Source organism: Salmo salar, chromosome 09 (genome assembly GCF_965601325.2).
Source record: "Salmo salar chromosome 09, fSalSal1, whole genome shotgun sequence".
NCBI classification, from domain to species: Eukaryota; Metazoa; Chordata; class Actinopteri; order Salmoniformes; family Salmonidae; genus Salmo; species Salmo salar.
In genome coordinates, this window is record NC_138299.1 from 72699627 (window position 1) to 72829286 (window position 129660).

The 129660-nt window shown below is 44.1% G+C and overlaps 2 protein-coding genes across 2 annotated transcripts; both read left to right on the forward strand.

Moving 5' to 3' along the window:
• Positions 1-20147: 20147 nt before the first annotated feature.
• Positions 20148-31521, forward strand: LOC106611787 (neuronal acetylcholine receptor subunit non-alpha-3). The gene is made up of 6 exons (XM_014212373.3): positions 20148-20455; positions 21908-22053; positions 28496-28540; positions 28644-28753; positions 29198-30119; positions 30246-31521. Exons 1-6 carry the CDS (start codon positions 20389-20391, stop codon positions 30402-30404), a joined length of 1449 nt encoding a protein of 482 aa, XP_014067848.1. The 5' UTR covers positions 20148-20388; the 3' UTR covers positions 30405-31521.
• Positions 31522-36998: 5477 nt separating this feature from the next.
• LOC106611786 (neuronal acetylcholine receptor subunit alpha-7) lies at positions 36999-113814 on the forward strand. Its single transcript, XM_014212369.3, has 9 exons — positions 36999-37407; positions 63782-63921; positions 84837-84881; positions 86138-86247; positions 101564-101811; positions 102322-102516; positions 105980-106066; positions 111457-111566; positions 111679-113814. Exons 1-9 carry the CDS (start codon positions 37338-37340, stop codon positions 112294-112296), a joined length of 1623 nt encoding a protein of 540 aa, XP_014067844.1. The 5' UTR covers positions 36999-37337; the 3' UTR covers positions 112297-113814.
• The last annotated feature ends 15846 nt before the right edge of the window (positions 113815-129660 follow it).

Here is a 129660-nt window from a genome sequence, read left to right on the forward strand (position 1 = left end):
AGTATTACTTTGGTGCCTTGCAAACAGGATGTATGTTTTGGAATATTTTTATTCTGTACAGGCTTCCTTCTTTTTCACTCTGTCAATTAGGTTAGTATTGTGGAGTAACTACAATGTTGTTGATCCATTCTCAGTTTTCTCCTATCATAGCCATTAAACTCTGTAACTGTTTTAAAATCACCATTCGTTTCATGGTGAAATTCCTGAGCTGTTTCCTTCCTCTCCGGCAACTGAGTTAGGAAGGGTGCCTGTAACTTTGTAGTGACTGGGTGCATTGATACACCATCCAAAGTGTAATTAATAACTTCACCATGATCAATGGGATAATCAATGTATGCTTTTTGCATTTTTTTTATCCATCTACCAATAGGTGCCCTTCTTTGTGCGGCATTGGAAAACCTCCCTGGTCTTTGTGGTTGAATCTGTGTTTGTAATTCACAGCTCGACTGCAGAACCTTACAGATAATTTAATGTGTGTGGTGCAGAGATGAGGTAGTCATCCAAATATCATGTTAAAAACTATTATTGCACACAGAGTGAGTCCATGACACTTATTATGTGCCTTGTTAAGCACATTTTTACTCCTGAACTTATTTAGGCTTGCCTATTCACTCAAAAACATTTCAGCTTTTCAGATTTAATTAACTTGTACAAATTTTGAAAAACATTTGTCTACTTTGTTGTTATGGGGTATTGTGTGTAGGTCAGTGACCAAAACATATACATTTAAGCCATTTTAAATTCAGTCTGTAACACAATAAAATGTGGGAAAAGTAAAGGGATGTGAATACTTTCTGAAGACACTGTAAGTGTATTAACATGACTGTTACAATATATATGACTGGGGATAAGTGGGAAATCACCCTCTGCTTTTCAGAAGTGAAGTGGGCCTCGTGTGTGTATATTAGGGTGTGTGTGTGTGTGTGTGTGTGTGTGTGTGTGTGTGTGTGTGTGTGTGTGTGTGTGTGTGTGTGTGTGTGTGTTTATGTGTGTTGTTGCCCATAGGCAGGATCCACTCTGGGGACAAACAGGGTTAATGATGTGATGAAAGGGGTTAATCATGCCATAATTATTATATTATATATCCTCCTTTGGGGAGGATGGAGGGAGAGAAGAAAAGTGAACTTACGGATGGAGGGTAGTTTAATGGAGGGTAGTTTAGTGGAGGGTAGTTTAATGGAGGGTAGTTTAATGGAGGGTAGTTTAATGGAGGGTAGTTTAGTGGAGGGTAGTTTAGTGGAGGGTAGTTTAGTGGAGGGTAGTTTATTGGAGGGTAGTTTAGGGGAGGGTAGTTTAGTGGAGGGTAGTTTAGTGGAGGGTAGTTTAATGGAGGGTAGTTTAGTGGAGGGTAGTTTAATGGAGGGTAGTTTAATGGAGGGTAGTTTAGTGGAGGGTAGTTTAATGGAGGGTAGTTTAGTGCAGGGTAGTTTATTGGAGGGTAGTTTAGTGGAGGGTAGTTTAATGGAGGGTAGTTTAGTGGAGGGTAGTTTAATGGAGGGTAGTTTAGTGGAGGGTAGTTTAGTGGAGGGTAGTTTAGTGGAGGGTAGTTTAATGGAGGGTAGTTTAATGGAGGGTAGTTTAGTGGAGGGTAGTTTAATGGAGGGTAGTTTAGTGGAGGGTAGTTTAGTGGAGGGTAGTTTAATGGAGGGTAGTTTAGTGGAGGGTAGTTTAATGGAGGGTAGTTTAATGGAGGGTAGTTTAGTGGAGGGTAGTTTAGTGGAGGGTAGTTTAATCAAGGGGAGTTTAATCGATGGTAGTTTAGTGGAGGGTAGTTTAATGAAGGGTAGTTTAGTGGAGGGTAGTTTAATCGAGGGTAGTTTAGTGGAGGGTAGTTTAGTGGAGGGTAGAAAATAGGGAGAGACGGGAGAGACTCAGAGGAGACAGGGAAGATGACGTTGGAGGGAGAGAGTATTCCTGAGCTCATAGCCCTAATTTTCATAAACTATCTTGTGGGCCGTTGTAAACCTATTCATGGTCCAGTGTTTGGACACCCCTTGTATAGATGTGGAGGGTAGGGGATAGTATCACGGTTCAGGATAACAGGATTTGGGCGTCAGGTAGCCTAGTGGTTAGAGTGTTGGACTAGTAACCAAAAGGTTGCAAGATCGAATCCCCGAGCTGACAAGGTAAATATCTGTCGTTCTGCCCCTGTTCCTAGGCCGTCATTGTAAATAAGAATTTGTTCTTAACTGACTTGCCTAGTTAAATAAAGGTAAATAAATAAAAAATAAGACCCAGATGCAGACAACTAGAATCACAGTTTGTTTATTGACCAAACATGGGGCAGGCAAAAGACAGGTCAAGGGCAGGTAAAGGTCCGTAATCCAGGGCAAAGTCAGTACGGTACAGAACTGCAGGCAGGCTCACGGTCAGGACAGGCAGATGCTAGTAATCCAGGGCAGAGTCACAAAGGTACAGAGTGGCAGGCAGAGTCAGGGCAGGCAAAACCGTAAGAACTAGAGAACAGGAGTACGGAAAAACACGCTGGTAGGCTTGACGAGACAAGACGAACTGACATACAGAAAACATTGGTATAAATGCCCAGGGGATGATGGGGAAAATGGGTGACACCTGGAGTGGGGTGGAGACAAGCACAAGACAGGTGAAACAGATCAGGGTGTGACAGATAGAGGGAGAGGAGACAGTGAAGGCTAGATGACATGGGGAGTTATTTAGGAATTACCAGGGGGCTTGTTAATAATGTCATGCTGGCTTTAATGAGTCAACTCTGTATCCCTGTCTGAGAGACTCTGGGCCGAGCAGCCACTGGAGTTCCATCAATATGACCCCTGATAGTGCTTCAATGTCACGCACTCACACGCAAAAAGCATGGCGAAGCGTTTTCTCTAAACCCATTTTCTTCTTCTTTGATATGTATCCCTCGCTGTCTATCTCTCCGAGGTCAAAGGTGAAGTGGAAGGATGCTGTCAGCAGCATCGGCCTCTCTGCGACTGACAGTCTAGAGTAAATGCTGAGTCTCCAACACAATCATCTTCTACTACAGCACATCTCTAAGCTAGACTAGAGCCTGAGTCTGGTTTTGGGTCTGACCACACTGTGGTTGGTTCATAACAACCCTTCTGTGTGAGTTATTTAATCCCTCTCAGACCCTGGAGCTCCGCTTACATGGCTAATCTATTTGATTATGTAATGGTGAAGTCATAATGTCATTAATATGGAGATGCTGCCTGTCTGCCTGCCTGTCTGCCTGCCCTCATCCACCCATACCAAACACTATCTTGGCAGAGTGCCATGGGCTGTCCATAATGTGGCCTAAAGATCCGCAAGAGAGAGACGGATGAAAGAGAAGGATGAGAGTGAGAGAGAGGGAGAGAGAGAGAGAGAGAGAGAGAGAGGGGAGAGAGGAGAGAGAGAGGGAGAGAGCGAGGGAGTGGCAGAGTGAGAGGAGGAGGGATGTTTTAGTAGAGCTACTTCTCTATCTACTTCTCATAACCCTGTCATCACCTCCCTCCCTCCCTACTTTCATCTGGATCCCTCTTTTCCTCTCCTCCCCTCATCTCTTTGACCTTAAATGAGCATGATCCACACCAGACTAGCCATCTAATACCGAATTGGACCAGATTGTGTGGCCAAGCTCAAAGCATATAGTCAGCCCCAAAGCTGAGCCATCGACACGTTCATGCATCTTTGAGATGTGTCAGGAGCAGAGATCTTCTGTAATGAGAATCTGTGATGTATTTTCATAGCGTGGCTAGCTTGTAGGAGTTGCTCAGTCCGTAAGTGGTGGGGTAATGCATTATTAAGACTGGCGCAGGATGAATATTTTACATGATTTCCTTCATGGTCACAGTGTGACGGCACTCATCCAGCTCCTGCATAGCTTTCCCTACTCAACGCAAAGTGTGTGTGTGTGTGTGTGTGTGTTTGCATTGTCTGAGTGTTTGTTTGTGTGCATGTGTGTAAGGCAGTAGGATAGTCTCTCACGCTCTGTCTGTAATTTTGTCATCAAACTTTTAGAAACTCGCAGAGTCTCACATCATTCTTTTAGACAGGAAGCTTCCTGTGCCCTTCTCCTCCTTAGGTCTCTATTTCTTACTCTTCATCTCTTCTTCTTTGCATCCCCCCTTTCCATTTCTCCTCCTCCTACTCCGCTCACTCTTTCCTCTTCTATCTCTCCAGATCAGTACCAATTTCCTAACTACTGTGGAAAATGCATTGCAAAGCTCCACAATCAGGCTGCTCTCATCTATCCTTCTCCCCTCCATCTCCTTCTCCCTTCCATCTCCTTTTCCCCTCCTCCATCTTCCCTCCATCACCTTCTCCCCTCCTCCATCTCCCCTCCATCTCCTTCTCCCCTCCTCCATCTCCCCTCCTCCTTCTCCCCTCCATCTCCTTCTCCCTTCCATCTCCTTCTCCTTCTCCATCTCCTTCTCCATCTCCTTCTCCTTCTCCCTTCCATCTCCTTCTCCTTCTCCCCTCCATCTCCTTCTCCCCTCCATCTCCATCTCCTTCTCCCCTCCATCTCCATCTCCCCTCCTTCTCCTTCCATCTCCCCTCCATCTCCTTCTCCCCTCCATCTTCTTCTCCCCTCCATCTCCTTCTCCCCTCCAGCTCCCCTCCAGCTCCTTCTCCCCTCCTCCAGCTCCCCTCCTCCATCTTCCCTCCTCCATCTCCCCTCCCCTCCAGCTCCTTCTCCCCTCCATTTCCTTCTCCCCTCCATTTCCTTCTCCCCTCCATCATCTCCCCTCCATCTCATTCTCCCCTCCTCCATCTCCCTCCATTTCCTTCTCCCCTCCATCTCCCCTCCTCCATCTCCCCTCCATCTCCTTCTCCCCTCCTCCATCTCCTTCTCCCCTCCTCCATCTCCCCTCCATTTCCTTCTCCCCTCCATCTCCCCTCCTCCTTCTCCCCTCCATCTCCTTCATCTCCCCTCCATCTCCTTCTCCCCTCCCCTCCATCTCCTTCTCCCCTCTGTGGTGTATTGAGAAATGTATTATGTGTTAATGAGTTTAGATGTAAAAGGGTTGCAAATAGCCAATGGGATTTTTATGCAGGAGTTGAGTTATTTGAATTAACAAATGATAATGGGGTTTCCGTTCTTACATTGAAGTGATTGGATTACGAGATGCAAGGGCGGTAAAAGTTCAATGACGTATTGGGGAGTTGGGCTGAAGACTGTAGAGAGTAGTCAACTGTAATGTGTTAAGGAGAACATTAAATAAATATGTTCCGTTTATTACACTTCGGATCTTCAGTAAATGAACCCAGCATCTTAGGATGCAACACTCTCCATCTCCCCTCCTTCTACTCTCCCCTCCATCTCCTTCTCCCTCTCCCCTCCATCTCCTTCTCATGCTCCCCTCCTTCTCCCCTTCCTCTCCTCTCCTTCTCCCCTCCCTCTATCTCCTTCTCCCTTCCATGTCCTTCTCCCTCTCCATCTCCTTCTCCTCTTCATCTCCTTCTCCATCTCCTTATCTTCTCCCTCTCCTTCTCTCCTCTCCACCTCCTTCTCCCTTCCCTCTCCATCGCATTCTCCCCTCCATCTCCATCTCCTTCTCCCTTCCATGTCCTTCTCCCTCTCCATCTCCTTCTCCATCTCCTTCTCCCCTCATCTCCTTCTCCTTCTCTGCTCCCCTCCCTCTCCTCTCCTTCTCCCCTCCCTCTATCTCCTTCTCCCTTCCATGTCCTTCTCCCTCTCCATCTCCTTCTCCTCTTCATCTCCTTCTCCATCTCCTTATCTTCTCCCTCTCCTCCCCTCCATCTCCTCTCCCCTCCACCTCCTTCTCCCCTCCCCCTCCATCGCATTCTCCCCTCCATCTCCATCTCCTTCTCCTTCTCCCTTCCATGTCCTTCTCCCTTTCCATCTCCTTCTCCTCTCCATCTCCTTATCTTCTCCCTCTCCATCTCCTCTCCACCTCCTTCTCCTCTCCCCCTCCATCGCATTCTCCCCTCCATCTCCATCTCCTTCTCCTTCTCCCTTCCATGTCCTTCTCCTTCTCCATCTCCTTCTCCCTCCATCTCCATCTCCTTCTCCCCTCCACCTCCTCTCCTTCTCCTTCTCTTCTCCATCTCCTTCTCGCCTCCATCTCCATCTCCTGCCCATCTCCTTCTCCCCTCCTACTCCATCCCCTTCTCATCTCCATCTCCTTCTCCCTTACCCTTAATCTCCTTTCTCCACTCTGTCTCCTTCTCCCCTCCTTCTCCATCTCTTTCTCCTTCTCCCCTCCATCTCCTTCTTCTCCCCTCCATCTCCTTCCTTCTCCTTCTCCCTTCCTCATCCATTTCCTTCTCCCCTCCAGCTCCTTCTCCCCATCACCTGCTTCTTCCCTCCATATCCTACTCCCCTCCTTCTCCCCTCCCTCTCCCCTCCATCTCCTTCTCATGCTCCCCTCCTTCTCCCCTCCCTCTCCTCTCCTTCTCCCTCTCCCCTCCTGCTCCACACCCTCTCCCCTCATCTCCTTTTCCCTCTCCCTTCCATCTCCTTCTCGCCTCCTTTTCCTTCTCCCATCCATTTCCTTCTCCTTCTCCCCTCCCTCTCCTTCTCCTTCTCAATCTCATCTCCATCTTCTTCTCTCTTCCATCTCCTCTCCCTCTCCCCTTCATCTCCTCCTCCCTCTCCCCTCCATTTCCTTCTCGTCCCCTCCATCTCCCCCCTGCCATGTCCTTCTCCCCTCCCTCTACATCTCCTTCTCCCCTCCATCTCCCTTCCTCATCCATTGCCTTCTCCCCTCCAGCTCCTTCTCCCCTCATCTCCTTCTCCTGCTCCCCTCCTTTTCCCCTCCCTCTCCAACTCCTTCTTCCCTCCATCTCCTTCTCCCCTCCACCTCCTTCTATCTCCTTTTCCTCTCCCCTCCAGCTCCTTCTCCCTTCCATGTCCTTCTCCCCTCCCTCTCCATCTTCTTCTCCATCTCCTCTCATCTCCATCTCCTTCTCCGCTCCTTCTCCTTCTCCCTTCCATCTCCTTCTCCATCTCCGTCTCCCATCCCCCTCCAACTCCTTCTACCCTCTATCTCATTTTCCCTCCTTCTCCTCTGCTTCTCCCCTCCATCTCCTTCTCCATCTCCTTTTCCATCCCCTTCTCCTCTCCATCTCTTTCTCCTTCTCCCCTCCCATCTATCTCCTTCTCCTCTCCATCTCCATTTCCTTCTCTTTCTCCCCTCCATTTCCTTATCCCTTCCTTCTCCTTCTCCCTCCATCTCCTTCTCCCATCCTTCTCCCCTCCATCTCCCCTCCTCATCCATTTCCTTCTCCCCTCAAGCTCCTTCTCCCCTCCATCTCCCTTCCCTCTCCCCTCCTTCTCCCTCCCATCTCCTTCTACCCTCCATCTCCTTCTATTCCTCCTCCTCCTTCTACCTTTCATCTCCTTCTCTCTCGCTCCAATTCTTCCATTCAGCCTCATGTTTCCCCTAGCTCTCTTTCCCTGTCTCCCTCTCCGTCAGCTCTGACCTCATCCCTCTTTCCCCTGAGCTCTCTTCCTGGACCTTCCGTTCGTAGGTGAGGGGTGACAGCTCTTCCAGGTGACAGGGCTTCCATAAGAACATATAGGTTGTGGTGAGGGGACATGTGTGGTAGGGCTAGACTGTGGTATAAGGGCATGGTCGACTAACCGGTAACACGGTAGACTAGCGGAAAGGCGGGGTATTCTCCCGTGTTAAGGGTACGGTACGTGCCAGGGGCTAGACAACCGTGACTAAGTGGAGGAGGCGCTGAGCTAAATAATTCATTCCAATGGTAAGCTGTGTGAACACACACACACACACACACACACACACACACACACACACACACACACACACACACACACACACACACACACACACACACACACACACACACACATTAGTAGACAACTTTCACAAACACACCCCCATACAGTGCAGAGTTCTAATCTTACTTCCTAATGTTGAATATTTATGGCAGAACAGAAAAACATTGTAGTAGGGTAATCTTTGTTATGTGATTATTATACAGTGCATTTGGAAAGTATTCAGACCCCTTGACTTTTTCCACATTTTGTTACGTTACAGCCTTATTCTAAAATGTATTAAATATTTTTTCCCCCTCATCAATCCATTCACAATACCCCATAATGTCAAAGCAATAAAACAATACAAAGTTTACAGTAACCTGATCACCCAGGGCCAATCTCCACAGAGTGTCACAGCTTTTTCAGTTCTGCCCACAAATTTTCTATAGGTTTAAGATCAGGGCTTTGTGATGGCTACTCCAATACCTTGACTTTGTTGTCCTTAAGCCATTTTGCCACAACTTTGGAAGTATGCTTGGGGTCATTGTCCATTTGGAAGATCCATTTGCGACCAAGCTTTAACTTCCTGACTGATGTCTTGAGATGTTGCTTCAATATATCCAGAACATTTTCCTTCCTCATGATGCCATCTATTTTGTGAAGTGCACCAGTCCCTCCTGCAGCAAAGCACCCCCACAACATGATGCTGCCACCCCCGTGCTTCACGGTTGGGATGGTGTTCTTCGGCTTGCAAGCCTCCCCCTTTTTCCTCCAAACATAACGATGGTCATTATGGCCAAACAGTTCTATTTTTGTTTCATCAGACCAGAGGACATTTATCCAAAAAGTACAATCTTTGTCCCCATGTGCAGTTGCAAACCGTAGTCTCGCTTTTTTATGGCGGTTTTGGAACAGTGGATTCTTCCTTGCTGAGCGGCCTTTCAGGTTATGTCGATATAGGACTCGTTTTACTGTGGATATAGATACTTTTGTACCTGTTTCCTCCAGCATCTTCACAAGGTCCTTTGCTGTTGTTCTGGGATTGTTTTGCACTTTTCACACCAAAGTACGTTCATCTCCAGGAGACAGAACGCGTCTCCTTCCTGAGTGGTATGACGGCTGCGTGGTCCCGTGGTGTTTATACTTGCGTACTATTGTTTGAACAGATGAACGTAGTACCTTCAGGTGTTTGGAAATTACTCCCAAGGATGAACCAGACTTGTGGAGGTCTACAATTTATTTTCTGAGGTCTTGGCTGATTTCTTTTGATTTCCCCATGATGTCAAGTAAAGAGGCACTGAGTTTGAAGGTAGGCCTTGAAATACATCCACAGGTACACCTCCAATGGACTCAAATTATGTCAATTAGCCTATCAGAAGCTTCTAAAGCCATGACATAGTTTTCTGGAATTTTCAAAGCTGTTTAAAGGCACAGTCAACTTAGTGTATGAAAACTTCTGACCCACTGGAATTATGATACAGTGAATTATAAGTGAAATATTCTGTCTGTAAACAATTGTTGGAAAAATTACTTGCGTCATGCACAAAGTAGATGTCCTAACCGACTTGCCAAAACTATAGTTTGTTAACAAGACATTTGGGGAGTGGTTTAAAACCGAGTTTTAAGTTACCACAGAAATCGTACATCCATATACATATCATCAGAGTTCTCCTCAGAGGACAAGTTACCACAGAGATCGTACATCCATATAGATAGCATCAGGTAGAACACAGCATCGTCCTTTGTGTTTTGCTAGGCCATGCATCCCCAGGTGACAGAGAGCACATAGTTTAGGACCGGGCCTACAACATAAAAAAGAACAGCGTGTTAGTTTTGGCTAAACAACAAAAAGTTAATTTAGGAAGAAATACATCAGCTGGCTTTAGTGCATTAATGTTGCTATAGGAATGGCTTAGGTATCAATGATATTTTAATGTAGATATATTCAGTATTTTGGAGGAAGTAGAATTGCAGAATTGTGTGTGTATGTGTGTGTACCTTAATGACAACTGGGACAGAAGATTTATTCCTGAATCCAGATTTGGAGACTTAATTCCCTGCATCATATATACACACACTGATTACAGACACAGAGAGAGGGAAGGAGGGAGGGAGTGAGTGAGGGAGCGAGGGAGAGAAAGCGAGAGAGGAGAGAGAGAGAGAGACACAGAGAGAGAGACAGAGAGAGATAGAGAGAGAGACATAGAGAGAGATGGAGAGAGACAGAGAGATAGAGAGAGAGAGAGAGACAGAGATAGAGAGAGAGGGGGAGGGGTAGAACAAAACAATGTGTAGAATTATAGCCTACTCCTTGAAATAAATCACGAAGACACTAATAGCATCTTACTTGCCTGTAACATATCTGCTAAAAACACAAGCTTTTATTGTTAATGTAATATCAATGCACTAACTGAACCATAACAATCTACACATTACTAGAGATACATCTGCATGGCCAAGTTGGAATAGTATGTGTGTGTGTGTGTGTGTGTGTGTGTGTGTGTGTGTGTGTGTGTGTGTGTGTGTGTGTGTGTGTGTGTGTGTTAAGAGTGCTTCTCACTCAACGCGTACAGTAAGGCCTGTTGAGTGAGCCTAATATAGCTGGAAGCCTTGGGTTGCAGTAGTACTTTGCAGCGTTACGTATGTGGCCTAATCAACATGTCTATGTGTCACGGTGATGAATGTGATGGAGTAGGATACAGTTCTATACTGTACACAGCAAGTTGACCTCTATCCACACAGGGACTGGTGGGAACGTGTGTGTGTGACAGGGAAGCCCCTTTCCAGAGTCAGGGTGAAGATCGCGGTTGTACGTGCCTGGGGAGGATGGTGGGAAGAGGAGTTCGAGGGAGAGGAGGGGTGGGGGTGTGAGGAGAGGAATCCATAGCAGCGGCTGCTGGGAGAAATCAGTGAAGGAGGAGTGTGAGAGAGAGAGGGAGAGGACAAGGCAGCCCCAAAGTGTGTGTGTGAATGTGTGTGTGTGTGTGTGTGTCTTTCTGGCCTGGTTGGAGGCAGTTGAGAACGGGATCAGTTAAGGATGAAACAGTTTGATAACTACACTATAATGTAGAAAGAATGATTTTGTTTGTGACACTAAGCACACTGAGTTGTTCTTCTTAACTGACAGAGACAGGCAGGCAGGGAAGCAGTCAGGCAAGCAGGGAGGCAGGCAGGGAAGCAGGCAGGCTATCCCTTTATTGTTTAATCTCTATACTCGAGATTCATGCTCGAGTCGTGCTCACTAGGAACAGTGAATCATCGTTCTACCATTTCCTCTTGCAATACATGCCTTAAGTCTTGTCAGAACAGATGATTGATATCTCAACACAGGATATGGGGGGCGTGGGTTATTACTGAGTTCATAGTACTACAGCAGCTGTCTCTGACAGCGGTCTCTGTACTGGTGTGGGGTGGTGAAGTGATCCATTAATAGCTAATAACAAATATTTTGGGGGGAGAAACGCCATAGTCACAACCTTTTTGAACAGCCCATTGCTCCCCTAAGGAGGACGATATGAAATGTTGTAGCGGGGGTTTGCATGCTAGCGTTTTAGTCCGTCCGACGTCAAACTTTTTTTTCTCCTAATACTACTTGTCAATCGTGTTCTATGGGCTGTGACATCACGTGTCAATGATTGGCTGAATTCTATGGGCTGTGACATCACGTGTCAATCGTTGGCTGGATTCTATGGGCTGTGACATCACGTGTCAATCGTTGGCTGGATTCTATGGGCTGTGACATCACGTGTCAATCGTTGGCTGGATTCTATGGGCTGTGACATCACGTGTCAATCGTTGGCTGGATTCTATGGGCTGCGACATCACGTGTCAATCGTTGGCTGGATTCTATGGGCTGCGTGAAGCACGTTAAGGGGAATATGCCATCCTCTTCTAGATCGCGTTGACAGAGGGACACTGATTTGGACATGTCTTGTCTGTATGAGAAAGAGTGCATGTTTGATAGTGGGGTTTAATGTCAGAGGAGGAATTTCTATTCTTTCACTGTCACGACTTTCTACTCAACTCAGTCAGCTGACCTATAACCCCTCCATCCCAGAATGCACTCTGCTGATGCTGAGTGGCCATTTTCCCATAATTCGCTTCTCTACTTCATCCTTCTCCCTCTAAAACACCTGCTTTGATCAGCTTTGAGTCACTGAGCCAGTTTTGTCTTATCAGGATTTGGGCCTCTAGCTAGTGCTGTAGCCTCTAAAGCCCAGTTAACCATTAAAACTATGCACTAACCCAGCTTAAAAGGATTTCAATCACAACATCTCTGATGACTATAGTGTGTTATGGTTGCTGATTGAGAGATCACTATTCTTCACAGCGAACTAAGACATCTTCAAACAACAGAACAGGACTGGTGTTTCTTTTACAGTCATTAGTCATTTAGCAGACACTCTTATCCCAACCTACTTAGCGTTAAAGAGATTGAGTGGGATCTTAGGCACTTTCAAATTCGTAACATATTGTATGAATTGGAATTCGCAACATATCATATATATATATATATATACTGCTCAAAAAAAGAAAAGGAACACTTAAACAACACATCCTAGATCTGAATGAAAGAAATAATCTTATTAAATACTTTTTTCTTTACATAGTTGAATGTGCTGACAAAAAAAAATCACACAAAAATATTCAATGGAAATCCAATTTATCAACCCATGGAGGTCTGGATTTGGAGTCACACTCAAAATTAAAGTGGAAAACCACACTACAGGCTGATCCAACTTTGATGTAATGTCCTTAAAACAAGTCAAAATGAGGCTCAGTAGTGTGTGTGGCCTCCACGTGCCTGTATGACCTCCCTACAACGCCTGGGCATGCTCCTGATGAGGTGGCGGATGGTCTCCTGAGGGATCTCCTCCCAGACCTGGACTAAAGCATCCGCCAACTCCTGGACAGTCTGTGGTGCAACGTGGCGTTTGTGGATGGAGCGAGACATAATGTCCCAGATGTGCTCAATTGGATTCAGGTCTGGGAAACGGGCGGGCCAGTCCATAGCATCAATGCCTTCCTCTTGCAGGAACTGCTGACACACTCCAGCCACATGAGGTCTAGCATTGTCTTGCATTAGGCGGAACCCAGGGCCAACCGCACCAGCATATGGTCTCACAAGGGGTCTGAGGATCTCATCTTGGTACCTAATGGCAGTCAGGCTACCTCTGGCGAGCACATGGAGGGCTGTGCGGCCCCCCAAAGAAATGCCACCCCACACCATGACTGACCCACCGCCAAACCGGTCATGCTTGAGGATGTTGCAGGCCGCAGAACGTTCTCCACGGCGTCTCCAGACTCTGTCACGTCTGTCACGTGCTCAGTGTGAACCTGCTTTCATCTGTGAAGAGCACAGGGCGCCAGTGGCGAATTTGCCAATCTTGGTGTTCTCTGGCAAATGCCAAACGTCCTGCACGGTGTTGGGCTGTAAGCACAACCCCCACCTGTGGACGTCGGGCCCTCATACCACCCTCATGGAGTCTGTTTCTGACCGTTTGAGCAGACACATGCACATTTGTGGCCTGCTGGAGGTCATTTTGCAGGGCTCTGGCAGTGCTTCTCCTGCTCCTCCTTGCACAAAGGCAGAGGTAGCGGTCCTGCTGCTGGGTTGTTGCCCTCCTACGGCCTCCTCCACGTCTCCTGATGTACTGGCCTGTCTCCTGGTAGCGCCTCCATGTTCTGGACACTACGCTGACAGACACAGCAAACCTTCTTGCCACAGCTCACATTGATGTGCCATCCTGGATGAGCTGCACTACCTGAGCCACTTGTGTGGGTTGTAGACTCCGTCTCATGCTACCACTAGAGTGAAAGCACCGCCAGCATTCAAAAGTGACCAAAACATCAGCCAGGAAGCATAGGAACTGAGAAGTGGTCTGTGGTCCCCACCTGCAGAACAACTCCTTTAGTGGGGGTGTCTTGCTAATTGCCTATAATTTCCACCTGTTGTCTATTCCATTTGCACAACAGCATGTGAAATGTATTGTCAGTCAGTGTTGCTTCCTAAGTGGACAGTTTGATTTCACAGAAGTGTGATTGACTTGGAGTTACATTGTGTTGTTTAAGTGTTCCCTTTATTTTTTTGAGCAGTATATATATATTAAAAAAAATGTTGCAGGACGTAACATATCATACTACGTGGGTGACGTTGTACACTGCTGTGCACTACTTTTGACGACCCGTTTTGGCTCATGAGCACTACTTTCAAAACTACATGACTGAAATTACACAAAACATTTATACTGCATCTTTAATGTATTCATCTTAAGGTAACTAGGTGAGACAACCACATATCACAGTCCTGTAGTAACACTGTAGCATTAGCATAGCATTAGCGTATGAATTACTGGACGTATAGCCTATAATAGCTACTGTTATAGTACTACGTTGAGTGAGACTATAGTCTGTACATTTCCTTTGAAACTAGGTGATTTGAGCTTTGATGGTCCTCGCTTGCCTGTCCTGGTTTTATTCATCGTGTGTAATCCTTCAAATAGAAAACTGATTAAGATTAACCCTGGGGAGAAGAATACAGTTTTTCTTATTTATACTCCTTTACTGAGTCAAATTACGCAGATAATAACTATGGGCCAAACCAGAACAACAGCAACAATAACAGCAGCAGCAAACAATGAGAGAGAGAGAGAGAGAGAGAGAGAGAGAAGCAAGTAGGGTAAGCACAAGTACTCACACACATTGCAGCTGGCCCCCTTCGCCCGGGAAGGGAACCGGCGTGCAGGTTTCTAGCCCGCGAGAATTCCCTTTTCCAAGTGATTAGAAATCGGGCAGGCACTGAGTGAGCGGGAGCCTCTCAGAGGCAGCAGCTGTCCGGCCCACGGCTCCAAGTGGAGCGGAAAATCAGGATAATTTCATTGTGATAATTAGCCTCATATTTCCTGACTACTTCCACGGAATGAAGAGCGGAGAGGAATAGTGCCTGGTTTCCCACAGTACCTCTCTCTCTCTCTAATTTAATGCATACTGCTATTCTTAACAGTTAATCTGTCTGTCAGATTTAAATGTGTGGTTGCTCTAGACAAGAGTAAATGCCATAATTCATTATCAGATGCTTTCTGTTAGCAGCTGAACTCTTTCCTTCAATGGTTTAACCTCCTCGTACATAAAAAGCACAACACACACACACACACATACACACACACATTTCCATCATTGTGATCTGCGAGGAGTTAATTTGCGTGTTTTTCATGTGGTTCTTTTCTCTGGGAGATGAATCGGTATGTTTCTCTCTCTCGCTGTCTCACTCTGTCCCTATCTCTCTCTATCTCTCTGTGTGTATCTCTCTGTCTTTATCTCTCTCTCTCTCTCTCTCTCTCTCAATTAAATTAAATTCAATTCAAGGGGCATTGCCAAGCAAGTAAAATAGATAATAAACAAAAGTGAAATAAACAAAAAAAAAAGAACAGTAAACATTACTCTCACAAAAGTTCCAAAAGAATAAAGTCATTTCATGTCAAATCAAATTTGACATGCACCAAATACGACAGGTGTAGACCTTACCGTGAAATGCTTACTTACAAGCCCTGAACCAACAATGCAGTTCAAGAAATAGAGTTAAGAAAATATTTACTAAATAAACTAAAGTAAAAAATGTAATAAAAAGGGGAGGGGGTTCAATGTAAATAGTCTGGGTGGCCATTTTATTCATTATTCAGTAGTCTTATGGCTCGGGGGTAGAAGCTGTTAAGGAGCCTTTTGGTCCCCGACTTGGCGCTCCGGTACCACTTGCCGTGCGGTAGCAGAGAGAACAGTCTATGACTTGGGTGACTGGAGTCTTTGACAATTTATAGGTCCTTCCTCTGACACTGCTTAGTATATAGGTCCTGGATGGCAGGAAGCTTGGCCCCAGTGATGTACTGGGCCGTACGCACTACCCTCTGTAGCGCCTTACGGTCAGATGCCGAGCAGTTGCCATACCAAGCGGTGATGCAACCGGTCAGGATGTTGAGGATCAGCGTGGGAGATGTGTTGTTGCCTACCCTTACCACCTGGGGGCGGCCCGTCAGGAAATCCAGGATCCAGTTGCAGAGGGAGGTGTTAAGTCCCAGGGTCCTTAGCTTAGGGATGAGCTTTGTGGATACTATGGTGTTGAACGCTGAGCTGTAGTCAATGAACAGCATTCTCACATTCCTATTGTCCAGGTGGGAAAGGGCAATGTGGAGTGCCATATTATGTCTACATACAATGTTGTAACGATGTGCAAATAGTTAAAGTAAAAAAGGGAAAATAAATAAACATAAATATGGGTTGTATTTGCAATGGTGTTTGTTCTTCACTGGTTGCCCTTTTCTTGTGGCAACAGGTCACAAATATTGCTACTGTGATGGCACACTGCGGCATTTTACCCAATAGATATGGAAGATTATTAAAATTGGAATTGTTTTCGAATTCTTTGTGGGTCTGTGTAATCTGAGGGAAATATGTGCCTCTAATATGTTCATACATTTGGCAGGAGGTTAGGAAATGCAGCTCAGTTTCCACCTCATTTTGTGGGCAGTGTGCACATAGCCTGTCTTCTCTTGAGAGCCAGGTCTGCCTATGGCGACCTTTCTCAATAGCAAGGCTATGCTCACTGAGTCTGTACATAGTCAAAGCTTTTCTTCATTTTGGGTCAGTCACAGTGGTCAGGTATTCTGCCACTGTGTACTCTCTGTTTAGGGCCAAATAGCATTCTAGTTTGCTCTGGGGTTTTTTGTCAATTCTTTCCAATATGTCAAGAAATTATCTTTTTGTTTTCTCATGATTTGGTTGGGTCTCATTTCTCTCTCTCTGTGTATCTCTCCGTCTCCCTCTCTGTCTCTCTCTCTCTCTGAGGAGGTTGGCACTTCGCCGTGCCCCTCGGGGTACCACCAGTAGGAGCTGAGGTTGGCGCTGCGTCTGGGCGCTCTTGCTCTACTGCACACCCAATTATACCACGCTAATCCTGACGCTGTGCCCAGCTCTCCCACCTGGTGGTCACTCTGTGCCTCTACTGGTTGTACTCTCGCACTGTGAAACACCTTGTACTGACATTCAGTCGTGGTGCTGTGCTGCTCACACTCACACTCACCTCCCACGGCACTTAAAGTGACTATACAACAGGACAGATAATAAACAGTAACAGCAGCGTATGTGATGAGTCAAAAGAGCTTAGTGCAAAAAGGATCAATGCAGATGTTTCGGGTAGCTATTGGTTAACTATGTAACTTACTATTTAGCAGTCTTATAGCTTGGGGGTAGAAGCTGTTCAGGGTCCTGTTGGTTCCAGACTTGGTGCTCTGGTACTGCTTGATGTGCAGTAGCAGAGAGAACAGTCTATTACTTGGGTGGCTGGAGTCTTTGACCATTTTTAGGGTCTTCCTGTTCTGGGCCGTACACAATACCTTTTGTAGCGCCTTGTGGTCGGATTCCAAACAGTTCCCGTACCAAGCGGGGATGCAGCCAGTCAATATGCTCTCAATGGTGCAGCTGTAGAACCTTTTGAAGATCTGAGGGCCCATGCCAAATCTTTTCAGCCTCCTGAGGGGGAAGAGGCATTGTCGTGCCCTCTTCACGACTGTGTTGACGTGTGTGGACCATGATATGTCCCTAGTGATGTGGACACAGAGGAACTTTAAGCTCTCGGCCTGTTCCAGAACAGCTCCATCGATGTGGATGGGGGTGTGCTCGGCCCTCCATTTCCTGTAGTCCACGATCAGCTCCATTGTCTTGCTGACGTTGAGGTAGAGGTTGTTGTCCTGGCACCACAATTCCAGGTCTCTGACCTCCTCCCTATAGGCTGTCTCATCGTTGTCGGTGATCAGGCCTACCACTGTTGTGTCGTCTACAAACTTAATGATGGTGTTGGAGTCGTGCGTGGCCATGCAGTCCTGGGTGAACAGGGAGTACAGGAGGGGACTAAGCACGCACCCCTGAGGGGCCCCCGTATTGAGGGTCAGTGTGGTGGATGCGTTGTTGCCTACCCTTACCACCTGGGGACGGCATGTCAGGAAGTCCAGGATCCAGTTGCAGAAGGAGGTGTTTAGTCACAGGGTCCTTAGCTTAGTGATGAGCTTAGAGGGCATAATGGTGTTGAACACTGAGCTCTAGTCAATGAATAGCATTCTCACATAGGTGTTCCTTTTGTCCAGGTGGGAAAGGGCAGTGTGGAATACAATAGCGATTGCATCATCTGTGGATCTGTTGGGACGGTTTGTGAATTGAAGTGGGTACAGGTTTCTGGGAAGATGGTGTTGATGTAAGCCATGACCAGTCTTTCAAAGCATTTCATGGCTACAGGTGTGAGTGTTACAGGGCGATATTCATTTAGACAGGTTACCTTGGCATTCTTGGGCTGAGATGGAGAGAGAAAGAGAGAGAGAGAAAAAGGAAATATAAATAGAATAGACTGTACTCAGCCACGAGAGAGAGGAGAGAGAGAGAGAGAGAGAAAACACACTGATTAATCTCCCAGAGAGAGAGAGAGTGAGAGAAAGAGAGGGGGTGGAACCAAATGAGAGGCAGAAAGACAAAGAAAAACTGAGGAAATGGATAAGAGCCAGACAGACAAAGACAAGAGAATATTACTGGACAAAGCAAAGGATGTCGACACAGCCCAGTTAGAGAGATAGACACACACACACACACATACTGTAGATGGCATATTAAATGGCATATTATATTTAAGCAATAAGGCCCGAGGGGGTGTGGTATATGGCCAATATACCACGGCTAAGGGCTGTTCTTATGCACGGCGCAAAACATAAGAAAAAAACACAGAGGTGCCTTAATGCTATTATAAACATAATTAGAGCACCCGTGGTATACGTTCTGATATACCATGGCTGTCAGCCAATCAGCATTCAGGGCTCAAACCACCCAGTTCCTAATATATGCTATATTAGATTCCACAGCAGCAGGACAGGGTGTGGTGTAAGGTTAGAGCTCATGGGCTTGGTTCCTGACCCAGGGAAGCTGCTGAACTGGCTGGATCAGCAGTGTGTTTGGTTGGGCCACGTCAAGCAGGCCCTGTCAGGGGCTATCAGAGTCTGTGTGTGGTGACACATGATAGAGTCACAACTCTGAGACGGTATCTGAGCCTCTAACTCAGATCTCGGAGCCTGACTAACTGATGGAAAATGACAGGGTGGCCATCAACATAGAAAAACAGTCTCAGAGAGAGAGAGAGGGGAGAGAGAGAGATATTTGAGAGAGAGTGAGAGAGAGAGGGAGGGGGAGAGAGAGAGAGAAAGAGATATTTGGGAGAGAGAGAGAGAGAACGCGAGAGAGAGAGGGGTGAGACAAAGAGATATTTGAGAGAGAGAGAGAAAGAGAGAGAGAGTGAGTGAGAAAGAGAAAGAATGAGAGAGAGTGAGTGAGTGTGTGTGTGGGAGATATATTTGAGAGAGAGAGAGAGAGAGGGAGAGATATTTGAGAGAGAGAGAGAAAGTGAGAGAGAGGGGGGAGAGAGAAAGAGATATTTGAGAGAGAGAGAGAGTGAGAAAGCGAGAGAGAGAGGGGGTGAGAGAAAGAGATATTTGAGAAAGAGAGAGAAAGAGAGAGAGTGAGAAAGAGATAAAGAATGTGAGAGAGTGAGTGTGTGTGTGTGTGAGAGAGATATTTGAGAGAGAGGGAGGGAGAGATATTTGAGAGAGCGAGAGAGAGAGGGGGAGAGAGAAAGAGATATTTGAGAGTGAGAGAGAACGCGAGAGAGAGAGGGGTGAGAGAAAGAGATATTTGGGAGAGAGAGAGTGGAGTGAGTGAGTGAGTGAGTGAGTGAGTAAGTGAGTGAGTGAGTGAATGAGTGAGTGAGTGAGTGAGAGAGAGAGAGAGTGATGTGCCATCTCTAGTGAAGTGCCATGTCAGCATCAGGTCAGAAGAAGATTTAGTTTAGTTTCATAAAGCACTGAGTCAGCCATCCTTCCCTCTTCCCCCCTTCTCATAGTAAAGGACTCCCTCTCTAAGTAGGCTTCACCCAGCGTCAATCAATAGAGGTAAGGGTCTAGTACCACTCACTGTTCTCTTTGAGGACAGGCTGATGCCAAACCTTTTACCAGTTCTTCATCCCAAGCGATGCCGATAAGACTTTTTGTATCATATATTTTATCAACTGAAACTACCGGGAATCATCTGCTGACATCCTTCCCGAATTCACTGCTTTAAGCGCGCCCTAGTGGACAGTCCGTGCCCTGCATGTGGACTTTCAACAGACCTTACCTCAAACTGCTGCGATATATTAGGCTACCAAGCCATCTCCCAGTGTCTCAGAAGATCATTACAACAACGGCTAAACTTTAAGAGTTTAGTCTACGTGCTACAGTTTCCCCTCAGGTGCGCATGCACGCACGGTAATCTGCCAGGTGCTGTGGATCCTTAGCGGTTCCTCTGATTGGTTTAGGATCCTGTTTAAACCCCATTCAAACTCCCGCTCTGCTCCCTCCTCTTTGTCAGCGCGCCACACGCTGGAGGGATGTACAGAACAGCCGTCGGTGCCAGTCCTCCACGCAACTGGAGTTTTGCACACCGGGAGCTCAGTGGAGGGCTCGTTTTCAATATTAGATAGGGTTTATTTTTCATTGTCAGCGTCACTAACGGAATTATGGGACTTTTTCATTGCTACGGGGGCTCTCGATTAGTTGTATGTCTTTAATGCATGATATTAGTTTATAGAAGCCTCTACAGAGCGGAGGAGAATCATCATGAGTTTGCGGGTATCTCTGCTTGTCCTTTCGGCGATGTGTGCGCTTTGTCTCGGCACCATCCCCGGTAAGTACAGGAACTGGAACAACTGCATGTGTTGTATGACAAGTAGTGTGAGTTCTAAACGTGTGGGGCTTGCGAGGGATAGCCTATATGGAACTGAAAAGTGCACTGGGTTAGGATGGAAATAAAGGTTCCTCTATCCAGGTCACAGGGGGGGAAACCATAACACATCTGGCCTTACATCCAAGTTACGATATGACCTTCCTCAAGATTCCAATTACTCATATTCCATCTGACAAACTGGAAGCATTAACTGCGCGCCTGTTTCTCGAAGCAACCAGGATCAATCTCCGGAGGACGCTCGCGCCGGTCTGGTTCAGTTTCTGCTGACAGACAGAACCGGTCGACGGAAGCAGTGACAGACACGGTGTCAGGTGACAGTGTCTGTCTCTCTTTCTGTTCTCTTTCTGAAACTAACGGTCATAATATCTGGTGAATTATTGAAGGGCAATTTCCATTTGCCAGTAACACCCCAAGGCTGTTTGTAAACGATTGGTATATATATGTGAAGGTTATGTTGAAGATGGCTAAATCTAAGTAGAGGGTTGCATTTTATTTCTATTGTAATACAGTTTTGATTCCTGGAAGGAAAGGATGTTAAGGCTGACAAAATGGGAGCCAGAGGGTAAATCAGCTCTAGCTGCAGATTAAGGGGCACATGCACACATACACACCCACACATTATAAACACTTTATTTTAATCCAGCAATCAAATTTTACAAAAAAAGGATCCAACTATTTCAAAGGTCCCTGTATGCATGGCACTCAAGGGTACAGGAAGCACCTCCTTCTCCAAACAGCTGGACTGCCCATGAGCAGTACCTGGCCAACTGGTCTCCTTCTCCAAACAGCTAGACTGCCCACGACAGCTGAAACAGAGCGGAACCTAGCCAATTGCTTTGCCCTAGTTTTTGTCAGGCCCTGCAATCTGGAGGCCACGGTCAAGCCTGTGGCCGAGACTGCCGAATATCAGCAACACCATCTTGAACCTACACCGAGGCTGTCCAAGTGTGCAAAGCACACAGAAAGCGAGGGAGGGATGAACAGACCACGAAAAACACATCCTTTCAGCCACACACTCATCTCTCCTGGAGGAGTTTCAGAGGAGTTTCAAGTCCTTTGAAAATCAGCCACAGGCTGCTGTGTTGCAATGTCTGTGTCCCTCTAGCCTTCTGTCTGGCTCTCTGCTCTACCCCCTCCACTCCCACTCCTGTGTCATTGTGCAACTGTTTGATCATACTCTGATTCGTATTACTCAACCCCTTCTCATGCAGGCCCAGTTAACACCATCTAGGTGCTAAACTAAAATTAGACACCTTTTAGTCTGTGATGCTTAAACATTTTATATTAGAAATAATTGTTTAATTGACATTGAGCTTTCTCTCTTCTCTCAGCCCATTTAAACTCTCTCTCTTTTCCCCTTTCTCTCTCCCTCCCTTCCTCTCCCATCCCCAGGTGAGTTTGGATCTCTGGCTGAGATGGAGGATCTCCTGTTAAGGAACCTGTTCCAGGGGTACCAGCGCTGGGTCCGGCCCATCCAGCACGCCAACGACACGGTCACAGTACGCTTCGGACTCAAGATCTCACAGCTGGTGGACGTGGTGAGGATACTGTATGCAGGCGCAGGCACGAACGCACAAATGCTAAACGCACACATGCTAAACACACACAGTGGCTAAAGACCTTGCCATAAAAACAAACAGTAAAAGACATGGACGTTTTAAAATATCTTGTCTGAATGGCTTGAGCCATGTAGTTCTTGTAATTCTGACCCTGTCCATGTTGCTCAAACAAGTCATGCTGAAAGAAAGGACTCCTATAAACCACAGTGGAACAACTCCACTCCTGAGCTGGCCAAGGTCCTGAAATAATGCTGGTGGCCTCAGTGGAACTTCTATCTAGCTTTTTCTCTCCTTTTATGAAACTCTCAGAACACGCTCTTTTCCAGCAGCTTTACATTTTTCAGGGCCTGATTTGATAAGGTGAGGTGGTTTAGCAGTTCTGTCAAAGAACACAAGCAGCCAATAGAACAGTCCCATTCATGGTCTTCAATATGAACCTTGCCTAAACAAACAGCAGGATACATATTCCCTACTCTCTCTCTCTTTCTCCCTCTGAGGGGAGGTGCAGATGTAATTGTTTCAACTCAAAAAGCGTGGTTGTAAATACTAACTGAAATCATACCAAAGAGAGAGAATGAGAATGAAAGAATATATGAAGAGACAGGGGGAGAGGAAGAAAGAGAGCTGAAGCACAGGAAAAAGAGGGATAGGATAGGAAGAGAGAACCTGGAAGATAGAATCACAGGAGAAAGTGATAGATAGAGAGAGGAGTGCTCTGCTTCAGGCTGATAAGTGGTGCCAGTGTTGCTAGCCGTCTGTCCTGTATTAGGTTACAGTTCACCTCTGGACTATGTAAACTAAAATCTTCCCTGTCATGTTGTCTTGCACCAAATGATCCTAAAGGAAACTCTGAAATGGAAATATGGAATATTCACATGAAAATTTGTCGCCAATTGGATGGAAACGTATAGCTATAGACACCCTAAAGACTGGCAAATGCGCTAGTCCAGTGTCACTTTGATCATGGTTCACTAGCAGCCCCAAACATCTAAAGAATAAGCCAACCTTGTAAGAATTGAACTTAAACTCCCCCTTCATTCTCATCTGGAGGTAGATCATTTTTTTCATCTCTGTACTTATTTCCATCGTGGTCCCTATGTTTTCCATAAGTACATACAGTTGAAGTCGGAAGTTTACGTACACTTAGGTTGGAGTCATTAAAACTCGTTTTTCAACCACTCCACAAATTTCTTGTTAACAAACTATAGTTTTGGCAAATCGGTTAGGACATCTACTTTGTGCATGACACAAGTCATTTTTCCAACAATTGTTTACAGACCGATTATTTCACTTATAATTCACTGCTCCAAAAGAAGCCACTGCTCCAAAACCGCCATAAAAAAGCCAGACTATGGTTTGCAACTGCACATGGGGACAAAGATCTTACTTTTGGAGAAATGTCCTCTGGTCTGATGAAACAAAAATAGAACTGCTTGGCCATAATGACCATCGTTATGTTTGAAGGAAAAAGGGGAATGCTTGCAAGTCGAAGAACACCATCCCAACTGTGAAGCACGGGGGTGGCAGCATCATGTTGTGGGGGTGCTTTGCTGCAGGAGGGACCGGTGCACTTCACAAAATAGAAGGCATCATGAGGAATGAAAATTATGTGGATATATTGAAGCAACATCTCAAGACATCATTCAGGAAGTTAAAGCTTGGTCGCAAATGGGTCTTCCAAATGGACAATGACCCCAAGCATACTTCCAAAGTTGTGGCAAAGTGACAACAAAGTCAAGGCATTGGAGTGGCCATCACAAAGCCCTGACCTCAATCCTATAGAAAATTTGTGGGCAGAACTGAAAAAGTGTGTGCGAGCAAGGACGCAAACAAACCTGACTCAGTTACACCAGCTCTGTCAGGAGGAATGGGCCAAAATTCATCCAACTTATTGTGGGAAGGCTACCCGAAAAGTTTGATCCAAGTTAAAACATTTAAAGGCAATGCTACCAAATACTAATTGAGTGTATGTACACTTCTGACCCACTGGGAATGTGATGAAAGAAATAATAGCTGAAATAAATCACTCTCTACTATTATTCTGACATTTCACATTTTTAAATAAAGTGGTGATCCTAACTGACATGGGACAGGGAATTTTTACTAGGATTAAATGTCAGGAATTGTGAAACTGAGTTTAAATGTATTTGGCTAAGGTGTATGTAATCTTCTGACTTCAATTGTGTGTGTGTATATATATACACTGCTCAAAAAAATAAAGGGAACACTTAAACAACACATCCTAGATCTGAATGAAAGAAATAATCTTATTTAATACTTTTTTTCTTTACATAGTTGAATGTGCTGACAACAAAATCACACAAAAAGAATCAATGGAAATCCAATTTATCAACCCATGGAGGTCTGGATTTGGAGTCACACTCAAAATTAAAGTGGAAAACCACACTACAGGCTGATCCAACTTCGATGTAATGTCCTTAAAACAAGTCAAAATGAGGCTCAGTAGTGTGTGTGGCCTCCACGTGCCTGTATGACCTCCCTACAACGCCTGGGCATGCTCCTGATGAGGTGGCGGATGGTCTCCTGAGGGATCTCCTCCCAGACCTGGACTAAAGCATCCGCCAACTCCTGGACAGTCTGTGGTACAACGTGGAGTTGGTGGATGGAGCGAGACATGATGTCCCAGATGTGCTCAATTGGATTCAGGTCTGGGGAACGGGCGGGCCAGTCCATAGCATCAATGCCTTCCTCTTGCAGGAACTGCTGACACACTCCAGCCACATGAGGTCTAGCATTGTCTTGCATTAGGAGGAACCCAGGGCCAACCGCACCAGCATATGGTCTCACAAGGGGTCAGAGGATCTCATCTCGGTACCTAATGGCAGTCAGGCTACCTCTGGCGAGCACATGGAGGGCTGTGCGGCCCCCCCAAAGAAATGCCACCCCACACCATGACTGACCCACCACCAAACCGGTCATGCTGGAGGATGTTGCAGGCAGCAGAACGTTCTCCACGGCGTCTCCAGACTCTGTCACGTCTGTCACGTGCTCAGTGTGAACCTGCTTTCATCTGTGAAGAGCACAGGGCGCCAGTGGCAAATTTGCCAATCTTGGTGTTCTTTCGCAAATGCCAAACGTCCTGCACGGTGTTGGGCTGTAAGCACAACCCCCACCTGTGGACGTCGGGCCCTCATACCACCCTCATGGAGTCTGTTTCTGACCATTTGAGCAGACACATGCACATTTGTGGCCTGCTGGAGGTCATTTTGCAGGGCTCTGGCAGTGCTTCTCCTGCTCCTCCTTGCACAAAGGCGGAGGTAGCGGTCCTGCTGCTGGGTTGTTGCCCTCCTACGGCCTCCTCCACGTCTCCTGATGTACTGGCCTGTCTCCTGGTAGCGCCTCCATGCTCTGGACACTACGCTGACAGACACAGCAAACCTTCTAGCCACAGCTCACATTGATGTGCCATCTTGGATGAGCTGCACTACCTGAGCCACTTGTGTGGGTTGTAGACTCCGTCTCATGTTACCACTAGAGTGAAAGCACCGCCAGCATTCAAAAGTGACCAAAACATCAGCCAGGAAGCATAGGAACTGAGAAGTGGTCTGTGGTCCCCACCTGCAGAACCACTCCTTTATTGGGGGTGTCTTGCTAATTGCCTATAATTTCCACCTGTTGTCTATTCCATTTGCACAACAGCATGTGAAATGTATTGTCAATCAGTGTTGCTTCCTAAGTGGACAGTTTGATTTCACAGAAGTGTGATTGACTTGGAGTTACATTGTGTTGTTTAAGTGTTCCCTTTATTTTTTTGAGCAGTGTATATTTGTTTGCAAACTGATCTGTGACGTGTGTTAATGACAAAAAAAGCAAAAAATGCGGGGCTCAAAACAGGTGGCGCTCTGCCCCTCCTGCCCTGAATGACGGGTCGCCACTGCCCGCAATGGGGTCAGAGGCAGAGAATCCCAGTGGAGAGAGGAGAGCCAGCCAGGAAGAGACAGCAAGCAGCACTGCCTTGCCGTTCACCTTCGCACCCCTGGACCAGACTACACTCAATCATTGAACCTACTGAAGAGCTGAGTCTTCAGTAAAGACTTAAAGGTTGACACCGAGTCTGCGTCTCTCACATGTATAGGCAGACCACTCAATAAAAATGTACCTCTATTGGATAAAGCTCAACATTTTGTGGACCGTAGCGTACGTGTAGGCGTGTATGACAGGACCAAATCAGAGAGATGGATAGGAGCAAGTCGATGTAATGCTTTGTAGGTTAGCAGTAAAACCTTAATCAGCCCTAGAGGCTAGCACTGGAGTAATATGATCACATATTTTGGTTCTAGTCAACATTCTAGCAGCCGTATTTAGCACTAACTGAAATTGATTTAGTGCTTTATCCGGGCAGCCAGAGAGCAAAGCATTGTAGTATTCTAATCTAGAAGTGACAAAAGCATGGATTAGCTTTTCTGCATCATTTTTGGAAAAAACGTTTCAGATTTTTGCAATGTTACAAAGATGGAAGAAAGCTGCCTTTGAAATATTCTTGATATGTTCGTCAAAAGCGAGGTCAGGGTCCAGAGAAACACCGATGTCTTTCACAGTTTAATTTGAGAAGACTGTACAACCATCAAGATTAATTGTCAGATCAAACAACAGATCTCTTTGTTTCTTGGGACCTAGACCTAGCATCTCTGTTTTGTCTGAGTTTAAAAGTAAACCATTTTCCGCCATTCACTTCCTTCATGTCTGAAACACAGGCTTCCAGGGTAAGCAGTTTTGGGGCTGCACTATGTCTCATCAAAATGTACATGTGTGTGTGTCATTCACAAAGCAGTGAAAGTTGACATTGTGTTTCCAAATGACATCAAGAGGTAGAATATATAGTGAAAACGATAGTGGTCCTAAAACGGAAACTTGAGGAACACCGAAACTTACATCCACAGAGACGAACTGATATCTTTCCCGACAGATGAGATCTAAACCACGCAATAATTTGTAAGTGTAACCCAATTAGGGTTTCCAATCTCTCCAAAAGAATGTGGTGATCGACGGTGTCAAAAGCGGCACTAAGGTCTAGGAGCACGAGGACAGATGCATTAAAAGGTAATTTACCCCCTTCACGAGTGCAGTTTCAGTTTTATGATGGGGTCTCAAACCAGAATGTAGCAGTTGGTATATTTTATTTGTCTTCAGGAAGGCAGGGAGTTGCTGTGCAACAGCTTTTTCAAATAGAGAGGAGTGGGTGATTCAATATAGGCTAATAGTTTTTACATTTTCCGGGTCAAGGTTTGTCTTTTTCAAGAGAAGCTTTAATACTGCCACTTTTCCAGTGAGTTTGGTACACATCCGGAGGATAGGGAGCTGTTTATTATGTTCAACATAGGCAGGCCAAGCTCAGGAAGTAGCTCTTTCAGTAGTTTAGTTGGAATAGGGTCCACTATGCAGCTGGATTAAAAAACTTGAGTGTCTCCATTGATCCTAGGTCCTGGCAGTTCTGTGCAGATTCAGGACAACTGAGTTTTGGAGAAATACTCAGATTCAAAGAGGAGTCTGATCATTAGAAAGCAAAATTACAATCTTTTCATCTAAGAATTTCATGAATTCATCACTTCTGAAGTAAAAGCCATCTTCTCTTGGGGAATGCTGCTTTTAATTAGCTTTGGGACAGTATCAAAACTAAATGATGGATTGTTCTTATTCTCCTCATTAGGTTGGAAAAATAGGCTGATCGAGCAGCAGTGAGGGCTCTTCGATATTGCACGGTATTGTCTTTCCAAGCTAGTCGGAAGACTTCCAGTTTGGTGGAGAGGTTATGGACATGCAGTCAGTGTCCAGATTTCAGTTCCAATTTAACCCATCTGAACAGTTGGCTACAGTTCCCTTGACGTGCCATAGGCCTACAGTATGTGAAGTCCCCATCTTCTGACTGGAATTTTGTATAGCACCTCACAATCATCACACAACATAGGCACTGCTATCCTCTTTTACCACTTCACCAGATCTTTCTAAAACATTACTTTTCAGGCCCTTTATTTTCAACTCTCCATTACGCAGATGTTACTCTTAATGATTTCAACTCTGACATTGTCCTTTTTGCCTCCGTGGATCGACGTTAACTTTTTATGCCGTTCCCAAAAGCATTTGGCGATTGGCGTGTTGGCTATTTGGCGCCCGTACGGTTTGGCCCTAACGCTTAGGCTTATGCACTAATACCAGACAGACTAAAATAATAAAGGCAAAACCTTCATGTAGCCTATAGATATAAATTGCACAAGAGCGATACATTTATAAATTGTTTAAGGTTTAATCATGACATAATGTAAAAAGGTAATGGAACAGACAGCAAAATTTGATTCCATTTAAATGACATACGATACACATTTCTAACCTGGATGTCTCCTCCTCTCCTCTGCTCCACTCTACATGACCTCTCTTTCTCTCTCGCTCTCTCACACACACACAGGATGAGAAGAACCAGCTGATGACCACTAATGTGTGGCTGTGGCAGGTGAGGAGAAGGGGGTCACTGTAGCTTGTAAAAGAGGCATAGAAACTGTGTTGTTGTCCACAGAAGAGGATAGATAGATAACAATCTGTTTTTCCCTCAACAGGAGTGGATCGATTATAAACTGCGATGGAACCCTGAGGACTATGGTGGGATCACATCTATCAGAGTTCCATCTGAGACTATCTGGCTGCCTGACATTGTGCTCTATGAGAAGTAAGCTCAATGATAATGTCACATGTTATGAAGGGTTCCATTTAGCATAATGTCTTCAGACAAGACAGTGTAGCCTCCACCTATTTTCACACTAATAGCCCACATTGATACTCTATATCCTTTTTGTTTGATGTATTCCTAAAATATGTTTTATACACACCCTAGAAAGCCATTATGAGGGTTAGCTCTCGGGCTACAATGAAAGGCGGCCAGTGTGTAGGGAAAAAAGATATCGGAGTTCAAAAAGTACTCGTACTCAAAACCATGAAGGCGAATAACTCAAGGAGGCCGAGATCCAAAAATCATATAAATAAATTAATCCATGCTCAAAAGAATACAAAAAGTGGAAGTGCAAGGTGCAAGTAAAATAAGTTTCGGACTTATACACACCCTAACCATAATATGAACCCTAATCTTACCCCCTGCCCCTCTCTCCTCTCCCAGTGCTGACGGACGGTTCGAGGGCTCCCTGATGACCAAAGCCATCGTTAAGTCCAATGGTAGAATCACGTGGACCCCACCGGCCAGCTACAAGTCAGCCTGCACTATGGACGTCACCTTCTTCCCCTTTGACAGACAGAACTGCTCCATGAAGTTTGGCTCCTGGACATACGATGGTAACATGGTGGACATGATCCTGTTAGATGACTATGTCGACAGGAAGGACTTCTTCGACAACGGAGAGTGGGAGATCCTGAACGCCACGGGGGCCAGAGGAAACCGGCGAGACGGGATGTATTCCTTCCCCTTTATAACGTACTCGTTCATTCTGAAACGTCTCCCGCTGTTCTATACACTCTTTCTTATTATTCCGTGCCTCGGTCTGTCGTTCCTGACCGTGCTGGTGTTCTATCTTCCGTCGGATGAAGGGGAGAAGCTCTCTCTCTCCACCTCCGTCCTTGTGTCTCTCACTGTGTTCCTCCTGGTCATAGAAGAGATCATCCCATCTTCCTCCAAGGTCATCCCTCTCATCGGGGAGTACCTCCTCTTCATCATGATCTTCGTCACCCTGTCCATCATCGTCACGGTGTTTGTCATCAACGTGCACCACCGGTCCTCAGCCACCTACCACCCCATGTCCCCCTGGGTTCGCTCCCTCTTCCTTCAGAGGCTACCTTGGATGCTGTGCATGCGGGGCCACACTGACCGGTACCACTACCCAGAGCTGGCGCCGGAGAGCCCTGAGCTGAATCCCCCGTCTGGGGGCCGGAGTGGTGGTCAGAGGGGGAGCAGCGGGGCCTATGGACCGAGTCCTCTGGAGGGGAAGGAAGATGAGAGTCAAGCCTGGGTCACCATGCTGGAGAGAGCTACGTACTCCGTGCGTTACATCAGCTGCCATATACGCAAGGAACACTTTATCAGAGAGGTGGGTCACAATGCTATATGTTTTAATCAACATGATATGTAGTGTAATGCCCAGTTATATAATGTTATACTAAGATGCTGAATTTGTTCCTGTTTCCCTGATTTTTCCTGTTCTTCCCGTTTTCAGGTGGTCCAGGACTGGAAGTTTGTGGCTCAGGTTCTGGACAGGATCTTCCTGTGGGCCTTCCTCACGGTGTCTGTCCTGGGGACCATCCTAATCTTCACCCCTGCCCTGCAGATATTCCTTAGTACCCCTCCCCAGTCGGGACCCAGCAACCCCCATTAACTCATCACCCCCTCCCCAGTCCAGACCTAGCATCCCCCTCTAACTCAGCACCCAGTCCAGGCCCTCTACCCCTTCCGAATTCCCCAAACTGAGGCCTGGACACCCTACCAACAACTCAACTCTGACCCCCAGTCTGGATCTATAGCCCCCTCTATCTCCAGTTTCTCCTGAGCTTTTCAGCCAACTGGCTATAGTCAGCACAGCCAACCCCCTACTGTTGAGCTATGCCCTGCCTTCCCGTGCCACACCTTGAGTCAGAATTATCACATCACCACGCAGTTCTGCTATAGATCCTTTACCCGTGTTTACATATTACATTGTCTTTATGACAGTTGACTCGATGTACAGAAGATGAATGACAAAGCTAATTAGAAAGGTGTTCAAAGTTTGTATCAAAGCCACAATAGTATGTACAGTAATGTAGCATTCTATAGCACAAACATTGACTGAAATACTTTGAATTAGTGTAAAATGTACAATATATTCTCTGTAGGCACCAACAACATACTTAGTTCTTCTCATTATACTCCTCAAAGCCGTTATCGTCCGACCCAACTATTGTGATCTTAGTTAGTGTAACTTAGTTTGTCTGTGAGTAGAATGGTAGCGGCATCCAGGCCGATCTGTTTGGACGATCGGTGTTCTATTTGTGGTGATTCGGGCGGCAGGTAGCCTCGTGGTTAGAACGAATCCCCCGAGCTGACAAGGTAAACATCGGTCGTTCTGCCCCTGAACAAGGCAGTTAACCCACTGTTCCTAGGCCGTCATTGTAAATAAGAATTTGTTCTTAACTGACTTGCCTAATTAAATAAAAATAAATTGTGGAGGGTCCTCAGTTGCTAGGAATTGTTTGAGTTCTGTTTTTTGTTCTGGGTGTTGTATCCTTTCACTTTTATTTCGCACTTGTTTGGGCACTCCGTCAACTAGTTAATTTAAAAACATTATTATTCAGGTACAATGAATATAGTCCCAAAAAATTCCCCCGTAGATGTCCAGCCACATTTGTGATTACTGTTAAGGAGTATGATGGGTAACACAGTGAATCAGACTCTACAAACCATTGTTTTGATGTACTGATGTACATCAAATCATAATAAAGAGATTTTGAATACCGCAAGTTTGTATTTTGTCATGTAGTTTTGAATGTCTATATATCTTCATTTGGATTCGCTTGGAACTCTGTTTGGAACGCAGATTGATGCTGCTGTTACATCGTCAAATTGCGCAAGATAGTTGTTCGTGTAGTATTATTTTATTCCACTAGGTGGCAACCTTGGTAAAACGATTGTCAGCTGTCTCTCTCCTACACATCAGCAGTCTGTAGGCCTATTGGAGGTGTTAGTCTATCAATCCTTTGGTCCTGATTCTTCACTATATGTAGATTTAAATACACACTCTTGCATGTGTTCTCATGCACACAAACACACATCCCCACACATGCAGACACTCACATGCACAGCCACCATATCAAAAAGTGGGCACCTTGCCAGAGTGCATGCAAGACAAACACAATGACATAAAGGAAAAAAAAAACATGATGTAGGATGCTTCTTTTTGGGTAGTGTGTATGTGTCTTTGAGAAGCTGTACTGTACTCCCCTAAATTCAGCTAGTAAAGTGCATGGAACTGTTTCCTCCCAGGTCTAATGCTATACTGACACTGTCTACAATATCACATTGAGCTCTTTGTTCTTCCCCTCTTTCTTCCACTCCTTCCTGTGTAACCCTTGACCTTTTCACTCTGACTCCTAAGTGTTTGCGAGAGGTCCAACCTTTCCCAGACACCTCATAACTCTGTTACCAATATGAAGATCTATGGTCTTCTTGGCCTGTTTATGTCAGGGCAGTCATTGGATCAACATGGGCTTGTTTCAGAACGACTTGTGGGTGTATTTCAGCAGTGTCTTCACCTGGGGTAGCTCAAGCGTCTCAGTGTGAATGCTGATTTTGGATAAGTTTTGCCTTTTAGATCACAAAGAATAAGACTACATGAACATGAACCTAGATCAGCACTCCTACTGTGAGATGCGTGTTACATACGTAGTCCCGAACATCAAAGTCACAGAGCCTCAGACACAAACACCAAAATGAACCTGACCCCATTCCATCACATCCCTAGGTTTTGAGTGATGTGTCCAGGCCCTGCTAAAGCCAGGGCCGTCTTATCGTGTCCGTGTGTTTGCGTGTGGACATAGATCAGGTGCATCTTAGTTTGCGTGTGTGTGTGTGCTTTGTGTGTATGTACATATTGTAGATACATGTGTGTGAGAGTGCGGATGAGTGTGTGTGTGTGTGTGTGTGTGTGTGTAATATTATCTGTGCAGATGTCCTGGGCAGTCTGTTCAATTTAAGTAACCACTCATGCAGGCAGGGGAGAGTGGACTACACACTAGTCTACTGGAGAGTGGACTACACTGTAGTCTACTGGAGAGTGGACTACACTGTAGTCTACTGGAGAGTGGACTACACGCTGGTCTACTAGAGAGTGGACTACACGCTAGTCTACTGGAGAGCGGACTACACGCTAGTCTACTGGAGAGCGGACTACACACTAGTCTACTGCATTCAATCCCATTAGTACAGCACATCTCATGTATAAAATATTTTTAAAATGAACAAGAGCCAAGCAGCTTCGTCCTCTTTATCTGACTCCATCTCTCAAGCATCCCTCCCTCCCTCCCTCATTCTTTCACTTATCAGATTTTTTTCTCAGTCACTGTTTCACTCCCAACCCCCCTTTCTTTCCACCTCTATAAAACACCTTATCTCTCATTCTCTTTCTGTCTCTCTCTCTCTCTCTCTCTCACACACACACACACACACACACACACACACACACACACACACACACACACACACACACACACAGGGTGCTTGCTGACTCCTGTGGTCTGTCCTGCTGCCATATCGGATCTTGAGCTCACAGTGGGGCTCCTGCTGGTAAAGATCAGGCCACTGAGTCTCTGTCAGTCTGGATATCACCTCCAACAGAGAGAGAGAGCAGGGGGGGGGGGGGGGTAGAGAGAGATGGGGTAGAGAGAGACAGAAGAGAGAGAGGGTAGAGAGAGAGAGAGAGATGGGGTAGAGAGAGACAGAAGAGAGAGAGGGGGTAGAGAGAGAGATGGGGTAGAGAGAGACAGAAGAGAGAGAGGGTAGAGAGAGAGATGGAGTAGATAGAGAGATCGAGTAGAGAGAGACAGAAGAGAGAGAGGGGGTAGAGAGAGAGATGGAGTAGAGAGAGACAGAAGAGAGAGAGGGGGTAGAGAGAGAGATGGAGTAGAGAGAGACAGAAGAGAGAGAGGGGGTAGAGAGAGAGATGGGGTAGAGAGTGACAGAAGAGAGAGAGGGTAGAGAGAGAGATGGGGTAGAGAGAGACAGAAGAGAGAGAGGGGGTAGAGAGAGAGATGGGGTAGAGAGAGACAGAAGAGAGAGAGGGGGTAGAGAGAGAGATGGGGTAGAGAGAGACAGAAGAGTGAGAGGGGTAGAGAGAGACAGAAGAGAGAGAGGGGGTAGAGAGAGAGAGATGGGGTAGAGACAGAAGAGAGAGAGGGGGTAGAGAGAGACAGAAGAGAGAGAGGGGGTAGAGAGAGAGAGATGGGGTAGAGACAGAAGAGAGAGAGGGGGTAGAGAGAGAGATGGGGTAGAGAGAGAGAGCGATGGGGTTGAGAGACAGAAGAGAGAGAGAGGGGGTAGAGAGAGAGATGGGGTAGAGAGAGACAGAAGAGAGAGAGGGGGTAGAGAGAGAGAGATGGGGTAGAGACAGAAGAGAGAGAGGGGGTAGAGAGAGAGATGGGGTAGAGAGAGAGAGAGATGGGGTAGAGAGACAGAAGAGAGAGAGAGAGGGGGTAGAGAGAGAGAGATGGGGTAGAGACAGAAGAGAGAGAGGGGGTAGAGAGAGAGAGATGGGGTAGAGAGAGACAGAAGAGTGAGAGGGGGTAGAGAGAGAGAGAGATGGGGTAGAGAGAGAGGGGGTAGAGAGAGAGAGATGGGGTAGAGAGAGACAGAAGAGAGAGATGGGGTAGAGAGAGACAGAAGAGAGAGAGGGGGTAGAGAGAGAGATGGGGTAGAGACAGAAGAGAGAGAGGGGGTAGAGAGAGAGATGGGGTAGAGAGAGAGAGAGATGGGGTAGAGACAGAAGAGAGAGAGCGGGTAGAGAGAGAGATGGGGTAGAGAGAGAGAGAGATGGGGTAGAGAGAGACAGAAGAGAGAGAGGGGGTAGAGAGAGAGATGGGGTAGAGAGAGAGAGAGATGGGGTAGAGAGACAGAAGAGAGAGAGAGGGGGTAGAGAGAGAGAGAGATGGGGTAGAGACAGAAGAGAGAGAGGGGGTAGAGAGAGAGAGATGGGGTAGAGAGAGACAGAAGAGAGAGATGGGGTAGAGAGAGAGATGGGGTAGAGAGAGAGAGATGGGGTAGAGACAGAAGAGAGAGACGGGGTAGAGAGAGAGAGATGGGGTAGAGAGAGACAGAAGAGTGAGAGGGGGTAGAGAGAGAGAGAGATGGGGTAGAGAGAGAGGGGGTAGAGAGAGAGAGATGGGGTAGAGAGAGACAGAAGAGAGAGATGGGGTAGAGAGAGACAGAAGAGAGAGAGGGGTAGAGAGAGAGATGGGGTAGAGACAGAAGAGAGAGAGGGGGTAGAGAGAGAGATGGGGTAGAGAGAGAGAGAGATGGGGTAGAGACAGAAGAGAGAGAGCGGGTAGAGAGAGAGATGGGGTAGAGAGAGAGAGAGATGGGGTAGAGAGAGACAGAAGAGAGAGATGGGGTAGAGAGAGACAGAAGAGAGAGAGGGGGTAGAGAGAGAGATGGGGTAGAGACAGAAGAGAGAGAGGGGGTAGAGAGAGAGATGGGGTAGAGAGAGAGAGAGATGGGGTAGAGACAGAAGAGGGAGAGCGGGTAGAGAGAGAGATGGGGTAGAGAGAGAGAGAGATGGGGTAGAGAGAGACAGAAGAGAGAGAGGGGGTAGAGAGAGAGATGGGGTAGAGAGAGAGAGAGAGAGATGGGGTAGAGAGACAGAAGAGAGAGAGAGGGGGTAGAGAGAGAGAGAGATGGGGTAGAGACAGAAGAGAGAGAGGGGGTAGAGAGAGAGAGATGGGGTAGAGAGAGACAGAAGAGAGAGATGGGGTAGAGAGAGAGATGGGGTAGAGAGAGAGAGATGGGGTAGAGACAGAAGAGAGAGACGGGGTAGAGAGAGAGAGATGGGGTAGAGAGAGACAGAAGAGAGAGAGGGGGTAGAGAGAGAGAGATGGAGTAGAGCGAGAGGGGGTAGAGAGAGAGAGAAATAGGGAAAATGTTGAAAAGAGAGGGAGGACAGGCAGACAGTCAGACAGTCAAAGTCTATGTTCTGGAAGCTTGGCACTCAAAATCTCTCTCACCCTAGCAGCTCAGAGTTCAGATTTCCCCTGTGACAGATCTGTCTACTCTGAGCAGAGTGTGTATTATTGCTTATCTCAAAGTGTGTGTTTGTGTGTGTTATGTGTTTACTGCTCTCAGTGAAAGGAAAGTCCCCCAGGAGTATGGAAGGGATAAGGCGTGGGAGGCACTAGCACATTGGGAGCAAATTCTCCTGGTGTTTGGTGTGTTAGTGACGCTAAATGAGGAAACATACACACACACTCGCACTCAGACACACTTTGCCTCATCCCAAGTGGTGAAATGACAGAGCAAATTTAGACCTGCAAAAGAGTTCTAGATACAGTGGGTGACATGGACACCTCGGCTGTCCCAGACAGGACAGATAGGACAGACACGGCGTAGACAGACAGCACCACCAAGCACTGGACAGTTCCCGTCTGTCTCCCCCCACCGCTAGCCTACTGTGTGCACCGGGCATGTCAGTGTGCACAAATCAAACCGTCCTGCTGCGATCAAGACAACCGAACTGTAAAATAGCAAGAACAAACATGTCAATGTTGCTTTTCTTTAGATCGCTTTTTAAAGTGGAAATTCCAGCTTGAGAGAGAGAAGGCAGCGCATTTGGTAGTCTATATTGCGCAGTGATTCCCCCTCACCGTTTATCGGATTCTATTCTCGTTGAAATTGTTTATGATGAATGAAGTTAATTGAAGTTAAATAATACTAGAATGGCTAAATGCCCTTTGACGGTTAGCACTAAACAATACTAACGTTACCACCTTTAGCCTATTCACCTATTATAGCCAACGGCCTATGACCAATTCACTCCCTTCCTCTGTTTTTTTGCTAGCCTATAGGTTACAACTTTCTCACAAGAACATTGATGGTCATATTTACGGTAAACTATAAAACCAGACTCTGACCTCAACACTAAGCCCTTTCTGAATCTATAAACTCTTAGCGGGTCTTCACTAGTTACCACAGCCACAAAGTATATTTATTCAATTTCTCTTCTTAAAATGTGATTTTTTTAAAACCTAACCCTAACCTTCACTACACTGTTAACCGTATGCCTAACCTTAAATGAAGACCAAAAAGCAAATGTTCGTTTTCATGAATTTTGACGAGCCAATTTTGAGTTTGTGGCTGTGGTAAATAGTGGAAAGCCCTCAGCGGGGCGCCGGAGAAGGTGCGATCGCTGTCGCGCGCGTCGAACAGACCAAAGGAGCGGAAGAGTCGGGGAAAAGGTAAGCGAGCGAAGAGGGACATCCTAACGTCAGCCACAAGTTTGGTGTAAGATTCACATAGTCGTCATATCATATTAACCGACAATTCAGACACCGAGTAGTTGTATTTTTGCTAGGCGCTAAAGTTATTTTATTACAGCAGACTATGATCTGACAATGCACCCGGTTGTATGAGAATGTGTTTTAAAGCAGCGTGCACACGCAAATGTTGTTAACTATATCTGCCGCACTCACTCTCCCCCTTTCCTAACCAAGTGCTCATATTCGAGCTGAGCGAGCAATTTCAATCTAGCCGCCAGTGAAGACTCGCGGGACGTCGGATTCCTGTGAACACAAGGATGCGGTGCCGCAAGTTTTTTGGACCGTGTTCGATTGGGATCTATCTATGGATGGCGGTCCTTTTCAAAGGTATGGTGGGATCCAGGTCCACTTCTCTCTGTTGAACGATGTTGCATGTTCGTTTGGAGTATGTGGCGTCAATGTACGCTATAACCATGGTAGGCTACTTACTCTGGTTTGAGTTTTAGGTGGGACACTAGCTGATCATAAACTTCCTTCACCGTGGAGTGGAGTTTAGTCGACTACGTAGGACACCAAAGCAGGCTAGACCTAGTTTTTGGTTTTCCAGGTAGTTCTGGGCACATTTTTTTTTAAAGTTTGAAAGGAAGGAACACAGAAGGGGGAAAGGTATATGAAAGTAAAGCGGCTTTTTCATCATCTTCTTCAATGAAACCTGTTAAGATTTGATTAAAGCAGAATACAGTTGTGATGCGTTTTGCTTTGGGAATAGGCTACAGTTTTGTTGCATTATTAGATTTCCTAGTCTTGAGTGTCTTTTCCTTACATGTGACAGTGCAGTCTGTTGTTAGGTACAGCAAGATTCTGTCATCCATTCTAGATAGTAGGTATGCGATATAGTATAATGCATGTGCAGTGCATCATTTTGGAGTTCATTTAAAATAGTTAAATGTGTGTGCGCACGTTGTGCTTATTCATAGGGATAATGTAATTCGTTATTTTTACTGCCCCGTTCTCCCTCCCCTCCCCAGTGGTGGATTTACCATTAGGCAGAAGAGGAAATTGCCTCAGGCCTCACATCATCAAGGGGCCTCATGAGCTGGGCATAATTAACACAAATAACACTAGTAATATATATATATATTTATAATAATTTCTCAGTTTGAGGCACTCCATGCTCTGCTCGAGTCCCCTCCTCTTCAGCAGGTTGGTTCAGCAGGAGCACAATCAGCAGGAAGCTTAAAAGTTGCAAAGGAAACGGGGCGAGAGGGGGTTTTGCCTGGCCACTGTGCCCAGGTTAATTAAGCCACATTGCCGACAAAAATGCTCCCCAAAAAATGTAATTAATCAAAACAGCTGAATAATAATTCATAGTAGACCAATTGTTTATATCCATACATATATGTAACCGGTGGGAAATGGCTAACGAGTTAGCAGTGCACATTATTAATAACTGTTCAAGCGGTGACGTCACTCGCTCTGAGACCTTGAACTAGTTGTTTACCTTGCTCTGCAAGGGCCACGGCTTTTGTGGAGCGATAGGTAATGATGCTTCGTGTGAGGCAGTTGCAGATGTGTTTAGGGTTAGGGATCCCTGGTTCGAGCCCAGGTTAGGGCGAGTAGAGGGATGGAATAGACTGTTACATACATATCAATATTAATCCAAGTTTTTCTCATAATAGTAGAAACAAGTGTCATTAATCATCTACATAATGGTTCATAATAAAGGACTATTCCACACTAAAGTATTAACGTGCATTGTTTCACACGATATGATTGCAAACGTGACTTTCATTGACATTAAGCTGCAGCAATGAGGTGCTTTCAGGGCGGGGCAGAGAACAAGAAAGAAAGATTACATTTTTACATAAAAAAATATGTAAATTAAAGCATTTCTTTAGTAAAAAGACAGGCGCTGCTGATAATACTGCCATGGTCATCTAGGCAGAGAACATGTACTGCATGTGTGGCCCATGGCATGTCATACTCTTTTTGGCCAGGCAGCATCAGATACATGGGCTACATATAGTAAGACAGAGGGGTGCTGTTTTGCTCGCTCGGATGCTTTCTCCGGTAAGATAGTTTCAGCCACTTGTGAATTGTAGGAACATTGACTGATGCACAGTACACTGTTCGGATGCTGGAATTATTTTGGATGAACGTGCCAAGGTAACCTACATTTTGAAGTGATTTGTTTGACAATCATATGAACACATCATGACTGGTCGTGTTCATGACATATTTAAAAGGTAATACATTTTTACAGCTAAATTACAAGTGTTGACTATAAAAAAAAAAAAAATGTGGGGGCGGGGGGGACTCTGCCTGCGGCCTCAAACGCAAAAGCTCAGACACACCAGTAGGGTTGCTGTTCACGTAGCAAAAACTGAAGTCGTCAGCCACTCAGCCTTGTTAAAATACTCCAAACCAGAAGGTGGCAGTAGCGTTGTTTGGCAATGCACATCCGTGTGTGTTGCTTATGGTCTAGATTCCAACGTTAGCTAGCTAGCTGCGGTAATGTTGCTATTTTGTAGAAAGCCAGATGGCCACAGCTCGATAACTACCTAGCAAGATGATGAAGAAACAATTTAATTCACTCTCCATAATTCCATACTGTCAGTGCCAGTCCATAGCCAAATGTTTCGCTAGCTAGCTAATGACACTGCACTAATTTGGCAGCTAACACAGGCAGCTGTTTCATGGAAACTAGCTCATATTTAATTATAATGTCAATACTAGCTACAGTGGTTAGCTAGCTTGGAGGAAGTATTTAGTGTTGTGTGCATTGCGTCTGTGCACTTAGCTAGTTACTATCTCATAGCCTACATTGTATATAAAGTGTGACTGGCTTATCCATGGATGTACGGAGAAAAATGTCCTTTTTGTTGTCACTCCTGTTGGCTCCCCCACGTGGAGATTTGTGCTCTCTGATTGGCTCAAAGTCATATTGTTGGCAACTGACGAGCATTGCGATTCTACAAGTAGAAAACGGTAGGTTCGTCGCTTCCAGGTCAGCACGCAGCAGGTACCGCTTTTGTTTTAGCGAGAGAAGGAACGGCCTCCGACTGGGATAAGTACCTATTAGCAGTCTATCGGCACTGAGATTCTCTGTGTGTTTCATGCATAGGCCTTAGTCCGCCCTCGTCCTTCTATCCCCTTCAACATCCCTGACATCTGAGTCTACCTTATGCACTGTGACGCAGCACAGCACAGGGTTTACAGAGGTTTTTGGCACAGAGGCATCTCTCCGGTGTGTTGCATGTTACTGTCTCCGTGCATTGTTTCACCGTCTCTTTGTGTGTATCAGTACACGGACACTCCCTGTCCTCACCTATCCACTCCACTCGCGTCACTGGCCAGGGACGGAGGGAGGAACCGAGGGAGGGAGAGAGAAAGTGATATTTTGAGTGTGTTTAGACAGTGCTTTGGTCTCAAGCAGACTTGTCCTAGCATTGCCATTGTCTGATAGACAGACTGGTCTTCTTAACGGTTTGATTTATAATTGACGCAGACTAGCTTTTTCTAGACTTTAAACTCCTTACTCCCACTCTGATCGGGCACTCTTGTGCATGAGGCCATGCATACAGGCAAGTGATCAAATCATTTACACATTAACTTTCAGTAATGGCTGATCTATGTTAATTTACAATACTTTCTAAAAGTATTCTATGAGATGCATCTGAAGAGTAAGATTAACTGTGGAGCAATAGAGATTATTTTTACCAATGAAATTCTGTTTTTATTGTTTCCCTCCAACCTCCCTCTAACCTCCCTCTTTACCTCCCTCCAACCTCCCTCCAACCTCTCCGGATCTATATAATATGACGAGTTGCATGGCATCTATCAATCAATGAATCTGTCTCTGATTCCTATGCAACACCTCACTCTTTCTCCTCTTCTCCCTCTCTTTCCCTTTCCCCCTCTTTCCCTCACCAGTAACTCCTGAGAGACTGTCTAGCCTCTCACTTTCTTTAATCTCTAGTTTATGTCAATTAAACTACTCCTGCCTCATCCTGTGTATTATCGATTGGGTCTTTGCCTGGCTTTAATGAAGTGTTTCTTATGAGCGTAATGATGTGATCTATGTGACTTTAAAGAGGTCCAGCCAGCCTTTTGGTAAGGAACGCAGTGATGATAGACTAGCGCCCTGTCCACTTGTACATCAAGCTGCCTCGCGCTACAGAAACAGGCGCTTGTGCAAGGCTACTTACCTACTTATGCTGTGATTGGCATCCATAGGAGGAAGGCTTACAGTACTGCCCAGTAGCAGCATGGTAAAATACAGCAACTGCTTACATGGTATACATGTATGTACGTTACACTATAACTCTGTATATATGAGAACATATTTTTCAGTTGCCTTTGAGCCAAAGAGCCTAATGAAGATATGGATTTACATAACCAGCCTTATTTTAGATTTTTTATCTGTGTAAGAGGTCAATGTTAATGTATATGAATGCACATACAAATGTAGCAGCTGTGATGGGTCTGTTGTATAGAGTATTCCACTGTGGCGTGACATTGGATTAGATTAGATTAGGATTAAACACTAGGGCCCTGAGATGGAGGCTGGGTGGGTGGGTCTGACCACAGGAGTATAGATTGTCAACCACTCACGTCATCTCAGCCCAGCCCCTATACTGTCATTACCATGCTAGTTTACCCTACCCCACCCCCTACACTAGCTCCACCCTACCCCACCCACACTCTGAGCCCAGTGATGCAGGGTGGGAGAAGGGGTTACAACAGTAGCAACATTCACACACATGGATTAAGATGAAGAGTCAGCCTTAGAAAGCCACTGTTGCTTTTCAACTCCCTCATGTGAAAATGTGTCATTTCTTGTGGCATTGTTTTTATGTCTGAACTCTCTCTACTGTCCCTCCCTCCCACTCACTTCTCTCTGCCCTCCATCCCGCTCTCTCTCTTCCCCTCTCTCTCTCTCTTCCCCTCTCTCTCTCTCTTCCCCTCTCTCTCTCTCTTCCCCTCTCTCTCTCTCTTCTCCCCTCTCTCTCTCTTCCCCTCTCTCTCTCTCTTCCCCCCTCTCTCTCTCTCTCTCTCTCTCTCTCTCTTCCCCTCTCTCTCTCTCTCTCTCTCTTCCCCCCCTCTCTCTCTCTCTCTTCCCCCCCCTCTCTCTCTCTCTTCCCCCCCTCTCTCTCTCTCTTCCCCCCTCTCTCTCTCTCTCTTCCCCCCTCTCTCTCTCTCTCTTCCCCCCTCTCTCTCTGTGGGTGGGTTTGGGCTGAAATAGGTCAGGGAATATGCACAACTATACTTTGATGTAAGAGTGAAGACAGAACATCTGTACTAGTTGTATTCCATCTGGAGCCTCCACTACCCAACAGGATATTGACTGGAAAGTAAAACACTGATTAAACTGGCACTGAACACAATATTGAAAAATGTGCTTGAAATATCGGAACACTCTTCCTGTGGTCAAATCAATTCTATCTGTGTCACAAATGCCACCCTATTGCCTTGACAAGGCCCATAGGGCTCTGGACAGAAGTAGTGCACTATATAGGGAATAGGGTGCCACTTTGGACGCATTCTGTCTTCACAATGGGTTTTGGGGTATTTTAAACACTTGTTTAGAGTTGTAGAACAGCGCACATGTATTACTCCTAGCCGTTTAATAACCTCATCTATCACTGTGACATTATTGGGATATGGGTCCTTTGTTTCTTCACCTTGGGATGGCTTTCTGACAGGCAGTTAAAAGGACACCCGTGAAGGTCTGGGTCGCCATTAGTTACATCCGTTTGTCTGGGTTCTTGTGTGTGTGTATGAGGCAGAGAGAGAGAGAGAAGTCCTTGTGATTTGCATACCTTACATAGCTGTGACTGTCTTCTCATCACTCTGCATTAATGACGCATGGTGTGTTTCGAGAGACAGAGCAGAGATTCTGAGGAGTGGTCTCGAAACTCTCTCTGTTTGGTCCCTTCCAGGGTCTAAACTCTGGCCCTATTTCTCCTACTGTTCTATATTCTGTTGTTCTATTTGAGACTTTGAGTGTTTCTCAATATGCATAAGACCGTGCTCCGAGCACGCAAATTGGAGTACGGGAGGGCCAGAGCATAAGTCCAAGTCAAAGTATGCGAAACGGAGCACGGATGCGTACTCTGCTTGTACACATTTCGAAAAGCATGCATCGATGCAAGCTTCAACGAAAAGTACAGACAGAAATATGACGCAACCTCATCAAAAACTCTCATTCTAGGCTCCAGCCTGTGCCTTGTGTCTGGAGCTGAATGTGGGGTGCACATCTGAGCGGGGGGTGGGTGGGGGGTGGGGGGGGGGGGTTGGTTGTCTTGTCTCAGCTTCTGTTTGCAGATGCTACCCAGAACAGAGGCCTTTTTCCTGGTTCATGTGCTTCAGAGTAAATCAGCTCACAATGAAGAAGACATATAAAGAGCGTTGTCCATATTCTACGTCTACTTACCAAAAACTCTGACATTTTCATCCCTAACTACAACATTTTCAGACAAGATAGAACGGCCAAAGGGGGCGGTGTTGCAATCTACTGCAGAGATAGCCTGCAGAGTTCTGTCCTACTATCCAGGTCTGTACCCAAACAATTTGAACTTCTACTTTTAAAAATCCATCTCTCTAAAAACAAGTCTCTCACCGTTGCCGCCTGCTATAGACCACCCTCTGCCCCCAGCTGTGCTCTGGACACCGTATGTGAACTGATTGCCCCCCATCTATCTTCAGAGCTTGTGCTGCTAGGTGACCTAAGCTGGGACATGCTTAACACCCCAGCCATCCTACAATCTAAGCTTGATGCCCTCAATCTCACACAAATTATCAATGAACCTACCAGGTACCACCCCAAAGCCGTAAACACGGGCACCCTCATAGATATCATCCTAACCAACTTGCCCTCTAAATACACATCTGCTGTTTTCAACCAAGATCTCAGCGATCACTGCCTCATTGCCTGCATCCGTAATGGGTCAGCGGTCAAACGACCTCCACTCATCACTGTCAAACGCTCCCTGAAACATTTCAGCGAGCAAGCCTTTCTAATCGACCTGGCCTGGGTATCCTGGAAGGATATTGACCTCATCACGTCAGTAGAGGATGCCTGGTTATTTAAAGAAAATGCCTTCCTCACCATCTTAAATAAGCATTCAAGAAATGTAGAACCAGGAACAGATATAGCCCTTGGTTCTCTCCAGACCTGACTGCCCTTAACCAACACAAAAACATCCTGTGGCATTCTGCATTAGCATTGAACAGCCCCCCGTGATATGTAACTTTTCAGGGAAGTTAGAAACCAATATACACAGGCAGTTAGAAAAGCCAAGGCTAGCTTTTTCAAGCAGAAATTTGCTTCCTGCAACACAAACTCAAAAAAGTTCTGGGACACTGTAAAGTCCATGGAGAATAAGAACACCTCCTACCAGCTGCCCACTGCACTGAGGCTAGGAAATTCTGTCACCTCCGATAAATCCACTATAATTGAGAATTTCAATAAGCATTTTTCTACGGCTGGCCATGCTTTCCACCTGGCTACCCCTACCGCGGTCAACAGCACTGCACCCCCCACAGCTACTCGCCCAAGCCTTCCCCATTTCTCCTTCTCCCAAATCCAGTCAGCTGATGTTCTGAAAGAGCTGCCAAATCTGGACCTCTACAAATCAGCCGGGCTAGACAATCTGGACCCTTTCTTTCGAAAATGATCTGCCGAAATTGTTGCAACCCCTATTACTAGCCTGTTCAACCTCTCTTTCATGTCGTCTGAGATTCCCAAAGATTGGAAAGCAGCTGCTGTCATCCCCCTCCTCAAAGGATGGGACACTCTTGACCCAAACTGCTACAGACCTATATCTATCCTACCCTGCCTTTCTAAGGTCTTCGAAAGCCAAGTCAACAAACAGATTATCGACCATTTCGAATCCCACCGCACCTTCTCCACTATGCAATCTGGTTTCACAGCTGGTCATGGGTGCACCTCAGCCACGCTCAAGGTCCTAAACGATATCGTAACCACCATCGATAAGAAACAATACTGTGCTACCGTATTCATTGACCTGGCCAAGGCTTTCGACTCTGTCAATCACCACATCCTCATCGGCAGACTCAATAGCCTTGGTTTCTCAAATGATTGCATCGCCTGGTTCACCAACTACTTCTCTGATGGAGTTCAATGTGTCAAATCGGATGGCCTGTTCTCCGGGCCTCTGGTAGTCTCTATGGGGGTGCCACAGGTTTCAATGCTCGGGCCGACTCTTTTCTTTGTATACATCAATGATGTCGCTCTTGCTGCTGGTGAGTCTCTGATCCACCTCTTCGCAGATGACACCATTCTGTATACTTCTGGCCCTTCTTTGGACACTGTGTTAACAACCCTCCAGACGCGCTTCAATGCCATACAACTCTCCTTCCGTGGCCTCCAACTGCTCTTAAATACAAGTAAAACTAAATGCAGGTTCTTCAACCGATCGCTGCCTGCACCTGCCCGCCCATCCAACATCACTACTCTGGACGGTTCTGACTTAGAATATGTGGACAACTACAAATACCTAGGTGTCTGTTTAGACTGTAAGCTCTCCTTCCAGACTCACAACAAACATCTCCAATCCAAAGTTAAATCTAGAATTGGCTTCCTTTTTCGCAACAAAGCATCCTTCACTCATGCTGCCAAACATACCCTCATAAAACTGACCATCCTATCATTTACAAAATAGCCTCCAATACCCTACTCAATAAACTGGATGCAGTCTATCACAGTGCCATCCGTTTTGTCACCAAAGCCCCATATACTACCCACCACTGCGACCTGTATGCTCTCGTTGGCTGGCCCTCGCTTCATACTCGTCTCCAAACCCACTGGCTCCAGGTCATCTACAAGACCCTGCTAGGTAAAGTCCCCCCTTGTCTCCGCTCACTGGTCACCATAGCAGCACCCACATGTAGCACGCGCTCCAGCAGGTCACCCCCAAAGCCAATTCCACCTTTGGCCATCTCTCCTTCCAGTTCTCTGCTGCCAATGACTGGAACAAACTACACAAATCTCTGAAACTGGAAACACTTGTTTCCCTCACTAGCTTTAAGTACCAGCTGTCAGAGCAGCTCACAGATCACTGCACCTGTACATAGCCCATCTATAGTTTAGCCCAAACGACTACCTCTTCCCCTACTGTATTTATTTATTTGTTTGTTTTGCTCCTTTGCACCCCATTATTTCTATTTCTACTTTGCATTTTCTTCCACTACAAATCTACCATTCCAGTGTTTTACTTGCTATATTGTGTTTGCTTTGCCACCATGGCCTTTTTTGCCTTTCCCTCCCTTGTCTCACCTCATTTGCTCACATTGTATATAGACTTATTTTTCTACTGTATTATTGACTGTATGTTTGTTTTACTCCATGTGTAACTCTGTTGTATGTGTCGAACTGCTTTGCTTTATCTTGGCCAGGTCACAATTGTAAATGAGAACTTGTTCTCAACTTGCCCTCCTGGTTAAATAAAGGTGAAATAAAATAAATAAATAAAATGAAAACTTACAAGGCGTCCACTTCCATCTACTAGATAATCCATTAGGACACTTCATCTTTAGGCTTTCTCAGCCTACCAGTTCAGAGGCAGTGCTCTTTTAAAGCCAACAAACGTTTCACACTATTAGGACGGTTAAACAGAGACTCAGAGAATCAGTCAGGTGTCAGGACAGCAGAAACAAAAAAAGCTCATATTCATGAGGAATGAAAGATGGAGAGAGGGAGCGGAAGGAGCGAGAGAGAATGGCAGAGAGAGATGGTTATCAATGTATGTCATTCTGTCAGAGTGTGCTGGGCCGGGCTGTGAAGCTACCAATCCCTCAGCCCTGTCTGACTGTACCCCCTCCTCTCCCTTCATATCCCCCTCTCACTTTCACGCCCGCACGCACACAAGTGGTAAGGTAAGCTTACTATCCATATTACCATATCAGGTGTGTTTTAGCTGGAACATGTTTGTGTGTGTCTGGAAGTTGCTTTGGGGCTTCTGTACCCTACCTGGAGAATAATCTGGGAGTTGTAACATATATTAGAGGAAACATGTTTGTTAGCGGTAGGGTAACGTGTAGAGGCCTAAGGTTTGCTGTAACCTTGGTGTGGGATTGGGCTGCTGGTTATTCAGACACACAGCTCACAGCTCTAGCAGGGAGACAACAGCAGTAAACACCTAGCTATAGCCTCTGATGACTGGAGAGAGTTTGTGAGAGAGAGAAAGAGAGGACAAAACAGAGAGAGTAAAAGAGAGTGAAAGAAAGAGTAAAGGCTTCAGCATGCTTCCATTGGCTGGCTCTTAGCCCGAACTCGGCTAGGTGAACCGGAGGACCGCGCTCACATACTCCCTTAAAAGACCATCGCTTGAAAAAGCGGCAATAGTACTGTTTGTCCATCTTAAGACCCATAGCCACTTCCTCAAAATGCTCATAATTAATGTTGACGTTTTTTGCAGAGATCTTTGTCGGACAGTTTTACATCTAAGATGTTTGGTGCAGTATTTTTCAAGTGAAAACAATTGCGCATAAAAATTGTCTGCCGTCGGTTCCATGTTCCAAACTGCCTCTGGAAGCAACGTCAGCACAAGAACTGTTTGTCGGGAGCTTCATGAGATGAGTTTCCATGGCCGAGCAGCCGCACACAAGCCTAAGATCACCATGCACAATGCCAAGCTTCGGCTGGAGTGGTGAAAAGCTTGCCGCCATTGGACTCTGGAGTGATGAATCACACTTCACCATCTGGCAGTCCGACAGACAAATCTGGGTTTGGCGGATGCCAGGAGAACACTACCTGCCCCAATGTATAGTGCCAACTGTAAAGTTTGGTGGAGGAGGAATAATGATCTGGGCTGTTTTTCATGGTTCGGGCTAGGCCCCTTAGTTCTAGTGAAGGGAAAGCTTAACACTACAGCATACAATGACATTCTAGATGATTCTGTGCTTCTGACTTTGGGGAAGGCTCTTTCCTGTTTCAGCACGAGAATGCCCCCATGCACAAAGCAAGGTCCATACAGAAATGGTTTGTTGAGTCCTGACCTCAACCCCATCGAACACCTTTGGGATGAACTGGAATGCCGACTGCGAGCCAGGCCTTATCGTCCAACATCACTAATGCTCTTGTGGCTGAATGGAATCAAGTCCCCGCAGTAATGTTCCAACATGTAGTGGAAAGCTTTCCCTGAGGAGGGGAGGTTGTTATAGCAGCAAAGGGGGGGACCAACTCCATACTAATGGCCATGATTTTGGAATGAGATGTTCGACGAGCAGGTGTCCACATACACTACATGACCAAAAGTAACAAAAAAAATCTGGCATTAATTTAGACGTTTTTGCAGAAGAGCTCTTACTTGCACAATTTGACATCTAACTAAGATGTTTGGTGCAGTATTTTTCATGAACATTTTTTTGCATTAAAACGAGTCGTCTATCATTGAATGACAACAAACACTTAATTGAAGATTCCACTGAGGTATAATAAGAATCCCTACTGTTGACCAATGAGCGACGACGGGACGTAAACTTCGGCTACCAAAATTCGGCTTGCCTCTAGATAAATTGTCGTGTGCACGAACAGCCAAAAAAAAAACATGCCGAAGACCAAAGTAAACATAAACGTTACAAAATGTCACCATTGTATATGTACAAACTGTTCTGAACTGTTTCGGGTGAGAAGCAAGCGGAGAGCGAGAGAGAGAAAAGAGAGCGAGAGAGACATAGCTTTACGGTGTAAATCACAAAAAGTGTCAGGGTGAGTTAGAGAGAGATTAGGACAGTGCGTTACTGGCCACTCACTTAATCTCCATATCTCTTCTTCACTCACTTTCTCTGCCTCTGTTTTCATCCCCTTGAGAGGCCCACGTGTAAATATTGAGTTTCACCACTTCAAGGAGGCATTTCTCTTTCTTTCACACTCACCTACAGTATCTATAATAAACCTTTTTTCTAACCAATCAGGGTCAAGAATGGAGAAAAAAATTCACGTAATTTCTTTACTCGATATCCATCTATCTACAATATCCACCTGTCAGTCCACTTTCGATCAATTGATACGGCATGCATCAGGTCTGATAAAAGTGTTTGTATAACACATTTCCTATAGTACTTGATATGATTATATACTGCTCAAAAAAATAAAGGGAACACTTAAACAACACATCCTAGATCTGAATGAAAGAAATAATCTTATTAAATACTTTTTTCTTTACATTATTGAATGTGCTGACAACAAAATCACACAAAAATAATCAATGGAAATCCAATTTATCAACCCATGGAGGTCTGTATTTGGAGTCACACTCAAAATTAAAGTGGAAAACCACACTACAGGCTGATCCAACTTTGATGTAATGTCCTTAAAACAACCTCTTGACGGGCTCGTCCCGTATGCGGGACGGACATCCAGCGAAAAAATCCTATCGCCATTAGCATAACGAAATGTAATATATATATTTTTTCAAATATAGGACTATGTTATATCGTTTTATAGATACTCCTCTCCTGAATCGAACCACGTCGTCCGATTTCAAAAAGGCTTTACAGCAAAAGCAAAACATTAGATTATGTTAGAGGAGTATATCGTAAAAGTAGCCACATAGCCATTTTCCGACCAACCACATGCATCACAAATAACCAAAAAACAGCTAAATGCAGCACTAACCTTTTACAAACTTCATCAGATGACACTCCTAGGACATCATGTTACACAAAACATGCATTCTTTTGTTCGATAAAGTTCATATTTGTATATAAAAACAGCATTTTACATCGGCACGTAACGTTGACTAACTATTTTCCCTCAAATGCATCCGGTGAAACAGCGCTACAATTTACTAAATTACTATTCGAAAACATTTTAAAAATGTAATATTGTCATTCTAATATTTATAGATGAATATCTCTTGAAAGCACCTGTAATGCCAGATTTTAAAATAACTTTACTGGGTAATCACACTTTGCGATAAAAGGAGTGGTGCTTCTCCTGCTCCTCCTTGCACAAAGGCAGAGGTAGCGGTCCTGCTGCTGGGTTGTTGCCCTCCTACGGCCTCCTCCACGTCTCCTGATGTACTGGCCTGTCTCCTGGTAGCGCCTCCATGCTCTGGACACTACGCTGACAGACACAGCAAACCTTCTTGCCACAGCTCGCATTGATGTGCCATCCTGGATGAGCTGCACTACCTGAGCCACTTGTGTGGGTTGTAGACTCCGTCTCATGCTACCACTAGAGTGAAAGCACCGCCAGCATTCAAAAGTGACCAAAACATCAGCCAGGAAGCATAGGAACTGAGAAGTGGTCTGTGGTCCCCACCTGCAGAACCACTCCTTTATTGGGGGTGTCTTGCTAATTGTCTATAATTTCCACCTGTTGTCAATTCTATTTGCACAACAGCATGTGAAATTTATTGTCAATCAGTGTTGCTTCCTAAGTGGACAGTTTGATTTCACAGAAGTGTGATTGACTTGGAGTTACATTGTGTTGTTTAAGTGTTCCCTTTATTTTTTTGAGCAGTGTATATTTGTGATATTGACTCTTGCTATATTTTATATTTTATTTTCATATTGACATTTCTAAAGCATTGTTGGGACATTAGCTCTAGGATAATGTCATTCAATGGGCTATTGTCATCATCACCTTGGGGAAATCTGGGTTTGTTTTCAGTGGTAGAGAAGAGGATTTGAAACAAAGAGTTGGATTTAGCTAACGGTAGAAGCTCAGCTACAGCCGATGCCAGCACCAAGAGGGCAGATTGCTAAATTGTAATTATTTCTCCACTGTGGCCTATTTATTGCCTTACCGCCCTAATCTTACCTCATTTGCCCACACTGTATATAGAGTTTTCTATTGTGTTATTGACTGTACGTTTGTTTATTCCACGTGTAACTCTGTTGTTGTTTGTGTCGCACTGCTTTGCTTTATCTTGGCCAGGTCGCAGTTGTAAATGAGAACTTGTTCTCAACTGGCCTACCTGGTTAAATAAAGGTGAATTTTTTTTATTTATTTTAAAATTTAAAAATGACAAATACAGTGGCTAGCTAGCTGAGTAAATGATTTACTCTCATTGATTGAGACAGGTGTCTGTCATCATGTCCAGTGCTTAATTTGTAAATCGGGAGATCCTGGAACACCATAGTGAGCGTGAGAGGGGTTATCCGGCGGGCTCGGAGGTATCGGAACACATTGAGAAAAAAGTGTCAAACACAACGTAGCAGCCAAGTAGCCTACTATTTATGGTGGTGAAACGGACAGCACTTTCCAAGGTGCTAATTCATTAAAATAATTTTAGACGTCCCTGCAGTATGCCCACAAACTTGAGAATAGCTGCAGGGCTTACACAAGTCTGAATTTCTTAAAGCCTAATTTTCTAGACATCAATGTACAGCAACACTTTTAGACGACACTGCAGAACACCCGCCATATGCACACATACTCAGCTGTGGGGCTTACAAGACCCGAATTTCATATCGTTTAAGACATCAATGTAGCAGAAGAACAATATCTGAATAAAACTTCAAATAAAATAAATCAAATGTAGGCTACAGTAGAACACACACATGAGAATATATAGGCCTCCTGCCTATGTGATAATATGAAGCGTATATTCAGGTTACAAACGTGTTCTGTGCTGTGAAGGTAAAGTGAAAAAAAATGTCCTACCTTAGTTTTCAAAACCTCCCACAATGACTCTACCCATGTCAAGTCCATTTAACTCCTGGGAGTCAACTTGAAATTAAAATCACATTTTATTGGTCACATACACATGGTTAGCAGATGTTAATGCTAGTGTAGCGAAATGCTTGTGCTTCTAGTTCCAACAGTGCAAATCAAACCAAAGTTTAATTGTCACGTGCGCGGAATACAACCATACAGTGAAATGCTTACTTACAGGCTCTGACCAATAGTGCAAAAAAGGTATTAGGTGAACAATAGGTAAGTAAAGAAATAAGACAACAGTAAAAAGACAGGCTATATACAGCCCACTACTGTTGTGTCATCTGCAAACTTGACGATTGAGTTGGAGGCGTGCATGGCCACACAGTCGTGGGTGAACAGGGAGTACAGGAGGGGGCTGAGCACACACCCTTGTGGGGCCCCAGTTTTGAGAGTCAGCAAAGTGGAGATGTTGTTTCCTACCTTCACCACCTGGGGGCGGCCCGTCAGAAAGTCCGGGACCCAATTGCAGAGGGCGGGGTTGAGACCCATGGCCTCCCGCTTGATGATGAGCTTGTAGGGTACTATGGGTTTGAATGCTGAGCTGTAGTCAATGGACAGCATTCTTTACATAGGTATTCCTTTTGTCCAGATGGGACAGGGCAGTGTGCAGAGTGATGGCGATTGCTCATAGCCATGAGCAGGCATGTGGCTGTGATGTTTAGCCTCCTTTTAAGGCTGTTCTGAAGACTCTGGCTGTAGTCATTTTTATTTTTTATTTTTATTTTTTTGTGTTAACCTGACTTGCTGCCACCAAATGCGCTATGGTTCAGACATGTTTAAAGACCTTTTTTCTGAGGGCTCTTTGTTTTTACATCTGATGCATTGATGTTAATCTACTGTACATTCCACCCACTCTTTTGCTCATTTATTTCCTCATTTCTAGACCCAAGCTCCCTACCTTTTTGCATGTTGTACAGCCCAACTTTGAATTATGCATGACCAGCCAGGGGTTATACGTTTGCTTGCAAATTGCACCTGCTCTGAGCACTTCGTCGGTGGATGCACTGCCCCCCCTCCCCCCAGGTCCCCGTCTACCCCCCTCTCCCACTGAGTCTGACTCACTAGTCGGCCTACTAGCTAGTGGAGCTGCCGGTGGTGATGCTGAACTGGTGGGATTAGCATGGCCATCAGGAACAGTTTTCCCCTCACTCCTCTCCTCCAGCACTGACATTTCTTTGGCTCGTTCTGGGTTCGATTCACCATCTTTCTCTGGATTTCTGGACTTGAAAAATGTAAAACTCGATTGCCTTTTCTTTTCCATTTTTTTATTTGGCTTTCCCATGATTCAAATTCAGTAGGGAGACGACTAGGCTACGTGACGTGATTGCGTAAGGACCTCTTCACTAGCTGACCACCACTACCAAGACCTGTGTCAGGATCAGGTACTTAACCCACTGGCTCTCCCCATAACCTCTATGTACAAATAAGAGAGCAGGTCTGGAATCAGTGTGGCAGGATGATTACATAGAAAGATCACCGCGCTTTTACATGATGGTCTTTCTGGGGGGCGGGAAAAATAACGAGGGGGCAACTTGATTTAATGATGATCGCTATGACTAGAATGTCTACAGTGCAAACAGTTAAATAATTAATAAATCATGCCGCGAGAGGTACCGGATCTGGGCAAATAGATGCCGGAACAAACAAAGTCAAATCTGAGAGGTGCCAGATCTGGGCAAATAGATGCCGGAACAAACAAAGTCGAATCTGAGAGGGCTGAAACTAAGCACTGGTTATGCCATGCGGCACTTTGGGCTGGACACTCACCTGTCTTGATCAGAAGACTTGAAATAGAAAAGATGCCGTCTCACACTGTTGGATTACTTCATGGAGCAGAAAAGTATTTATTTTAAAAACTGAGCATTTTCTAAATTCAAACGGACCCCCTGCTACTGGACACGGACATTTTGAGACTCCTGTTTCCACGAATCAAGGATGAAGACTGCATCGCCAAGCTAAGGTCGGTCGAAAATTCTCTGTGCTACACCAAACATTACCTAACCTGTAACTCCCAGTAATGGATACCAACAATCTTTTTTGTAGACGTGTGTTTGTATTGTGTTTCGAGAATCTGCAGAGAAAAATAATGAGGTGGTTGTGTCATTACTGTTGTAGTCTTGATTTTATACCTTTCAGTGTCCCTTGCTGGTTTTTGTCCCACAATCTTGTTGTGCTTCATAATCACAAGGGTTGTCCCCTTCCTCATGCTCGTGTACCCAAAATGCCACCGCTTTGGGGTATTTTTCAGCAGGGGCTATGGAAGCACTCCATGGAACCTGAGATTTACAAAAAGAAAAGGTCAAAAGATAAAAGGGGTAGACTAAATTTATTTCATGTTCTGGAAGGTTTTCTGTGGTCCTCAGGCTACATCTAACCACCTGTAACCCCATAACACAAACACAAACCCATACAAACAGTACCCAATTCATGTTTATGCCATGCTTACTGTAAATTGAGCTATCTTAGCCGTCAGCTTGTAAATATTTTTCCCAATTTACCTCCACCTTGTGCCGAGCTTGGGGTTGGAAAACACATGCTGGTGGAATCAGATTATGTACCACCTACAACAAAACACTCAACAATACACAATTTAACCACCCCACTAGTTGTATTGACCTCTATTAGACTGGCTAGCTTAGCACACCTAACATGGACATTTTAATATTGTTAGCTTGCTGTTGGCGTCACTAAATTGGCAGCAAGATTGCTAGCTAGCTGAGAACCTACTAATCAACCTTATACAATTTATACACATTCATAATTCCTACCAACACACAGAGAGTGAGTTAGATATATTGAATTCAGTTTTCTTTCCAGACAAGGGTGGAATAGATGGCTACCAGATTGAGTTACTCTTATTTGCTAATGTTAGCTAGTTTATGTTAGCTAACATTAGTAAAAGATAGAACGAACAGACAAACGTGTACTCTGCTGAAGGTAGCTACCAGTCTAGCAGTAACTACCATGGCATAGGCAAAATTAATTGACAGTGATGTGTACCTTTAATCGAGAATCTTCCATTTTGTTGTGAAGGGAGAAAACGATGGTATCGCATCACTTCTCAGCTGTGGTCTAAATGGATTCCTCATCCGTTCAGGCTGAAAATCCCTCTGCTAATCTTTGGTCACCGTAAGCATCATTCTTGATAGCCGCAAACCACTGGCAGCATCTGGGTAAATCTCTGGTAGGTAGAACGGTAAAAGATAACTCATTTACATGCTTCTTTGTAATTAGCACAGCCAGACAGAACACCAAACGGGCATAATGACAAACGTAAAATAAAAATGCTTAAAGAAGTTCTGAGATTACAGTGTGTTGGTCGTTTGAAGTTAACAACGCCATTAACTAAATTTGTGGGCACTCCCACATGGTTTATGAACTGGTACAAAAAAACGACACTTGATTCAAGAGTTTTTCAATTTAAATTATTATATGAACTTCTTGCACCCAACAGAATGCTATATATATGGGGCATACAACAATAGCCAGTCAATAAATAATATAATAATACTTGTAGGAAAGGTTTCATCTTTAGCTCACAATCTGTGGATACTATACGATTAGAAAGGTAAAAAAAATGATGTAAAACATCACAGCACAATTGAAAAATATACGGCACATGGAAACCAAACGAGGGAGGTCTATGGTGATAGGTGGGATGGGCTGAGAGAGGCTGAGGGGTGGGATTAAAGAGCTTATGTTTGGTAATGTATTATTGTTATGTTACTGCTTTATATAAAAGTACCATGTATGCAAAATGTGTATGCAAAATGCATATGTAAAATGTATATGTAAAATGTATGTATATGTAGCAGAAAAGCTGTAAAAAAAACTAAAAGATATTTGTCCTCCGAAGAGGGGGGGTCGTGGAGGGGTTTAACTTAAAAAAAAAAGATATATATAAATAACAAAAATATAAAAAATAATAATAAATAAATAAATAAAAATATTACAAATAAAAATGTTTGCGGGCACACCCAATCTACCTAGCAGGGTGGTATCAGGATTCGCTATGAATGCCGGACTTAGTGGTTCACTATGAGCAGACGCGTACACAGGGACACTTCCTGATTCTACCAGTGAAATGAAATGTGCTAGTTGTAGCTTGTGGTTTGGATAATGTTGATGTTTATGATAAAACATAATGTTGTTAATATAGTAATGACTATATGCCATGGCAGAGCCAGGGTGAAACTCCCTTTTAACTTAAGCATTTTCATTCTTAAACATGATCACTTTATAGTGATTTATAGTCACTTTTAATTGATAAATGCACGAATGGAAGAATAGCCTAGTGGAGACGTAAACAGCAACAAATTAGTGGCTAACATTGCTTCAATTACAAAATGTAATTTCAATAAACAGTTTTACTCAATGATTTTATTTGTTGTTGCTAGAATTAATAGGGCATTAAGAATAGATTTGTGACACCATCAGTCGAATGTAGCACACAGCTGTAGGCAGGACAGATGTAGCCTAACAATGAAAAGAAACAAGAAAGAAAAGGATAACCAATCACTGTTAGACGTTGGTTTCACAAAGAGATAGAAACAGAGAAATAGAACGAGAGACAGAGACAGATAGAGACATTGTATCTGTTAACACACTCCTCCCCACCACTCCTTCCGGAGGCGAATGAGAGAAGTTAGCGGAGGCCTATCGACTCCTTGGTTAGTAAGAGGGGAAAAAGGATGTGGCATTTGACTCTCCTCCTGTGTGTGAGTGTGTGAGTGTGTGTGACAGACACTGAGACCAAAGAGATAATTTCTTCATTAGAGAAGCTATGACTATAATGAGATGGGGGACAAGGAGGAATATGAGTGTGTGTGTTCTGTGAATCTGTGTTGTTTGTGACTCCAACCAGAACCAAGCGGACATGGATTTCTCTTTGTCAGTCAAGGAGCCTGCTGCAATCATCCCTGCAGCTGTGTAACAAAATCATTTTAACGAGTAAGCTATCAAACTGTTTTAATGGGGGAGAGAGGGAGGAGAGATAGAGGGAGATGGCGAGAGAGAGAGGTGGAGAAGATGGAGGGAGAGAGAGATCTAACCTCTTGCCAAATGTATGACCATTAGAGACACATATTTCCCTCAGATTACACAGACACAAAGAATTTGAAAACAAATCCAATTTTGATCAAGTCCCATATCTATTGTATGAAATACCACAGTGTTCCATCACAGTATTTGTGACCTGTTGGCATAAGAATAGGTCAACCAGTGAAGAACAAACACCATTGTAAATACAACCCATATTTATTTATTTATTTTCCCTTTTGTACTTTAACTATTTGCACATCGCTACAACACTGTATATAGACATAATATGACATTTGAAATGTCTTTATTCATTTGGAACTTGTGTGAGTGTAATATTACATTTTTATTGTTTATTTCACTTTTGTTTATCAATTTCACTTGCTTTGGCAATGTAAACATATGTTTCCCATGCCAATAAAACCCTTGAATTGGATTGAGATTCTCACGGTTGTTATCTGAGACATGGCTTTCTGCGTTCCTTCCCTTTCTCTCTGTGTTTGGCAGAGCACCATGCTGTGTCTGCTAGATTGAGCCCCATCCTCCCTGCTTCTCATAACTGTTTAATTAGCAAAGTGAATTCAAGAAAAACAAGACGATAGAATAGCCTGAATGCTTACAGAGTCCCGGTGTATGCTGTCTTATACCATACTGACATTTGTTTAACATGTTTCATTAGATTACCACATCCCACCCTGTAAGTAATTTAATAAAGCATTCATTCCTCTGCTAGAGCTTGGAGTGTCAAATGGCTCCCTATTCCCTGTGTAGTGCACTACTTTTGATCAGGGCCCTAAATAGAATAGGGTGCAATTTGGAATATTTTTAGTCTGTCATCATTCAATTTATTAGTTTAGGTGCGTGATTATAATCCCCTCTTCATATATCTTGACTTACTTGACTTAAGCCACCTTGGGAGCATTAGGGCGTCCACCATGGCTCTCCACCTCACTCTCTTCCGTGCGAGGGCTTTTGCTTCTAGCCGGAGCCCCGCTTTACTCAGTTCTTGAAGAGTGGAGCGTCTCCAGTTGTTTTTTGGCATTCCCTGCTTTCTTTTTCCTTGAGGGTTGTAGTCCAGTGCTTGTCTTATGTTTAATGTGTCTTTTCTGATTGTATGTTCAGTCCATCTCTTGATTGCATTGCGTATGGGCTCCTGTTGAATTTTTTTCCACAAGTCATGGTCGGATATTTTGCTTGGCAACCATATCCAGAATGTGACGCAGGGAGTTGTTGATAAAGACTTGTAGTTTATTGATTAGGGATTGTGTGTTTTTCCATAGAGAACATATTCAACATTTTGAGTTGAAGATGCGGCTCTTGGTGTTTATGGAGAGCTGTGATGAGAGCCATAGGAGGTGGAGTGTCCTGAAGGAGTGTCCTGAAGGAGTGTCCTGAAGGAGTGTCCTGAAGGAGTGTCCTGAAGGAGTGTCAAGCTTTGCTGAAGTGTAGCTCTACATCCTTGTCAGATCCCCCGCCAGTGCTGATGTTGCTTCCAACATAGACGTTTTCAATAGTTTCCCCGTCTATGCTGAGTTTTGGGGATTTGGTGTTTTTTTTTGTCAGTGTCTTGGTCTTTACCACATTTATTATGAGGCCAAGTTGTCTGGTGTTTTCTTGTAGTCGATCTGTTTTTTTGTTGCGTTTGCCTGTGACTTTCAGAGACCAGAGCCAGGTCATCTGCTAAACCCAGGTCCTCCAGTTGAGTGAATGCGCTCCACTGGCTCCCTGTTCTTTGATGTGCTGTGGTTCTTGTCATGGTCCAGTCGATGGCTATTAGAAAAGCAAAGGGACATGATAAGCAGCCTTGGCGTACTCCAGTTTTGATGTGAAATATTCGGTTGGAGGTGACCTGGCCTGTCAACACTTCATACATACTCCTGATCAGATTCACATATTTTTGAGGGACGGCATAGTGCCGTAGCAGTTTCCATAGACTATTTCTGTCTCGACTATCGAAAGCTTTTTCGAAGTCTACGAAGTTGATGTGTAAAGGAGTCTGCCATTCAATGCACTATTCGACAATCATCCTGAGTGTTGCAATGTGGTCTGTACAGGAGTAGTCCTTCCTAAAAGCCTGCTTGTTCATTTTGGAGTCTCTTTTTGAGTCCTCCATCCTATCCAATATGATGCGACAGAGGTTTTTGCTGGGGATTGAGAGGAGCGGGGTTCTGCTCCAGTATTTGCACTCACTGAGGTTGTTTTTCTTGAGGACTGTAACAATCAAACCTGGTTTTCTGGTGCTTCCACGATGTCTGGGGTTAAGTCAGGTGGAGGCCTGTTTAGGATTTCCTCGACGTGTACATTCCAGTGCTCCAGTTGTTGGGATTCTTTGGTAAGAAGGGTTCCCAGTTCGTCTCTGATGGGGTGGCTTCGGATCCTGTTCTTCCCAGCCCGCTATCTGGTGATCTTGGAGTTGTGTTGTTTGGCTACCACCTCCGCCTTGCTAGCATGTTGTTCAGTGTGTGCTTTCTTGTCCCTCTAGCACCTCTTTCTGACCACCTTATCTCCATCTTGGTATTCCTGCCACAGACTTTATCTCTTGGAGTTATCGATTTCCCAGTTGAGTTTGAGTTCGGTCTCCCTCATTTCTTTCCCAGGTGTCATCTGTGATCCAGTATTTTCTCCCATCTATATTTTCTCCTATCTTCACAAGTGCTTGTGATGGCGTTCTTGCATCTTGACCACTTGTTATCTGTGTTTTCTCCCTCTGAAAATGCTTGAAATCTGTGTTGTAGAGATATTTCCCATTCCTGGCGTATCTGGCTATGTTGTAGTTTTCTCGTCTCAAATCGCCTCTGCACCCTACTGCCCACCTTCCTCTTTACTGCCAACTTCATCCTGATTTTTCCTACCAGGAGGTGATGGTCTGAGTCCATGTCAGCCCCCCTTTTGACTCTGACATCCAGGAACACTCTCCTCCATTTTCTGGTTATTGTTATGTGATCAACCTGGTTTTCTGTTTGGTGGTCCGTGGATACCCTTGTGGCATTGTTGGGGGGTTTGTGTGGGAAGAGACGTCCTCCAATTGCCAGCTCGTTGAGAGAACAGACTATTCTCGGTCATCTGTCCTAGACTCTCTCTCTCCATTGTGCCTCTCCAGTTGTCGTTGTCCTTTCCAATCTTGGCATTTGCGTCCCCCAGTAGAATTTGGATGCCTCTCTTGGGTACTTTTGGAATAACTGTCTGTAGCTGTTGATAGAAGGCGTCTTTCTCTGCAACGTCAGATGAGTTGGTTGCAGCATAGCACTGTATGATTGTAATGGTCCGCCCTTTACGTGTAATTCTGGCTGTGATGATTCTTGCCTGTATTGGCTCCCACTCAATGAGGCTCTTTGCTGCATCTTTGACAGAAGTAGTCCAACTCCGTGTGTGTTGTTTTTTTTCTTCATTTGGATTTCCAGAGTAAAGGAAGGTTTCACCTGTAGCGGTTGTTATTCCCCTGAAAGTGTTCCATCTGCTTTCACAGACTCAGGTGCTCAAGTTATATCTTCTCATCTCTCTGGCTAGTTGTGACAACTTCCCTGACTGGTGTACTGTTCTGACATTCCAGCATCCAATTCTCACTCTTCACTTGAGCTGTACTACACTCTTCCTCCCCTTGGCTTTCAGGTGAGTTTGGTTCACGGGATTCATTGGCACCCTTCTAGGCTAGTTTGTTCATCCCAGGTTTTGGAGAGGTTGAGTGTCCATGGTTTCGGTTTCTATAACAAGTTTTAAAACAATTTCCAATTGGCTCATTCATCCCCTCTCCTCTCCCCTGTAACTATTCCCCAGGTCATCGCTGTAACTGAGAATGTGTTCTCAGTCAACTTACCTGATAAAATAAGGGTTAAATAAAAAGAAAAGTAGCAAGGCAGCTGTGTCCACTGTTCTCTGCAGTGGTCGTAGATCATTTTCCTTTAAGGCTCCATGATCTAGAGGCAGACTGTCCTTCATCTGAACCCTCGCCCTAGAAGAAAAGTAGGTTTTGGAGACCATGGTGCTTGCCTACGGAGCTGTGATTGGAACGGCACCTCTGTACCTTCAGGCTCTGATCAGGCCCTACACCCAAACAAGGGCACTCCGTTCATCCACCTCTGGCCTGCTCGCCTCCCTACCTCTGAGGAAGCACAGTTCCCGCTCAGCCCAGTCAAAACTGTTCGCTGCTCTGGCACCCCAATGGTGGAACAAGCTCCCTCACGACGCCAGGACAGCGGAGTCAATCACCACCTTCCGGAGACACCTGAAACCCCACCTCTTCAAGGAATACCTGGGATAGCATAAAGTAATCCTTCTAACCCCCCCCTTAAAAGATTTAGATGCACTATTGTAAAGTGGTTGTTCCACTGGATATTATAAGGTGAATGCACCAATTTGTAAGTCGCTCTGGATAAGAGCGTCTGCTAAATGACTTAAATGTAAATGTAAATGTAGTCCGGTTTGGTTAGACCCAGTGGTGGAAAAAGTACTCAATTGTCATACTTTATTAAAAGTGAAGATACCTTAATAGAAAATGACTCAGAAATGTCACCCAGTAAAATACTACTTGAGTAAAACTCTAAAAGTATTTGGTTTTAAATATACTTAAGTATCAAAAGTAAATGGAATTGCTAAAATATACTTAAGTATCAAAAGTAAAAGTATAAATCATTTCAAATTCCTCATGAATTTCACAATTTTTCTGCCAAAATGTAACGAGTACTTTTGGTTGTCAAGGAAAATGTATGGAATAAAAAGTACATTATTTTGTCAAGGAATGTAGTGAAGTAAAAGTTGTCAAAAATATAAATAGTAAAGTACAGATACAAAAAAACGACTTTTAAGTAGTACTTTAAATTAGTTTTACTTAAGTACTTTACACCACTAGTTAGACCTGGCTGGAGTTACCTCCCACTGGCATAGCACTAAGGGGTCATTAAGGTACAAAAGCCCCCTCACCACAACAAGGTGACAGTCCCAGAGGAATGTCATCTTAATATATCAGAGAGGAATAAAACATGAGAGAGGGTGAGTGGAAGGGGGGATGTTTCTGCAAAGCTGCATATTATGCAGGAGACATACAGATGCAATGATGTGCATTATGGACAAATATGGATGTGCAGGATGTAGATTGCATCATCTCAACATCTTTCCAGAACCCTTAGGGCTGTGCCTTATACAGCAGGTGCTGAATTGCTAATAGTTATATCAATGCACAAGTTATATGTATTGATGTTCGTATGGCTAGCTCTTTTAACCACTGTTATCAAAGGCTGTGTGCAACATGGGTGCTGTAAAGAAGGTGTGTATATACAGGTGTATAGATATGAAGTATGGGTGTATAGATATAGTATATATATGCAGAGATAGATGTTTAAGTACGCGGCTGTATGAAGAAGTGGGGAAGTGTCAGTGTGCTGCGGTGGTCAGGTTTCTCTCCCCCTCTCTGGCCGTGTCATGCAGCTTTAGTGTTCTGATCATGGAGTTCTGATCATGGAGTTCTGATCATGGAGTTCTGATCATGGAGTTCTGATCATGGAGTTCTGAACTCGTCATGCATCTACACCTACATTTTAAATGTGTCCACAGTTTGTCCGGATTCCCTTTTCCCGCGCTGTATTCAATTGCCAGTATGCATTCTACAAACGGTGGAATAGGCTAAATATGATAACGCAACAGCAACTGATGGCAGTAGCTAACTACTGTAGCTAACTAGCCGGCTAACCTCTGTTAGCTAGCAAGACGGGTTAGCATATTAGCTAGCTGGTTAGCATTTATGAGGCCAGCAAACATGTTCCTCACACGCTAGGAACGTATTTCCTCCAACGTTATAATGAAAAGGTGCCTCTCGGTCCCAAAACCCAATTTTTCTGGAGTCTTGTGGGAGGAGCGCCGATGACATCGCCCACTCTATATGCTTTCGGTAGCCTGATTGTGTCCAGACTGAGGAGAAATCCACACACAATGCATCCCTGACCAGCTCCTGAAGTGGTCAGACAGATCAGAACACAATCAGACCACAAAGTGACTTTTGTGCGTCTAAACCCGTCTTTTCAATGTGATCTTCCTATTCTGATAGCAGAAGTCACATGTTAGTATCAAGTGTAGACACGACCTCTTTCTCTTTCTCGCTCTGAACTCCCAATAGAGTCCTGTCCTGCTATAACCTCATTTTGGCCCTAATGGACCTCATCAGCAACACGCTGGGACAGAGACACTCTCCCTACATTTCTCTCTCTCTCGCTCCCTCCCTCTCTCTTTTCTTTCTTTCTCTCTCTTACATGCATATGAGACTGTCTGTGCGTGTATGTGAGCAGCAGTGCTTGTCTTCCGCAGTCTGCCCTTCCTGGTGTTGGCTGTGCAATGGGGCGAGAGGTGTGAATCCAAAGCCAACATGTACTGTAGACTACAACTGCTTGCCTCTTATCTATACAGTTGTCTATGAACCAACCCCCAACCCTAACAGTGTGTCTCGGACTGGAGTGTTCTCTTGTGAACTCTGTCTGCACATTTCGGTTATGTATTCATTTCTCTCTCATGTATGAGGACACATTTAGGCCATGCATCTGTTTAGCCATCGTTCTGAACAAACTCCCTTTTAGGATCAGTTAATGAACAGTGTTGTGGTGCCAGTTTTCCCTAAGACTAACACAACTGTGATGCCTGTGTGTTTAATGTCCACTGTTCTTAACTGACCAGTGCTGCAGGTGGTTTAGCCCTCTCCTCTCCTCTCCTCTCCTCTCCTCTCCTCTCCTCTCCTCCCTCTCCTCTCCTCTCCTCTCCTCTCCTCTCCTCTCCTCTCCTCTCCTCTCCTCTTCTCCCCTGGCCTCAGCTTTAGAGATGGATCTTAATGAGATCAATGGGACAGAGGGAAGAGAGAGGAAAAGAGTCAAGGGGATGAAAGCTGGTCCAGCAAACACATCATCCTAATCGCCTCCTTCTCTTCTCTTCTTCTCTTCTTCTCTTCTCTTCTCTTCCCTGACCTCCTCCCACCCAGCCAACTGACAAACTGTAGAATATACATTTTATGAACTAACATGAACTCTCACTGGTTCCCTTGTTGTTCCCCAGGGTCCCTACAGGGGGAGCACCAGCGCAGACTGTACAAGGAGCTGATGGCCAACTACAACCGCCTGGAGAGACCAGTGATCAACGACTCCTCTCCTCTTCTGGTGGAGCTGGGAATGACACTGCTGCAGATCATAGATGTGGTGAGGGAGGGACTGTGTGTATGTCGGGGGGTGTGTGCGTGTTAGAGGGTGAATGAATTTGTTGGCTAGCTGTTTATGTGTGTGGAAGTGTATGTTGATTTAACAAGGACCGACACTTTCACTACTGGTGTGTAAGACAGATGCTTTAACTTCAAACATTGTCTGTTGAGAGGGCGTGTGTGTGTGTAGAGGTGACATACAGCTATGTACTTCTGAGATTAGGTCACGTATCTGCAGACGTGTAGAGGTAATGCACTTCTGCTGTTTGCCTCCCGTTATATAAGACCTCCCAGACAGACTTACACACACACACACACACACACACACACACACACACACACACACACACACACACACACACACACACACACACACACACACACACACACACACACACACACACACACACACACACACACACACACACACACACACTGCATGTGTATACACTGTGTGTACAAAACATTAGGAACTCTTTCCATTACATAGACTGACCAGGTGAATCCAGGTGAAGGCTATGATCCCTTATTGATGACACTTGTTAAATCCACTTCAATCAGTGTAGATGAAGGGGAGGAGACAGGCTAAAGAAGGATTCGTAAACCTTGAGAAAATTGAGACATGGATTGTGTATGAATGCCAGTCAGAGGGTGAAGGGGCAAGACAAAAGATTGAAGTGCCTTTGAACGGGGTAGAGTAGTAGGTGCCAGGAGCACCTGTTTCAGTGTGTCAAGAACTGCAATACTGCCTGTTTTTTTACGCTCAACAGTTTCCTATGTGTATCAAGAATGGTCCACCACCCAAAGGACATCCAGCCAACTTGACACAACTGTGGGAAGCATTGGAGTCGACATGGGCCAGCATCCCTGTGGAACGCTTCCAACACCTTGTAATAGAGTCCATACTGTATTTTATACCATCTGTTGCATCTTGCCTATGCCGCTCGGTCATTGCTCATCCATATATTTATATGTATATATTATTATTCCATTCCTTTACTTAGAGTTGTGTGTATTAGGTAGTTGTTGTGGAATTGTTAGATTACATGTTAGATATTACTGTTAGATATTATTGTTAGATATTACTGTTAGATATTACTGTTAGATATTATTGTTAGATATTACTGTTAGATATTACTGTTAGATATTACTGTTAGATATTACTGTTAGATATTATTGTTAGATATTACTGTTAGATATTACTGTTAGATATTACTGTTAGATATTACTGTTAGATATTATTATTAGGTATTATTATTAGATATTACTGTTAGGTATTATTATTAGATATTATTATTAGATATTACTGTTAGATATTACTGTTGTATATTATTATTAGGTATTATTATTAGATATTACTGTTAGATATTACTGTTAGATATTACTGTTAGATATTACTGTTAGATATTACTGTTAGATATTATTATTAGGTATTATTATTAGATATTACTGTTAGGTATTATTGTTAGGTATTATTATTAGATATTATTATTAGATATTACTGTTAGATATTACTGTTGTATATTATTATTAGGTATTATTATTAGATATTACTGTTAGATATTACTGTTAGATATTATTGTTAGATATTACTGTTAGATATTATTATTAGATATTACTGTTAGATATTACTGTTAGATATTACTGTTAGATATTATTATTAGGTATTATTATTAGATATTACTGTTAGATATTACTGTTAGATATTATTATTAGATATTACTGTTAGATATTACTGTTAGATATTATTATTAGGTATTATTATTAGATATTACTGTTAGATATTACTGTTAGATATTATTGTTAGATATTACTGCACTGTCGGAACTAGAAGCACAAGCATTTTGCTACACTCTCATTAACATCTGCTAACCATGTGTATGTGACCAATAACATCTGTTAACCATGTGTATGTGACTAATAACATCTGTTAACCATGTGTATGTGACCAATAACATCTGTTAACCATGTGTATGTGACCAATAACATCTGCTAACCATGTGTATGTGACCAATAACATCTGTTAACCATGTGTATGTGACCAATAACATCTGTTAACCATGTGTATGTGACCAATAACATCTGCTAGCCATGTGTATGTGACCAATAACATCTGCTAGCCATGTGTATGTGACCAATAACATCTGCTAACCATGTGTATGTGACCAATAACATTTGATTTGATTTGATTTAGAATCCATGCCACGATGAGTTGAGGCTCTTCTGAGGGCAGAAGGGGGTGCAAGTCAATATTAGGAAGGTGTTCCTAATGTTTTGTGCACTCAGTGTATATCGCCAAATGAAGAAAAATGTGCCTACTTGAATGTCAGTTCCTCAGAAATGTAGACTGATGCCCTGTGTGTGTGTGTGTGTGTGTGTGTGTGTGTGTGTGTGTGTGTGTGTGTGTGTGTGTGTGTGTGTGTGTGTGTCTGAGAGAGAGAGAGTCTCACCAGAGGGATGCTAATGCAGCGTATTTATTGCTTTAGCAAAGATCTAGAAACTCCGTCACACTTCCCCACATGCTGTGTGTGTGTGTGTGTGTGTGTGTGTGTGTGTGTGTGTGTGTGTGTGTGTGTCCACTGATAGAGTTCTGCACCACCATTCCATCGCCTCACAGTCAGAATAGACCCATGGCCACATCACCACCCCATAGTAGGCTGTCTAATCCCTATGTTCTAGTCATTAGATCCTCAATGTCTCTATCATTCACACACACACACACACACACACACACACACACACACACACACACACACACACACACACACACACACACACACACACACACACACACACACACACACACACACACACACACACTTCAGTGACCTGTGAAGGGTATGATCATACTTTTATAATTACCATCAAATCACCAGAGATATGTCTACAGTACCTCAGTAGCCTTAACATCTGGTCTGCCATGCTGCTTAATGATGCAGAGAGGGTTTGAAAGGCTGGTCATGGCTCACATCAACACCATCATCCCAGACATGCATGTAGGTCAACGGAGTGGAGCTTGTATTAACCTTTAAAATGTTGTTAGGGGTGTGTAGGGTGTTTTAGCAGTATTAGGAGTGTGTGTCCTCTCCTCCAGATTCTCTTCTCTGTCAAGGGCCCATGGGGCAGTGGTCTTTTTCTCCTGGATGTCAGTCAGTCATTCAGAGCTGTAGAAAACAACACAAGTGTGTCTGTTAAACTCACAGAGCGAACCAAACTGTTTCTGTGTTAAATATGGCTTTTACAATTCCCATTCGTCAGCCAGACTATGAGGAAAGAGGAAACGGAGAGGAAATATAGTCGGACAGAGCATGCAGAGTTCCGGGGGGGATTTTATAGTGGCTCTGAAATGGGTTTTGGCTTTGGCTCACTCAACTTTCTCTCTATTCAGAGTTGAGTGAGTGAGACAGAAGTGTAGGTGTTTTACTGAAGTCTTGAGCTCCTACAGACGACACACACACACACACACACACACACACACACACACGGCATCAGTCTACATTTCTGAGGAACTGACATTCAAGTAGGCACATTTTTCTTCATTTGGCGATATACACTGAGTGCACAAAACATTAGGAGGTACCAAAAAATGTCTGCTGCATTGAAGGTCCCCAAGAACACAGTGGCCTCCATCTTTCTTAAATAGAGCTGGCCGCCCGACCAAACTGAGCAATCGGGGGACAAGGGCCTTGGTCAGGGAGGTGACCAAGAACCCGATGGTCACTCTGACAAAGCTCTAGAGTTCCTCTGTGGAGATGGGAGAAGCTTCCAGAAGGACAACCATCTCTGCAGCACTCCACCAATCAGGCCTTTATGGTAGATTGGCCAGACAGAAGCCACTCCTCAGTAAAAGGCACATGACAAACCGCTTGTAGTTTGCCAAAAGGCACCTAAAGACTCTCAGACCATGAGAAACAAGATTCTCAGGTCTGATGAAACCAAGATTGAACTCTTTGGCCTGAATGTCAAGCGTCACGTCTGGAGGAAACCTGGTACCATCCCTATGGTGAAGCATGGTGGTGGTAGCATCATGCTGTGGGGATGTTTTTTAGCGGCAGGGACTGGGAGACTGGTCAGGTTTGAGGAAAAGATGAATGGAGCAAAGTACAGAGAGATACTTGATGAAAACCTGCTCCAGAGCATTTAGGACCTCAGACTGGGGCGAAGGTTCACCTTCCAACAGGACAGCGACTCTAAGAACACATCCAAGCCAACGCAGGAGTGGCTTCGGGACAAGTCTCTGAATGTCCTTGAGTGGCCCAGCCAGAGCCCGGACTTAAACCCGATCAAAAATCTTTGGGGAGACCTGAAAATAGCTGTGCGATGACGCTCCCTATCCAACCTGACAGAGCTTGAGAGGATCTGCAGAGAATAATGTGAGAAACTCCCAAAATACAGGTGTGCCAAGCTTGTAGTGTCATACCCAAGAAGACTCAAGGCTGTAATCACTGCCAAAGGTGCTTCAACAAAGTACTGAGTAAAGGGTCTGAATACTTATGTAAATGTGATATTTCCGGGGTTTTTGTGAATTACCAAAAATGTCTATAAACCAGGTTTTGCTTTGTCATTATGGGGTATTGTGTGTAGATTGATGAGGGGAAAAAAACAATTCAATCAATTTTAGAATAAGGCTGTAACGTAACAAAATGTGGAAAAGTCAAGGGGTCTGAATACTTTCCGAATGCACTGTATGTGAGAATGCTGTTCATTGACTACATCTCAGCATTCAAAGCCATAGTGCCCTCCAAGCTCGTCACTTAGTTAAGGACCCTGGGACTGAACACTTCCCTCTGCAACTGGATCCTGGACTTCCTGACGGGCCGCTTCCAGGTGGCGAGGGTAGGCAACAACACACACAACACGGTGGCCGCTCAGGGGTGCGTGCTTAGTCCCGTCCTGCACTCCCTGTTCACCTATGACTGCGTGGCCGTGCACGACACCAACACCATCATTAAGTTTGCAGACAACACGACGGTGGTAGGCCTGATCACCGACGATGACGACTAGACAGCCTATAGAGAGGAGGTCAGAAACCTGGTAGTGTGGTGCCAGGATAACAATCTCTCCCTCAACGTCAGCAAGACAAAGGAGCTGATCGTGGACTACAGGAAACAGAGGGCAGAGCACGCCTTCATTCACGTCGACGGGGCTTTAGTGGAGCGGGCTGAGAGCTTAAAGTTCCTCGGTGGCTACATCACTAAGGATCTATCATGGTCCACACACACAAACACAGTCGTGAAGAGGGCACGACAACGCCTCTTCCCCCTCCGGAGGCTGAAAAGATTTGGCATGGGCCCTCAGATCCTGAAAAGGTTACACAGCTGCACCATTGAAAGCATCTTGACTGGCTGCATCACCGCTTGGTACGGGAACTGCTTGGCATCTGGCTGCAAGGCGCTACAGAGGGTTGTGTGTACGGCCCTGTACATCACTGGGGCCGAGCTCCCTGCTATCCAAAACCTCTATACCAGGCGGTGTCAGAGGAAGGCCCTAAAAATTGGCAGACTCCAGCCACCCAAGTCATGGACTGTTCTCTCTGCTACTGCACGGCAAGCGGTACCCATGCACCAAGTCTGGAACCAACAGGACCCTGAACAGCTTCTACCCCCAAGCTATAAGACTGCTAAATAGTAAGTTACATAGTTAACCAATAGCTACCCGAAACATCTGCATTGATCCTTTTTGCACTAAGCTCTTTTGACTCATCACATACGCTGCTGTTACTGTTTATTATCTGTAACTTTATTACTAGTTATATGTACATATGTACCTCTGCACATTGTACTGGTACCCCATGTATATAGCAAAGTTATCGTTACTCATTGTGTATTTATTATTACTTTTATTATTACGTGTTTAGCTTTTCTATAATTTCTCTATTTTCGGTCTCTCTGCCTTGTTGGGAAGGGCCCGTAAGTAAGCGTTTCACTGTTAGTCTACACATGTTGTTTATGAAACTACTACGGTGTGATCTAGGTCAGGCTAGTTCTGATAGACCCAGATGGAGAGGAACCCATTGTTTAGTGGTTTATAGCGGTCAAGATGTTTTGGTTATTGTCGGTGAACGGTCTGGTTTAGTCCCCTGGTGTGTTTTGTTTTTGGTGTGGTCCAGTCCTGTGGTCTAGTTGAGGTCTGGTCCAGTCCTGGGGTCAGGTCTAATCTAGGTCTGATCCAGTCTGTTGGTCTAGTCTAGATGAGGTCAAGTCTAGTGGTCCTGACTCAGGGCAGGGCAGTGAGACTCAGGTGGTGAGGGGGGCCCTTGGGTCCTGTCTGTGAAACACTCAACGCATGATTTAACCCTGATTGGCTAACGGTACGAGCACAGCTGCCACTGCTCCACGGGGGGGGTGTGTGTGTGTGTGTGGTGTGTGTGTGTGTGTGTGTGTGTGTGTGTGTGTGTGTGTGTGTGTGTGTGTGTGTGTGTGTGTGTGTGTGTGTGTGTGTGTGTGTGTGTGTGTGTTTGAGTTCATTTATTCTTGCTCACAGATAAAACTGAAGAAATGCAGAATTTACATTACTAATAATTGCAAAACACTCATTTTAAGATGCATGCATAATACGTGAGAAAAAGAATACAGAACACTTGAAACATTACAGGACATTTTTCATGATGGAAATTGAAATATTGAAGTGTGACTGTTAAAAAGATCATTTCTGGGAGAACCATTTAAGAGCTAGAGTTATTAGACAGTCTGACAGCACTGGGTAGAGTAGCGTTTCGCAGGCGGTTCGTACGGGCAGTTATACAGGACAGTTCGTGGCTGTTTTCTCAGGAGCCTGGTGGTGCAGTTACCTCTTTTTGGAGGGAGCAGGTGATTCAGTGGTCAAGAGTGTGCATGTCCTTCACCAGGTGCACTGCAGCCTGCTCTCGCCTGCTCTGCAGTGACAGGAGCTGTGGTTGGACTGCTCCACCTCTGGAGATGATCCTCAAGGCACTCCACCATATTCCAGACAAGGCCTGACAGTGTACTCTATACTTTGACCAGATAATCAGTGGGTAGGCCATTTCTGGCAAGAACATTCAAAAAGTGCAGGTGTTTTGAGACCTTCCTCACTGACTGCTCCACATGTGTGTCACCACTGAGGTTAGAGTCTAGATGAAAACCAAGATACTTAGTTGTTGTCACCACTGCTACTTCCTGTCCTCCTAGGATTAGTGGTGCAGGTTGTGGATGGTCTCTAGAAAAATATATGTTGTTGGATGTGGCCCACTCTTCCAGCTGCTTTGCCTCCAAGCCCATGGAAGTGTCCTCTTGTGGCACCAGAGGTGATCTCTGACCAAGGGCTAAATGTGCCATTTGCCATCACCCTCTTCCTTCTTCCGGTGGTGTAGCTGTGGAGCCAGGCTAGTAACCTTGGACATGGTTCAATGTCAGACAGATTTTGCAGGAGCTTTGCGTGATCTACTCGATCAAAGGCTTTGGACATACAATTGAAGTCGGAAGTTTACATACACTTAGGTTGGAGTCATTAAAACTCGTTTTTCAACCACTCCACAAATTTCTTCTAACAAACCATAGTTTTGGCAAGTTGGTTAGGATATCTACTTTGTGCATGACACAAGTAATTTTTCCAAAAAATGTTTACAGACAGATTATTTCACTTATTATTTCACTGTATCACAATTCCAGTGGGTCAGAAGTTTACATACACTAAGTTGACTGTGCCTTTAAACAGCTTGGAAAATTCCAGAAAATGATGTCATTGCTTTAGAAGCTTCTGATAAGCTAATTGACATCATTTGAGTCAATTGGAGGTGTACCTGTGGATGTATTTCAAGGCCTACCTTCAAACTCAGTGCCTCTTTGCTTGACATCATAGGAAAATCAAAAGAATTCAGCCAAGACCTCAGAAAAAAAATTGTAGACCTCCACAGGTCTGTTTCATCCTTGGGAGCAATTTCCAAATTCCTGAAGGTACCCCGTTCATCTGTACAAACAATAGTACGCAAGTATAAACACCATGAGACCACGCAGCCGTCATACCGCTCAGGAAGGAGACACGTTCTATCTTCTAGAGATGAACGTACTTTGGTGCGAAAAGTGCAAATCAATCCCAGAACAACAGCAAAGGTGCTTGTGAAGATGTTGGAAGAAACAGGTACAAAAGTATCTATATCCACAGTAAAACGAGTCCTATATCGACATAACCTGAAAGGCCACTCAGCAAGGAAGAAGCCACTGCTCCAAAACCGCCATAAAAAAGACTACGGTTTGCAACTGCACATGGGGACAAAGATCATTCTTTTTGGAGAAATGTCCTCTGGTCTGATGAAACAAAATAGAACTGTTTGGCCATAATGACCATCGTTATATTTGGAGGAAAAAGGGGGAGGCTTGCAAGCTGAAGAAAACCATCCTAACCGTGAAGCACGGGGGTGGCAGCATCATGTTGTGGGGGTGCTTTGCTGCAGGAGGGACTGGTGCACTTCACAAAGTAGATGGCATCATGAGGGAGGAAAATAATGTGGATATATTGAAGCAACATCTCAAGACATCAGTCAGGAAGTTAAAGCTTGGTCACAAATGGGTCTTCCAAATGGACAATGACCCCAAGCATACTTTCACAGTTGTGGCAAAATGGCTTAATGACAGCAAAGTCAAGGTATTGGAGTGGCCATCACAAAGCCCTGACCTCAATTCTATAGAAAATTTGTGGGCAGAACTGAAAAATAAATAAAAGCTGAAATAAATCATTCTCTCTACTATTATTCTGACATCTCACATTAATAAAATAAAGTGGTGATCCTAACTGACCTAAGACAGGGAATTTTTACTAGTTAAGTGAAAGGAATTGTGAAAAACTGAGTTTAAATGTATTTGGGTAGGGTGTATGTAAACTTCCGACTTCAACTGTACCCTCACCATTGGTGGTTTTCTGGAGTCTGTAGCTGTCAGCCAGGAGTGTGTGGCTTTCACAAGGGCAGTAGTAGTGCTGGACTTTGGGAGGTAGGCATACTGATTCGTGCACTTAGATAAAACTGTTGGCATGAGCATGACGCTCTCATGGACTTTTCCAAGGCATGAAGTTAGAGAGATGGGCCTCCAGTCACTTGTTGTACATGGGTTTGACACTTTAGGTATGGGGACACACATTGTTAGTCTTCCAGGCAGCAGGAACAGTCCCCTGCCAGTAGGTGGTGTTAACTATGTGTGTGATGACAGGGGCTAGATCTTCTGTATGTTCTTTTAGTATCCAGGCTGGAATACCATCAGGCCCACACACTTTACGTGGGCTGAGTCTGGTCAGAGCTTACTTTATCATCTGGCCAATGCTGCACTGCTCAACCTGCCTTGTAGGCATGGTGCAGGGGGAAGATGGCAAGAGGTGGGGTGCTTGTCCATGCCTCAGCAAAGAAGAAATAGAGCCACATTGTCATCTTCAATTACCTCCACCTGTATTCTCCCTTTTGATGTTTTCTTTCGTCCCAGTCCTTTGTTAATGAAGTCCCGCCGTTCCCTAGGGTTTTTCTTCTTTAGGTCCTGGATTTCAGTTTTGTAGTTGTTTGTCTTTGCTTCCTTGATAAGCATTTGCACTGTGTTTCTGTATTTTCTCCATTTCATTGTTTTTCTCCATTTCCCCATCTGTTGAAAATCTTCTGTCTTTTTCTGATGGCAGCTTTTATTTGGTCAGTCATCTAGGGCTTGTCCAGTGTTGTTGTTGACATGCATACATCAAGTGCAGTTTGAATGCAGAAGTTGAACGTCTCCACAAGAGGTCGACCGATTCTGATTTTTCAACACCGATACCGATACTGATTATTGGAGGACCAAAAAAAGCCGATACCAATTAATCGGCTGATTTGTTTTTTAATTTTATATACACTGCTCAAAAAATAAAGGGAACACTTAAACAACACAATGTAACTCCAAGTCAATCACACTTCTGTGAAATCAAACTGTCCACTTAGGAAGCAACACTGATTGACAATAAATGTCACATGCTGTTGTGCAAATGGAATAGACAACAGGTGGAAATTATAGGCAATTAGCAAGACACCCCCAATAAAGGAGTGGTTCTGCAGGTGGTGACCACAGACCACTTCTCAGTTCCTATGCTTCCTGGCTGATGTTTTGGTCACTTTTGAATGCTGGCGGTGCTTTCACTCTAGTGGTAGCATGAGACGGAGTCTACAACCCACACAAGTGGCTCAGGTAGTGCAGCTCATCCAGGATGGCACATCAATGCGAGCTGTGGCAAGAAGGTTTGCTGTGTCTGTCAGCGTCGCGTCCAGAGCATGGAGGCGCTACCAGGAGACAGGCCAGTACATCAGGAGACGTGGAGGAGGCTGTAGGAGGGCAACAACCCAGCAGCAGGACCGCTACCTCCACCTTTGTGCAAGGAGGAGCAGGAGAAGCACTGCCAGAGCCCTGCAAAATGACCTCCAGCAGGCCACAAATGTGCATGTGTCTGCTCAAATGGTCAGAAACAGACTCCATGAGGGTGGTATGAGGGCCCAACGTCCACAGGTGGGGGTTGTGCTTACAGCCCAACACCGTGCAGGACGTTTGGCATTTGCCAGAGAACACCAAGATTGGCAAATTCGCCACTGGCGCCCTGTGCTCTTCACAGATGTAAGCAGGTTCACACTGAGCACGTGGCAGACGTGACAGAGTCTGCAACATCCTCCAGCATGACCGGTTCGGCAGTGGGTCAGTCATGGTGTGGGGTGGCATTTCTTTGGGGGGCCACACAGCCCTCCATGTGCTCGCCAGAGGTAGCCTGAATGCCATTAGGTACCGAGATGAGATCCTCAGACCCCTTGTGAGACCATATGCTGGTGCGGTTGGCCCTGGGTTCCTCCTAATGCAAGACAATGCTAGACCTCATGTGGCTGGAGTGTGTCAGCAGTTCCTGCAAGAGGAAGGCATTGATGCTATGGACTGGCCCGCCCGTTCCCCAGACCTGAATCCAATTGAGCACATCTGGGACACCATGTCTCGCTCCATCCACCAACGCCACGTTGCACCACAGACTGTCCAGGAGTTGGCGGATGCTTTAGTCCAGGTCTGGGAGGAGATCCCTCAGGAGACCATCCGCCACCTCATCAGGAGCATGCCCAGGCGTTGTAGGGAGGTCATACAGGTACGTGGAGGCCACACACACTACTGAGCCTCATACTGACCTCCATGGGTTGATAAATTGGATTTCCATTGATTATTTTTGTGTGATTTTGTTGTCAGCACATTCAACTATGTAAAGAAAAAAGTATTTAATAAGATGATTTCTTTCATTCAGATCTAGAATGTGTTGTTTAAGTGTTCCCTTTATTTTTTTTAGCAGTATATATATATATTTGTAATAATGACAGTTACAACAATAGTGAATGAACAATGAACACTTTTATATAAAATCTATTTAGTCTCAAATAAATAATGAAACATGCTCAATTTGGATCAAATAATGCAAAAACACAGTGTTGGAGAAGAAAGTAAAAGCGCAATATGTGCCATGTAAAAAAGCTAACGTTTAAGTTCCTTGCTCAGAACATGAGAACATATGAAAGCTGGTCGTTCAATATTCCCATTTAAGAAGTTTTAGGTTGTAGTTATTATAGGAATTATGACGCGTCGACTATTTCTCTCTATACCATTTGTATTTCATATACCTTTGACCTATTGGATGTTCTAATCGGCACTTTAGTATTGCCAGCGTAATCTCAGGAGTTGATAGGCTTGAAGTCATAAACAGCAATCAACCATTGCTAAGAGCTGCTGGCAAATGCAGTAAAGTTTGAATGAATGCTTATGAGCCTGCTGCCGCCTACCACCGCTCAGTCACACTGCTCTATCAAGTCATAGACTTAATTATAATATAATAAACACAGAAATATGAGCCGTTAGTCATTAATATGGTAAAATCCTGAAACAATAATTACGAAAATGAAACATTTATTATTTCGGTGAAATACGGAACCGTTCCGTATTTTATCTAACGGGTGGCAACCCTAAGTCTAAATATTCCTGTTACATTGCACAACCTTCAATGTTATGTCATAATTATGTAAAATTCTGGCAAATTAGTTCGCAACGAGCCAGGCGGCCCAAACTGTTGCATATACCCTGACTCTGCGTGCAATGAACGCAAGAGAAGTGACACAATTTCCCTAGTTAATATTGCCTGCTAACATTATTTTTTTTTTAACTAAATATGCAGGTTTAAAAAAAATATACTTCTGTGTATTGATTTTAAGAAAGGCATTGATGTTTATGGTTAGGTGCATTCGTGCAACGATTGTGCTTTTTTCGCGAATGCACTTTTGTTAAATCATCCCCTGTTTGGCGAAGTAGGCTGTGATTCGATGATAAATTAACAGGCACCACATTGATTATATGCAACGTAGGACAAGCTAGTTAACCTAGTGATATCATCAACCATGTGTAGTTAACTAGTGATTATGTGAAGATTGATTGTTTTTTGTAAGATAAGTTTAATGCTAGCTAGCAACTTACCTTGGCTCCTTACTGCACTCACGTAACAGGTGGTCAGCCTGCCACGCAGTTTCCTTGTGGAATGCAATGTAATCGGCCATAATCGTCGTCCAAAAATGCCGATTAATTGGTCGACCTCTAGTCTCCACCTTTGCATCGATGCTCTCCACCTCATATATGGCGGACCAATCAGTGCTGGCCATACATCATGCCAAGGCCTCCTTTCTGTTCTGGGTTACCAGACGTCCTTTTTTCCCACTGCACCTCACTTTTCCCTCCTGATGTTGTGTTTGGGGAGAACAGCAGACATTTGTGATCACTGGATCCGAGAGGAGCAAGTACAGTGGGGGTGTTGTAGTGATTCTTCAGATTTATAATGATCCAATCTAAGATGGAGTCCCCTCTGATCATGTCTTTGACCACTTGTTTCATGTCTGGATGGGAGTTTGTCAGCATCTTGATGGGCAGGTGATTAAAGTCTACACGGGATGGACATCCTGAGGACATCCTGATCACATGGATAGTATTTATGAGATAATCCACAGTGTTCTGCTGAAGTGTTTTCTCATTAGTGGATGGTAGAGTACTCCCACTTCCAGAGTTGAAACTGAGCTGCCGAGTGGTTTAGGACGAAGTTGAAGCCACATATACGGCAGGGGTGGCAGGTAGCCTAGTGGTTAGAGGGTTGGGCTAGTAACCGAAAGGTTGCTGGATCGAATCCCCGAGCTGACAAGGTAAAAATCTGTTGTTCTGCTCCTGAACAAGGCAGTTAACCCACTGTTCCCTGCTAGGCTGTCATTGTAAATAAGAATTTGTTCTTAACTGACTTGCCTGGTTAAATTTAAAATAAACTCCTCTAGGTCAGTTCTTCTCTTTTCCTGAATACTGTGATTTACGTACATAGCTACTCTCATCCCCTCTCTGGACTTGTCATTTCTGAACAGCTGATACTCTTGTACGAAAAGAGATTAATCTGGGATATTTTCGTGGGCCCATGTTTCAGTGACACATCCAGTAACTGCATTTACTGATTGAAGAAGCAGTTCAAATTCATCCACTTTGTTTATCAATGATCTTGAATTACAAACAAGCACATTCAGAGTTTCTGGGGCATTCTGGGACGTATTTTGTGACATCCCATAATTCAGTTAGAGTTCTGCATTGACGTGAGAGATTGTGTTTTCCACGTATATTAGGTCTGTTAACTTCTATTGTTAGTATTTTCCTCCTTCTGCCCATACCAGCTGTTCCCGAAGCACTGAAGTTTGTCTCGGATATGCAGTGCCAGAGGAGGTACATGTTTTTTGTAAATCCGTAGAAAATGTGATGAGTATTCCAGAATGTTTGTACAATCCATCGTTATCAAAGCCACGCTTAATCAGTTAAAAGAGCAGGAAAAGTATGCAGTGCAATTTTTTTAAATTGAAAACAAACATTTGAAACATTGTAACACATGTTACTGTTGACCGGCTGCCTGGAAGCTTCACCATAATAATGTGTGTGGGTTGTGGTTTATCCCAGCTCTTACAGTCTCAAGTCAGAATTACACGTTCATCAATGTTTCTCAAACGTAACATTTTGAAGTGTTTAAGGTTAACCTTTCGGCATTAACTCCACATTTTTAAGGTTAGGCATTAACTCACAATGGTTAAGGTAAAGGGTTAAGGTTTGGGATAGGCTTACAACAAAAGTATCAAAAAGAATCTTCTATCGCTGGATTCAAACATGCAACATTTGGCCCTTTGGAATCAGAGGCAGATGCTTACACCCATCCACCATCCCCGTCCACAACACCCGGCAAAACCAAAACCTACTTGAAGGTAACAGCGCTCACTGTTGCCCCTAGTGGCTGGTTTCCATGTCATCTCCCGACGTCCTCAGACATGGATGGACGTCGAATACTGACTTGTATCACAGGTGACCTGGCTGAGTTTATCATGCAGAGCCATTTTTTTAGTTTATTTTCCAGTTACATTAAACACTTAATGTGGCCCAATGTTGACCTGAATTATGCATAAAAAACAACCTACCATTGTCTCTCCTCAGATTTCTAAATTGAGTAGGTGAGAATGTGACACATGATTATTTCTGAGGAAGAGCTGCTTTAAGCATGAAATCTCTCCCTGTGTTCCATATGTCATATGTAACCTTTCAAAGTAGCCTACCTGTCGCCATAGCTACAGCACAGCTCTACACATGGTTCAATGTATCACAGTTACAGACAATAACATTACTGCTTGATTACGTGTGGTAATGGTAATCACTGGCAGTAATGTCTTTAGATCAACAGTAATAAACTCATTTGGTATTCCAGTAGCTGATTAGCATAGTCAATTTAGCCTTTCTGTCAATTTAGCCTTTCTGACACACTAGTCATTGGTCAGGCCATCCGAATGCAAAAACACCAGGCTTCAGTAGCTATTGTAAGCCAGCACAGCTCGTATTAACATAGCAGATTCAGTATTAGCCTAGCATAGTCCAAATGGTCTCAGAGCCTGTTTCTGTTAGCATAGCACGGTGGATATTAGCCAGGATACTGTAAGTTAGTGCTTTGCAACACCTTGATCCTCAGGGAAGCACTGATAACTTTAGAGTTGTTAATGTATTTATCACCTTTATGTAAACAACATTGACTGACTGGCGCTCCACACGCACACACACTGAAGGAAGCGCACGTACAGGTAACAGCCAAAATAAAGGAAACACCAACATAACGTGTCTTAATAGGGTGCTGGGCCACCATGAACCGACAGAACAGCTTCAATGCGCGTAGATTCTATAAGTGCCTGGAACTAAAGTGCTTTCAATGTTCCTAACCCTTGACTTATTTCACATTTTGTTGTGTTACAGCCTAAATTCAAAATGGATTAAATAAATGTTTTTTTTCTCAACCATCTACACACCCATAATGACAAAGTGAAAACATGTTTTTAGAAATTTTTGCCAATTTATTGAAAATGAAATACAGAAATATCTCATTTACATACAGTACCAGTCAAAAGTTTGGACACACCTACTCCTTCCAGGGGTTTTCTTTATTTGTACTATTTTCTACATTGTAGAATAATAGTGAAGACATCAACACTATGAAATAACACATATGGAATCATGTAGTAACCAAAAAGTGTTCTTCGAAGTAGCCACCCTTTGCCTTAATGACAGCTTTGCACACTCTTGGCATTCTCTCAACCAGCTTCATGAGGTAGTCACCTGGAATGCATTTCAATTAACAGGTGTGCCATGTTAAAAGTTCATTTGTGGAATTTCTTTCCTTCTTAATGCGTTTGAGCCAATCAGTTGTGTTGTGACAAGTCCATATTATGGCAAGAACAGCTCAAATAAGCAAATAGAAACGACAGTCCATCATTACTTTAACACATGAAGGTCAGGCAATACATAAAATGTCAACAACTTTGAAAGTTTCTTCAAGTGCAGATGCAAAAATCATCAAGCGCCATGATGAAACTGGCTCTCATGAGGACCGCCACAGGAATGGAAGACCCAGAATTACCTCTGCTGCAGAGGATAAGTTCATTAGAGTTAACTGCACCTCAGATTGTAGCCCAAATAAATGCTTCACAGAGTTCAAGACACATCTCAACATCAACTGTTCAGAGGAGACTGTGTGAAGCAGGCCTTCATGGTCGGTTTGCTGCAAAGAAACCACTACTAAAAGGCCCAGATCGAGGGAGATTATCAGTGGTCTTGTATGTCTTCCATTTCCTAATAATTGCTCTCACAGTTGATTTCTTCAAACCAAGCTGCTTACCTATTGCAGATTCAGCCTGGTGCAGGTCTACAATTTTGTTTCTGGTGTCGTTTGACAGCTCTTTGGTCTTGGCCATAGTGGAGTTTGGAGTGTGACTGTTTGAGGTTGTCGACAGGTGTCTTTTATACTGATAACAAGTTCAAACAGGTGCCATTAATACAGGTAACGAGTGGAGGACAGAGGAGCTTCTTAAAGAAGAAGTTACAGGTCTGTGAGAGCCAGAAATCTTGCTTGTTTGTAGGTGACCAAATACTTATTTTCCACCATAATTTGCAAATAAATTCATAAAAAATCCTACAATGTGATTTTCTGGATTTTTTTTCTCATTTTGTCTGTCATAGTTGAAGTGTACCTATGATGAAAATTACAGGCCTCTCTCATCTTTTTAAGTGGGAGAACTTGCACAATTGGTGGCTGACTAAATACTTTTTTGCCCCACTGTATACAGTGACTTAGGGTTCATTTTGCACTTCCTAAAGCTTCCACTAGATGTCAACAGTCTTTAGAACGGTGTTTGAAGATTCTATGGTGAATTTGATGGGAATAACAACCCAAGGAAGTAGGTGTCCCATTATAAGGCATGGGCTCAGTCACGCGCAAGGACTTGGGAGCGAGCTGAGTTCATATTCACTCCTAAAGAGAACGGAAAGGTCCGGTTGGAATTTTATTCAAGATATATGATAAAAGCCACCTAAAGATTGATTCTATACATTGTTTGACATGTTTCTGCAAACTGTAGTATAACTTTTTTGACTTTTCGTCTGGACTAAGTAAGCATGCGCGTTGTGGATTTGGATAGTGAACCTAACGCGCGAACAAAATTGATTATTTGGACATAAATATTAACTTTATCGATAATCAAAGGTAAGTGAATATTTATAATGTAATTTCTTAGTTTTATTGACTCCAAGATGGCGGGTTTCTGTTTGCTTGTTATTGGTGTCTTCTGGGCTGTACTCAGATTATTGCAAATTGTGCTTTCGCTGTGAACCTTTTTTGAAATCTGACAAAGTGGTTACATTTAGGAGAAGTGTATCTATAATTCTGTGCATAACACTTCTATATTGATCAAAGTTTATGATGAGTATTTTTGTAATATGTGTGCTCATTGTGCTCATTCACCGAAAGGTTTGGAGGGAAAACATTTCTCAACATTACGCGCCAATGTAAAATGCTGTTTTTGGATATAAATATGAACTTTATTGAGCAAAACATACATGTATTGTGTAACATAATGTCCTAGGAGTGTCATCTGATGAAGATCGTCAAAGGTTAGTGCATCATTTTAGCTATATTTCTGGTATTTGTGACGCCTGTCCTTGCTAGGAAAATGGCTGTGTGGTTTTTCTTGTGTTGGAACTGTCCTAACATAATCTAATTTTATGCTTTCGCCGTAAAGCCTTTTTGAAATCGGACAATGTGGTTGGATTAACGAGAAGTGTATCTTTAAAATGGTGTAAAATAGTTGATTGTTTGAGAAAATGGAATTGAGAGATTTTAGCTGTTTTGAATTTGGCGCTCTGATTTTCCACTGACTGTAAAATCAATCCCGTTAACGGGATAAGAACGGGAAGGGGTCCCCTAGAGGTTAAGCAAATTTGTACTCCTGAATTTATATAGGCTTGCCATAACAAAATGGTTGAATACTTATTGACTCAAGAAATTTTAGCTTAATTAGTAAATATCTCTAAAAACACAATTCCACTTTGACATTATGAGGTATTATGTGTATGCCAGTGACAAATATATCTCAATTTAATACATTTTAAATTCTGGCTGTAACACAACAAAATGTGTAAAAAATCAAGGGGTGTGAAGACTGTCTGAAGGGATGTGACACCTTTATGTAATGGCTGTTGAATGGAGTAGACCTAGGCGCAGCGTGGTTAGTGCTCATCATAATATTTTAATGGAACACTTTAAACAAAACAAGAAACGAACAACAGCCAAAACAGTTCTGTCAGGTAACAACACTAAACAGAAATTAACCACCCACAAAACCCAAAGGAAAACAGGCTACCTAAGTATGGCTCCCAATCAGCGACAACGATGTACAGCTGTCCCTGATTGAGAGCCATACCAGGCCAAAACAAAGAAATACAAAAACATAGAAAAAAGGACATAGAATGCCCACCCTAGTCACACCCTGGCCTAACCAAAATAGAGAACAAAAACCTCTCTATGGCCAGGGTGTGACACTTTATTCCAGTAGAAATTCCATCATTTGGTGTTTTGTTGATGCACCCAATTGAACATACACTATATATACAAAGTATGTGGACACCCCATCAAATTAGTGGATTCTGCTATTTCAGCCACACCCATTGCTGACAGGTGTATAAAATCGAGCACATAGCCGTGCAATCTCCATAGACAAACATTGGCAGTAGAATGTCCTTACTAAAGAGTTCAATGACTTTCAACGTGGCACCGTCATAAGATGCCACCTTTCCAACAAGTCAGTTCGTAAATTTTTCTCCTGCTAGAGCTACCCCAGTCAACTCTAAGTGCTGTTATTGTGTAGTGGAAACGTCTAGGAGCAACAAAGGCTCAGCCGCAAAGTGGTTCAGCTCACAGTACGGGATCATCGAGTGCTGACTCACTACCGAGTTTCAGATGGCCTCTGTAAGCAACCTCAGCACAAGAACTGTTAATTGGGAGCCTTATGAAATGGGTTTCCATGGCCGAACAGCCGCTCACAAGCCTAAGGTCACCATGCACAATGCCAAGCGTCGGCTGGAGTGATGTAAAGCTCACCGGCATTGGACTCTGGAGCAGTGGAAACGCGTTCTCTGGAGTGATAAATCACGCTTCACCATCTGGCTGTCCGAATCTGGGTTTGACGGATGCCAGGAGACTCTACCTACCCGAATGCATAGTGGCAACTGTACGTTTTGGTGGTGGAGGAATAATGGTCTGGGGCTGTTTTTCATGGTTCGGGCTAGGCCCCTTAGTTCCAGTGAAGGAAAATCTTAACGCTACAGCATACAATGACATTCTAGATGATTCTGTGCTTCCAACTTTTTGGCAACAGTTTGAGGAAGGCCTGGTTCAGCATGACAATGCTCCCGTGCACAAAGTGGGGTCCATACAGAAATGGTTTGTTGAGATTGTTGTGAAAGAACTTGACTGGCCTGCACAGAGCCCTGACGTCAACATTCACCTTTGGGATGAATTGAAATGCCAAATGCGGGCCTAATTGCCCAACATCAGTGTTCAACCTCACTAATGCAATTAAAATGTTAGCTAATGCTCTTCAGCCCCTCATCATTTGAGTGACAGCTAGCAAGATGCACATTGACAGTTTCACCATGAAAGAAGGCTGGCCCAGGCCTGCCCAGCATTATCCATTGCGGTTTCAGGGTGTACCTAACGGCTAGGTGAAACAGCAGGGAGAGAGAGGGAGAGAGAGAGAGCAATGACATACTGCAGATATCTGCACATATATGATGTAGTACACAATTTTCGGGGGACCCGTTTTGGGTCTTGAGCGCTACTTTCAAAACGACTGGCTATAAAGTATGCAAATCTTCCTGGAAAGTCTCTTTACGATAATGCTGGATTTGATGGAATGTGGTGTTTGTGTCTGTTTGTGTGAGAGAGAATTCCTTTTTTCACATCCCACCACATCCTGTAAATTGTTTTCTTCATCATGCTAGCTAATTACTTTGCAAATTAAATTCCAATCTGTTGATGCCTTTCTGCTGCTCGTGTAGGGGAGCCAGTTAGTTTTGATTGGCTCCAGGCTCCTCATGGACAGCAATTAGACAGGTATCAGACACCAGCTGAGACATTGTTAGGCAAGGGATAAGAATGATAACAATCTTAAAACATTTAGATAGGAAATATTGTTTTAAATGCCAAGGTCTTTTGACATTTTGAAGACATTACATTTTTTTTGTAACTTTCTATCGGAGTGACAACGTGTGCGTGTGTGTGTGTGTGTGTATGTGTGTGGTGTGTATTGAGCAAGGTACTTAACCCTAATTTCTTCTGTAAATTGCTCTGGATAAGAGTGTCTGCTAAATTACTAAAGGTGTGTGTGTGTGTGTGTGTGTGTGTGTGTGTGTGTGTGTGTGTGTGTGTGTGTGTGAGCTCTGCTGTGATCACCCTTGAGTTGGTGGAGGGTTAATACTTTCTCTTCATAGATTTGACCCTAACTTTTCCATCTGCATCATCTGGATCATTTGATGGAATCCTGGATATGTAGAAATATTTGGCACATAACCCAGCCCTAATTGTTAGAAGTGAGTGTTAATGACTGATATAGTTGAAGAGAGGCAGAAACAGACCAAAACGGAGATCTGCAAAGAGAGAGAGATAATGTAGAGAGAGCAGAGAACAAGACAAAAGGACACTTTACATCTTGCTAAGTGCCCTATTTACTCAGATCATGCAATCTGAGTTCTCTCTCTCTCTCTCTCTCTCTCTCTCTCTCTCTCTCTCTCTCTCTCGTTGTTTAGGTCCACGGGGCTTGTTGTTAGAGATTTTGAAATGAGGCATCTAATAATGATGTGCTACATGCCTCCACTGAAACCAATGCGTAGAAAAACACGGTGGTTACATAAATGCAGCTTTTAGAGAGGTTTCACTGCCCAGTTGTTTTGCGCCCATGCCAAACCTACAGTAGACACTCATCAAAACCTTACAATTTTCTATTCATTGTGATGATTTCCTGTTGTAGCGATTGAATTGTTCTTTTCTTCTCTGTTTGGTCAGGATGAGAAGAACCAGGTGCTGATGACCAACGCATGGCTACAGCTGGTGAGTAGAAATGGTTGAGTACTGAATGACACTGTGACTCATTATGTTCTCATATGCATATCCCCCATCCCACCAAAAAGGCTGTAACACCATCTCAAATTGATATGCCGCAGGGGTTGTCTGGTAGGACCTCATCCTGTTAGTTGTATATTGAGATGACAATAGCCTGCCCATATTGTCTCTTGAAATATTGCTTCTGTTAAATTAAAACTGCTAGTTTCTCTTAGCCAATCTGAGCTTGATCCAACATATTGGATTGGACATAGAGTTTAGGTTGCTTATCCCGATGTTTCCTTGGTAATCTGGAGGATACATGCTTATGGAGAGTTGATGAGGTTGGATTTGTGGGAGGGGCATGCGGTCCACCTTGTCTGGTCTCTATCATCGACATGACACAGGAGAAGGAGAACAACGCCTCCACTCTCCGCAGTCACTACATACAGACCTCTGTCCAATTTCCCATCAATTCATTTCTATTTGATTTTTTTTATCGAGTCATTTACTCCTTTATCGAAGTCTTCCTGACAGGACGTCGGCCTCAATTTTCGAGCCAATCACTCAGCGTGTCACTGCTGTGTGGTTTATGCGACGCTTCCCAGGCGGGCCATGGGAAATACATTTCAATGTCTGTCAGCTAGTGTGAATTCATAAGAGACAAGTGCAGTCACAACCCTTCAGTTGACAGACTGCCAAGACCCAAGCTCAGACTGGATCTTTTATCAGAGACAGACTGCCCCCCCCCCCCCCCCCCCCCCCCCATGGAACTTGGTGGAAGACAATCTGAATTGTGTCACTTAACTCTACACTTCTTTTCTTGTTTTTATTTTGACCATCTCTCTTTGTTCTGTCCTCAGTACTGGACCGATGTACCTCTCTTCTGTGGGATTATCTCTGATGTGTATCTCTGTGTTCTGTCCTCAGTACTGGACCGATGTACCTCTCTTCTGTGGGATTATCTCTGATGTGTATCTCTGTGTTCTGTCCTCAATACTGGACCGATGTACCTCTCTTCTGTGGGATTATCTCTGATGTGTATCTCTGTGTTCTGTCCTCAGTACTGGACTGATGTACCTCTCTGCTGTGGGATTATCTCTGATGTGTATCTCTGTGTTCTGTCCTCAGTACTGGACTGATGTACCTCTCTGCTGTGGGATTATCTCTGATGTGTATCTCTGTGTTCTGTCCTCAGTACTGGACTGATGTACCTCTCTGCTGTGGGATTATCTCTGATGTGTATCTCTGTGTTCTGTCCTCAGTACTGGACTGATGTGTACCTGAGCTGGAATCCAGAGAACTACCCCGGGGTTCAGAACCTACGTTTCCCCTCCAGCCAGATCTGGACCCCTGACATCCTCCTCTACAACAGGTGTGTTCCCACAACCCCCATCTTCTCCCATGATACTCCTCTCCTCCCACAACCCCCCCCCCCTCACCTCCCATCACAGTCCTCTCTCCATTTAATCCTCTCCTCCCATCATCCTCATCTCCTCCCACAACCCCCTCACCTCCCACAACCCCCCCCCCCCCCCCACCTCCCATCACCGTCCTCTCTCCATTAATCCTCTCCTCCCATCATCCTCACCTCCTCCCACAACCCCCTCACCTCCCACAACTTAGTGATGACAGTCATTTATGATTGATCCTTTCTTTGGATGGCTTTAGAGCTGAGATTTGGTTCATAAACCAACAGCAACGGAGCATCTGTGACCTGGCATCAGCCAGCCTGGAGGGACGGGACCTGAATGTGAAATATGTTTACGGCCGTGTTTAGTTTGGAAGTCTCCCGAAGTGTATCTCTGTGTGTGTGTATGTGAGAGTTAGCATTGAGATGCAGTTGGGTATATGGGTTTTTAGACGTGCACAGTGTTTGGAATCAGGTCGGGTTTATGCTGTCTCCTCTCTCTGTTCTTAACCCCCTTCTCCTGTTATTGGGAAAAGCTTACAGAGATGGTATCTACTCCTTCACTTTGCCATGTAGGGCAAAACACAAGTAAATGCACTGGCTAGACATGTGAGAAAGATATAGCTGACAGCTGTGGTATATCAGACCGTATACCACGGGTATGACTCAACATTTATTTTTACTGTTCTAATTACGTTGGAAACCTGCTAGTACTACTACTACTACTGCTAGTACTACTACTGCTAGTACTACTACTGCTACTACTACTACTGCTACTACTACTGCTAGTACTACTACTGCTAGTACTACTACTGCTAGTACTACTGCTGCTACTACTACTACTACTGCTAGTACTACTACTACTGCTACTGCTAGTACTGCTACTACTACTACTACTGCTAGTACTGCTACTACTACTACTGCTGCTACTGCTACTACTACTACTACTACTACTACTACTAGTAGTACTACTACTTTTACAGATCTGCCCAGCCACGCAATTAATTCACTTGATCTCCACTGTAAAAAGCACCTAGACATGATCTCCGACATTTGCAACATTTTTGCAATATTGAAATTTGATCTCCACAGTCTCCCAAATTAATGAATGTGTCGGCAGAGGAGAGAGGAATGCAGCTTTTCTCAGCCAGTCGAAATCACCAATCAGCATCAAAACTGGTAAAACAACATGAACTGCAGCTAGTTTGCTGTGTAGTTAGCCAGCAACCTGCAAAGTTCCCGGAACGATCAACCAACGATCAACCAGCGCAACCACGTCACAGCCATGATAAAAATGTCATAACATATGGACTTGAGTGTATTATTGCTTAATTACAATCTCCATGCGCGTACACCCCAAACACACAACACCACACCATCACAGGATTAAGGAGAGAAACAATTGGTATTTAATCCTAATTTTAAAAGCACTGCTGCATTTGGAAAATGGATTACTTCTCTCCCCATCTCACCCCTCTTCTCTTCACCTAACCTGCTTCACTCCTCACCACGTCCAAAAAGGTCAAAGGTAGCAGGAAACATACTTTTCATTCATGTAAAATGCGTCTGTTCTCTTCTATTCTTCGCAATAAAATAAACATGCTCAAACAATTCTTTGGCATGCCCTCTTTTACGACGCTATAAAAAAGTTACGTGACGGTTAGGGTCATTGGTTTGGGTCATGTGACGTAAACATCACAGACGTTGACAAATTTCAGCACAAGAGCAAAGTTAACCTTGTAGATCATGCCACGACCCTCTAATATAATGGAGCTGCCGAGGAGAACCAGTTTCAGAGTGTTGCTGAGGTTTGTTTAGCTGCCCCAAAAGGCAAGTTCAAATTTGCAAGTCTGCTTCAATGATATCGACACACAAACACATATAGACACACACTGACACAGCAGACTTTCATGACATAACATACGCCATTAAACCGTTCGTCATGAATGCGTAAGCAATAACACGCTAGTCTGACAGCGGTGTACAGCAGAGGAACCCAGTCTCATTAGCATGCTTTTGAGATGAGCAAACGCAATAATGAATGTATTCACTTCTATTGCGTTTGATTAACGAGAGCCTTAATGAGTCAGTTCAATACATCCCATGTATCTCATCAAAAGACCATTTCAGTACGGAGGGTTGTATAGGCACGCACAATGGAAGGATCAACAGCATGTTACAGATTATGCGTTCTTTTTCTGCATTCCATTTCATTCATTTCCCCCTCTGAACGATCCTTTCGTATCTCAGTCTGTCTGGTATTCAGCCGTCGAGGGCCGGGGGATGAGAGGGACGTCGAACACATCTCTGATTGCTGTTTGTTTGTGACTCAGCGCTTAGCAGGATTAGATTTCAATGTGGTTGATTCCATTGATAAATTGCCGTGAAGGAATCCTTAATAGTAACGTGCTTCGTAAACACGATGTGCTGAATGTAATCGCATGGGAGGTGTGAAAGGCTATATGTTACTGTATTCCACAAAAACAATTCAAACATGACACGTATAGATAATCATAGGAAAAGGTACATTCACACTGAGCATTGTACACACCCACATTTTATTATGGTATTGTACTATGGTACAAATACTATAGTATTCACTGTAGTGTTTTTGTGGACTAAAGTAGTATTTACAGTTTAATATAGTAAAAATACTGTGGATATACTATAGTAATTACTGTAGTGTTTTTGCGGACTGTAGTATACTGTAGTGTTTACTGTAGTGTTTTTTTTGCGGACCTTACTGTAGTGTTCACTGTAGTGTTTGTTTGCGGACATTACTGTAGTATTCACTGAAGTGTTTTTGCGGCCTGTAGTATACTGTTGTATTTACTATAGTGTTCTACAACATTCTATAGTAAGTACTACACATGATCGAGGGATATTAGTGAGTAGTATAGTATTCTACAGTACACTACAGTTTACTACATAATTCTATAGTAAGTACTGTAGTACTCTATAGTAAACTGTAGTATTTTTTCATGTGGGCACTGACAATTCTACAGTTACAAGTACACATATCTCACGCCATAACCTTGTGTAGACGTGGATCAGCACCAAACAGACTTTAATCACCATTAGATCAGTTACTACATGACCATCTCCCTTGTTAGAGAAGGACAGGGAAAAGTCAATGTTTTCATTTCCCTGCTGATCGATCAGACCAAGGACATCCAACTCAAGGAGCCAGACGGGACATGCACACGCCGCACAGTAGAGATCAGAACAATAACAATAACATTACTGCACCCGTCTTCATATCACTAGCAATCAACTATAGTGCACACATAGCCCAGATATACTGTAACACAGTTACACCGCAGGACATTGAGTAGCACTGCCTATTACAATCATATATATTAGGGATGTGTTGACAAATTGCCATTCTAATTTGGTGGGGCTGATCATCTCCCATGCTATCTGCAATAATAAACGGAGGTGTTTGTACCTGTCTGTCCAGATCTCCTATAAAACTCAAATGACTTCAGACAGGCAGCCATCCACAGGAGATAGTTGGAAGTGTTAGCTGCCATCTGTGTCTCAACTGCATAGACCTGTGTGTGTGTGTGTGTGTGTCTCTAGCCTTGGCAGAGCATACTCTCAAATAAATTGTAGTCATTTAGCAGACTCTCTTATCCAGAGTGACTTACAGGAGCAATTAGGGTTAAGTGCTTTGCTGAAGGGCACATCCCCAGATTTTTCACCTCGAACTTTCGGTGGTCGGCCCAGCTCTCTTAACCGCAAGGCTACCTGCCGCTGTGACTATGACAGCAATGTGAGCGGACACATTCCGTTTAAAAAAGAGCGAGATAATCACTCTCTCTCTCTCTCTTCAAATCAAATCACATTTTATTTGTCACATGCGCCGAATACAAGTGGTGTAGACCTTACCATGGAATGCTTACTTACAAGCCCGTAACCGACAATGCAGTTTTAAGAAAATAGAGTTAAGATTTTTTTTTTACCCCCCCTTCCTTCTCTGTACTGAGTATTGTGTGTATGTGTATTCATACTGGGAACATATGGAGATGAGGCTCACATTATCATTACACTGATGTTCAGTGTGATAGGCATGCAGAGATAGAGAGGGACATATCCCCACTCCAACTCATCAGGCCCCTGGGGCTGTCTCCCTGTATGCCTGATCCTAATGATCTGGGAGCAGGGAAGGCATATCCAGAATAATGTGCTTGGATAACTTCTACTCTGTTTCAGAGGCATTAGCCATACTATTCCCTCAGCTGCTGGAGAGAGCAGTAACATAGAACCCTGGCTGGACCTCCAAAGAGAATGTTCTCTTCTTCTTCTTCTTCTTCTTCTTCTTCTTCTCTCTTCATCTCGGGGCAGACTGGACTGACTGTCTCTTCTGCTCTCTGGTTGGATGTTCCTTTCCATATCTCTTACTTCTCTCTTGCTATCTCTGTGTGTCTTTCATTGGGTTTAATCTCTCTCTCTGTCTCTCTCTCTGAGCTGCTCCATCTCATTACCATGCGTGCGTGGAGGTGCAGAATGAGGTGTTGAGTAAGTGGAGAAGACAGCAAGGTGACTCACGTCCCCTGGTTGCAGCAACCTGTCACTACCTCCGTTGTTTGTCTGATCTCTGTGTGTCGCCAGAATGCTTTGTCCCCTTTCACTGTGCTCACATGTCTAGGACACATGTCTAGGGCTTCTCTCTCTCTCTTTCTGTGTGTGTGTGATTTAAAACCCCGCTCTATGTCCCTTCTCTCAGGGGTATCACCTGTCCCATTGTGTGTTAACGCGATTCTTTCTTTGGGGTGTGTTTTGTCAGTTTCTGGGTTTATGTTCATGTGTTGTTTGATGTTCCCTGTTTTGTGTTCGGATTGCGTGTTTGTGTGTGTGTGTGTGTGTGTGTGTGTGTGTGTGTGTGTGTGTGTGTGTGTGTACATGCGCTCTCTGGCACACACACTAGCTGATATGCGTGCTGATTGCAGTGGAACGCGGGCAGAAGCTTTCTGACACAATGAAGCAGAGTACTGAATAATTCAATGAGCCAGGGACGGCAGCGACACACACAGCCCCAACAGCCCTGCCCCACAACACAGACACATACACACATACACAGACACACACGTCTCCTGCCCAACCAGCACAGATAACACACTGACACGAAACGAGAAATTGATGACGCTACTAAACTCTGAAAAGGTAGATCATTCAACCTACTGAGTGGAACAGGAAGGAGAGATAGGGAGACGAGGGTAATCAGTAAATCCTCTCTCAGGCTTGGGCCTGTCACCGTGCTGAATGAGTGTGTAAACCTGAGGACTGCGTTCCCAGGCGCGTCTACGTTATCGCTTGGGGTGTCTCGTGGTTGTCTGGGGGGATAAGTGGTCGTTGATAGGGGTCTGAATAGAACTGTCAGGTGCCTTAATGGGTTTCCACTGCTGGGGTCCACTGCTGGGGATGGACCCCTGACAGAAGGGGAAGGGAGGGTGGGCCCCATAGGACCCGCAGTGTGTGTTTTCGTTTCTGATACTGTGCTACTTGTGCTACCTGTGCTAGTGACATTGTGGATGTGTTTTCGTGTGTCTGATCATATCTGATAATGGTTCATTCACACAGGTAAGATTCTACACCCAGTCGCTCCAACTACAACTTCAACCCCAGTCCCAGTCCCACCTAATCACTGGATCCATCCCCCAGCCCTAACTCTAGCTTCATGTCCTCATCCCGGTTCAACCCTAACCCTAGCTTTATGTCCACATCCTGGTTCAACCCTAACCCTAGCTTCATGTCTTCATCCTGGTTCAACCCTAATCCCTAGACTCAACCCTAACCCTAGCTTCATGTCTTCATCCTGGTTCAACCCTAATCCCTAGACTCAACCCAAACCCTAGCTTCATGTCCTCATCCCAGTTCAACCCTAACCCCTAGACTCAACCCAAACCCTAGCTTCATGTCCTCATCCCGGTTCAACCCTAATCCCTAGACTCAACCCTAATCCTAGCTTCATGTCCTCATCCCGGTTCAACCCTAACCCCTAGACTCAACCCAAACCCTAGCTTCATGTCCTCATCCCGGTTCAACCCTAACCCCTAGACTCAACCCTAATCCTAGCTTCATGTCTTCATCCCGGTTCAACCCTAACCCCTAGACTCAACCCTAACCCTAGCTTCATGTCCTCATCCCGGTTCAACCCTAACCCCTAGACTCAACCCTAATCCTAGCTTCATGTCTTCGTCCCGGTTCAACCCTAACCCCTAGACTCAACCCTAACCCTAGCTTCATGTCTTCATCCTGGTTCAACCCTAACCCCTAGACTCAACCCTAATCCTAGCTTCATGTCTTCATCCTGGTTCAACCCTAACCTCAACCCTAATCCTAGCTTCATGTCTTCATCTCGGTTCAACCCTAACCTCAACCCTAACATAGCTTCATGTCCTCATCCCGGTTCAACCCTAACCCCTAGACTCAACCCTATTCCTAGCTTCAGGTCCACATCCCAGTTCAACCCTAACCTCAACCCTAAACCTAGCTTCATGTCCATATCCTGGTTCAACCCTAACCCTACATTCATGTCCACATCCCGGTTCAACCCCTAGACTCAACCCTAATCCTAGCTTCATGTCCACATCCTGGTTCAACCCTAACCCCTAGACTCAACTCTAATCCTAGCTTCATGTCTACATCCCGGTTCATTCCTAACCTCAACCCTAATCCTATCTTCATGTCCTCATCCTGGTTCAACCCTAACCCCTAGACTCAACATCCCGGTTGAGTCTAGGGGTTAGGGGTTAACCCCTATGTCCATCCCGGTTGAGTCTAGGAGTCTAGGGGTTAACCCCTATGGCCACATCCCGGTTCAACCCGAGCCTCAACCCTAACCCTAGCTTCATGTCCATATCCCGGTTCAACCCTAACCTTAGCCTCATGTCCACATGCCGGTTCCATCCTAACCTTAGCCTCAACCCATATCCACATACTGGTTCAACCCTAAACCTAGCTTCATGTCCACATCCTGGTTTAACCCTAACCCTAGCCTCAACCCTAACCCTAGCTTCATGTCCACATCCCTGTTCAACTCTAACCTTAGCCTCAACCCTAATCCTAGCTTCATGTCCACATCCTGGTTCAACCCTAAGCCCTAGCCTCAACCCTAACCCTAGCTTCATGTCCACATCCTGGTTCAAACCTAACCCTAGAGCCAGTTTGCGCTGTTCTGTGAAGGGAGGGTATTGCGTTGTACGAGATCTTCAGTTTCTTGGCAATTTCTTGCATGGAATAGCCTTCATTTCTCAGAACAAGTATAGACTGACAAATTTCAGAAGAAAGTTCTTTGTTTCTGGCCATTTTGAGCCTGTAATCGAACGCACAAATGCTGATGCTCCAGATACTCAACTAGTCTAAAGAAGGCCAGTTTTATTGCTTCTTTAATCAGGACAACAGTTTTCAGCTGTGCTAACATAATTGCAAAATGGTTTTCTAATGATCAATTAGCCTTATAAAATGATAAAATTGGATTAGCTAACACAACGTGCCATTGGAACAAAGGAGTGATGGTTGCTAATAATGGGCCTCTGTACGCCTATGTAGATATTCCATTAAATATCAGCCGTTTCCAGCAACAAAAGTCATTTACAACATTAACAATGTCTACACTGTATTTCTGATCAATTTGATGTTATTTTAATGGACAAAAAATGTGCTTTTCTTTCAAAAACAAGGACATTTCTAAGTGACCCCAAATGTTTGAACGGGAGTGTATATAATTGAGTTTATAAAGCCGCATACAAACATGGTCTGTTTTTTGTTTTTTTGAATAAGGCAGCTGTCACGTCCTGGCCAGTATAAGGGTTAATTAGTATTGTAGTTTGGTCAGGACGTGGCAGAGGGTATTCGTTTTATGTGGTTCGGGGTGGTGTGTTTGTTAAAAGGGTGTTTGATTTAGTATTTCCGGGTTTTGGTTTATGTTTAGGTATTTCTATGTTTAGTCTAGTGTGTCTGGTTCTATGTTGAGTTAATTGGGGTTGGACTTCCAATTGAAGGCAGCTGTTTGGTGTTGCCTTTGATTGGAAGTCCTATATTAGTTGGGTGTGTTTGTCTTGTATTTTGTGGGTGATTGTTCTGTGTTAGCCTTGTGCCTTGCAGACTGTCAGTGAATCGTTCGTTTTCTTGTTTGTTGTTTTGTATTCGTTTTGAAGTGAATAAATGTTCAAAATGAACAATCACATACCTGCTGCGTATTGGTCTACCTTTTCCGACGATGATTTCGTTATATCGTCAGAAGACGAGGAAATCCCTGACAGCAGCTCCAAAATGCAGGTGTTTCAGCCTAGCTCAGTGCTTTCTATGGTGGCGGGGCAAGCCAGCAGAAAATAGAGCATTGCACCGTGATTGACTCAGTGTTCTGTCACTCATGGGGACGCTAGAAAATTCAAGCCCCTTGGATGCTGCCATAGAGTGTAACGCCCTGGCCATAGAGAAGGGTTTTTTGTTCTTTATTTTGGTTAGGCCAGGGTGTTACATTGGGTGGGCGTTCTATGTTCTTTTTCTATGTTTTTGTATTTCTTTGTTTTGGGCCGTGTGTGGCTCCCAATCAGGCACAGCTGAAGTTCGTTGTTGTTGATTGGGAGTCACACATAAGTGCATGTTTTTCCGTTGGGGTTTTGTGGGTAATTGTTTCTGTCATTGTGTTTCACCTGACAGGACTGTTTGGCTGTCAGTTTCTTATTTTGTAGTTGTATAGTGTTCCGTTTAAGAATTAAATATGATGAACACTAACTCCGCTGCGTTTTGGTCCACTCTCTCTCACGGCAGTCATTACATAGAGTTACATTAGAAGTGCCCATCCAAGAAGGCTCAAGGTCTCCGCAGCGTTCAAGCGCCTCCAGCACACACGCACTGTTGGGGAGAAAAAGGGGTAAAAAAAATATACAAAAATAAAAATTGATTTGCCAGCAATGCCCCTTATAGGACACATCACTGCACTCTATACTCCTCTGTAAACTGGTTATCTCTGTATACCCGTTGCAAGACCCACTGGTTGATGCTTATTTATAAAACCCTCTTAGGCCTCACTCCCCCCTATCTGAGATATCTACTGCAGCCCTCATCCTCCACATACAACACCCGTTCTGCCAGTCACATTCTGTTAAAGCTCCCCAAAGCACACACATCCCAGGGCGCTCGTCTTTTCAGTTTGCTGCAGCTAGCGACAAGAACGAGCTGCAACAAACACTTTAACTGGACAGTTTTATGTCAATCTATTCACTCAAAGACTCAATCATGGACACTCTTACTGACAGTTGTGGCTGCTTTGCGTGATGTATTGTTGTCTCTACCTTCTTGCCCTTTATGCAGTTTTCTGTGCCCAATAATGTTTGTACCACGTTTTGTGCTGCTACCATGTTGTGCTGCTGCCATGTTGTGTTGCTACCATGTTGTTGTCATATTGTGTTGCTACCATGCTGTGTTGTCATGTGTTGCTGCCATGCTATGTTGTTGTCTTAGGTCTCTCTTTATGTTGTGTTGTCTCTCTTGTCGTGATGTGTGTTTTGTCCTATATTTTTCTTAATTTTTTATTTATTTTTATCCCAGCCCCCGTCCCCGCAGGAGGCCTTTTGGTAGGCTGTCATTGTAAATAATAATTTGTTCTTAACTGACTTGCCAAGTTAAATAAAGTTTGGCCACACATAAAATTACGCCAAATCATATATCTACAGTAGCTTTGATTGAACTGGTCATGTCAACATCATACTTTCAAAATCTTAGCTAGCAGTCATCATTATGAATCAAGTCGACATTCTACTGGCAAATCCTTTTTAATCCCTGTCAGAGAAATAATGAAGAGAAATTATAGATAAAACCTATCGGTGCTCATCGGCCATTGGACATAAACATTACACAACAAGTTGGAAATCGCAAATGTTTTGGAAGGAATCAGTGGCTAACTGCAAGCATTGCAAAGCAATCCTGAGCCTGCTATTCAGTGGAGTTGCTGTGTGGTCCCTAGTCTAAGACTAAGGCGCTCTTTTCCTAGTTTAAAATTATAAACATTCAACATTGGCCATGAGTTCCGGAACTCCAATTTGAGCAGCAGCAGCTGAAAAATGAGCTCCTACAAATATTGAAATTTACATGGTTTTTAGAGTGAAGTACATCGGAAAAAAGCAAAAGAAAACTGCAAGACTGAATAGGAGAAAAAACAAGCAACAAACAAAGAAGATAGGCTTTTGAAAATAACTATTTTTCATAAAATTGTAGTTATCTTAGCAAGCTGAATTGTTTACCAGTTGCTAAGCAGTTGCTAGGGACTCTTTTGGAAGAAGCTAGCTAGCTAACGAAGAACAACAAAGAATATCTAGTTAACAGAAGAAAAGAAAGAGAAAATCAGGACAGAAGAAAAAGGATATCAAAGTGAAACAGTTCTCTAAAGACACAGGAGACAATAATACAAGAAACAACACTTCTGTAGCTTGTCAACTATGTGTCTGTCTATCCCTGTTCTCTCCTCTCTGCACAGGCCATACAAACGCTTCACACCGCGTGGCCGTTGCCACTCTAACCTGGTGGTCCCAGCGCGCACGACCCACGTGGAGTTCCAGGTCTCAGGCAGCCTCTGGAACTGCCGGTCTGCAGCCAACAAGGCTGAGTTCATCTCAGCCTATGCTACCCTCCAGTCCCTAGACTTCCTGGCGCTGACGGAAACATGGATTACCACAGATAACACTGCTACTCCTACTGCTCTCTCTTCGTCTGCCCACGTGTTCTCGCATACCCCTAGAGCATCGAGCCAGCGGGGTGGTGGCACTGGAATCCTCATCTCTCCCAAGTGGACATTCTCGCTTTCTCCCCTGACCCATCTGTCTATCTCCTCATTTGAATTCCATGCTGTCACAGTTACCAGCCCTTTCAAGCTTAACATCCTTATCATTTATCGCCCTCCAGGTTCCCTTGGAGAGTTCATCAATGAGCTTGACGCCTTGATAAGTTCCTTTCCTGAGGATGGCTCACCTCTCACAGTTCTGGGTGACTTTAACCTCCCCACGTCTACCTTTGACTCATTCCTCTCTGCCTCCTTCTTTCCACTCCTCTCCTCTTTTGACCTCACCCTCTCACCTTCCCCCCCTACTCACAAGGCAGGCAATACGCTTGACCTCATCTTTACTAGATGCTGTTCTTCCACTAACCTCATTGCAACTCCCCTCCAAATCTCCGACCACTACCTTGTATCCTTTTCCCTCTTGCTCTCATCCAACACTTCTCACTCTGCCCCTACTCGGATGGTATTGCGCCGTCCCAACCTTCGCTCTCTCTCTCCCGCTACTCTCTCCTCTTCCATCCTATCATCTCTTCCCTCTGCTCAAACCTTCTCCAACCTATCTCCTGATTCTGCCTCCTCAACCCTCCTCTCCTCCCTTTCTGCATCCTTTGATTTTCTCTGTCCCCTATCCTCCAGGCCGGCTCGGTCCTCCCCTCCTGCTCCGTGGCTCGACGACTCACTACGAGCTCACAGAACAAGGCTCCGGGCAGCCGAGCGGAAATGGAGGAAAACTCGCCTCCCTGCGGACCTGGCATCCTTTCACTCACTCCTCTCTACATTCTCCTCTTCTGTCTCTGCTGCTAAAGCCACTTTCTACCACTCTAAATTCCAAGCATCTGCCTCTAACCCTAGGAAGCTCTTTGCTACCTTCTCCTCCCTCCTGAATCCTCCTCCCCCTCCCCCCCCCCCCCTCCTCCCTCTCTGCGGATGACTTCGTCAACCATTTTGAAAAGAAGGTTGACGATATCCGATCCTCGTTTGCTAAGTCAAACGACACCGCTGGTCCTGCTCACACTGCCCTACCCTGTGCTTTGACCTCTTTCTCCCCTCTCTCTCCAGATGAAATCTCGCGTCTTGTGACGGCCGGCCGCCCAACAACCTGCCCACTTGACCCTATCCCCTCCTCTCTTCTCCAGACCATTTCCGGAGACCTTCTCCCCTTCCTCACCTCGCTCATCAACTCATCCTTGACCGCTGGCTACGTCCCTTCCGTCTTCAAGAGAGCGAGAGTTGCACCCCTTCTGAAAAAACCTACACTCGATCCCTCCGATGTCAACAACTACAGACCAGTATCCCTTCTTTCTTTTCTCTCCAAAACTCTTGAACGTGCCGTCCTTGGCCAGCTCTCCTGCTATCTCTCTCAGAATGACCTTCTTGATCCTAATCAGTCAGGTTTCAAGACTGGGCATTCAACTGAGACTGCTCTTCTCTGTGTCACGGAGTCTCTCCGCACTGCTAAAGCTAACTCTCTCTCCTCTGCTCTCATCCTTCTAGACCTATCTGCTGCCTTTGATACTGTGAACCATCAGATCCTCCTCTCCACCCTCTCCGAGTTGGGCATCTCCGGCGCGGCCCACGCTTGGATTGCATCCTACCTGACAGGTCGCTCCTACCAGGTGGCGTGGCGAGAATCTTTCTCCGCACCATGCGCTCTCACCACTGGTGTCCCCCAGGGCTCTGTTCTAGGCCCTCTCCTATTCTCGCTATACACCAAGTCACTTGGCTCTGTCATATCCTCACATGGTCTCTCCTATCATTGCTATGCAGACGACACACAATTAATCTTCTCCTTTCCCCCTTCTGATAACCAGGCGGCGAATCGCATCTCTGCATGTCTGTCAGACATATCAGTGTGGATGACGGATCACCAGCTCAAGCTGAACCTCGGCAAGACGGAGCTGCTCTTCCTCCCGGGGAAGGACTGCCCCTTCCATGATCTCGCCATCACGGTTGACAACTCCCTTGTGTCCTCCTCCCAGAGTGCTAAGAACCTTGGCGTGATCCTGGACAACACCCTGTCGTTCTCCACTAACATCAAGGCGGTGACCCGATCCTGTAGGTTCATGCTCTACAACATTTGCAGAGTACGACCCTGCCTCACACAGGAAGCGGCGCAGGTCCTAATCCAGGCACTTGTCATCTCCCGTCTGGATTACTGCAACTCGCTGTTGGCTGGGCTCCCTGCCTGTGCCATTAAACCCCTACAACTCATCCAGAACGCCGCAGCCCGTCTGGTGTTCAACCTTCCCAAGTTCTCTCACGTCACCCCGCTCCTCCGCTCTCTCCACTGGCTTCCAGTTGAAGCTCGCATCCGCTACAAGACCATGGTGATTGCCTACGGAGCTGTGAAGGGAACGGCACCTCCATACCTTCAGGCTCTGATCAGGCCCTACACCCAAACAAGGGCACTGCGTTCATCCACCACTGGCCTGCTGGCCCCCCTACCTCTGAGGAAGCACAGTTCCCGCTCAGCCCAGTCAAAACTGTTCGCTGCTCTGGCACCCCAATGGTGGAACAAGCTCCCTCACGACGCCAGGACAGCGGAGTCAATCACCACCTTCCGGAGACACCTGAAACCCCACCTCTTTAAGGAATACCTAGGATAGGATAAAGTAATCCTTCTAACCCCCCCCCCTTAAAAGATTTAGATGCACTATTGTAAAGTGGTTGTTCCACTGGATATCATAAGGTGAATGCACCATTTTGTAAGTCGCTCTGGATAAGAGCGTCTGCTAAATGACTTAAATGTAATGTAATATATCAATGAAGCATGATTTGTGCCGCGCTCAAAACAAATGTTAACTTGGAGAATGCCAGACTTTGATGACAAAGTTTGATGACAAAATTTCCCCACGAAGGACCGCAGCGCCACATTCCTGTTCAAGTGATCACAGCACAACAAGGTCAGTCCAAAAAGATCTTATGCTGCTGTACAAATGATGTAATATGCCAGGGAGTTATGTATTCTGTAGCTAAGAAAGTAATACTAAGTGTATGTTGTGTAGTAAGCTGTTAGTAGCCCATGTGCCTCACCCTAATAATTTGGTTTATTTTCACCTCTTAATTTTGCCTACTGTTCTGACTTGGTGGTGCACATGTAACCTATAGCCTGTTTTAGAGAAATGTCATCATCAAATATTGTAAGAGCTTTCATTGTCTGCTTATATGCGCCCTTTATTTATCCTATGGCTCTGACTTTGTATGCAGGGAGAACACTGTAAGAACGGCCCATGCTCTGAATTCTTTTGCTGTACATTTCAAAAGTGCTGAACAAATAGTTATATTGACTACGTTCGTCCTAGCTTGGTCATTAATGTCTTAATCAAAATCACGGATTGCCTCTTATCCGCTTGTCGTCTCCTTATGCCGTAGTTTGTACATCTCAATTGTCAATAAAAAACACATTTGTTTAAGCAAGTCAGCCATATCAGCAATTGTTTTTTAAACGGCAGTAAATGAGGCTGAATGAACTGTTTCGCTGCCAGATGAGACTCCATTGATAGCCAGGTGTAGCAGTGGTAAGGTGTTGGGACTGCTGTTGGGACTCTGCTGTTGGGACAGCTTTATGTAGGCCCTAACAGTTTGTGGGCACCGTTTGTCACCGTTATAGTGCAATTAATGTATTGTTTAGTGTTGTGTTGTGGCTTTGTTGACACGAACCAAGATTTGCCCCATCAAGATTTACATGCTAAAATCACCACTGGTTCATGTGTGTCACTGTAGATCTGTGTGCGTTACTTACAGGGTGTGTGTGTGTGTGTGTGTGTGTGTGTGTGTGTGTGTGTGTGTGTGTGTGTGTGTGTGTGTGTGTGTGTGTGTGTGTGTGTGTGTGTGTGTGTGTGTGTGTGTGTGTGTGTCACTGTAGATCTGTGTACGTTACTCACAGGGTGTGTGTGTGTTGACACAGGACAGGTTGTCTGACTGTTTTAGCTTCTCTAACTCGGGCTTTAGCTGACCTCTTAACACATATGTAATATGTTCTACCATAGAAATGTGTGTTTACAACAACCCAGTAGTCAGTAGCAGTGTAACAGCCATAAACAGGCACAGCAGGCGAGCAGATTACTAATGAAGGACGACAGTGGTTTGTTGATTCCCTGACTGTCGCTGCATGTTTAACATCTTATGACATCATCAGCTCACCTGGGCATCACCTCTGGTCCTGTGTTGGCTGGTCCACAGCTAGCCATGCATAACACTTCACTAAACATTACTGTGACAGGTTGGGCTGAGGCAGCAAAGACTCACACGCACCCAGGCACACACACACCATCCCTTTCCCTCTAGACCCGCTTGTCTTTTATCATGCTATACTTAACAGGTAGAATGACTTTCTTTCTCTCTCTCTCTCTCTCTCTCTCTCTCTCTCTAATACACACATACACTCCGTCTCCTTGTATTCTGACTTACATATCAAATATATAAGTAATACTTATACATTTTGACATGGATCTATTGAGATGTTAAAGGTATGCATCTCTCCCCTTCTCCCTACAGTGCTGATGAGAGATTTGATGCCACCTTCCACACCAACGTGCTGGTGAATGCGTCAGGTTACTGCCAGTACATCCCCCCGGGCATACTGAAGAGTACCTGCTATATCGACGTGCGCTGGTTCCCCTTCGACGTCCAGAAGTGTGACCTAAAGTTTGGCTCGTGGACCCACAACGGCTGGCTGCTGGACCTGCAGATGCTGGACGTGGACACGTCTACCTACATACCCAATGGAGAGTGGGACCTCGTGGGTACGATGTGGTTAATCTCGCTCTCTATCTCTCGCTCTCTATCTCTCGCTCTCTCTCGCTCTCTCTCAGCATGTACAGTATGTCCATGCCTCTGTCGCTATCTCTATAGAGGTGGGTGGGAATGGGGTTGTGGGAGAGGGGGTGGGGGTGAGGCTGTTGTGACCCATCTGGGCCAGTGGAGGGTCCCTGAGGGGTGTGTCTGCGTATGGGGGGTGGGGGGGGGGGGGGGTTGTCAGACTGATCCTGATGGCACATTTCATGTTTACTCCACACTGCCAGAGGGGGCGTGTTACTGAGATTAACTCTGCTTAGCAAAAGGAACACGTGTTTGAGAGTGCGTGGAGATCCCCAGCCTGTGTTATGTGTTGCCTATATGTCCTTTGAAATGTGGGGTTCGTACTTGTGTGTGTGTCAAAGAAAATGTGAACAGTCCATCGTTGAATCAATGTAAATGCAGTGATTTTGAATCCCCCCTGTGTGTTTTTTAATGTGTGTGTGTGTGTCTCCTAGGAGTCCCTGCCAAGCGTAATGAGCTGTACTATGACTGCTGTAAGGAGCCCTACCCTGACGTCACCTTCACCGTCACCATGCGAAGACGAACCCTCTACTACGGTCTCAACCTGCTCATCCCCTGTGTCCTCATCTCTGGCCTGGCCCTGCTGGTCTTTCTGCTGCCCGCCGACTCCGGAGAGAAGATCTCCCTGGGTAACGAAGGAACCCCGGGAAGCCAACTTGGAGTTTTGTCTGTTACGGAGTTCTATCTATACTGGACTTCTTTCAGGTTTATTAATAGATATCGCAGGGTCAGCAGTTACCTGTAATCTCTTCCAATTGGTAACTTGCCTTGAACATATCAGAGAAACTGTCAGTCTAACAAGTCAGTTTGGCCAAGAGGTTATAAGTCTGACAATCTTATCTCGCTCGCTCTACCAGAATTTTGCCGGAGGTACAGCCGACTAGCGCTGTCTAACGCTACTGTACCTGGCAAAAAAAATATGTTATTATCATTTTTTTTACAAATTGATATTTGAAGTCAAAGTATCGATATAATATTGTCCAAAATATTATTGCGATATGTAACTGTATACATATTTCAAATCAAATCAAAATGTATTTGTCATGTGCGCCGAATACAACAGGTGTAGACCTTACAGTGAAATGCTTACGTACAGGCTCTAACCAATAGTGCAAAAAAGGTATTAGGTGAACAATAGGTAAGTAAAGAAATAAAAACAACAGTAAAAAGACAGGCTATATACAGTAACGAGGCTATAAAAGTAGCGAGGCTACATACAGACACCGGTTAGTCAGGCTGATTGAGGTAGTATTTACATGTAGATATGGTTAAAATGACTATGCATATATGATGAACAAAGAGTAGCAGTAGCGTAAATGAGGGGTTGGCGTGTGTTGGGTGGCGGGACACAATGCAGATAGCCCGGTTAGCTAATGTGCGGGGGCACTGGTTGGTTGGCCCAGTTGAGGTAGTATGTACATGAATGTATAGTTAAAGCGACTATGCATATATGATAAACGGAGAGTAGCAGCAGCGTAAAAGAGGGGTTGGGGGGGGGGGGGGCACACAATGCAAATAATCCGGGTAGCCATTTGATTACCTGTTCAGGAGTCTTATGGCTTGGGGGTAAAAACTGTTGAGAAGCCTTTTTGTCCTAGACTTGGCACTCCGGTACCGCTTGCCATGCGGTAGTAGAGAGAAAGGTCTATGACTGGGGTGGCTGGGGTCTTTGACAATTTGTATGGCCTTCCTCTGACACTGCCTGGTGTAGAGGTCCTGGATGGCAGGCAGCTTAGCCCCAGTGATGTACTGGGCCGTACGCACTACCCTCTGTGGTGCCTTGCGGTCAGAGGCTGAGCAATTGCCGTACCAGGCAATGATGCAACATGTCAGGATGCTCTCGATGTTGCAGCTGTAGAACCTTTTGAGGATCTCAGGACCCATGCCAAATCTTTTTAGTTTCCTGAGGGGGAATAGGCTTTGTTGTGCCCTCTTCACGACTGTCTTGGTGTGTTTGGACCATTCTAGTTTGTTGTTGATGTGGACACCAAGGAACTTGAAACTCTCAACCTGCTCTACTACAGCCCCGTCGATGAGAATGGGGGCTGCTCGGTCCTCCTTTTCCTGTAGTCCACAATCATCTCCTTAGTCTTGGTTACGTTGAGGGATAGGTTGTTATTCTGGCACCTTCCGGCCAGGTCTCAAACCTCCTCCCTATAGGCTGTCTCGTTGTTGTCGGTGATCAGGCCTACCACTGTTGTGTCGTCTGCAAACTTAATGATGGTGTTGGAGTCGTGCCTGGCCATGCAGTCATGGGTGAACAGGGAGTACAGGAGGGGACTGAGCATGCACCCCTGGGGAGCTCCAGTGTTGAGGATCAGTATGGCAGATGTGTTGCTACCTACCCTCACCACCTGGGGGCGGCCCGTCAGGAAGTCCAGGATCCAGTTGCAGAGGGAGGTGTTTAGTCCCAGGATCCTTAGCTTAGTGATGAGCTTTGAGGGTACTATGGTGTTGAACGCTGAGCTGTAGTCAATGAATAGCATTCTCACATAAGTGTTCCTTTTGTCCAGGTGGGAAAGGGCAGTGTGGAGTGCAATAGAGATTGCATCATCTGTGGATCTGTTTGGGCGGTATGCAAATTGGACTGGGTCTAGGGTTTCTGGGATAATGGTGTTGATGTGAGCCATTACCAACCATTCAAAGCACTTCATGGCTACGGACGTGAGTGCTACGGGTCTGTAGTCAATTAGGCAGGTTGCCTTTGTGTTCTTGGGCAAAGGGACTATGGTGGTCTGCTTGAAACATGTTGGTATTATAGACTCAATCAGGGACATGTTGAAAATGTCAGTGAAGACACCTGCCAGTTGGTCAGCACATGCCCGGAACACACATCCTGGTAATCCATCTGACCCCGCAGCCTTGTGTATGTTGACCTGTTTAAAGGTCTTACTCACGTCAGCTACGGAGAGCGTGATCACACAGTCGTCCGGAACAGCTGATGCTCTCATGCATGCCTCAGTTTTGCTTGCCTCGAAGCAAGCATAGAAGTGATTTAGCTCATCTGATAGGCTCGTGTCACTGGGCAGCTTGCGGCTGTGATTCCCTTTGTAGTCTGTAATAGTTTGCAAGCCCTGCCACATAAGACGAGCGTCGGAGCCGGTGTAGTATGATTCAATCTTAGCCCTGTATTGACGCTTTGCCTGTTTGATGGTTCGTCGCAGGGCACAGCAGGATTTCTTGTAAGCTTCCGGGTTAGAGTCCCGCACCTTGAAAGCGGCAGCTCTACCCTTTAGCTCAGTGCGAATGTGGCCTGTAATCCATGGCTTCTGGTTGGGGTATGTACCTACAGTCACTGTGGGGACGACGTCCTCGATGCACTTATTGATAAAGCCAGTGACCGATGTGGTGTACTCCTCAATGCCAATGGAAGAATCCCGGAACGTGTTCCAGTCTGTGATAGCAAAACAGTCCTGTAGTTTAGCATCTGCTTCATCTGACCACTTTTTTTATAGACCAAGTCACTGGTGCTTCCTGCTTTAATTTTTGCTTGTAACCAGGAATCAGGAGGATAGAATTGTGGTCGGATTTACTAAATGGAGGGCGAGGGAGAGCTTTGTATGCATGTCTGTGTGTGGAGTAAAGGTGATCTAGAATTGTTTTCCCTCTGGTTGCACATGTGACATGTTGATAGAAATTTGGTAGAACCGATTTAAGTTATTTTCCCCTATCACAAATAGAAATGTGTGTTTACAACAACCCAGTAGTCAGTAGCAGTGTAACAGACATAAACAGGCACAGCAGGCGAGCAGATTACTTATGAAGGACGACAGTGGTTTGTTGATTCCCTGACTGTCGCTGCATGTTTAACATCTTATGACATCATCAGCTCACCTGGGCATAACCTCTGGTCCTGTGTTGGCTGGTCCACAGCTAGCCATGCATAAAACTTCACTGAATATTACTGCGACAGGTTGGGCTGAGGCAGCACACATACACACACACACACCACCCCTGTCCCTCTAGACCTGCTTGTCTTTTATCATGCTATACTTAACAGGTAGAAGGACTTATTCTTGCTCTCTCTCTCTCTCTCGCTCTCTCTCTCTCTCTCTCTCTCTTTGTCTTTGTCTCGCCTCTGTCTTTCTCCAGGTATCACGGTCTTGCTCTCTCTAACAGTCTTCATGCTACTGGTTGCTGAGATCATGCCCGCCACCTCAGACTCTGTGCCTCTCATCGGTGGGTTCTGTGTGTGTGTGTGTTATATATATGTTATCCTCTGTCCTCTTATGGTTTGGTTTGATTGGCTTTGCATTAGTGAGTGTAAAGCCAGAGTGTTTGTATTAATGAGTGTGTGCAAATCTTGTGTTAATGTGTATGTTAATACAGTCTGTGATCCTCTGATGGCCTCGCTAGGTTCGACTAGCGGTACATTAATAAGTTATTAATGTCAGTGAGGGCTCAGAACCTATGTACTAGGGTGTCCAATCAAAAACATACAGTACCAGTCAAAAGTTTGGACACACCTACTCATTCAAGGGTTTTTCTTTATTTTTACTATTTTCTACATTGTAGAATAATAGCGAAGACATCAAAACTATGAAATAACACATGAAATAACACATATGTAATCATGTAGTAACCAAACACGTAGTCAACCTTTGCCTTGATGACAGTTTTTCACACTCTTGGCATTCTCTCAACCAGCTTCACCTGGAATGCTTTCCCAACAGTCTTGAAGGAGTTCCCACATATGCTGAGCACTTGTTGGCTGCTTTTCCTTCAGTCTGCGGTTCAACTCATCCCAAACCATCTCATTTGGGTTGAGGTCAGGTGATTGTGGAGGCCAGGTCATCTGATGCAGCACTACATCACTCTCCTTGGTTAAATAGCTCTCACACATCCTGGAGGTGTGTTTTGGGTCATTGTCCAGTTGGAAAACAAATGATAGTCCCACTAAGCTCAAACCAGATGGGATGGCGTATCGCTGCAGAATACTGTGGTACCCATGCTGGTTAAGTGTGCATTGAATTATAAATAAATCACAGACTGTGTCACCAGCAAATCACACCTCCTCCTCCATGCTTCACAGTGGGAATCACACATGCGGAGATCATCTGTTCTCCTACTCTGCGTCTCACAAAGACACTGCGATTGGAACCAAAATCGTAAATTTGGATTCATCAGACAAAAGGACAGATTTCCACCGGTCTAATGTCCATTGCTTGTGTTTCTTGGCCCAAGCAAGTCTCTTCTTATTGCTGACCTTTAGTACTGGTTTCTTTGCAGAAGTTCATCCATGAAGGCCTGATTCATGCAGTCTCCTCTGAACAGTTGATGTTCAGATGTGTCTGTTACTTGAACTCTGTGAAGCATTTATTTGGGCTGGTAACTCTAATGAACTTATCCTCTGCAGCAGAGGTACCTCTGGGTATTCCTTTCCTGTGGCGGTCCTCATGAGAGCCAGTTTCATCATTAATTGTCATGTTTAACCTCTCTAGGGTCGGCGGGACGAAATCGTCCCACCTACTCAACAGCCAGTTGAATCCCGTGGCGCGTTATTCAAATACCTTAGAAATGCTATTACTTCAATTTCTCAAACATATGACTATTTTACACCATTTTAAAGACAAGACTCTCGTTAATCTAACCACACTGTCCGATTTCAAAAAGGCTTTACAACGAAAGCAAAACATTAGATTATGTCAGCAGAGTACCCAGCCAGAAATAATCAGACACCCATTTTTCAAGCTAGCATATAATGTCACATAAACCCAAACCACAGCTAAATGCAGCACTAACCTTTGATGATCTTCATCAGATGACACTCCTAGGATATTATGTTATACAATACATGCATGTTTTGTTCAATCAAGTTAATATTTATATCAAAAACCAGCTTTTTACATTAGCATGTGACGTTCAGAACTAGCATACCCCCCGCAAACTTCCGGTGAATTTACTAAATTACTCACGATAAACATTCACAAAAAACATAACAATTATTTTAAGAATTATAGATACAGAACTTCTCTATGCACTCGATATGTCCGATTTTAAAATAGCTTTTTGGTGAAAGCACATTTTGCAATATTCTCAGTAGATAGCCTGGCATCACAGGGCTAGCTATTTAGACACCCACCAAGTTTAGCACTCACCAAAATCAGATTTACTATAAGAAAAATTTTATTACCTTTGCTGTCTTCGTCAGAATGCACTCCCAGGACTTCTACTTCAATAACAAATGTTGGTTTGGTTCAAAATAATCCATAGTTATGTTCAAATATCCTCTGTTTTTTTTCGTGCATTCAAGACACTATCCGAATGGTAAAGAAGGGTGACACGCACGACGCATTTCGTGACAAAAAAATTGTAAATATTCCATTACCGTACTTCGAAGCATGTCAACCGCTGTTTAAAATCAATTTTTATTCTATTTTTCTCGTAAAAAAGTGATAATATTCCGACCGGGAATCTGTGTTTAGGTTCAAAGACGATAGAAAATAAAAACATGGGGTCGACTCGTGCACGTGCCTCAGCCCATTGTCCTCTGATAGAGCACTTGCCAAAAGCGCTAATGTGTTTCAGCCTGGGGCTGGAATTACATCGTTCAGCTTTTTCCCGCCTTCTGAGAGCCTATGGGAGCCATAGGAAGTGTCACGTTACAGCAAACATCCTCAGTCTTCAATAAACAGAGTCAAGAAGCTCAAGGAATGGTCAGACAGGCCACTTCCTGTAAGGAATCTTCTCAGGTTTTTGCCTGCCATATGAGTTCTGTTATACTCACAGACACCATTCAAACAGTTTTAGAAACTTTTGGGTGTTTTCTATCCAAAGCCAATAATTATATGCATATTCTAGTTACTGGGCAGGAGTAGTAACCAGATTAAATCGGGTACGTTTTTTTATCCGGCCGTGCAAATACTGCCCCCTATCCCCAACAGGTTAACAATTTGTTGTTTTCATCTGTGTACATATGTGTTATTTCATAGTGAAGACAACAAAACTATTATTCTACAATGTAGAAAACAGTAGAAATACAGAAACGCCCTTGAATGAGTAGGTGTGTCCAAACTTTTTACAGGTACTGTATATTTTGACCAATGGGTAAAGTAATGTTAATTGTGTCGAAATTGAATGGTCCAAACCTCAGGTCTCTATCATATTCCATTCAAAAGTAATTGGAGTTTTTAACCTTGTAGGATGGCCAGAATTAAGGTGACTGGCCAGAGAAAAGGTGGTAAATAAAAATATCTGGAAAATGTTATCCCGTCAGCTAGGCTGGATTCTGTGCAAGAATGAAGGCTACAGGCTACCTGACAGGCTCATTTTCCCATTGAAAATCTTTATTCTCGAATCCGCCGGACATAAAAGAATATAGAGGTCAGATGGGTATCGATTTAGAGACATGACATGTTATAGTATACGCTTTTCATATACATTTTTCGAAGAACCAGCATATCTCTGTGAAATGTCAAAGGAGCACTGAGCATATACTCTACCAAAGAAAGGAGGACCAAGGCACTCTTCATATCATTCATTAAAATGCCTTTATTTGTATGGCTTTGTTCAATGGAAACAAAATGTCAAAAATCCAACGGGTTTCGGCTGCATCAGATTTTTTTCACCATTCCACCTATTCCACTCCAGCCATTACCACGAGCCCGTCCTCCCAAATGAATGTGCCACCAGCCTCCTGTGATATGCGTCCAGTATGTCAGTGTCAATCCCCTGATGTTATAATGGAGCGGGATGGTGTTGGAACAGGCTGTCTATGACGATGATACTGTCAACGTTATTAGTAGGCTGTGACGAGCCAGGCTCCCCGTGAGGAGAGGAAGAAGAGCAGGACGGAAGGCTGGATGGATGGAGGGAGGGAGGGAGGTGAGTAACCTTTAGGGGGAAAGGTTCTGAGAGAGAACTTCAAAGGCTTCAGCTGCTGCGATGAGACACTCGTGATATGAGGGTAAAACGCTCACTAATTCACCCATCCCCTCTCTGGTGTGGAGACCTAGGAGGAGTGTGTGTGTATGTGTATGTCTGTAGACCTATGCAGTTTCTATCAATCTTCCTGCAAAATAGTCCCACATTTGTTTACCATGTAAATATCTGTGTATTTGTATTAGCACCAGAAACTGTTAGTTGCGGTTAGTTGTGTTTCTGATGTAATCAGTCAGATTTGATGTGCCATTGACCAGCAGGGAGGCCCAGTACTCAGCGCTTAAAAACGTTGAGGAGTCAAATAAAACTGAATGATACCCGTTTTCGCTATGAACTACACAGCGTGTTTGCCTGCCAGTGAGTTATACTCCAGAAGCTGCCTATTCATTTCAGTCTGTTTGTTTTCAGTCTCACTCCTGCTTACTAGAAGGCCACTGTGTATGCAGGCTTTTGTTCCAGACCAGCACTAACACACCTGATCCGTCAAATCCACATGTTGATGATTAGTCGATTGGTTGAATGTGTTTTTTGGGCCTCGAGACACTGAACCACAGTCAGGGTACTGATGAGGTCCCACTATACCCAAAAAGTGGCAATGTCAGCACCCTCTCTCATCTTCCCCCCCATCCTACCCTTCCCTGCTCCATCTCTGTGTGTCTCACTCTAACACACTCATGTAGTTTTGTGTGTGTGTGAATGTGAAGCTGCTGACAGGCTCCGATGGGGATGGGCTGCGTAGAGTTCTAAGTGAAGGGCAGTGTTAGTCAGCACTCTGTAGGTCTGTAGGGGCATCCCTGCACTTCCCACCTCCACTCTGCTGGATTAGACTCTGGCAGGACTGCTATCTGGTGTCTTCATCCAACTCCTCTTCCTTATTAGAATCCAACTCTTCTCCTGGATCCACCTCCTCCTCTTTCTCATGCTTATCTTCATTTGTGTTCTGCTTCCGTGTTTTCCTCCTCCTCTTTTCTCCTGCTCCCTCTCTTACACTTCACCATACTCTGTCTTCTCTATTTCCTCCTCTATTTCACTCCTCCTCCACTTCCTCTCTTCCCCCTCCTCCTCTCTTCTCTCCCTCCCTCCCTCCCTCCCTCCCTCCCTCCCTCCCTCCCTCCCTCCCTCCCTCCCTCCCTCCCTCCCTCCCTCCCTCTTCCTAAGCCGACTAGGGATAACCCTAACCCCTGATCCCACAGTCGGTCATGTGCACTTTGCCCTGCTAGCATTTCTTCTTGTCTGAACTGTTTAGCGGTTGTTTGCTAACAGAGAGGGGGAGGGGGGTGTGACTGGCCTGGGAGGCAGCTACAGAGCTGAGATATTTGGGGAAGAACAGTGTTGAGTTAACGCTTGAGTGGGGTGAAGCTTCCCTCACATCCCTCCCTCCCTGCCTCCCCCCAGTCCCTCCCCTGAGAGAACCCATTCATGATGTGCCCTCAATGACTCAGCACTAAAGCTCTGTGTTTTTGGCCTTTTGTTCTGTTTTACTGCTGTTATTTTATTGGGTTGCTTGATTTTCCACTGATATACAACGACACATTCAACTGGCGACCTATTCCCTATTTAGTGCACAGCTTTTGCCATGACCAGTGCCATTTGGGACACACAATCTCTTTTTTATTTTGGTCAGTGTCTGTATCACGTGTGATGTTACTGTGTTAATGTTTGATGTGGTTGTGGCTTTTGTTTTGTAGCTCAGTACTTTGCCAGTACAATGATGATAGTGGGTCTGTCTGTGGTGGTGACTGTTCTGGTCCTGCAGTTCCATCACCACGACCCTCAGGGCGGCAAGATGCCCAGATGGGTGAGTCCCGTTCCTAATCTTCATCGTATCCCTCATCATCATTATCGTTGTTGTCACCATCGTCGCCATTGTGTGTGTGTTTCAGTCTCAACCCCCTCTTCTCTCTGTCCAGGTCAGGGTAGTGCTGTTGAACTGGTGTGCCTGGTTTCTGCGAATGAAACAGCCAGGTGAGGAGCGCAAACCCGCTGGCTACCAGTACCGCCATCCTCCCCAGCAACATTCCAGCGCCAGCTCCATCGAGATGGGACCTATGGGCACCGTGACGGGCATCACCCCGCCCCTCTCCCAGGCCCCCTGCCCCACTGGCACTTCCAATGGCAGCATGAGCCTCTACTTCAGCTACAATGCTGTGGAGAGCCCCCGCTGTCTCCCCTCCAGCGACTCAGGCGTGGCGTCGGGGGGACTGGCCCAAGGGACCCCCTGCGAGGAGGCTGAGCCCCCAGGGGGAGGTGCTGGAAGAGGGAGAGGAGGTGGTGGAGGAGGAGGGGGGTTGATCTTTACTCCTCCGGAAGTCTTTCAGATCCTGGAGGAGGTGTCGTATATCGCCCAGCGCTTCAGGGACCAGGATGAGGAAGTTGCGATCTGCAGCGAGTGGAAGTTTGCTGCTGCCGTGGTGGACAGGCTGTGTCTGGTGGCCTTCACTCTGTTCTCCATCATCGGCACCTTCACCATCCTCATGTCTGCTCCCAACTTCTTGGAGGCCGTCACCAAGGACTATCTAAAGAAGTAGTGTCAATGTATTAAACCGTATAGGCCAGTTTCCCCAGACACAGATTAAGCCTAGGCCTGGACTAAGAACCACTTTCAATGGAGAATCTCCATTCAGCATGCTTTGTAGTACAGGACTAGGCCAATGCTGTGTACGGGAAACAAGCCTTACATGTTCTATCCAGATTATTCTGGAGTATATTTGAGAAAATTGATTTTAATGTAAATAGATGTACACTGAACATGTATCAATGCAAGGGTTCTCCATAGTCCCTCTCCTCTGCTTAGATCCAGCTTAACTGAGGTTGTTCCTGTTTGTTGCCTTGCCATCCAGATATCTCATTATAATATCAACTCGACCTTTGAACTTTGGATTCCTGGGCATGCATTCTACGACCTTTAGAACTTTACTGGACATTCTGGACTTTGTGACATTATGTAGCATTGTTAAAGTAACTGTGTAAATACAGAGATGTTTCACTGTGGCTATGACCTTATCGTATTCGAACCATTTACTTTCACTATATTATAAGTTTGCTTACTGTACGTACACGCCGTTTACTTTTTGCTTGTCGATTCTAAATAGCAGCTAACTTTGTCACGGGTGTAGAAGTAGTTGGGTGTTCTCTAGGTCCGCAAATGACGTCATTAACTCTGACATTGACTGTGCCACTCTGTGATAACATTGAATGATTTGTGACGTCATGATGTAAGACTCACATGTACATTAGAAGAGGACTCAACCTGCAACAGCCTTCAACAACCTGCAAAAACCTGCAACAACAGGAGCTATGGAAACAAACCACTGGACAAAGACATGACCATGCGACTATCAGTGGAACCTGAACTACTGCACCAGCTGCTAGGCGGAAGAAACTCCTGCTGAGATGGAGGCTGTCCTAATATAAAAGGGTGGCAGGAAGTCCAGGTTTAGAGTGTTGGGCCAGTAACCGAAAGGTTGCTGGTTCGAATCCCAGAGCTGACTAGGTGAAACATCTGTCGATGTTCCCTCTGGACAAGAGCGTCTGTTAAATGACTAAAATGTAGTATTGACACCGTAATGCCCCCATACATCAGATAGATACACGTAGTATTAGTAATTGCAATCACTTGATATGTGTTGTATATAGGGGAATGGATATAGTGGTGTACATTAACATGGAGGATGTCTGTCTCGTGATGACTTCATAGAGGTTACTATGACTAAAGATCACAGGGGCTGACTCTTCCTGTTTTTATTGATTGAAACAAACGAAGATGTCATGTTTTGTTTTAATGTGGTATTATTATCCATAAAGACCATGGTATATGAGTGCTCTCAGGGCAGATAGTTAAGTTCAATGACTAATCGACTGCCTGTCATGTCAGTGAGGGAGTCCGTGCATCTATCTTTTTCTATTAATAACCATTGTTACTGTGTACTGAACATATTCCCCCCACCCCACAGTCAGTCTTCCTCTGTTGTATCGGTTGTCACACTGCTGTCCTTCTCTTCCTGTGATTTCGTTGCACTTCCCTAATAAACCTCCCATGTAGCCTAAGAAAAGATCAACCTGGACTATCCATATGGGCATGAATGGAACAGGAGAGAGTCTGACTGGGTGTATGTGTGACCGACCGCCTTGATTCGGTCTTATGTAGCACAATTTGAAACTGATTTTTTTTTTACATTTGATAAAAGCAGAGACTCAGAGCTACAAAATGATATGTCATACACTGCATTTGAGGAACAATGGGAAAGTAATTCTGCTTTGAAAGTTGACAAGCTTGTAACCTCACTTTGAGAAAATGGCCTTTGAATGTTTTGGTATCTACTGGAGAGCTATTCTTTGTCTACACCCATTTAGCATCGTTCACACCCTCTTAAGCTTTTGCCCCACCCATCTCTTTAATGGTTGATCCGAGTGTTCTGTCCTAACAACAACAGTCAAGCAATCAAGCTAACTGGCTAACGTTGGCTAGCTTGCTAGGTACTTCCAGACACAAATGAGAGAACTGCTCGCCCTAGCAGAGGTGGTTAGGCAGTTTTTTTGTTATCCGGAGCGTTGATGAATGCAACTGTGCTGCTGGCAACAATTTACGCTTTTTTGCCAATGTTTACTGACAGCAGCCATATTAAACGGGTGTTGAGCGTTCGTAAATTCATCAGTTATTCTGCGATCTATTGAAATAGTGAAATAGACATTCTATTGAAATAGTTACTTGCATAGTGGAGTCTTTTGTTAAGACATCTAGCTAGCTAGGTAAAAAATGAAACATAATCCCAACTCATGATGTTACTACCCTGCATGAATCTGCAGGTAGCTAACCAACCAGGTTCAATGTTAGCTAGCTAACATTAGGCTATAACTAGCAAAGCAAATGGCTCTAAGATACGAGTAATACGATCACACACTTATTGTTAGCTACCTAGCTAGCTAACAGTACACTTTAACCTGAAATAGAAATTACTTTCTGTCAAAATTAGAAACGTGTAATATCTGAAAATGTAGTTAGCTAGACTATCTTGCCCGTATACCTCATAGATGGACGCTTCTCCCTGTCAAGGATGCCATGGTTGCCCTTAGTTTGAAGATGTAATATGGAGACAGGTGTTTTCTCCATCTCCTTAGCTATCATACTCTAATTCCACTGATTTCAAAACTCGGTCCTCCAAAAAGTGAAGATAAACACTTATGCAGTTCTACGACGCAATACATTTTTTTAAAGCAGCGTTAGACAGGATTACCTACACAAACTGATCAGCTCAAATAGACAGAAGCATGCTATATGGCAGACCAATCCCAACTCATCTATCGCGATGTCCAGCCCACACATTATTTCAGACAATCATGGCTAGCGGGAAGGTTGCTGACTTTTCCTGTGGCTAAACCAACTAGGGTCATAATTTTGAATTTAAAAAAAAAAAATTACGTTCAAACGGCTCTCCTGTGAAGTAGTGACCCGGCTCTCCTGTGAAGTAGTTTCCTGAAACGAGTCACATATGGGCCTACTGCGTGAATATGGGCTGACTGGGTGTATATGGGCTGACTGGGACTTAGACCACAGAAATATTTAAATATCCAAGGGATCTCTCCATATTGCAGGCAAATCATTATTAGCAGGTTTAGGTAGGTTACTTTCCAAATGTAATCCGTTACAGTTACTAGTTACGGTCCAGAATTGTAATCAGTAACCTGATTTTTGGATTACCCAAACTCAGTAATGTAATCGGATTACTTTCAGTTAATTTTGGATTACTTTTACTTTAAAGAGATACTTTTGTGTACTTTTTAGCCATTAGTTCTGAAAGTAGCGATCATGAGCTAAAAGTGGTCCCCGAAAATTGGGTACTACGTCACATGCAAATTTGTACATCACGTCATTGCTCTCGCTCTCACTCTCCTGTATGTCCATGATGTGCCTCTTGCTAGCTGTCACTCAAATGGTGAAGGGTTGAAGTTGGCGCAGCACAGCTTCCAGAAAAACAGTCGCTTTCAACTAGGAATTTCGTGGCTAATTGAGGTAAGAGAGTAATTCTGCTCATGGATTATGCATGTATGAACTACACATTAACACATATTGCCCAAAGCGTGAGGTTTAAAAAAATACTTAATAGTCGTCAGAGTTTCGGAGCATGTCTTTAAGAGGCGTTAGAAGACAAAAAGGGTCCATTAAACACATTTAATGTGTCATCATAGTGGTCTCTGACTTGGTCAGACTCGCTCAGGTGGAACAAATTTAAAATTGCGCATTTTTTCAATGCTAAATTGAATGTAATTGAGAAAACAGAAAGGTGTCAATGTATTTTTAAAAGTAAAAAAAAAGCAATCCAAAAAGTAATCTAGTTCTTAAAAAGTATCTAATCTGATTTGAATATTTTTGCTGGTAACGCAACTAATCAGTTAGTTTTGTTTGTAATCAGATTACATGTAATCAACCCACACCAGATTATTAGCCTCAATGCCCTAGCATTCTACTCTCACTGCTACAGTAGCTGACCATCCATGAGTCTTGCAACACGTTCACCAATCGAGGCCATGGGACTGTAAGGTTCTGACAATTTTGTCAAAAATGAGTTAGTCGCATATAATTGATCTTTGGATAGGTCTTCAGATGACTGTGAAGTTATATTTTTGGAAAAAACACATTTTAAGTGCAACAAATGAAAGTTCTATCTGCCTAAAACCATTTGAACTTGGCCCTATAAGGTTCTATCTGCAATCCAATCACAAGCCTGAACAAATACAAATAGACCAATCAGAACACATCTTTGCCATCTCCCTCTAAGTATGGTCTAGGCTAGTCTAGCCAGAAGTAATGGTACCAAGCAGAAAAACAAGTAAATGATGTCACGTTGTTGTTCAGTGATGACAGTAATTAATCTGATGATCAGAATACATTTCTTAATGTATTTGATGATTTATTCTATCTTGGTAAAATAGTGTTACTCTATCATTTATGTATTCAAATAGCTACGGTTTTCTTAAACTGATTCAGAAGTGTCATATAGAACCTTGTGGCTGAACATTTACTAATGTAAATTCAAAGTTAAGTCAAACAAAAATGGCATCATGTCATTGGATGTAGGGTAGAAGTTGGGTGAAATCAATACAAAATGCCCTTACGTTGACGACTTTTTGCAAATCATATTCGTTATTCCACATTTATTCAACGTCATCACATTGATTGTTTGGGTTGAAATGACGTAGAAACAATGTTGATTCAACCAGTTTGCAATTGAACGTTCTGTGATTGCACCCCCCCTAAAAAAATGTATTTACAAATGTCTCAGGAAAACTGAGGGATGTCTATGGAGATGAAAACAGCAGTTTCAGATGTGTGAACCCTATATGGTTGTCTATACTATGGCTGAACAATTATTTGCAGAGTAACCCTATGATTGTGGATCAGCACAACATTTATCAGTATTATGTACTGTGAACGGATCAGCTTGTCCGAAACACCCTAACACAGGCGGGAGGCATAAAATGAACAGACCAGAGGCAGTGGTTGTGATTCCTTTTCTTGTGATTGTTTACTAAATGGGTCTTCTTTCGCCCGACAAAATAACTCCAGTACAGGTTATGTCCAACCCTGAAACACCAGCGTAACAAAACAAATAAACTAAGCCGTTGACCAAAAGGCCGTGGCCAAAAAAGGGAAGGCAAAACAACAAACGGCTACTCCTGTCTTTAGACTATCATCTACACATAACAGTTCCAGGAGGAACGCTTCTCTCTACCTACAGTGGCTTGCGAAAGTATTCACCCCCCTTGGCATTTTTCCTATTTTGTTGCCTTACAACCTGGAATTAAAATTGGTTTGTGTGGGGTTTGTATCATTTGATTTAAAACAACATGCCTACCACTTTGAAGATGCAAAAATATTTTTTTCTTGTGAAAACAAACAATAACAGAAAATTTGACCGTGCATAACTATTCACCCCCCCCCTCCCCCAAAGTCAATACTTTGTAGAGCCACCTTTTGCAGCAATTACAGCTGCAAGTCTCTTGGAGTATGTCTCCATAAGCTTGGCACATCTAGCCACTGGGATTTTTGCCCATTCTTCAAGGCAAAACTGCTCCAGCTCCTTCAAGTTGGATGGGTTCCGCTGTTGTACAGCAATCTTTAAATCATACCACAGATTTTCAATTGGATTGAGGTCTGGGCTTTGACTAGGCCATTCCAAGACATTTAAATGTTTCCCCTTAAACCACTCGAGTGTTGCTTTAGTAGTATGTTTAGGGTCATTGTCCTGCTGGAAGGTGAACCTCTGTCCCAGTCTCAAATCTCTTGAAGACTGAAACAGGTTTCCCTCAAGAATTTCCCTGTATTTAGCGCCATCCATCATTCCTTCAATTCTGACCAGTTTCCCAGTCCCTGCCGATGGAAAAACATCCCCACAGCATGATACTGGGGGATGGTGTTCTCAGGGTGATGAGAGGTGTTGGGTTTGCGCCAGACATAGCGTTTTACCTTGATGGCCATAAGGCTAAATTTTATTCTCATCTGACCAGAGTACCTTCTTCCATATGTTTGGGGAGTCTCCCACATGCCTTTTGGCGAACACGAAGGCTACCTCTATCCATTCTATTTCTATGACCTCAACCTCTGACATCACTTTGGTTCTGTTCTGCCTCTGTGCAACTCGAATCTGTTCTAGTTGGCCCAGTTCTGTTGAAAGTGATGTTCTGGCGATATTCAATGACCTTTCAGGTTGCTGTATATTCAACTCACTTTAAATTTCTGAGAACTTAGTACCCCACTGATGGTAATGCCAAAGTATAATGATGTATAAAGCTTAGCGAGCTGAGAGGGATTATCGATAGTTGAGGATTAGACTGTTAAAACAGTCAGTCACAAACTGCCATGGCCACATACACTCAGAGGAAGTTGGTATGACTGTCCAGCAATTCTAGGCCCAGTCATTAGAGTGTAATATAGGCCAAGCATTCCCATGCCTTGATGGGAACCACTCTCTGTGCGCACCATTGAGTTCTTTGTGTGCCAAGATCACCATCACGGTCGTCGTGTTGTAGAGGATTGTGTGTGTGTGTGTGTGTGTCTGCCCATGTTAGTAAGAGATAGGGATGATGTTTTAAAAGGGTTTTAAAGGCTCTGTGTTTATGGTTAGTGGAGGATTTAACAGCCGGGTGGCAGTGTGTGTTTTACTGAAAGATTTACCTCCACCCTCCCCAACACCACAGATGACGCATGAGAGAGATGGAAGGCGGGGAAAGAAAGAAAGGGAAGAGAGGGTGGGGGAGAAAGAGAGAGGTGGGAAGAGAGAGATGGAGAGAGTGAGAGACAGAGAGAGAGAGAGATGAAGAGAGATTTGAAAGTAGGGAAAGGGACTACCTCAGAAAGACATTGAATAGGGTAGTAAAGGACATTTCTACTGACGCAGGGATCATCTTAAAATCACTGATCATCTCTAGGATAAAGATAAGACTGGGCTCTGGCTGTGTGTGTGTGTTTGTCAGTGTTTGTGCCTGTGTGTTTGACAAGGCTGTGGGTTAGCTGAGTTGAAACTGATGCTAGCGAGCTAACCTTTAACCCTCCTTGCCTGCTTCTCTGCAGCATTGCCTAAGGGAATGGAGGGATGTAGAGAGGGAGAACGGGTGTGTCAAACTGACACTTATATAACTCACATCACATCCCCCACACACACACACACACACACACACACACACACACACACACACACACACACACACACACACACACACACACACACACACACACACACACACACACACACACATTTTCCTAAATATAGTAGCTATCAGCAAAGTCAGAGCTAGTAAGGTGGAACATGTTTCAAAAGAAGTGTTAGTTCATGAAAGACACACACACACACACACAAAATACTTTATTTGAATCCACCAATCAAATGTACATTAAAAAAAGGATCCAAACATTTCAAATTTCACTGTACGCATGGACACTCAAGGGTACAGAAAGCACCTCCTTCTCCAAACAGCTAGACTGCCCATGAGCAGTACCTGGCCAACTGCTTTGCCCTAGTTTTTGTCAGGCCCGCAATCTGGAGGCCACACACTGCAAGCCTGTGTACATTGCCAAGAGTGCCAAATATCAGCTTGCACCTACACCCGAGGCTGTCCAAGCGTGCCAAGAGGGGCTGGTATTTAAGAAGCTTGTTGGCAAAGGCCTGCTCCATGTAGCCGTCTGTCCCTTTCCTCGCCCCAACCTGGGATTGAACCAGGGAACCTCTGAAGACAGACGATATATTATGCCAGCATTATGTGACTTATTTGTTCACTTTGGTGTTCATCAGTTTTTATTTTAATTTTTTACGGCTGTTCGATCACACAAAACGTTTTCTTGAGCCAAGTCGAAGTTTGGTAGCCGAAGTCTACGCCCCTTTGTCTGTGAGTTGTCAACAGTACTTCTCCTACAGGAGTGGGATATATGGACAGGATTCTTTTTTTGCAATTTTTGAAGCAAAGGTTTTTTTAAGGGAGTTTGCGTTGCCTAGCTGAGTTCTGCTATGAACAAACCCAACCTAGTATGCGGGCGGCTTAATGCACACACTAGCAACGGTCATCAAAATAGTTAAAAAGTAAAAACAGTTATAAGAAATGAAACAGTTGGACAATGGATGAAGATACTCCAAACGTTTAGAATTGTTTTTTTTCCTTCAGATATTGACTGAATTATAGCACACACATTTTTACTTGCAGGGACAAATAATGGAGTTCAGTGATTTTGGAGGGAATTCAGGTATTCAATTTATTGTCAAATTTCACTTTTGTTTTCTTAGAATGCAGTCATATATATATACATATATTCTAATAGTATCAGTTTTTTTATTAGTATTTTAAAGAACGTTATTTGTGCCTAATTTGCATAAATACAATGGGTGTATTTGCACGTATGAATAAATTAACATAAATGGATGGAACAGGGCTGCACTCACCTGCCCTGTCTAGACTGCCTCATTAATTCCCGTTATCACGATCTGTTGCATAATTCAACAAGTGTGTCAATAGTGTGTCAATAGCAGGATACCCTCAGTTTATTGATCAACACGCTTGGCTCTAGATTACACCTATCTATACATACTTTACATTGTTTGTGAGATCAGACATATCACTATAATCCAGGTGTTAATTTTCAGAAGTTTTTCATTCCAGCGTAACTCATTTGTAAACCTTTCAACTTTTTTCAATTCCACAAAAAATGTACAGCCATCAAAATAAAGTTATTTCTTCTCTTTCTTGTGTGTCAAGACGATGCGGACTAAGTTTTAGCGTTCTTATAGATGCAATAGAAGGACAATGTACCTTCAGAAAGTATTCATACCAGTTGACATATTCCACATTGTTGTGCTACAGCCTGAATTCAAAATGGATTAAATCATTTTTTTTATTCTCACCCATCTACACATAATAGCCCATAATGACAAAGTGAAAACATGTTTTTAGAAATCTTTGCAAAGGTATTGAAAATGAAATACAGAATTCTCTCATTTACATAAGTATTCACACCCGAGTCAAAACATGTTAGAATCACCTTTTGCAGCGATTACAGCTGTGAGTCTAAGAGCTTTGTACATCTGGATTGTACAATATTTGCACATTATTCTTCTTAAAATTCTTCCTGCTCTGTCAAGTTGGTTGTTGATCATTGCTAGACAGCCATTTTCAAGTATTGCCATAGGTTTTCAAGCAGATTTAAGTCAAAACTGTAACTTGGCCACTCAGGAACATTCAATGTCATCTTGGTAAGCAACTTCAGCGTATATTTGGCCTTGTGTTTGAGGTTATTGTCCTGCTGAAAGGGGAATTTGTCTCCTAGTGTCTGCTGGAATGCAGACTGAACCAGGTTTTCCTCTTGGATTTTGCCTGTGCTTAGCTCTATTCCATTTCTTTTTATCCTAAAAAAAACTCCATAGTCCTTGCCGTATACCCATAACATGATGCAGCCACCACCATGCTTGAAAATATGAAGAGTGGTACTCAGTGATGTGTTGGATTTGCCCCAAACATAACACTTTGTATTCAGGACATAACGTGGATTTCTTTGCCACATTTCATGCAGTTTTACTTGAGTGCCTTACTGCAAACAGGATGCATGTTTTGGAATGTTTTTATTCTGTACAGGCTTCCTTCTTTTCACTCTCATTTAGGTGTTGTGGAGAAACTACAATGATGTTGATTCAGCCTCAGTTCTCTCTTATCACAGCCATTAAACTCTGTCACTGCTTCAAAGTCACCATTGGCCTCATGGTGAAATCCCTGAATGGTTTCCTTCCTCTCCGGCACCTGAGTTAGGAAGGACGCCTGTATTTTTGTAGTGACTAGATGTATTGATATACCATCCAAAGTTGAATTAACCCCCTAGAGTCGATTGACGCACCGGTGCATCAATCTAAGTTACATTTAAAAAAAAATCCCCATCAAAATCATTCAGTTTAAGCATTGGATGCGTCTCAATCCACCGTATCCGCCAGTGTTGCACTTCGCAGAGCTAGGAGCGGTGTTTGACAGACCATGAAAATCGGTCATCATTGTTTGTGATATCAGACATAATATCACTATAATCCGAGTGTTCATTTTCTAAAGTTGCTTTAATTTCAGTGCATCTAATTTATAAACATTTAAAACTGTATTCAATTAACTTTTTTCAATTCCACAAATACATTTTTTTATAATAAAATCGGTCTTCTCACTTAAACGTCCGAACGGTTTGACCTTCGAACTATTATGACCACTCTATGGAAAGGGGAGACTCTCACGATGGTTTTCTCCATTTTGCTCTAGGACCCCCACCCGTGTCACGGGACTCGTCTGAAGGCAACCGGTCCTGTTAACAAAAATAACTAATGGAATTATGAGGGTAGTTTTGTGCCGTCCCAAAAAGGGGGCATATATATATATTTCCCCCAAAAAATTCTTACTTCATATCGCCTAGATTTAGGACAGACACTTCAAAACCTTGTTTCTTATGATTTTTCTTTTTGACATTTATGAGCGTGGTATTCAATGCGTTTCTAAGGGCTTTAGTAGTAAGGGTCAACATCAATATTTTATATATAAAAAAAAAAAATTATACATATAAAATTTGTATTTTTTTAGACCTAAATGGGGTACTAAAATTCAAAATCAAATGACTAAATGATCCATAGTATGACCATCTTAAAACAATTCCACATGTCAGCTTAGCACCCCCCACAACGTCTTACACTTTAAATAATTAATAACTTCACCATGCTCAAAGGGATATTCAATGTGTGCTTTTATTTTTACCCATCTACCAAACGTTGCCCTTCTTTGCGAGGCATTGGAAAACCTCACTGGTCTTTGTGGTTGAATCCGTGTTTGAAATTCACTGCTCGACTGAGGGATCTTACAGATAACTGTATGTGTGGGGTACAGAGATGAGGTAGTCAGTCAACAAAAATCATATTAAACACTAGTATTGCCCACAGAGTGAGTCCATGTAACTTATTAAGTGACTTGTTAAGCACGTTTTTGCTCCTGAACTTATTATTTAGGCTTGCCATAACAAAGGGGTTGGATACTTATTGACTCAAGACATTTCAGCTTTTCATTTTGTATTCATTTGTGAGAAATTCTAAAAATATAATTCCACTTTGACATTATGGGGTATTGTGTGTAGGCCAGTGGTACCAAATCTCAATTTAATCAATTTAAATCAGGCTGTAACACAACAAAATATTGAAAAAGTCAAGGTGTGTGAATACTTTCTGAAGGCACTGTATTCCATTGAGTACATTTCAGCCATTACCGGGGTGTGTTTGACAGGTCATTACAAATATTTCTGCGGTTGTAACGTTAACGGGAAAAAACGACAGACACAAGCAAGAGTATGAAAGAGTCACAGGAGTCAAATGAAAGCAATCAATCCAGTGAGATTTAAGTGCCAAGTGGATTTTTCACCCCTCAAACACAGGAAATAGATGGCTGAAAGACAGATCCTCAGGTGGGCGGGGCTTGCATGTTGCTAGTGACACACACGCACACACACCTGATCAAATCAAATTTTATTAGTCACATGCGCCGAATACAACAGGTGGAATGCTTACTTACGAGCCCCATAACCAACAATGCAGTTAAAAAAATATGGATAAGAATAAGAAATAAAAGTAACAAGTAGTTCAAGAGCAGAATACTAATTCAAGCTCGTTTATTGTAGATGGGGCCCAATATGACATGAACCTGGTCAGTCTGAGTTTTTGTGCCCATTTCATTGCAATAATGGCCAATGTTTTAGGCTCAGAGACAGACATTCTCCTCCTTATGTGGGGTTAATCCCTGTGTGTCCGCCAGACAGACTACCCCAGCTCTAAGTACCTCAGACAGAGGAAGGGAGGGAGGGAGAGACAAAGAGAGTGTGAGAGCAGATGAGAGGGTGGAGCAGTCCGGGGACATTTGTGTGTTGTGTAGTGTGTGTGTGTGTGTGTACCTCAGCCTATCAGCAGAGGCCTGCTTCCCACAGTTATAGTAACGAGAGAGAGCGAGAGAGAAGGCATGTATAAGAAAGGAAGAGAGGGGGAGTGAGGAAGATGCAGAGTCAGATGATAAATGAGACAGATAATATAACAGTTTATTCGAGTGCAGATCTGTCAGTCCTATTTAAACATCACACACACACGCCTTGCTTGCAGCTGAAGTTAATGAGGTGCATATTGATTATCACATAAATTAGCCACTGCTAAAAATGGGCATGACACGACATCCCTCCCCCATCTAATTTAGAAATCTTCCATGGCTGACTGTGGCTGAGCAGGATGAGTGGACAACACGCACGCACAACAGGTAGCCTATATTCAATATAATACAGGAGTTAAATCAAAATATGTTTTACACCCTAGTTCATGAGTTGTCCATAATTCGTGAGTTGTCCATAATTCACAAGTTAAGGCTTAACAGATCGCGTGACATACAACTAGAGGTCGACCGATTAATCAGAATGGCCGATTAATTAGGGCCGATTTGAAGTTTTCATAACAATCGGTAATCGATATTGCTGGCCACCGATTTGCCGATTTAAATATATATATATATATATATTTTTTACACCTTTATTTAACTAGGCAAGTCAGATTAAGAACACATTCTTATTTTCAATGACAGCCTAGGAACGGGGGTTAACTGCTAGGGGGGATTCGGGGATTTGTTTTTGCAACCTTCCGCTTACTAGTCCAACGCTCTAACCACCTGCCTTACATTGCACTCCATGAGGAGCCTGCATGGCAGGTTGACTACCTGTTACGCGAGGGCAGCAAGAAGCCAAGGTAAGTTGCTAGCTAGCATTAAACTTATCTTATAAAAAACTATCAATCTTAACATAATCACTAGTTAACTACACATGGTTGATGATATTACTAGTTTATCTAACGTGTCCTGCGTTGCATATAATCGATGCGGTGCCTGTTAATTTCTCATTGAATCACAGCCTACTTCGACAAACGGGTGTTGATTTAACAAGCGCATTTGCAAAAAAAGCACTGTCGTTGCACCAATGTACCTAACCATAAACATCAATGCCTTTCTTTAAAATCAATACACAAGTATATATTTTTAAACCTGCATATTTAGTTAATATTGCCTGCTAACATGAAATTGTGTCACTTCTCTTGCGTTCATTGCACGCAGTCAGGGTATATGCAACAATTTGGGCCCCCTGGCTCGTTGCGAACTACCCGTTGCCACCTGTTAGATAAAATACGGAACGGTTCCGTATTTCACTGAAAGAAAAAACGAGATGATAGTTTCTGGATTCGACCATATTAATGACCTAAGGCTCGTATTTCTGTGTGTTTATTATATTATAATTAAGTCTATGATTTGATAGAGCAGTCTGACTGAGCGGTGGTAGGCACCAGCATGCTCGTAAGCATTCATTCAAACAGCACTTTCGTGCGTTTTTCCAGCAGCTCTTCGCTGTGCTTCAAGCATTGCGCTGTTTATGACTTCAAGGCTATCAACTATAATTTAATATAATTTGTGGAACGTTCCAGCAGGAATCTATTCCAAAAACTTTGTAAATAACAAGGTTGCCAAAAAACAACGTGTACAAAGTTGTATAGCGGCAGAATAAGATACCGGGTAGTGAGTGGTCTATTTCATTGCGTTTTTCACTCATCACGTTTATTCCGAAAAATGTCTGTCCTCACTGGTTGCCTATGGACAAACATTAAGAATAAGCTACGTGGTGAGTTGATGCCTATTCGACAGCTAGTTAGCTAGGTTTGTATGCGTTGCTACTTTGTATGCGTTGTTGGTTGGCAACCTTTTACTTTACGTTTTTTGGAACAGATTCCTGTTGGAACGTTCCACAAATTATACCCACCACTTCAAGCCTATCAACTCCCAAGATTAAGCTGGTGTAACCGATGTGAAATGGCTAGCTAGTTAGCGGGGTGCGCGCTAATAGCGTTTCAAATGTCACTCGCTCTGAGACTTGGAGTAGTTGTTGCCCTTGCTCTGCATGGGTAACGCTGCTTCGAGGGTGGCTGTTGTCGATGTGTTCCTGGTTCGAGCCCAGGTAGGAGCGAGGAGAGGGACGGAAGCTATACTGTTACACTGGCAATACTAAAGTGCCTATAAGAACATCCAATAGTCAAAGGTATATGAAATACAAATCGTATAGAGAGAAATAGTCCTATAATTCCTATAATAACTACAACCTAAAACTTCTTACCTGGGAATATTGAAGACTCATGTTAAAAGGAACCACCAGCTTTCATATGTTCCCATGTTCTGAGCAAGGCACTTAAACGTTAGCTTTCTTACATGGCACATATTGCACTTTTACTTTCTTCTTCAACACTTTGTTTTGCATTATTTAAACCAAATTGAACATGTTTCATTATTTATTTGAGGCTAAATTGATTTTATTGATGTATTATATTAAGTTAAAATAAGTGTTCATTCAGTATTGTTGGAATTGTCATTATTACAAATAAATACATGTAAAAAAAAATCGGCCGGTTAATCGGTATCGGCTTTTTTTTGGGCCCTCCAATAATCGGTATCGGTATCGGCGTTGAAAAATCATAATCAGTCGACCTCTACATACAACACTACCTTTCTTTCCTTACATTAATGACAGTGTTATTTGTCATTAAGCATTTTACAATTTTATTAGAACTATGAACTTCAACCCTGTACGAATCATGGATCTGGGAGATCTCGGTAAAATGCAACGTAAGTGTAACTATGCGTATGTAACGTCTCATTAAGTTTCACCATGAAAAACAGTTCTCGTGGGCACACAAATCCACAATAATGTAGGCCTATGCCATTGCAAAATGGAATTCCTCTAACCAAACATGAATAAATCCTCTTCTAACCGAAAGAGTCTCCTTTATAACCCTACTGTTAATGTATAACCTACTTGTTGGATGGATTGGATGGGCATTGCTGTCTAGCTATTGGCTAGTTGTCTAGTGATATTGTCGACCATCGCCAGCTGATCCAGCAAAGAAAACAAATACTGAGGAAAATAATAAAGCTAAAGAAATGGTCTAGTACTTCTGGTTACGGATGGCAGGGAGAACACCAGTACCTTTGTCCACCTGAAAAACAAAGCAATGTGCGCTCTAAACAGCTGACTGACAAAAGAAAACAATGATAAATCAACTGATAAATCTAATGCATTGGAATAAAGGTGTTTTTTTAAGATCAAGGATGCATTGCAAACAAATGGCGAAAATGAGGAAGTACAAAGGAAAATCTGTAAATTAGGTCAGCTGAGGCCGAAATTCAGCGCTACTGAGTGGACAGCCACATAGAAATAAATGGTTTAAACCATGAAATGTTTGTTTAATTTGGACGTTTTTCTTTTCATATTTACCACTGTAAAACATAGTTACCGCTACATTTTAAACAAATAAGAGAATGGTTAAATTAGCATTATTTAGAGACCCCCCAAAGTTTGACTTTTGTTGCATTTAGAGGAGCTAACATCTCATTCCGGAGAGCTGATCGAGCTAATCTATTCCGTTATAGGACTCGAGCTTTGGAATGTATTGCAAAAGACAAACATCTCATCTATAAACCCTAGTGCATATCCAAACACGGTAAATATACCCAAAATGGGATAAAATCCATTTATTATCTTACAGTAAGATCCCCAACTCCTGTCAGCCTCCTTCCATTCAGACTACATCCTGGATCCTGCAGAGAGATCCCCAAACAGATTAATTCAGCTCTGTGTACAGAGACAGGAGGGAGATTTGGACGGCCGCTGTATCTTGATGTGTAAGCAGGATATCTTGACGGATAAACAAACATAAGCTCAAGCCACTTCCATAAGCCAACCCAACATAACGCAACCCTATAGTTCTGCATTACAGCACCAACTGACTGCCTCTCTCTCTCTCATCTCCCCTAACCTCAAATACTGATTCAGATTTTACACTTCCACAACAGAACGGAAGCATGACAAACTTTTCTTATTGCAGTGTCATTGTTGTTAAGAGGTTAAGCTGGGTAACCTTTGTGGGTGCCAGATCTGGAGCCGGCTAAAACAGATACTAGGTAACCAACTGCTATCGGACTGAATTATCTCCCAAAGGTAATTCAATCATGAATATTGTGTTGCACTTTTAACCAATAGCCTAAGAAATGAACAACTATGTTGAAAAAATACAAAGACTTTTGAATGTCTTTATTAAGACATCCTCTATATCAAATCTTAGCCAGACCGACCATCCATGCCGAGCCGCCTGCAAGCCCAACCCCCACCAGTCTAGTCAATAACTCAACTCTCTCCCAACACAATTTCTTTCCCAGTTCACACCTTACATTTATGGAATTCCCAAGGGAAAGTTTGGAAATTAACTTCAGGTTTGTCAGACTGCCTTAAAATTGCATCTGGCTTGTCCAGTGTTTGCTGCACAGAGAGAGTAAAGTGTTGTATCTACCAAAATTCACCTCACATCAATCACAGACTGGTCTTCCCTGTCTGCCTGACCCTGCTGAGGCATGATAAATGATTACCTTGGTGTACATTTATACATTATATTATCCAAGAATAGAATCAAATGGTTCAATAATTGAAATGACCATTATTCCCAGACTGTAGCTTTAAGCTGCTGTCCTGTAGCTACTGTAGGTCTACCCATCAACTCAAGATGGAACTTTGTATCATTCACTGATATTGTTAATATACTGCAAAATTCACCTGAGCTCCGTAGACTGGTCTTCCCTGGCTGTCTGACCCTGCCGGGACCCCTGTCACATTTGATCCTGCTAAGACATGATGAGCATAGTGTTGTGTACTGACTGCACTACAGGGGCTGCATTTCCGCGAGATGCCTGCTGGACCTGACAGAGATAATTGCATCACGGTCTGCATTTTTTACGCTGCGGGTGGCCAGGAAGACATTTGGATGAAAATATTTTTGTCGTCCCCCAGATTGTTTGGAAACGGTCCTCTTTCTGCTTTGTGTGCGTTAGCCTACCTATTGGATTAAAAGCACATATTTTCTCCCATTATTAACACACTCAAAATTCGCTGCTTCAACTTCAGTAGCCTACCTCTCCTAGCTGGGCGTGAGAGTTCCAGTGAGCCTAGTATGTATGGTCTCATTGAAATGGAGTCGGCTGCCTACAGGGGCGGAGAATCACGTGGCAGTTAAGTTCAATATGAAATGAACTTAAATACGATTAGACTGTAGTTTAGTAGAGCGCCTGTAAAAAAATATTGATAATGGAATGAAGGAGGGCACTCAACCGACGCGAGTCGAAGTGCAATCAAAACATGTCATCAATAAGTATTGATTATCCATTTATTTGTCTCTGCCTCCAAATCTTCCACCTAAAAAGGAAGAATATACCGTACAGGGCTATGCAAAACGTAGGAAGTGTCGCTGTCCTCATTCTTCCTGCTTCCAGTTCAGAAGACA

Bases quoted from the DNA above. Each gene is read 5' to 3' on its own strand.
- LOC106611787 (XM_014212373.3), top strand. From the start codon at position 20,389: ATGAGTTTGCGGGTATCTCTGCTTGTCCTTTCGGCGATGTGTGCGCTT. The intron at 22,054-28,495 runs GTGAGGATACTG...ACACACACACAG, and splicing joins TCTCACAGCTGGTGGACGTG to GATGAGAAGAACCAGCTGAT. The intron at 28,541-28,643 runs GTGAGGAGAAGG...TTCCCTCAACAG, and splicing joins CTAATGTGTGGCTGTGGCAG to GAGTGGATCGATTATAAACT.
- LOC106611786 (XM_014212369.3), top strand. From the start codon at position 37,338: ATGCGGTGCCGCAAGTTTTTTGGACCGTGTTCGATTGGGATCTATCTA. The intron at 101,812-102,321 runs GTACGATGTGGT...TGTGTCTCCTAG, and splicing joins TGGAGAGTGGGACCTCGTGG to GAGTCCCTGCCAAGCGTAAT. The intron at 102,517-105,979 runs GTAACGAAGGAA...GTCTTTCTCCAG, and splicing joins CGGAGAGAAGATCTCCCTGG to GTATCACGGTCTTGCTCTCT.